The sequence below is a fragment of the Vipera berus genome (assembly GCF_964194415.1).
Source record: "Vipera berus genome assembly, chromosome: 2".
Lineage (NCBI taxonomy): Eukaryota > Metazoa > Chordata > Lepidosauria > Squamata > Viperidae > Vipera > Vipera berus.
The window spans coordinates 170,831,199-170,953,094 of record NC_138203.1 but is presented as its reverse complement, the minus strand read 5'-3'; the positions used below and the strand labels follow the sequence as shown (position 1 = coordinate 170,953,094).

At 40.2% G+C, this 121,896-nt stretch overlaps 2 protein-coding genes across 11 annotated transcripts in view; both read left to right on the top strand.

Annotated features, from left to right (window-relative positions):
- The first annotated feature begins 253 nt into the window (after window positions 1–253).
- On the top strand, window positions 254–108,459 carry RNF157 (ring finger protein 157). 10 transcript variants are annotated; one of them, XR_014025329.1, is made up of 21 exons: window positions 254–781; window positions 34,336–34,454; window positions 65,783–65,871; window positions 76,764–76,905; window positions 78,107–78,235; window positions 80,603–80,669; window positions 82,564–82,607; window positions 83,026–83,073; window positions 83,448–83,519; window positions 84,026–84,185; window positions 84,487–84,599; window positions 87,554–87,792; window positions 88,292–88,397; window positions 89,674–89,785; window positions 90,411–90,595; window positions 91,072–91,137; window positions 92,575–92,623; window positions 94,692–94,802; window positions 101,142–101,182; window positions 101,593–101,783; window positions 104,171–108,459. XR_014025329.1 is itself a non-coding variant. In XM_081319510.1 (20 exons), the coding sequence occupies exons 1-19, from the start codon at window positions 694–696 to the stop codon at window positions 101,180–101,182; spliced, it is 1,881 nt and encodes a 626-aa protein (XP_081175636.1). In that variant the 5' UTR covers window positions 254–693; the 3' UTR covers window positions 104,171–108,459. The 10 variants fall into 10 exon arrangements, 8 of the variants coding, with proteins under 8 accessions (XP_081175636.1, XP_081175635.1, XP_081175631.1 ...); XR_014025330.1 differs by having other exon boundaries at window positions 101,593–101,945; XM_081319510.1 differs by lacking the exon at window positions 101,593–101,783 and having other exon boundaries at window positions 90,510–90,595.
- A 12,428-nt stretch (window positions 108,460–120,887) lies between these two features.
- The window catches only part of FOXJ1 (forkhead box J1), a gene marked incomplete at both ends in the record, with an annotated part of 10,611 nt that continues 9,602 nt past the window's right edge, over window positions 120,888–121,896 (top strand). Inside the window, one exon of the mRNA XM_081321628.1 lies at window positions 120,888–121,409. Coding sequence (XP_081177754.1) covers window positions 120,888–121,409 — 522 coding nt within the window. The remainder of the gene's footprint in view (window positions 121,410–121,896) is intronic.

Below are 121,896 nucleotides of genomic sequence, written 5' to 3'. Positions count from 1 at the left end.
GCTGAAAGAAACTGAGGGGGGCAAGGAACCGGGGGTGGGGTGGGGAGCGCGAAACCAGAGCCGCCGGGCTGGCAGCTGAGCAGGCAGCCTCCTTTCGTGGCTGCCCCCATTGGCTGGAGGACGGAGCCGCCACCGCCAACGTCAAGGCGGCGCCCAGCTCCTTGCAAAAGCTACTGCAGTGAGCGGAGATGCCGCCGCCGCTGCCGCTGCTCCTGGGGTTGCCTCTTGCACTTGTAGCAGCGACGCCCGCCCCTCGAGCAGAGCTAGTTGCTGCTGCGCGGGGAAGCCAGCGCGCGCCTTTTCTCCCCCCGGCTTGGCGGCTGCGGTGTTCCGCAAAGGACCGCCACTAGCGTGGCTCTCCTCAACCCGGTGGCGGCTCCTTGGCGAAAGTGGTGGACCGGGAGAGGGGCGAAATGGCCGCCTCCCTCCCCGGCTGGGGAGCAGTAGGCACCGCCACCCCCCTGGGGACAGCAGCAGGAGGCAAGTCAATGCGGCAGCCGCCTCAGTGAGGGAGCAGCGCCGTGGCGGGAGGAGCGAAAGGCTGACCCGCCTATCCCACCGCCGACTCCAGCTCAGCGGGCGAAGGTGCCAGCTGGGAAGCCGCCGGGGGCCGCCCCCCCGCCTCCTCCTTCCCCCCCACCCCCTCCCCCCAGCCCCGCAACCCCGGATGCCCGTTGCCACTCCGCCTGAAGCATGGGAGCGCTCACCAGCCGGCAGAATGCCGGAGTGGAAGAGGTGGATGTCCCGTCCAATTCCCTCTACAGATATCCCCCGAAATCCGGTAAGGCGGAGCGAGCGCGGGGGGTTTGCGGGGGGGGGTGGTTGGGTTTGAGGGGAGTCCGCACGGCAGGGTTGCGCGCGCTCCAACTCCGGGCGAGCGAAGCGCGAGCGGCGGCTGCAACCCGAAGCTGGGCTAGCTGGGCTAAGCGAGCGGCGGGACCCTTGCTGTGATTCCCCCCCCCCTCTTGCGCCCTTTTCGCCGTCCTTCTGCGCCAGTGGGGCTGCACCCGTGACGATGTTTTCCGTGGCTGCCGAGGAGTTTCCCCGAGAGTTTGGAGGGTCAGGAGAATGACCCTCCTGCGCGTCGTCTATTGCGAAGCTCTGGCTGCTGGGAGAGTGGTTTTTTTTTTTTACGCCTCCTCTTTTTCCCGTGCGAGGATTGCGGCGGCGGCGGCGGCAGCGGCTGGATTGAAATAGTGACATTCGTGGCGTCGCGCTTGTTGCTTGAAGCTGCTTTTCGTTCGGGCAACCGCTCTTGGGGAATTCTTGCTTGAAAAGAACAGGACTCTCGCGCGGTCCTAAATTGAGATCCTCCTCTCTCTCCCTCTCTACCCCCCCCCCCCTTAAGAAGCCTCCTGGTAAATTCTTGTCTGTCCTGTGCCACTTGGCATGCCTGCCCATATAGTTGCATACTCTTGTTAGTGCGCTAATTGCATTCTAAAACACCCCATCAGTCTTCTGATGTAACATTTAACCATCCCCGCTGCTAATGAGATGAGCTCTGGTATTGATGGGAGGGGGAATTTAATTTCTAAAACCACAAATGCTGTATTGGATGCAGGCAAGACTTATGACCATCCTTCTCTCTTTAATCCATCATCGACTGCTGATAGATGGTTTCATTGGCATATATTCTTCCAAAGGTGGAGCTCGTCTTCTTTTACTATTAATTGTAGTAATAGTACTAATAGTAGTTTAAGAAAGAAAACAATAAAGGTAATTAAAATGGAATAAAGATCTTTCATACCTGTTGTTAATATGTCTAACATACTTTTGTGCCTGCAACAATTAGCTGGGTTAAGGCAGAAGGATCTTTTTATATATATAAAGTTTTTATTGTTATTTTTTATTCTCTACATACACATGTTAGTTTTTCAAACAGCATGTGAGCTGGGTTCATACATATACAAATTCTACTCTTTGGCTCTCTCTTCTAACCATTTATAAAATAGATTCCAGCTTTTATAGTATTCTGTTTCTTCTTTGTCTTTTAATCTCATAGTTAATCTCTCCATCTCTGCGCATTCCAATATCTTCTTTATTACCCCTTCTTCTGACGGTATTTGTTCATTTTTCCAGCATTGTGGATAACTTATTCTTGCTGCAGTTACAATATGTAAAACCAAATATAAATTTTGTTTGCTAGTCTTTTCTGGTACAATACCTAATAAAAAAATTCAGGATTAAATGCTACATGTTCTCCTAAAATTTTTTCTAACCAAGCATGTATTTTTTTTCCAATAAGCCTTTACTTTGTCACATGTCCACCAAATATGATAATATGCACCTAAATTATGTTTACATTTCCAACATTTACCTGATACATTTTTAAACATTTTTGCTAATCTAGCTGGATCTTTTCTGACCATTTACTGGTTAACCTTGGAAAAAGCACTTTTTGTTATCAGCGTATTGAAAAAATATTGGGGAGCAGATGCAAAGAGATGTTGAGCAGCTGATATTATGTGTGTATCCTGCAATGATGTATGACATCCCTGTTTTCTTTAGCCTCTGGTCATCCTGGAAATGCATAGCAGAAGGACCTATGGAAGCAAACGGGGGTGGGGGTGGGGGAAGTGTCCACAGTATGCTAGCCTTGTAACATTGACATGGCTGACAGGAGTAGTTCTGTATGCCACAATACAGGATATGAATTCTGTACTGTGTATTCCAAATTCATGATTTTGGTTAATAGGACCAATCTTCTGTTCACTAGTTACAAACAATTTCCATTGAGTTCATTCAGGTTTACTTTTAATAGAATATTGTATATTTCTGTTTTGCTTGCTTACTTGGGAACAGTTTCAGTTTCAATAAAATATGAAATAAAGTTTTCAGTTTACTTGCTGTGAAACTACAGCTACTTTAGTGACAATAAACAATTTATAAAGAGATTTTCAGGAGCCATATATTTTTCTATCTTTAGAACAGTATCTAAAATGCTATTTCTGTTCATTATATTTAATTACATGTTTTGAAGACTATTTCCCATCAGGATAGCATAATTCAAAACAAAAGGGAACTGGCAGAACATTCAAACCTTTTGTGACTAATCCCAAGATGTCATCTTTTAAAATCAGGGTAATTTCTTTTCTTAAAGATGCTTGTTTAATTGCTTTTTTATTTTATCTATAGATAGATATGGTAAGTCAATGAATGTTATTTATTAAATTTATATGCTGCTCATCTTACTATCCATCTTACTGGATGGCATACAATACAATACAATACAATACAATACAATACAATACAATACAATACAATACAATACAATACAACACAATAAAAACAGCAATATAAAATTACAAAAATTAACAGGAACTTAGATAAATGTAGGAACCAAGTATATGAGTGGTAAGAGGTAGAATTTTCTTACAGTGCTATATTGTATATGATATACTGTGTTTGTATGTATGTATACGCACACATACAAGATTGTGAGTCAATTTGAATTCAGTATGAAATCGTATGCACCTAATTTCTTTATATTAACATGAAGTAGGGTTGTTGGGAGTCAGAAAAGTCAAGATGCTGGCTCCACCTATAATTGAAAACAACTATCCTTTTTTGATCTTCTATTGCAGAAGTCCCCTCTTGTATGTTAACAGGAGTAATGTTTGCTGGGATGTATGGTGGACCAGTTGTACCTTTTGAATGGTCCTCAAGAGCAGCCCTATTATTGTAGTATTGTAGCTGATATAAGATATGACCGATTGTGAATAGGGCCTCTCAATGTAGGAGGGTGAATCTGTGCAAAGACATTTTGACCGCAGTAATCCTCTTTCCTCAAGCAGAAGTTGTGAGTGCAAAAAATCCCCCCACCCCACAATTGCACACTGGAACTGTCTGCAACCTCATTCAAAGCTTGTCGGTAGGTCTCCAGAACAGGTTGGTCCATGTATCTCTAGCCACTTAGTCTTCCCATGATATATATGCTGGTCATTGAAGATAGGGTGAAGCTCTTGTTAAGCAGATTGGAAACTAAAGGAAAAAGGAAAAAAAGCCTGTAATGATGTCTCTGTTCCCCAAATTACTTACTAATTGCTCCCAAAGAACATTGCAAAGTCAATGCTAACATGAATTCAATTTTTGTACTGAAAATACGTGCTTGCCTTTTCAGCAGGCAGAACAGCTGGAATCAGTTTGCAGTATCTGCCTGGCTGTTAGCATTTAGCAACTTCTCTTCCACCAACTGGGATAGAAGGTGCTTTCTGAGGGACTATAATCTTAAACAGATGATGCCTGCATTTCTTAAAAAGAAAAAAAAAAATCTTCAGTATCACGCTCAAAAGAAGGCTTTCCATGTTGAAGTAACATAGCAAACAAGTGCCATTGATGGGCTTAATAGTACCTGTAGGAGTGGCCTTTTGAATCTCTTTACCCTTGCATTTTTCTGTGATTTTAAAGTTTTTATTTATTTATTTTTGTTTATATATATATATATATATATATATATATATATATATATATATATATATATATATATATATATATATATATATATATATATATATATATATATATATTAATTTTTTAAAATGATTTTTAATTTTGTGTATTTTATATTTTTAGCTTTTAAACTGTTTTTCATCCTTCTTATGCTGATCTATGACCCATAATAAATAATAAATAAATTTATTAATAAAATTAATAATAATACTGTAAAATAAATAAATTTATAAATTAATAAATAAACCCTTGTGCACCTTTATAGTCACACAGGAGTGACTTTATCACAAAAGAATGGGTTTGTGTGAGAGATATGGAGCCTTGGTGGAGCAGTGGGCTAATGCCTCCTTAAGTAACACCAGCTGCCTGCAGTTAGTGCAGGTTCGCATCCCACCAGGCTCAAGGTTGACTCAGCCTTCCATCCTTCCGAGGTAGGTAAAATGAGGACCCAGATTGTTGGGGGCAATAAGCTGACTTTGTAATAATGCCGCTTGGGGGAGGGGGCGAAAGCCCTAATAACCAGGCATATACATAGAATGAAGGCTACTGCTAAGCTTGTAAGCTGCCCTGAGTCTTCGGAGAAGGGCGGGATATAAATGGAATTAAAATAAAATAAAAAAAATAAAATAGTGGTAAGGAAATACTTGGAGAGTATTGGGTGTGATGTTCAAAATATAAATTTGATAATATTCCTGCCAGAGATTTCTGTTGGAACTAACTGTATATTGGGCAAAAACAGGTAATTCAGTTCCAATGTTACCTCTTTAAATTAAAAACAATACGATACTTCAAAGAGGAGGGAAGTGGTAACAAAGAAAGAGCACTAAATGCAAAATTTATGTTACTTTCAGCCAGTTGTTTTCTGTTGGTCCAAGGGAGGAGGCAATGGCAAACCATTTCTGCCAAGAATATGTCAATCCAATCACCGGAGGTCAAGAATGGCGTGAAGGCAAAACAAGCAAACAAAGAAACCCTCATGTGCATCACAAAAATTAGGTTAATTGAGCTATGGGTGTGTTGCGTGAACATAGTTTGTGTCTTTCTCTTCCTGCTATTTCTGTGTTCAGTTCTCTTCCTCCTTATTTTAAAAGTGCACCCTTGATCTAAGAAATGGGCAAGAAGAAAGACAGATGGCTTGGGAGTTGATTGTGCAGAAATGAGCATCGTGGCTAATCAGAGAACAAGGGATCTTCTACTGATCCCTAAATTTCCTTTTATCCAGATATCCCTCCTCACAAATGCTAAGCAGAAGCATAGTATAGAGCAGTGGTGGGATTCAGCGGGTTTGCACCACTTCTTTTGTTGCCCAGGCCCAGAACAGACTTCCGGAAGCGGCATCCACACAGAGAACCGATTGTTCACATTTGAATCCCACCACTGGTATGGAGTATTTCTTATCTCAAAAGGCAAAAAGGTTGGAAGCTAAGTACAAGATGCAGCCAGGCAGGCCTTTTTTTTTACCTTTTAACCTTTGTTTTCATTCTGACTTGGCTTTGAACTATGTGTCTTAGTGTGGTTGTATGGCTTCTTTTTGTAAACCGTCCAGAATCACTCAGGCAAGATGGGCAGTGTATACATTTGATGAATAAATTAATTTTTTTTTAAAAAAACCCTCTTTTACACCTTTATAAGTCATAAGGAAATACTTGCAGGGTGCTGTGTGTGACATTCAAAACATAAACTTAATAATGTTCCTGCCCAGAGACCATTTTCCTGGATAAAAGTTGTATGCCTTTATTTAATTACCCTTTCAGATATTGTAACAGTTGCTAGTTATGCAAAACATATAGCACAGTGACCAAAAAGGTAAACCTCAAATCATATCTTGAAAAAAAAATCTAAAACCAAGACATGGTCGGTACACATACAAGCAGAATATCTTTGAAGTATGTGGGCCTGGAAAAATAAATCTTGCAGAATCAGGCAATGTCTGCTGTATCCTATCACTTGAGCCTATATTACATATTATGCCTAAGCTTCTATGGCAGGGGTAGGCAACCTCGGCTCTTTTATGACTCATGGACTTCAACTCCCAGAATTCCTGAGTCAGCTGTTCTATGGGAAAGGTGATTGGGAGAAGGGATGCTTGACCCTTTTCTTCCTAGCAGTGTCCTTGTTCCAAATCAGCTGGTGATCTTTGTCAAAAAATCTTGTCTCAGTCCTGCCTTCTCTTCCTATGGTGGTTTAATCACTTAAAGGGACAATGTTCTACAATCATATAGATTCTGAATGTGTTGATTCTGTTATGAACAGACATTATGAATGATCGTGCATGCCCATATGAGATATTCTAAGCAACTATTGACAATTGTGCTGAAGTCACTGTATTGTAACAGGAGGGGGAAAAGTCAAATAAGAACTGGAGGCACAGTTAATTGGAAACACTTGGAAGTTAGGGAAATCCAGAAAGCATTGGAATTTATTGTGATATCTGCAACGTCTTTCTGTCAGAGCTGTGAACATTTTGGGCCAATGAGTGGTCTGCTGTTGTATGTGGTCTTCACAGATATCGTCATGCTTTTCAATGTGGAGCAGAATATTTCTTTATGGATTGTTAGCAATGCTATTTCAGCTGCTCTGTTGATCTTGGAGTCCTTTGAGATGAAGGCTGTAGTCCAGACTTGTCAAACACAAGGCCCGGGGTCCAGATCCGGCCCGCAAAGTGATTTCATGTGGCCCGTGAAGCCATCCTGGAAACAGTGAGGGAACAGCTCCCGCTTCCTTGGCCCCAGGCCAGCCGGGAGTCAATGTACAATTTTGTGGTGGCCATCTATGCTGAAATGCATTCAGTCTTAGCTCCACAAGGCCATCTGGAAACAGCTAGGGACCAGCCCCTGCCGTGTCGGCCCTGCCCCCTGGGTGTGTGCTAAGGAGGTATCACCCTTTGTGAGGAATGAAGAAATACACCATCGCCTGGAAGTGGCCAGCACCTAGTCCTCCCTACTTCGGGAAGGCTAGGGGCTGGGCAGCGTTGCGCTTCTCTTCAGATTCATGCCCCCCGGCTCAGCCTCTCGGCTATGTGAGGAGAGCCCCTGCTGCCTGCCAAAACCGGGCAGGCTGGGGGCTGGGCAGCACTGCACAGGTAACATCAACTCATGCTGCTCATGGCATCCCCTCCCCCAGAGCCCACCAAGTCGGATATGTGAAGTTGGCGAGGGCCATGTGCTGGCCACTTCCAGGCGATGGTGCATTTCTTCATTCCTCATGAAGGATGACACTTCCTCAGCTGCATTTCTTGCCTGTTTTTCTCCCTCCCTCATCTCAAATATTTTCCCACCACTCGAAGGAAGGAAGGAAGGAAGGAAGGAAGGAAGGAAGGAAGGAAGGGGAGAGTCTGAGGGAAGTCCTGCCTTAATCCTTCCCTGCTGCCCTTTCACCATCCCCTTGCCCCCTCCTCCTGGCCTATCCTGGGGGGTTTCCCATTCTATTCCTAAGGAAGCTTTGGATACAAAGCCAGGTCTCCTCACAGAGGGAATGGGCCTCCCTCTTGACTGCCCTTGTACCCATCATGAGCAACCTGGCTAAGGAGAGCAAGCACAGCAGCAGCAGCCTTGAGGAGGAGGTAAGTGCAGCTGGGCGCCCCCTTGGGGAAGTGCTGCGGGTGCTTGAGGGCTGGGCTGGGCATTTGACCTCCGCGCCACCGTCCGGCCCCCCCTGCATGGCCTGAGAGGGAACAGTGAGGCGTCTCCAGTGGACCATGCCTTGGCACTTGCTCCGGTCCCATCTCTTCTTGCCAGAGACCCTCAGATCTGTCCCACTCCTGCCCAGGCCCCCATAGGCACCCTTGACGTGAACGGTGTAGAGCTGGCCATGCCCACCCAGTAGGCCACACGCACTCCAGCCATGTCCACCCCATAGGGCGTGCCCACCCTGGCCACACACACCCGCCCCCCCCCCGAGGGTAACCGCAATGCTGATGCGGCTCTCAATGAAATTGAGTTTGACACTTGCTGTAATCCTAAAACAGGCACTTGTTCATTGCAAAGGCGCAGAATTGTGGTCTTCAGGCAAACCAGTTCATCAGGCAGGATGCTGCCACAGAACCCACCAATATAGTGTCAATAGTCAAATGTAAAATAGAGCTCCCAATGGAGTTCCTAAAATATAGATAAATTGTTTATATAGGAAGATTATGTAAAGCACAATCTGGCTCTGAGCTGCTTATATCTTCATAGATGGCAATCCACATTTAGCTTTTACCCTACCATATGTGATGAGCCAACATTTTATTCTGATGGTTGTATAGTTGATTGTTATGATCCAAAATGCTACCACCTCATAGGGCTTGGGGCTTTAAACTTTGCTGCTTTTGGAGCATCTAAAATGTCTGTAAGTGGATTGGACATGGACATCAGTATTAGCTTAATCCTGAAGTGTTAGAGACTTAACTGACAGGATGTGACAGATTTGCCATGTTAGAGGGCATAAGGGAGTCGGAGGAGGTAAGAGAGCTAAAATAGGATGGATGGCCACCCTAATAAGACAGTCGTGTTATTCTTGGCATTGCCATGGGGGCATTATGACTCATTCCTTTTTACTGCATTGATTTATAGGGCTCTGAGTTAAACTGGAGAAATCTAAATGACTTAGATAAATCTTACTGTTTTTGCTGACCCTTGCATTTGCTAACAGCTCTGAGCATCCCGAATGGAGCTAACTATAAATCCAAATAAATATGATGAAGGAATTATTAGGGTATAAAAGGCATTACTTTGTTCGCTTGTTTGATCTTTAGTCCACATTTTTTTAGTTCCTTGTTTCAAATTTCTGTTGTTGATGAAAGAATAAAGAAAACTGCCTGTAACAACTGTTTTCATGCATGGCACAAAGATGTAATGTATTTTATATTTGGTTTAGTGTTAGGTGCAAACATTCATTGCATGTAAACTATAGCTAGATATTATGAAAGAAGCTAGCTATTGTAATTTTTTCAACAATTTATGGTTTAGTTTAATTCATGAATCTTACCTATGTGAGTGGAGTTCTCTGTGCAGTGTCAACTTTTCTACTCCTAGTGCCTCCTCAAAGACCCTCCAGAACAGAATTGAGAAAAACGTACAGAGGAAGGAAAATTTGTGCTATGAACAACCATTGCTTCCTTCAGTTCAAGAAACGCTTTGGATCCATCCCTCTACTTGAAATATGGTTGTCTTACAGTTCACACAATCAATGAATTAAAAAATAAAGCTTATTAATGTTGTACTGTCTCCTATTTCTAAAAGCTCAACAATCTGTCCCCAGGCAGGGATTCAGTTCTTCTTTGTGCAAGTAGTCCTCAACTTACGATCATTGCTTAACAACCATTTCACATTACAACAGACCTCCCCTGAGCTAACTATGACTTGTTTTGGAAGTTACAACAACCAACTGCCCTCGCATTCACATGATTCCATTTTGGGAACTTGGAGCCAGTTCACCTTTACAGTAATTTGCAGCATCCAGTGGCCAATTTGTGACATTTTTGCTGGTTTCCAGTATTTGCTTCTGACTTCTAGAGCAAAAGATTTCTGGTCTAATAGGAAAAATGGATTTGCTTAACATCCACTATGTTTGCTTAATAACTGCTGCAAACTACTGTATGTAAAAAAAAAGTCAGGTCCAATCATGTGCTGCCTGAGCTTACAACCATAATGACTTACAGCCATTATTTTGGTCTCAGTTATAATTTCAAGTTGAGAACTATCTGCAGTTGTATTTTAACATAGGTTATGCTAATGGATAACATTGTTATTAAATAATTTTTGTCTTCTGAAATATGAGCTAGGGACTAAGCTAGGGACTAAATTCATAGTCCCTAAGCTAGGGACTAAGTTCATATTGTATACTAAAGCCAAAACCAAATAATGTTTAATGCACACTAAACCATTGTGTGCTAAAGGTGGTTTATTTAGCAGTGTAAATAAATTATGGTCTTATAAATAATGGTCTTATAAATATGGACTTGTAAATACGGTAATAATTATATGATGTGTGAACCAAACGATTGCTTGCATCAGTTAGAAATCAGGAAAAAGAATCCTTATGGATTTATGATATAAAAAGGATAACTTTAGTGAAATTGATATGGGGATACGTGTCCATTTTTTAAAGTTCATTCAGCATGTTAAACCATAATAGGATTTGTGACGTATTGTATATTCGTTCATTCATTCATTCATTCATTCATCCATCCATCCATTCATTCAAATTTATGGTATATGACTGCCCATCTTGCAGAAAATGACTGTAGGCAGTGTAAACAATCTAGTAAAATTGTAAATAGTACACCAGATATTTATTGTTATCTAACCAGACATTGGTTAGAGTGAGAAGTTTGTGACACTACTTCTTAAAATCAGGTGAAGAGGAATGGGAAAGTTTCCTTCTAGTGATATAAAAGCATCCCCTTTGCCATACTCCGGGTCTCTTAAAATAACATATTGTGTGTTGTAGGAATATAGTTCAAAATCACTATGCTATATTGAAATATAAGTTCCTTAATTATAACATTTCTTCCCCAAAATGTGTTGAGATATGTAGTAATTTCAAACCATACAAGGTTACAGCTGGACAACATCAGATCTTATAAGTTAAAGAATCTTCTCATTTTTTGCCACACCAACACAAGAAATCTAATATTAATATTTTAAAAAATATTAACAGGCCAAAATCCACATATGGATTTTCTAAAATTGGATATTCTAATTTTTAGTTCCACAATTCAGGCATATAACTATATATATTAAAAACTATTATTAATTTTCTTTTTAAAATTCCTTACAGAGTTGAATTGTTGGTTTCTTTTAATGCTGCATCTCTTAAGGAGCCTAAAATTGCAAGTGTCTTGGTGGCTGTTCGAGGTATATACACCGTACCGTGTTTACCCCAAAATAAGACCCAACCAGAAAGTAAGCCCTAGCATGATTTTTCAGGATGTTCGTAATATAAGCCCTACCCCCAAAAGAAGCTCCAGTTAAGCCCCAGTCCATTAGCTAGATGGACGCCTTTAGTGCCATATTTTCACAAAAATTAAGACCTAACTGGAAAATAAGCCATAATGTGTCTTTTGGAGCAAAAATTAATAGATCTGGTCTATATTGTTAACATTGTGACTAATGTTCAACACATACTGTGTCAAAATCTTTAAAACAACCATTGGGAAACAACTGATTTAAAGTCTTGATCCCTCTATAGCCTAAGCATTCCAGTAAAAATTCTTTCCTGCTGTTTTTAAACTTAATTTATTCCACAAAATCAATTTCTTATGTGATTCAATATCGAAATGTATCTCCTTACTTAGTAATAACCCAATGTGTCTGGTAGTTTTAAAGTGGGAAATGAAGATTTTTGTTTAATATAAGGTAAAGGTAAAGGTTCCCCCGCACATGCGTGCTAGTCGTTTCCAACTTTGGGGGCCGGTGCTCATCTCCGTTGCAAAGCTGAAGAGCCAGCGTTTGTCCGAGGATGTCTCCGTGATCATGTGGCCGGCATGACTAGATGCCAAAGGTGCATGGAACAGTATTACCTTCCCACCATTGTGGTCCCTATTTTCCTACTTGCATTTTTACGTGCTTTCGAACTGCTAGGTTGACAAAAGCTGGGATGAGTAACAGGCGCTCACTCTGTTATGCGGCACTCGGGATTTGACCCGCCAAACTGCCGACCTTCTGATCGACAAGCTCAGCGTCCTAACCCACTCAGCCACCGAGTCCCTATTTTGTTTAATATATGTGACCCCTAAAACCTGACAAAATTACAGAGATGTTACACATATACTTTCCAAATAGGCAATATTCACAACAGGTCTCATTCCAAAAGAATATGCTGTATATATTAAGATGATATAACACCCAATGTTATAATTGAAGACCTGGTAGGTTGAAACTACATCATTGTAAAATATTTTGGCCAAGGATACTCAAGGGATTTTAGACTGTTGTAATTTTTTTTCTCATCTGTGTGGTGAAGTATCTAACATTGGAATTCCTCTTTAAAATATTTATTTATTTAAGAAATTTATATAGCTGTCCAACTCACACAAATGAAACTTTTGGCAGGATACATCAGTATAAAATAAACATTCAAGTACAATGAAATTATGGCAGCGAAAATTAATAGACATTTGGGAACCTTTAACATTTACTACATCTCAGGATCTTCGGTCACATGGGCTCCAATGCCTGCGGAAGAACCAAGTTCTTAATGTTTTTCTAAGGTCCCCATTGTTGGGGCCAAGTGTATGTCAGGACAAGATCATTCCAGAAGACCTAAAGGGAGTTAACTGCATTGGACAGCTCGATTTTTCTCATGAAGGGGAATGGATAAAGTCTTGTTAGTGAAGCATATGGAATCCTCAGTAGCATAGTATTTTTATGAGAAGATGCTAAAACTGTCCCTGGTAATGGGGCTGTTAAAAATCTACTGAAGTAGAATATGAAAGTCAGGGTTAACAAGTCAGTCAAACACAACTCTGCAGATGTAGCGTATTTTGCTGATTTAGATTTGCAGATTGTATCATTTTAAATAATATAGTTAAACAAGATAAGATTGCATTTTATTAGAGGAGGAGAAGTTGGCTAAAATACATTCTGGAAAGAATGTGGTTTAGAATCTATGCAAAAAGAAGTAGGCTTGGAGCTATAATTAAATACCAGTCTAAGGCAGATGATAAATTCTCAGTCTGCTCAATGACCACACTGAACTATTTGGCATCCTAAAATGGAGAGGAAGTTCTTAAAAAATAGATCTTCTTTAGTCCATTTTAAAACACTGTCTGTGAGAAGAGGTAGTGACTTCTTTTAAGCCTGTATGCTTACTGTATCAAAGCAGATGTAGAAAGAATGAATTATAGTAAAGAGTGGCCATTATGAAGCTACATAGTACTAAGAGATAATATTCATAATCTGCTGCCTTTAATTTCAATTTTAATGGGAATATAGTTACTTAACCAGCAATTTAATATTCCTACAATATGTTGCTTATTCCATGACAAATTACAAAGGTATTACCTTTTCCAGATGCAAGAGGATTAATAAAAGTGGAAGACAAGACTTGTCATGGTGTGACTCAGGAGGAGCAGACACCAGATGACCTCATGTAAAAAAATATGGTTTTGAAGAAATACTTTGGAATTTGTGGTAGCATATCACCTTTGTATTATTATTGCTGGCAGATGATCAGCTACAGGTAACAAAGTTGATGCCAAAGAAAATCCTGCCTACTTCCTGAGAACTAACAGGTTTAAATCCTTCCAAAACAGATCTCTGTCACTTCATCATGATGTGCCTAACTGGCTTTCAGCTGCAAATGATTCACAGCAGTTTTCTCCTCCAGATGACTAGAGCGTTTCTCCTATTAGCTCTACAAATATTCTTCTGAGTCATCCCTCTGTAATAGGTTCTGGGCCATTTAAAAAGGGTTGCAAGGTAGGATTCAGTAAGAAGAGCAGATTAAATATTGATGTTGTCCTATTCTAATTACCACAATGTAGGCTTGAACATGAGTTCTTATTCAGTTTCAGTTTTATTTGATTTGTATACCGCCCTTCTCCCTAGGGACTCAGGGCGGTTCACAGGGCATATATAAATAACAATACAATACAATACAAAAGTTAAAAAAGATTAAATCAATGCCCAGTTAAAAACAGTAATACAATTCTAAAACAACAATTTAAAACCCAAATCCCCCGTCAGGCCAGACCAGCTAATTCAAATAAATGGGTCTTCAGGCCACGACGGAAAGTTCGGAGGTCTGATGCCATCCGGAGCTCCACCGGCAGTTGGTTCCACAAAGCCGGGGCACCCACAGAGAAGGCTCTCCCCCTGGGGGCCGCCAGTCGGCATTCCCTGACTGGAGGCACCCTGAGGAGGCCCTCTCTGTGGGAACGCACAGGGCGGAGGGGAGTTGACGCCGGCAGCAGGTGGTCCCCGAGGTAACCCGGACCCATGCCATGTAAGGACTTAAAGATCATAACCAAGACCTTGAACCTCACCCGGAAGACAACTGGTAACCAATGCAGCTCGCGGAGCAAAGGTGTAACATGGGAGTACCGGGAAACTCCCAAGACAACTCTCGCGGCCGCATTCTGTACCAGTTGGAGCCTCCGAGTGGTCTTCAAGGGAAGCCCCATATAGAGAGCATTACAGTAGTCAAGGCGAGAGGTCACGAGCGCATGAGTGACCGTGCACAGGGCATCCCGGTCCAGATAGGGCCGCAACTGGCGCACCAGGCGAACCTGGGCGAAAGCCCCCCTAGTCACGGCCACTATATGATCTTCCAGGGTAAGCCGTGAATCTAGGAGGACTCCCAAGTTGCGAGCCCTATCCACGGGGGGTAAGAGCTCACCCCCCATAGAAAGAGATGGAACATTTTGAATGTCCCGGGATGCCGGAATGCACAGCCACTCAGTCTTGTCAGGGTTGAGTTGAAGTCTGTTCCTCCCCATCCAGACCCGAACCGCCTCCAGGCAACGGGACATCACAGCGAGGGCATCACTGGGGTGGTTTGGGGTCGAAAAGAAAAGTTGGGTATCATCGGCATATTGCCTAGAGGATTGCTGGAAAGAATAGAATAGAACAGAACAGAATAGAAAAAACAGAAAACAGAGTTGGAAGGGACCTTGTAGGTCATCTAGTCCAACCCCACCCCCCACCCCCACCCAAGCAGGAGACCCTACACCATTTCTGACAGATGGCAGTCCAGTCTCTTCTTGAAAGCTTCCAATAATGAAGTGTTGAGACACTAGAAAAAGTGCAGAGAAGAGCAACAAAGTTGATTGATTAGGGGACTGGGAGATAAAACATATGAAAAACGGTTACAGGAATTGGGCATGGCTAGTCTAGTGAAGAGAAGGACCAGGGGAGACATGATAGCAGTGTTCCAATATTTGAGGTTCTGTCACAGAGAGGAGGGGATTAACCTATTTTCCAAACTACCTGAAGGCCAGACAAGGAATAACGGATTGAAATTGATGAAGGAGAGATTCAACCTAGAAATAAGGAGAAATTTTCTGACAGTGAGAACAATCAACCAATGAAACAGATTGCCTTCAGAAGTTGTGGGAGCTTCATTATTGGAAGCTTTCAAGAAGAGACTGGACTGCCATCTGTCAGAAATGGTGTAGGGTCTCCTGCTTGGGTGGGGGTGGGGGGTGGGGTTGGACTAGATGACCTACAAGGTCCCTTCCAACTCTGTTTTCTGTTTTTTCTATTCTGTTCTGTTCTATTCGATTCTTTCCAGCAATCCTCTAGGCATCTCCTCTTTCATTTAATCTCCCAGAGCTTCTAGGTAAAATAAGGAGCTCCCTGGATTGGTGGGTAGAACCACCCAACAGAGCCTGAGGAAATTCATCAAGTGCCTATTGAAATTAAGTGTTGCATTAGATTCTTTGTGGGACTGATCAAATAGGTCCATTCTCCCTACTGAGAATGGTGGTGGTGGTGGCACCAGACAACTCCATAGCAATTGGAGAGTGTGACAAGGACCAGATTGTAATATTCCCCATCCTCAGATCACATCGCCTCTGCCTGAAAGAAAATTGTATCTAAATAGCTGTGAAAGACTGTAAACCAGGCCTTGGGTAGGGAAAAGGAGTGATTGAATAATTACGTGAAAGGTTTCCAAAAAGGTTAGTCAGTCTTGAGCAAAAAGACAGCTTGAACTCAGAATGACCCCAGTTTGATTTTGTTTGCTACACATTGGAGCCAGTTTCTTGTACTAGTTAAGGCATGAGGCTACAAACTGGGAGATGTTGAGTTGTGGTCTCATCTTAGGCACAAAGCCAGCTAATGACTTTGGGCTAGCCCTCTTTCTCAGCTGTTAGGAAGGAGGCAATGGCAACCCAAAATCTTGATATGAAAACTTCAGGGATTAGTCCAGGCAGTCACCAGGAGCCAACAAACCTAATTTGAAGGAATAATAACAACAAAAGGTTGGAGTAGGAAGAAATTCTGACAGACTTTCTAGATCTTGTTATTTTGTCTTTGTGATGGACTACAGTGAAGTTGTAGTTTCCCAGGGAAGAGGGAGCACATTTCAAGGGGTGGGGAGGGGAGAAGAAACAATAAGGGCTGGATAGGAGTCAGAAGAGCTTGGATAGCCACTCCCTAGATTCCTCCAAAGTATATTTACTGGTACGAGAATACTAAAATTTAATCTAGCAATATTCTGTCTATTGGTTGTAATGAAATCATGAATTGAACTTTGGCTGGGTTGTTCCATATTGTTCTTGGGCTGGGCCTGGCAATCCTACAGCAATAAAGAGCATTCCTAGAATCCCTGCTGTGCTTGTTACTTGACTTGCCCTACCTCAAAATGCAGACAGTGGTCTTCATTGATGTCTTGACTGTCTCCAAGCATTCCCCTCAGAAACTAAATTGAAATCTTCCAGCACCATAAGATTGAAGAACTCTTTAATACAAAATAGAATACTATACTGTATTGTGTGTTGAGCTATGGCTCCTATTATTTTGAGAAATCATGATTGGCAGCATGGCCTGGAAATTATGTGGGTTACAACATAATTAAAGGGTGCTATATGATGTTGAATATACACCCCCAAATACTGTATAAAAGGTCTACAATTCAGTACAGTAAAATACAGCCACTACTATTTTAGATTGGCCTTTAAAAGAGATTCAAATTCATGATAAATATTTAATAATCTCCAAAAGTAGTGTATCTGAATACCAGATGATAGATGATGGGCCTTGAGACCCAGCCAGTATTAAAAATAAAGAACTAAACCCAACTAACATGATTTGATTCAGCAGGATTGCTCTTAGATTGAGCACACCACTACATACAGATCTCAAAAACAATGAAAATACAAGGTATGCAGTTAGATTTTGCCTCATCCTGGATTTCCTGGATTTGCTAAAGGAAGGCAGATCTGTACTATGATAGATGTCTTGGAAAAGATGATTTCCCACTTCAGTGGATTAGTTGAACTACTGTCAGCACCTGGAGCATCTTTTCCTTGTTGATGAATAAGTAGCATTTGGATAATGCTGCCTTCTGCTTGTCAGTTGCCCGCCCTCCACTTTGCAGGATCCAATATGAGTTGGTCACCGGAACCAGAGGTTTAATCTTCCGAGCTTTCAGACTTCTGCTGGAGCCCATCCTCAGGAAACCTCTCTCTAACAGAATCTGGTAAGAGAGAAGTTCCTTGAGGATGGGCCCAGCACGAGTCTGAAAGCTCGGAAGATTAAACCTCTGCAGATTGGATCCTGCAACATTATCTCGAGACATATATTTGCCTTCACCCTCCACTTTCTTTGTATTTTTGTCCTAATCCTATTTTTAAAGCCAGGTAAACAGTGGCAGGCCACTAGGCTGCTTCTCTCTATGGGGCTCAACCCAGATTCTCCTACAGACTTTGCACCTTGTGGGAATTGGGCAGTATGCTAACACTCACAAAAATATCCCTGGGATCATATCCAGAAGGACTGTGCTATCTTCGCTATCTCTTACTGAATCTGGCTTCTCACGCTTTTATTGTCATTGTAGGCATACAAAATTTGTCCTTTTCATTCTATTTTTTTATTGTTTCTAGTTACATTTTCCTGCTACCGATCTCTAACCTCAGAACTTGTAAATTTCTTCAGGGATTACGTCTGGCGCAATAATTTCAATGTCTTTAATTAGGCTTTGCTCCTCTTGAGGCAGCTCTTTGTCAGACCGCATCAACTGGATTTTCCCTCTCCCCCAGCTTCTGTGGGAGGTACCTCTTCTACCAGCCTCTCTTTCTAATAATATATGGACAATAATATTATCCAAGACAGAGACTTTTAGAAGTTAAAAAAAAAGCTGCTGCTTCTGTCTTGTCAATGCCATTGGTGCGCTAATAATACCACTAATTAGCAAGTAGAGTCTGTTTCTTTGGGAATCTGAAGCATTTTGCATCCCTTACCTTAGTGATAGTTGCAGCTATCTATTACATTATCCAGGGTTGACCCATTTGCAGAAAAACACAGAGAGGAAGAGGCAATGGTGCTCCAAACCAATTAACTTCAGCTTCCAGAATCCTCAGCAATTTTTTTTATTTTTTATTTTAATTTTAATTCTATTTATATCCTGCTCTTCTCTGAAGACTCAGGGCGGCTTACAAGCTTAGCAATGGCCATGCTGGTTCCATGCATCTGTCTAGAGCATGCTCAGGCTTGGAAGGACTGGCTTGAAGCTATTTACTGTATGCTGTTCACTTTTTCTGAGACTTAAATCCATTTTTAACTGTGATTCTGATTTTTTCAAACCATGTTTATCTTCCTGTTTTCTCCCAGGGCCTCAGAGAGGTTACATCCAATATTTCTAGGTTGTTTTGTTTTGTTTTCGTGGCATTAAAGCAAATAGATACTGTATGTTTAGTACCTAAATAACACTCGTATTTTACTTTTTTACAACCTAGAAGCTATAGGTTTGTCTACCTTTGTTCTTAAGGAACAAATGAGGATTTCCTTATATCAGACATGTCAAACACAAGGCCCGGGGGCCAGATCTGGCCCGCGAAGTGGTTTCATGCGGCCCGCAAAGCCATCATGGAAACAGTGATGGAACGGCCCCCGCTGCCTTGGCCCTGGCCCAGAGACCCTCCTTCTGCCAGAGACCCTCAGATCTGTCCCACTCCTGCCCAGCCCCCCCCATAGGCACCCTTGATGCGAACGATGTAGAGCTGGCCACGCCCACCCAGTAGGCCATAAGCACTTTAGCCACGCCCACCCCATAGGCCACGCCCACCCAGGTCACACCCACCCGGCCCCCTGAGGGCAACCGCAATGCTGCTGCGGCCCTCAATGAAATTGAGTTTGACACCCCTGCCTTATATTTTATTAAATCCAGCCACTATGCAGCTGTTAAAGGCAACTTGTCCTCTAACTTTACCTTTGTTTTTAAACAAATTTTAAAAAAGGAAGGGATACATTTGTTCTGACATCAAGAGATCTAGTCTGGTTCAGATGTTGTGACAATCCAGAATTTGGATCAAGCAAACATTTGATTGTTCCCATGTGGTCTTCCTGGTGAAGGGAATAGCTGAACAAACTGGAAAAAAATATGTTTATGTTATTATCTTTATGTTACATACAAACTGGATTTCTGATTTTTCCCTTTCCTAATAAATTACAATTTCAAGATAAAGATTTTTGTCTGTTTCTAATTTCTGATCTTAGTTCCTGGGGTGACAAACTAGGAATCCTTGGTCTGCTCTGGACTGACATTCTAACCAGGACTTACTGACTTGGGTTCTGTATAACAGTAGACCCACCTACTGATCTCATACATCTGACTGGATGGTGAGATGATAATTGGGTGGGAAGTGTATTTAACTACTAAAAATCATGACAAAGGAGCAGCTGGAAAGGGAAGTGAAAAGAACCACCGGCAATAGGTACAGTGTTAAGAGCAATATTTTTAAAAAGAATCTCTGAACCACTAGAAATATTCTTATAAAGAAATTATTTCTGGGTGGGAAGTTCTGTAGTTCTTGTTTAGAAACTGCCTTGTTTAGCAACCATTTGTATTTATGAGAGTGATGAAAAAATAATGTTATGACCAATCCTTGCATTTATGACTTCCAAAGGTCTGTAAAGCAAAGAAAAGCCGAGTTGTGATTTCATATAGTGACCACTTTGCTTAATGACTGAGTTGTTGATTTTTCTTAAAGCAGTGGGGAATATTAGCTTGTCATTTGCCACAGACAGCTTCAGGCCGGCCCTGTTGTCAGTGCCATCCGAAAATATGGATTGATTTTATTGTTATTTGCTTGTCTTTAATAGAACAACTTTGGGCTATGGCTGCTATCAAATAAATTAAATAACGCAAAGCAAATACTGCAATTATGCTAATAATGAGGATGCTTTGGAAATATTCAAGGAGTACAGGATCAGTAGTAATGCATAAGAGTAATACTTTGAGAAACGTATGCATGGCTTTAATCTAGAGTTTGACAGTTTTATAATGTTTAGACTCTTGGAGAGAGAGGCTCCCAACTCTGCCATCATGGCCTTTAAGCTAAGTCAATGGCATCTTGGGAGGTGGGAAAACAATTCCCCTAGTCCTAATCCTCTTCATTTTGTCTTTTTTGTCTGATACCTGCAGGCATAAGCTACATTTTAATTGTGCCCAATTCAGTTTGTATTATGTCTAGATTCCAAGTGAATACTACTCTGTATTACTACTCTGTATTATGTCTAGATTCCAAGTGAATACTACTCTGCTTCAGTGCTTTTAGTCTCTCACAAAGTATATTTTGGTAGCACCCAGACTGTTCTCTTTCCTGTACCTATTTTTGTCTAAGGTTGTGATGGTCAATAAAATCTGGCATAACAAAGCAGCCTTTCTTAGGAAAAGCATTCGATGCTTGTGCTCTTGCACCAGGTAGTTTGAAACTGGCAGATTAAAAAAAGTTCCAAATTGAGAGTTTTAAACACAATTATGATGTTTATTCCATTTTTATCACATACATTTACCCAGGTGTGATTAAATATGGATAATAATAATAATAATAATAATAATAATAATAATAATAATAATAATAATAATAATAATAATAATAATAATAATAATAATAGAATGAACCAATCTTATTGAAAACACCTGGCTAAAGAGGAAGGTCTTGACTCACTTTCTATAAGCAGAAAGAATGGAGGCTGTACACAGCTCCCAAGGAAGCATTCTATAGCTTGGGAGCAACAAGGAAAAAGTCTCTCTAAACCTGGCAAATGGGACATTTGAAAGGGAGGGCAGCCTTAATGTCTAAACATTCAGGTCAAGATGGTGGTCTTAATGGTAATCAGATTTCAAGCTGCTGAGGACTGTAAAGGTAGAAGCCTATATCTTAATTTGTGCTTGGGAAACAATTGGCAACCAGCACTGGTTTTTCCACAAAAAATTATCTTGATATTTTGCATTAGTTGGCAACTTGGCTGCCACGTTTTGATTGGATGAAGCTTCTGAACGTTCCTCAAGATGGCCTCTTCAAACAAATTCTGCTGTGATCATGAGAATTCTCTTGAAAAGGCCTTTCTTCCCAACCAGATGACCTCCCAAACTTTTACACAGACCTATGCTAGGAAAGAATAACGAAGAATTTATGTACCGGTATTTTTTTTACAGCATGTGCTTGTTTTAATGTCTTCCCCACAGCATTGTCTTGGAACAAATGTTCAGGAAACACCTGAAAGCCTGATTTAATTTTTTTGGAGTAAGCAATATTTGATCTATTATGCCTTCTAATAGAAGGACTTGGTCGGGAACTAGTACACTGAAGCAAAGTATGCTTGGGTGCACTGTGCCTTGGTAAGAGAACACACAACATCCCAATGAGCTTTGATTTCCATGGTTTAAGAAAGAAAGACACAGTATAGATAAGTCATCAAAGGTCTATGTATGATTACAATGGGGCATGAGAGACAGACAGACAGAGACAGAAAGGCAGAGGCAGAGAGAAAGTGTGTATATCTTGCGTTCCAATAGAATGAATGTTACATTCTAATGGTATGAAAACACATACCTATTTGTGGTACATAGTTTTTTTATTTTAACCTTAAGAAGATTTTGTAACCTTCTCTAAAATGTGATTATTATTTTTTTTGCAAACAAGTGGTACCCAGGTGTCACATCATGCTGAATCCTTCATGTTGCACCTTTTTCTTTTTTTCTATGGACCTCTCTTATAATATTGTTTTGGATGCCAACTGGTATTTCCCTGGCCCTGGATGATTTAATCTGCTAACAATTACATTTTAGATTTTCTTCCCCTGTCCATAAATTATAGCCCATCTGTTCCGAGGCTGGTATTTCAGAAGGAAGTCCAGCTTATAAATGGAAACGCTATGCTGTTGCAAGTGCTAAATATCTCTCACCAGGCAGATCAAAATCTTAAATTGAAAGCCCTGTTTTTAATCAACAATTAATGTATTAACACTTCCAGCGGCCATTTTCCCCCCACAGGTGGACACTGGTGGGTGGGCAGTTTGAATATAACTTGCCTTTTTAGTTTTTATGTATCTCTGAAGGGAATTGTCTCTTACAAATCCAAGGAGGTAGCAATTTATCTCTCAAGTCACTGATACTTGAATGTTTCATGCCTTACTGGAAGACAAAAGACATCCAGGCTGCTTTCTCTTTCAGTAAATATCAATGTTATTGACTGGCTCCAGGGAAGAAACAGTGGGGCTTGTTTTTAACATTGAATCCAGTTCAGATTGCACAGCAGTTTTTGAGACAGAACTCTGCTTATTCAAAGCCATATCATGGCTCTAGTGTGGTGGATCAACCCAGCCTATGGGTGAGAAGCGAAACGTCTTAGAAAAACAAGAAAGCCCAGTTGCCTCGTGAAAAAAAGCACCTTTGGGATCAGCCCAGTCATTGCTTCATTCACCCATTCCTACTCTCTCTTCTTTTGCTCTTGGCATTCCTTTCTAACCTATTTTGTCATTGATACAGCACAGCAAATATTTTACACTATAACACAGCCTTTTAGCTTCTTCTTCTCTCTTTCTGTTTTATTGAAAAGTTTTAACATACAGTTTATCTTTAACAGTCCCCCCTCCCCCTCCCCTCTCCCCCCCTCCCCCCCCCGACTTCCCAGAGCTAAATACAAGGTATAGAACAGAAAAACAATCATAGACAAACATATGTTAACAACCAAAAACTCTAAAATCCATCACTCTCTAGCTTATACAGGATAATACAAATCTTAATGATATTAAATATATATAGAAAAGAAAAAAGAAAAGAAAAAAAGGAAATAAAGAAAGAATAAACGAAGGAAGACTTATTCAAATGCTACATGAAACTTCTTAACCCTGTATTTGTTCTGGATGTACTCAACCCATTTTCTCCATTCCATAATATAGCGTTCTTGCGAGTGATCTTTCAAGTAAGCCGAGATCTTTGCCATCTCTGCCAGGTCGGAAACCTTCAAAGTCCATTCTTCTATAGTCGGCAGTTCCTCTTTCTTCCAATACTGACCTATTAAAAGTCTTGTTGCCATGATTAAATTTAACATCAACTTAGTGTCCACAACCGTAGCATCTGTAATTATTCCCAACAAGAAGAGTTGCAGACAAAACTTTATCCTTTGCTTGAAAATCTCTCTTTCTGTTTTATGGTATACTATTCCCTTGAAAGCAATACAGATTCTTTTTCTAGTTTAAAGCAAATTCTAATTATATGAATGAATTATATAAATATAAAAAGATACAATTATTGTTATAAAAAGTAGATATAAGACCAGTTTGGTCTAGTGGTTAAGGCAACGGGCTAGAAACCAGGAGACTCTGAATTCCAGTCCTGCCTTAGCCATGAAAACCATCTGGGTAATTTTGAACTAATTTCTCTCTCTCAGCCCAGCTTGCCTGACAGGATGGGTTTCGGAGAAAATAGGAAGAGGAAGGAGTATTGGGTGTGTTCACTACGTTGAGTTATTTATAAAAATAATAAAGGCGGGGTATGAATAAATAAATAAATAAATTGTGTCATGTGTGAACTCATTCGATATTGCTTGAGGAATAGTACAAAATATTTCATAGCTGAATCATTTTCAGATACTGCATGCTTCAGTCGTAGATTGTGTGTTCTGATTTAGTTTTATTCTGAATAAGAGTAAGAAGACAGAACTGATGTTGTGTTTATGTGCTGTAGAAGGAAAAGTCTTCATCAGGGTTCAGTCCAAGTTGGGAATAAACAACATAGCAACTGCTTTAGAAAGAAGGTTGTAGTTTATTGAAGAGGAGAACCAGACAGAAAGAGGGTTCTGGAAGAAAAGAGAGAGCACATGTAGGCAGTGGGTTTTATACCCTCTTGGGCTTTTGTTTGGAGTTGTTTCCTGTTCCTGTTTGAGGCTTTGTATTTCCTGTGTCATGTACTTTGACCTGAGTCTGAGTGTGCCCCTTTGGCATCTGTGGGTTAATCTTATTATGTCCTGTCTTAGAGTTTGGGTGGGGTATGTATATTTTGAGGTTCTTTGTCTTCCTAAGATTCCAGCTAGAGACTTCCAACCTTCCTGAATGGATTATTAATCTGCATTTCTACAGAGCTGGTTTCTGCTTGGGGGAGGGAGACTTGGGGCTATTAAGAAAAACTGGGCATGCTTTTCTGCCCCTTTAAGATCCTTTGAGGAAATATAATATTCTGCCCTTTTAATATTTCCTTCTCTGGGGGGGGGGCAACTTCCCACAGTGCATATTACTAAGTAAGTCTTTAATGGAATTTCAATTATTCAATTCCAGGCTAGTTTAGGTTGTATTTATAGCATTATTCACCCAACTTTTCTTCTACAAGGACTGAACTGTGGGAGATCCAATCCAGTGGCATTGAGTACCAAATCACTATTCACCACATGAGGGCAGTAGGATGTAGAGAGATTGCATCCTCTCTTTGTCTGTCACTGACCTGTTCTTTGTTTTAAAAGATTGTCAATTGGAGGTCACTTCCTTCTGCCTTTTTTTCCCAGCTGCAAACAGAGCAGGTGTATCTGGAAAGATGTAGCTAACTAGGTGCTAGGTTTTGCCTATATTTATAATGTATTTTCTAAATAAGTCTCATTTCTATTATGTTATAAAATCTGCTTCACTCATTGATCTCAGGAATGCTCACATACAAAATGTCCCGACCTCCAGTAGGAACCATTGCATGTTGAATTTCATCAATTGATTGCATATTAAATGAATCTACCAATATTTGTCGGTAATAAAAAATTACTTTGTTGCTTATTGGTAGATATTATGGAGTTTTCAAAGGGCTGAAGCTTAAGTTTTCCAAACTTGTTGTGTTTTGCGGAAAGAGATCCTTGTGGGTTGAAATTAGTTTATTGACATAATTGTTTTATTGGCATTCTTTTAGCAATTCATTCCACATGCTGGCATTCTAGATGGTGGTGTGCATTATTATTTCAGGGATGTTATAACTTTTTTAGTCCAAGATACTCCTAAGGCAGCTTAGTAGTGAGAGTGTCTCTCAACTCAGACTTACAGACTAAAACATGACACATGCAAGAAAGGATTGTTGAGAAGTGGAAGAAAAAAAAAAGCAAGCTTTAGTGGTGATTCTTGGAGTGCTTATCACAATTTGGATGAAAAGTGTCAGACTGCAGAATGACTGTTATCTAGATGGCACTTGAACAACAATCAGCTCCAGGATAAAAGCAATCCCTAAAGGCCTTGGTCTCAACCCAATCAGGTCTTTTATTGCAGAACGTTAATTTGGAGGGTGGCCAAAGGAGAAACAAGCTGGGTGAGATCCAAAATATAAAAGCCAGTTCTGCATTGTGAAACAGGTGGCTATTTCCCCTAGTCTGGCATCATCACATTTAACTGCCCAATAATGCTCCAAGCATTCAGGCAAATGCCTTTTCCCAAACCATGATTCTCTAAGTGGAGTTTTGTTAGAGGCTAAAACAGAGAGTTTTCACTTCCAGCACAGTTTCTGAGAGGATGGCTGCCTCTAAGATTGCCAAGTTGAAATAAATATTGTGAGCAAAATCAGGTCATAGATCTTCCTTAATGTTATGTAATGTCGCTTTATAATAATAGAAGCCTCATTTTTCTCTGCTTCCAATTGTACCTTCCACCCATCAATCCTGCTGCTGCTCGGAAGATGTAAATTCTGAGGATTACATCTTGCTAATAATCACCTGCTGTACAGTGGTCCAAAGGAGATCCAGAATCTTGAGAGACAACAATTAAAGCATTAATTTCTTTTGTAAAGACATAAATATAAAGCTCAGGCTCACTGCACATTATGTATAAAATATAAGCTTTGGATGCTGACTTATTAGTTGCTTTTTTCAAAAGAGTATTTTTACTTTCCCGAGTGTATTTGATCTTGGACATTTACGAATATAATTAGTAGTTTGTTAAACTGCCAGTTCACCAGTGAACATATTAATTTCTTCTAGGCATTGTTAATATTATTCCACTTAGCAGTTTTGTTTCGTTGCCACAAATCCTCTTTCAAGGTAAAACCAAATGGGAGTTGGGTAGTAACCACTCTGTTGTTTTTCAACTGAGTTTCTCTAATCAAAATTTATTTCACTATAACGCACTTCACAGCAGAAACAGTTGCTTAACTTAGTGGAACAGCCCCTTTGTACTTTGACCAGTAGGTATTGCATAGCAGTATCAAAAGATAAATACAACAGAGGTTAGATAAATACAGCAGCTGTATTTATATTGTTCTAAAGTAAAGGAAATATAGTGGATCACTTACTAGATTGCATTGATTCAAAATTGTAATCATGGTACTTTTGCCTAGGATTTAAGGACTTTAGAGTTTTAGGTTATCTAGAAAAACAAAATTGCCAGATTTGAGGGATCATGTAAATGATGAGAAGATCACATATCATAGCCAGAGAACCTAATGGATGGCCTACAGTGTACACTATAGCATAGTACATAAACACTACAGCATGAACTAACTGAAAAACAATTACAGTTCTGGAATTAAAAGTATAGATTAGGCACCAGTGTAGAAAGGTACCCTATGCACACTGTTAATCTTGAAAATTTCCATGCAAAATTCCATGGTTAAAATATGTACTCATAACACAACAACAACAACAAAAAACCCCAAAGGGATAAATGTCTCTAAGTGAGCAGAATGATTTGTAATTATTTTGAGAGAATATAGTAAAAGAGACTTCCAGGAAGTTTGTGGCTATTGGACTAAATCAAAGTTACTGATATCTTTATGATACTATGCTCCCTAAATGTTAATGGATGAAATAATGTTGCAATTTAAATACAGTTCTGTTCCTTTCCCCCTCCACCTTCAGTCTTTTAGTGGAAGACAGTGTATTGAATAATTCTATTTCTTTTCTATATACTGGCCCAAAATGTTGTACCTATATTGTTTTTGGTGCGATCTGAAGGAATGCATGATGTATTTCTAGGCAGCAATTTCTCTCTCCATCTTTCCTGTGCATCTCTGTTTCTCTATAAATTATGCACATGGAAAATAGGGGCAAAAAGCAGCAGTCATCAATAATTGATTGCAGAATAGTTGAAAACACTAGCAACATCTCTGTGTTTAAGATACCTGGTGTTTTTTCTTATTTGGGAAATGTTAAAATAACTTCTTTTAAATGTTTATTTTGTTAATGTATCATATTTGTATAGTCGCCCATTTCAGATGAAAGAAAATGTTTTTTTTTCTATTCTAGCTTGTCTAAAGTTTGGGAATAGAGGAGATGCTGTATTAATATCAATGCTAATTACTTGTAGATAGTAAATCATACCTGTGACTTATTTTAAAAATGTATAATCCCTTTCTGCAATGGACAGTATGTGAAACACAGGGGTTGTGGTTTTTTTTTATGACGAGAGAATGTTAAAAAGGATTTGTAAATGTTTCAGTAGACTGTTACAAAGAATCCAATTGGGAATATTCACAAGATGGGTTTAGTACATATTTCAAATCTACATAAAAGAGTTACTTGGGATAGTACAAGAAAGCATGCTTCTAAATTAAGGGCAATGTACTAATGATACACAATAATAAAGATATTAGATGCTGCTGTTTTGTCTATTTGTTTATTCATTATTACTATTGATAACTGTTTTTTCGGGCAATAGTACAATCCTTACAAGGTGTAAACAATTTTAAATAAAGTTACAATAAACCACTATGAGTTGGTTTAACTAGAAGTGGAAAAGATAGAAGTGGAAAAGATGATAAATAAATAGTAAATAAACATTGATGATTCTTCCTGCAGGGAAATGGCCGATGGTTGGAGTAAAGGAAGAATCTGCTTAGAATGGATTTCTGGGGTGATTCTGGCTTGTCTTCCTCCCTCCCCCTCTTTTTCCAAGCACAGTTTTTCTGGAAATAAAAATTATGGGGAAAAATGGAGCATTATTTATGTAGTCAATTTGTCCCTGCCACATTCACCAGAGTCTTTATACTGACAATACAGGAATCCAATCCCTTTATAGAATCTTATGAAATAACAGGAAGATAACACAATAAAAGCCTCATCTGGAAGCATCCTCAAACCTTGTTTTAGAGGAAGCGTTTCCATGCTGTGTGGTGCTAGCAAATTGAAATCACTGTTTCTCAGAAACTGGCTCGCCATCTCTACATCTTGTACAACCGTAATCTGCTGAAGCGCAGGGATGCAGGCAAACGTAACAGGCTTGCCTTTGGAAGTTTTACAATGAAAAGCAGATGACAGATTTATTAAACGAAATAAAATGGGGTGTCTTTGTTTCTTGTTTTTATTTTTATAGATTATACTGTACTGTGGAAAGGGAATACTAGAATAATCCTTGTGCTCTCCTATTACCTGTGAATCCTTGTTGGATGAAGGACAAAAACAGAGCCAAGAGAGCATGCTGAATTACTGGAGCCATTTTTAATAATGTCCTTCAATCTGCTCAATTCACTCAGCCAGAAAATTGCTTGGGAAATAAAATGTGTGTGTGTTTGTGTGTATGGTATCCATATATTTCTTCTCTAACAAAGTATATAACTTCTGAATTGCTTGGTTAGTGAAAATGCTACTGTGGCAGAGATTTAAGGTTGTGCCCTCTATTTTCCTTGGCTGAAATAAATGATAAAAAACCTGGTCACTTCCTATCTACCATAAGTACCGGTAGTAATAAAATCCAACTTTGCTACTGTATGCTTCCGAATGGACATGCAGGTAGTCAGGGTCTACCTCCTAATGAATTGACATATTACATTAAAACAGGCCTGTCTTTCATTAAAATTAGATTATTAAAGGTGTGATGTTCTTACTATTAAACCCTTTAATTAGAATATAATTGTGGTTGAACATGTAAGACATATGTGGAACATACACTGGCAAATGTATATATACAAACATTTGTTTATTTTTTTAAAGAATCTCATTCTTTCATACAAAAATAAATTGTATGCATTGTCTTTGTAATTAGAAGGAATTAATATTGTAACTTTTATTTGGGTTGGCTGCCTGCAAAGACAGATACATATTAATATACAATTAATATTATTTTAAAACAATATGTTATCTTAAGTTAATATGGCAAGATATTTTTTGCCATATTTAAGATATTGTTTCATTTTAAAATAATATTATCTTGGCTTCTGGTATGAGTTATGGCTGACTGAATACATCTCTGCAAATGAGTAGAGACAACGATCGCTGTGAAGAATGACAAAGTGGTCTTTTGAATTTCTCTAGAGAAGGAGAAATTGAGAGAACACCTACAAGTGCTCTGAATGGCAGTTCTTAGTGAGGAGACCATAAAACAGCCATCTCCCTTGGGTTTGGGAGTCAGCAGTCAAGGGAGATGACATCTTTGCTGTCAGCAGCAGCAAAGCTTTAATAATGACTCTAGTCACATTCAGAAAAACTCATTTTAGCCACTTTATGGATATACAGTGAAAAGACAGTTTGGTCTAGTGGTTAAGGTTAGAAACCAGGAGTTAGTGAATTTTAATCCTGCCTTAGCCATGAAAGCTGGCTGGGTGATTTGGGGCTAGTTACTCCCTCAGCTAAACCCACCTCACAGATTTGTTGTTGTGGGGAAAATTAAATAATCTTGGGAAATGTCTAAAATGGAACTAAACCCATATTAGGAATTGATGTTTACTGAAGGTTCAGATGGCTACTAGAGGGAACCAACAGACCAGGCAGAAAAGAGTTAAAATAGCTAAGCGAGCTATAACTTTTTCTTACCTTAAAGAGGTTTTCGAAAACTGGACTGAGATATTAATAATATCTCTGAAGGATTCAGAGTTCAGTAGATAAACTTTTAGAAAATTTTTTAAAGAAAACTTTAAAAAATGTTTATCTAGTTTGGAGACATGGAAGACAATGAAGTTGAGATTACCAAAATGAGATTTCAAAAAACAAATCAAGAAAAGGGTCTAGACATGGAATACCTGAGACGAATTCTGGACAATGCCCTTTTAAAGGATTTGCAGACTAGGTTAGTAAAAGCTTTGAAAACTCCTCTTGAATGCCAAAGACTACCATTGGAATGATTTAAAAATCAAGATTGTGAAGAACCAAAGCGAGAAATATAAAGTTGGTGTATTTGATCAGGATAAACTATTTGTTTGATATTTCTGATAACTCCCAATGGACTTTTGTTGAGCTGGGATTGAAAAGATGGTGATTTCTGGATTGCAAATAGATAAAGACTTTAGATTACAGGAAGAGGAGTTCTTTTATTTGTACCTTTTAAAGAGTGTATTAGATTATGATCTGCATTATTCATCACGAAATATTTTACTTTGGTAAAATTTTCCAAGGAAAGCTTGAAACTTGAAACATTTTCTTAAACCAGGTGTTTCAACTCGCCCACATTTAATTATTGGTACTTAAGATTTTAAAACTACATCACAAAAGGAATACACCATATCTCCTTTTATTGAGTTTATTAATTCAGATGAAATCGTCACCAGTTTAGAAAAAGCATATTAAGTGGCTAAGAATGTACTTTATATGAAACATTAAAGAGCTCATAACAAATTCTGTTTCTAGTAAATACTAGAACATGAGGAGTGAGTTGTAATGGCTTAGAATAGCGGTCCCCAACTTTTCCAGCTCTGGACCAGCAGCGGTGGTGGGGAAAGGGATGGCTTCACATGCCTGCACCATGCTTGCAGAAATGGAGCTTTGTGTGCTCATGTGCTTGCCCACTGCTTACGCTGCCTGGTTCCCAATGGGCTGCAGCCCAGTAGTAGGCTGTGGACCAGGGTTTGTGGGGACCTCTGGCTTAGAACATATGCCCAGTGGTTCCTTAGGTACCCCTAGATAATCCATTGCTAAAGATAAGTTTTAGAAGAGTTGCTTCAGTGTAATCTATAAAAGACATAGATAACAATATAGTAGTTCAGATAAAAGAAATATGGTAATGTCTGTTCTGTGCAAAATATATTTCTTGTATGTGATCGATATTTCTCTGTTTTTAAATATGCAGATTACAAGATATTTTACCATGATATGGTAGCTTTTAAAAATTTATTCTACCTTGGTATTTCTAGGAAGTTGAAACTAAATTCCAAATAAATATCCAATTGCAAAAGCTAAACATGTGTCGTGTCCCTAGATGAACTTAAGTCCCCTTGTTTAAACCCCTTGCAGACTGCTGGGTTCATTGGGGCTTTAAAAGGGAAGCAGCTTGTGAATTCCAGTAAGACTCTTTTTATCATTCTCCTTGGGACAATGCATGATGCAGAAATTTCAGTGGCATTTAGGGAGAAAGCAAGTCTAAGAGTTAAGCATTTTAGATGGTAAATATTTGCATGAAATTTACATATTTGCCCAATGGCTACCTTCTGTTGTGTACACACACACACACACACACACACACACACACACAGAGAGAGAGAGAGAGAGAGAGAGAGAGAGAGATGGTTGGTATCTTCTGCAATTTTTCAAGGATATCAAGACATTTGTGAAAAGAGAAACCATTTTGTGTGAGAAGACATGTAATTGCAGCTTTTTCTTTTCAAGGCTAACAATGGTTGTCTTCAGATAAATTTAGCATAGTTTTGAGGTGAATCCCAACCTGGGAATAGGCTATACAGCCATTTGCTGAGATGTGCTTTCTGACTATAAACTGTTAACCTGAACAACAAAGCTAAACCCTGGAGCTGAAAGAACAAACTCCTTTGAATGTTGTCTCATAGTCTCTAAGCTCTCTGTCAAAAATTTTTAAGCAAACCTGGCTGCAATAGGAGAGAGATACATACCTGAGGAAGGCTCTGCTGGATTCACATTGTTATGGAAAATTCAGAAGTATAGAGCACAACACTGGGGAGAAAGAACCATGTTTATTGTTGTGCGCCTGTTTTACAAGAAATGTATGATAGAAAAGCAAAGGATTTTATAGAAATTTGAGGACTGCAGATGGGAAATCCTAAGGATTTGTTGGCAGCTTCTGAGGAAGTGAGATTATTGCTGTTAGCCAAAGTAGCTCTTTTGGGAGAGCAGCAGAGCTGGAGACATGGAATCTTAAGATAGTCAGAGGAGTATCCTTGATTGAGGATGGACTGTTGGTTCCACTATGTTGCAATTCCTTTTTTAAGGCTTGTCTTCGGCCATACTGTGAGGTAATGAGGAGGCTTCTATTTTGTTTAGATGGATTTACAGTCAGCTTTGGGGGTCAGTTTGGGTCTGATAGGATTAGATAAAGAGAGGAGCTGGATTTAACCTGGTCATGTCCAAAAGACAGGGAGGAAAACGGGTGCAGTTGCCATTTTATATGCTGCATTTATTTTCACCACCACACACATTTCTCTGTGATCTGCTGAAAGATCCAAGCACTACAGAAAGAATGTGGCCCAGAAAATAATAATTGTGTGCCAATAATTCATGACTTGAATATAGGGTTTAAAATGTAAAGTGAAGCATAGTGGCATTGGAATGAATCTGGAAACTGAGTTTTGATTCTCATCTTCATCATGTTGGTGGTCTTCTATCCATCTATCTCAGGTCCTCTTGCAGAATTTGGAGATGAGAATATTAACCTACCTAGACTGTGGCTGTAAGATTTATGAAAATACATATTATGTGAAGGTCATAATATAAAGCTCATGTAGCATTCTAGCTTTTAAAAAAATCCTATTTAGAAGATGTTAAGCCTCTGCTAAAAAAAATAGCCCAGCTGATAGGTAGTGGGACAGAGAAGGGGTGCGGAGTGAAGTACTTGGTTGTCTTCCAGCCTGACATCCTGTGTACTAATTTTGGACAGAGGTTTATAGTAATCTTACAGAAGAGTGGTATGGTAGACAGTTTTGCTATCCTTCCTGTCATTTGGATTAAAAGGGGAAAATAACAGAACGCTTGTTAATTTCATCAGAACAACCAAATAATCCAAATCCGTAAGTGATATCAGAAAATGCTGGTCCATATTGAATTTTTTTATATTTTAACTCTAAAATATTTCCTATTTTATAGTTAAAATAAAATATAAAATATTTCATTATTACAAAATATGGGAAATGGGATTAAAATATAAAAAAATAGCCCTGCCTCATTGCATTCATGTAAAACATTTCTTTGCAAGATGATAGGCAGGGAGAATCAGGTGTAAGCAGATTGCATTCTCACACTTGCTGAAATTCTTTAATTGTTCTTCATATAATGGTGTTCTAAACATCAATGTTTTCAGGTATATAAGGACTCCATGAAACATGCCGAGCAAAGTGCAGGGCAGTCAGGCCTTAAGTGAGAAAGTTCCCTTTGAAGAACAGCAGGCTGCCCAGCGGTCTAAGACAAATGACCCTAACTGCAGGGGAGAGAGTGACCTGTCTCCTCTCCCAGTTGGGAGAGGAGGCAGTGCTTACACTTGAAGTGAAGTACTACCAACCGCCTACCCAACACTGTTTCTGCTGGCTAAGGACGGAAAAGCACAACTTTTGACATGGAAGCAAGAGGAAGATGGATGAGAACTGCAGTGGGCTGGAAGTGGGTGGAGGACAATGTTCTGCATCTGTGTCCCTGGCAAATGGCTATGGGATGTCTTCAAGCCAGGTCACCTGGGACATGCAGATGATCTCATAGATTAAATGGGAGAAAGCAGAACCATACGACTTCACATATAGATACAACATGGTAGTTCTTTACACAGAAGAAAATACCAAAGCTTCCTGTGGCCGCGGCTAGTACAGGGCGCTGTTGGAAAGAATTGCAGAAAGCATGATCTGTAGGCTTTCTGTACCTTATTTTCCTGGTTACCTTTTTTGGCTCCCAAATCTTTGAGCAGGACATTTCTGAAATATTTCTCCACAATTCTAAGGGCCAGCTGTGTGTGAAATTAAACACTTTATTTTTATGAACTACTCTACACTCTACCGACTTGCTTTTGGCCATGCTTGATTCCCTGTTTCTCTGAAGTGCATTTTTTTGGTCCTATAAATCACTACCTTGGCTTCTCAGCTTGATTCTGACAGACTTTGTGCTCTCTCTTTCAGGTAGCTACTTTGCCAGTCACTTCATCATGGGAGGTGAGAAGTTTGACTCTACACATCCTGAAGGCTACCTCTTTGGGGAGAACAGTGACCTCAACTTTCTTGGGAACAGACCTGTACCAGTAAGGAAAGCTCTGGCTTGTGCTTATATTTGTGTGTATGTTTGGGTTTGTGGGCATGTGTTCCCATGCACACACATACGCGCTTGGTTTGGAGCTGTGAAACAGCCACTTAAAGCTTGAAACTGGATCTTCCAATCTTACTAGAAATGCTTTGATGTTTTTCTGAACACATCAAAAGGGTTCTGAATTCAAACTGATCCCCTTTCAGGCTTAAAACAAGGCTGTTTCTGTCTCAGAACATATCTGGAATGGCTTTAACATCCTGTTTCAAGCTCTATTTGTTTCAGATTTGAACTTTTTGTACAATCCTGGAATACACTATTCCTTTTTGTTAATGGAAGAAATGGAAGGATTTAAAGATGTGCAACTGCTGATAGTAGTCCTCAACTTACAACAGTTCATTTAGTGACCGTTCAAAGCTACAACATTGAAAAAAAATGACTTATGACCGTTTTTCACACTTAACGACCATTGCAGGATCCCTGTGGTCACATGATCAAAATTTGGATGCTTGGCAACAAGTCTATATTTATGACTGTTGCAGGGATTAGAGGCCATGTGATCCCATCTTGCAACTTTCTGACAAGCAGAGTCAATGGGGAAGCTAGATTCATTTAACAACCGGGTTAGTAATTTAATAGCTGCAGTGATTCACTTAACAACTGTGGCAAGAAGAGTCATAAAATGGGGCATTAACAAATGTCTCACTTAGCAACATAAATTTTGGACTCAATTGTGATTGTACGTCTTGGACTGTTGTGAGCAATGAGTGTTTTGTCAAAAGAAGTGAAAATGGCTGTGTATAAGGGTGTGCTTCTGCTTATTCATTACATGTACTTGATAGTTAAAGTATGTCTGACAGAACCTAAAAGAATATCGCTTGCAGTCAGAATGGGCTACTTTGGATATGTACATGATAAACCAAGAAAAGGTTTATTAAGGGCCGCATCAGCCCTCGGTGTGTGTGTGTGTGTGGGGGGGGGGGGCAGGATGGTCACAGCTGACTGGGTGGGCATGGCCGGAATGAGTGTGGCCGGGTGGTTGCAGCCGACTGCGACCTTGTCTTTGACATGTCTGGATTATAAACTGAATACACAAGACAAGAACCAGTATGAAACACATACAATGAAATGGTTTGGTCATATAGAATGTGACTAGAAAGAGAATTTGCCTACAAAATATATATAAAGAAGAATGAAAGGGGGTTGAAAGGTGAGGGGGGATTGAGAAAATTGTGGTTGGATGAATCAGAGGAGGTAATTCAGAATTACACCTAAAACCTTAGAGCCTCCATGATTTTACAGAATCTGAGTGCCTTTACTTATTCAGTTAAAGCCAGCTTAGTATAGTGGTTAAGGCATCAGTCTAGAGACTGTGAATTCTAGTCCCATATTAAACATGAAGCTAGGTGGGTGACCTTGGACCAGTTCCTCTTTCTCAACTTTAGGAAGCAGGCAATGGCAAACCACTTCTGAAAAGCCTTGCTGATAAAAATTCAAGGACCTGTCCAGGCAGTCACCAGGAGTCAAAAACGCATCCCTGCTCCCATCTTCACAAAAGAAGTGCCAAGCAATTTGGTGCCGCTTGTATCACAAAATTATAACCCCCTTGGTTTAAATACAGAGAATTCTCATTTAACAACCACAATTGGGACAAGCAGCTTGGTTGTTAAGGGAAGCAATCATTAAGTGAAACCTTCATGGTGCTTATGATCTTACCTTGTCTTCGTTTTATAGACTTGCAAAGGTTGTAAATGCAACGATTGAACACAAAGTTATTTTTTATCACTATCCTAACTGTGAACAATTACTAAACGGAGCAGTCACTAAATGAGGACCACCTTGCCTTTTAAGGGAAGCCAGATATTTTAATATAGAGCATTCCAGAGAAACAGTTTTCTCCCCTATCCTCATCTTCCATCATTCTTTTTGTAGATTCTTTGTGTCTGGATTTGTTGGTTTAAAGAGCATCAAGGAAAGACCCTGACTCCATCCTCAAGTGAAAGTTCGCTTGATTGCCTATTAGCTGCAGCAGAGCATTAAATGCCAGGCCCTGCTAAAGACCTCTGGGATGTGTAAGATGTTAATTATGGACAGAAAGCCTTTTTTCTCCTCCTCCTCCTCCTCCTTCTCTGCTGCATTCAGAACAGTGTCCTTGGGGTGGAATAAAGAACACAAGATGAGTTTCTGCAGACTCCTGAAGCGTTCTGTGCGTGATGGATGTGAAGGAGCCTTTTCATTCAGTAATAAGAAAAAGGAAAAAAATAATAATTCAATACCGGAGGAAGCTGTGGGTATAGAAGGAAGAAAATATAATGGCGTCATGCAGTCAAACATAAAGTATGCTGGGCCCGCTTTGATGTCTCTGATCATGGTCAACATCGATATCAGAGAAAGAGCAATGACATAGTTTCATGGTTGTCCATTACCTTCATCATTCATCTTAGATGATAAAGCATTTTATGAGGAGTTTATCCAAAGCTCCCTGACATGCTCAAGGCTTTTATAACTCCCTGTTTTTAAGAACTGTTTTGCTTCCAGTGTGAGGGATTGGGGCACTCACTTTAAAAGCCTATTGTAGCAGTAATTCATAATACTTTTCTCTAGCATTTTCATGCTCAAAGTATTTTATCATCAAAGTCCCTCAAAATAACCGATTGATATGCCCTGCATTGCAGAAGGAAGAAACTCAAGCTGAGAGGGAGTGATTTGTGAGCGTTACCTTGTGAGATCGTAAAAGACGCAGACACTATCGGTAGGGTGGCCAGCTCTCACTCCCCTGCACGATTGGACTTGACATTCGCAGGCACTTTGCTTGATTTTTCTACTTTCAGACTCTAATGAACCTTGATGAAGGTTCAGTAGAATTGGCAGCGGATCAGGGACGGGACTAGGAAGAAATGAATACGAACTTAGTTGTCATTCGATAGACAGCCCTCATTATATTCTACTGTAGTCTGAAAGATCCAAGAACCAGAGTTGATAAGAAATCGAGATTGATTGCAGCATGATGTGAATTAGGTTCTTGGAAAGATCGACATGACCTCATGTATATCTGAGCCTTATGATATTCAGGGATTGGTTGATTGAGTAGAGGGAATATTTGAAACCTCTTTGAGAGGACTGGATGATGTCTACAGCTCTGAAGTTACCTTGAAGTTTATGGGTAGCTGTGATCCTGTCATAATTATACTGTTTGAAGAGATGCTTCAAGATAGTACCCCAAATAACCCAATGTTTCTCAATTAATGCCATGCAGAAGGAGTCTAGCAAGGTGCAGGCATACTTGCCAACTAGAGCAGAATGAGAGAGGAGGTTTCAGTCTGGTTGGAAGAGACTGCAATATTTCAGATTCTGAGAAAGAGAGAAGCTGATTCTGAAAATGCTTGTCCTTGTGAGGGGAAAGATAAAAATTATTGATTAGTCAGCAGAGAAGAGCAGCAGAGAAGACCCAACATACATGAAGCTCCTTGTATTAAGCATTGACCATATAAGCATTAGCTAGACAGATTGGATAGCTCAGGTTTTTTGATAGCTTAGTCTGCCTGGATGCTTTTCCTGCCCTTCTTTAGTGAAAACTTCACTTCTACAGCATTTTAAAAGTTTCTTTTCATTTCTGCCCTAGGAGCTCTGTTGAATTTTTTTGAACAAAAGACAGCTATGACTTTGACAGAGGACAAGTCCTACAAGAAATCTATCTGGGATCATCAGAGTGCCCATGAAAATAGTCTGTGACTTTTCTTTTTTGGTTTTTGGTTTGGCATACACATATTTCTCAAACGTTTCCACAGTTGTTGACCACCAAATAAAATGCAATGACTACTCAGTCAAGCAAAACATCCTCTCTCCACTTTTTATGAGCATAGGAGTCATAGTTCAAGGTATATGCCTTATCATCCTCTTCATTTTTCTTTTTCAACTATTTTTTGTTGCAAATTTTTAACTATTTCTTTACCACTTTATCAACCCAGGCCTTTACAATAACTCTTAGCACACACCTGCTGCTCAAGAGCATAATAGAATAAGACTACTATTAAAGAGTTCTCCTAAAGAGCTGCAGACAAGACAGTCTCCAACCCATGAAGCTCCATACGTTGTGATATTTCCGCTTTCCTTTGAAGGTGGTTTGTGCAAAAACACAGTTTCACTTAGCATAGACATGTGGATTTACAGTTGATGATTGTGACATATTTGCTCACAATGGCCAGGTTTTTGAATTCTAATACTCCTGTTATTCCTGGTATTACTACTTTAGTGAAACAAGGATTCGTTGTCCTGAAGCAGCTAACTGGTGTTGACCATGGGGAGGCAGGGGCTGAGATGGTGAATATGACTCTGGTTTGGCCAGATAACTGGCAGTAAACATGGAGACGTTGCAGCGGATCAGCACAGACCAATAATAGACTACTGTACAGGTGAGCCCTGGTGGTTAAAATGCAATACTGCAGGCCTGGACTTGGGGCTCCAGATGACTCAGCCTTCCATCTTTCCAAGGTCAATAAAATGAGGATCCAGGTATAGAAGTCTAAATGCTATTGCTATCATTGACTTGTAGCTTGTTGGAAAATATGTCTAATGACAAATCAACAAGCTGAAGAGAGTTAATACAGGTAGTCCTCAACATATGACCACAATTGAGCCTAAAATTTCTGCTGCTAAGTGAGACACTAGTTAAGTGAGTTTTGCCCCATTTTATGACCTTTCCTGCCAGAGTTGTTAAGTGAATCACTGCAGTTGTTAATTTAGTAACATGGTTTTCTCATTGACTTTGCTTGTCAGAAGATCACAAAAGGAGATCACAATGACCCTAAGGCACTGCAACTGTCATAAATATGAACCAGTTTCCATGTGTCCATGTGAATTTTGATCACGTGACCACAGCGATGCTGCAATGGTCGTAAATGTGAAGAAGTCATAAGTCACTTTTTTCAGTGCAGTTGTAACTTCAAACGGTCACTAAACAAACTGTTGTAAGTAGAGGACTACCTGTAAATGCACCTGTATTCAATGAAAGAAGATATTTGTTGGACATATCTCCAGAGTAAAAGCAAGAAAAGAATATATTTCCCGTACCCATCCTGAAAGTGATTTTCATGTAAATTAATAAAAATAATCAAGCAAGGTTACACCATAAATGTGTACATTTGTTTTTCAAGAAGATTTCTTACATCTTCATATTGCATAAACATTTTTATGTTGAGAGCAGATAATGCCTGGTTTTGATCAGACAAAGACTAAGATAATCGTGCCGGCTTACTTGGTGCAGCTAGACTTACTTCAAGATACTTCTTGATGGCTATCACGTTCTGCTGCTGTCTGCATAATTTGCTTCTACATCTTTTCCTTTTTCTTAATCAAGCTGTCTCCACCAGTCTTATTATATTAGTGTGGAAAATGTGGTGGTGGGGGAAAATCAGAGCTTGAGAGCTATAAAACATTCTCTTCTACCTGTCTGAGGCTGTGGAGTTGCCCAAATAAAATAGACGAATTAATAATGCCTGGAGCAGATGAACTTCTAGGCTGGAAAGCTAGTAGTCTTGGAGGACTTCTCCTAGAAGACGTTCTTGGGATCTCTTCAACCCATGTTCAGAAAAGAACTGCTTTTTTTTTAAACTAAGACACTCTTCATCCTTCAGGGAAAATGGAAATTATCATTTATGCTGCTGTCTCTGTATTGGGATAAATGTTAATAAGCAAGTATTAAGAAATAAAGCTGGCAAACATCACAGCATTCTTTGTTCTTTTGCCATGCTGTGTGCCTTTTATTCATATTTCTTTTTCCCATTTTTTTAAGATTCTGGCACATTGAATTTGCAGTATCCAGCAGAATACAGAAGATTCATTTTTATATATCAGGACAAGGGCAGCAGAAGCACCACACATGTTGGTTCTTAGTCAAGAGAGCAATCACTTCTTCTTTAAACATCAAAGAGACAGAGGGAAATTGGATTCTGGTTTCCTGCCTAAACACCATTGCTTGTTTATATTCTGAGGGTCCCCTATTTATTCTGTAATTGGGCATTTCCTTCAAGAAAGGTGTTTGAAGTTCATTCGCTTGTGAAGAAACAGCCCCCTCTATGTGGCCTCAGTTCTTGAGCATGGAGTGATTCATTTAATTATAACTTAGGGAAATATTTGAAAAGTTTCTCTCCAGGCCTGAATGCCCAACACTAGCTGTGTTGTAAATGTGCTCTTGTTTCTTTTTTAAAAACTTGTGCAAAGGTTTTATAGTGCAAAAAGATGCTTGATTTTTGTCAACTGGATAGATTGTTAGGAAACGGTGGAGCTGTAAGAGTAGAATCCATGTTGGATCATCCCCTGAGCAGATCTATCTAATCTGGAAACCATTTTCAAACAGTGAAAAGCCCAGCCTAAAGCAGAGTAGGTAGACAACAACTTTCTGTCATCTTTGCTCTGCCTCTCTGGCATTTGAAGGAATGCTGCCTCTATATCTATAGATCAGGGGTGTCAAACTCAATTTCATTGAGGGCCGCATCAGCATTGCAGTTGCCCTCAGGGGGCTGGGTGGGTATGGCCAGGGTGGGCGTGGCCTACTGGGTGGGCGTGGCTAGAGTGTGTATAGCCTACTGGGTGGGCATGGCCAACTCTACATCATTTGCATCAAGGGTGCCTATGGGAGCCTGGGCAGTAGTGGGACAGATCTGAGGGTCTCTGGCAGAAGGAGGGTCTCTGGGCCAGGGCCAAGGCAGTGGGGGCCGTTCCCTCACTGTTTCCAGGATGGCTTCGCGGGCCACATGAAACCACTTCACGGGCCGGATCCGGCCCCCGGGCCTTGTGTTTGACATGTCTGCTATAGATGTTCAGTTGTAGCTAGTATTTTTGCTAGACTGCTTTCCTGTGTTAAGAGATCCACTTTGGTGTAGGAGTTAAGGTACCAGGCTTAAGACTGAGAGACTGTGAGTTCTAGCCCTGCTTTAAGTATGAAGTCAGCTGGGTGATCTTAGGCCAGCCTCTGTCAGCCTTAGGAAGGAGACAACGGTAAACCATTTGGCAAATCTTGCCAAGAAAAATGCAGGCAGCCACCAGGAATCAATACGGACTCGAAGGAACACACAGGCACACAGGCACATGAGCACCTGCCATTCAACATACTTCCTAACCCAAACTTTATTGCTGATTATTTAGTCATTTATTCAGCAAGCTAAACAAATCCACACAAAGTGAAATAAGGGTGTGAATGAGGTGTAATTTATTTTCTTTTGCATGGAGTGAGGGAATTGGGATATAGAGAAATGAGTTTTGCTTCCTGTTAGCAAGTCAAGGTCATCAAATGTTGATGCTCTGGGGAGCAGGAATGGTAGATCCATAATAGCAACTCTACACAAAGAAATGCAAACTAATGACAGTTTAAAAGAGCCTTCCCATCTATTTCTCTCCTTTATAAAGTTGTGGATCTACTTTCCTCATGGGTTCCATGGCATTTTAGCCTGGTGATAGCCATTCTCATTGGCAGCCCCTGTTCATAGAAAAGTTTACTCCAGAGATATTGAAGGCCCTACCTTACAGGCATTTCAAAACAGGTCAAAATAGCATTTTCCCAGGAGTTTAGTGAATTGTGCCTTGGATGTACCAGATAGGTTTATTTTTGATATTATTTCCTGCCTAGAGTCCGTTAGGACTGTGGCAGGCTATAAATATAAAACAGTGAAATGAATATTATTTCTGAATGTAGCCTGGTTTATTTCTTTGTTATTTCATTTAGCTTAATTTACAGGAAACCAGAATAGATGTACTCCATTCAAAGACATGTGGAAACGCATTTAGGCAAGAGGAAGAAAGGAACCATGTAGCGTCTCTGAAATACAGCTTAATTTTATCTTTCTGCGACACTTGGCCGGTCCTACAATATGTGGCCTGTATGTATTTCTTCTCCATTGAGAGAGATCGTATCTTTATCTGAGTTCAGTTCCCACAGGGAGGTGGGCTAATTCCTTTTATTTGCTGATCTAGACAAGATACCTGCTAATTTGTCTTTTTTTATGAGTACTAGAAAAAGTGCAGCAATTTCTAAAGGGCATAATGGAGCCTTTGGGACCAATAAGGAATAACCAAGTACTGTCTTCCTTTTTCAAGCTGTAGCTGTAGCTGTAGCTATTCCATTCTTATTCAGAGCCCCTCTCTTCTGTTTGTATTGGTACTTTTTAAATAAATAAATAAATCCCAGAACCAGGAAAACAGCATAGCATTGAAACATATCAGCAGCTCTGTTCTATTTTTCAAAAGGATTCTGCAGCTTTTATGATCCAAAGCAACATTTGAATTAAGATTTGAATTTAAGCTGGGGGGAAAAATGGTTCAGAAGTAAATGTTTAATCAGTAGCAGAGTATTTAATAGCAACTAATGGTTGCTCTATTATGCTAAGCCATGGTTGGCTTAACCATAATTTTTGAAATAAACTAGAATCAGTTAATTGGAACAAACTCAGGGAGACAGTGGAGGACAGGGGAATTCAGTGTGCTATGGTCCATGGGGTCGTGAAGAGTTGGACAGGACTTAGCGACTGCAATGGATGGAAACTAATCAGCAACGGATGGAAACTAATCAGCAACGGATGGAAACTAATCAAGGAGAGAAGCAACCTAGAACTAAGGAGAAACTTCCTGACAGTTAGAACAATTAACCAGTGGAACAACCTGCTTCCAGAAGCTGTGAATGCTCCAACACTGGAAGTTTTTAAGAAGAGACTGGACAGCCATTTGTCTGAAATGGTATAGGGTTTCCTGCCTGAGCAGGGTGTTGGACTAGATGACCTCCAAGGTCCCTTCCAACTTTACTATTATGATTATGATTATGACTGAACAACAAAAACAATTGGTTAGATTCATACCTGGCCTATAAGAGCTGAATTCAAATGTCACTCTGAGTCAAAATCAAGCATGTTACAGTTTAGCACAGAGCTGAAGAGCTTTTAAAAATATTTTATTAAATTATTTCAAGATAACAGTTAAACATGGCTCAGTGGGTTAGGACGCTGAGCTTATCGATCAGAAGGTCGGCAGTTTGGCGGGTCGAATCCCGAGTGCCGCATAACAAACTGAGCGCCTGTTACTTGTCCCAGCTTCTGCCAACCTAGCAGTTCGAAAGCACGTAAAAATGCAAGTAGAAAAATAGGGACCACTACGGTGGGAAGGTAACAGTGTTCCGTGCGCCTTTGGCGTCTAGTCATGCCGGCCACATGACCACGGAGATGTCCTGGGACAAGCGCTGGCTCTTTGGTTTTGAAACGGAGATGAGCACCGGCCCCTAGAGTCGGAAATGACTAGCACACATGTGCGGGGGAACCTTTACCTTTTAATATAAGATTAAAGAAAAAAAGTGATGAAAAGTGAAAAAAGGAAGAAAAGTATGAAAGGGGATATAAAGGGAAGAAAGAAAAGAAACCTATCTATACTTTGGGATTATTATAGATCAGTTCTCCCACACTCATTCCTTCAGATATTTGGTTTTACAAGCTAAATAGTTTCTGACCATTGGTCATGAGCTGATGGGATTGGCAGTCAAAACTTCTAGAAGGATCCAGTTTGGGAAAGGGCTGCTGAAGTGTTTGGATTTTTGTTAAGGATTGTTGTGCAGAGGTCTCCTTGTGCTACCAAAGAGTTGCACAGACAAGGAAGGGTACTGAGAGCAGTAAGAGTCACACAGTAACCACAAGAGTACACTGAGTTGTGAAAACAAAAAGTATTTTACTTTTGAGGTGGTGTAAGAACAAAAATGCACGGTCAAAAATAAACAGTCCAGGTCATACACAATAGCAACAGTCCAAGGAGTAATCCAAAATGCAAAGTCTTCTTACCGGTCCAGAGGTCAAATACACAGTTCAGGTTTATCACAGTAGTAAACCAACAGTACAGCAAAACAGAGCAAAAACAGTAATAGTAGAGAGCAGTGAATTCAGAGAGAGAGAAGCTACATTCCTAGCTCCCTCTTATGGCCATGAGAACACTTACACACCCATTGGCCAATTAACATCTTAAAGTCACAACATCATGGTTTATATATTTTCAACCCAACTATGTAGGCTATCACCATATGCCTAACAATCTCCCCTTTGGGTAGAATAATATATAACCTCTTACAATCTTATGCCAATTGTTTCACAGCTACCATTGTGTTTCACAGAACTTTGGACTTTAGTGAAATGATCTGTCACGTTCACATCAGATGAACAATATTCCAGTTGTATTAATTTGTCTTTGACACGCTGTCTTACATTCAAGTAACGAAGATCTGTATGTTTGGATCTTGTTCTGACTGCAGCATTGTTTGCCATCTTTATCGCAGCTTGATTGTCCTCATATACAGTAAATGGATCATTTACATATCCAACAGTAATTGTTTGTACACTAGCAGTTCTGTACATAACACTGATAGACATGAGAATTCAGCCTCCATTGTAGACAGGCTTATGTGTTTTTGTCTAATGATTTTCCATCCAATCAAAGAATCACCCAACATTATAGCCAACCCTGAAGTTGATTTACGAGTGCTTGTCTCAGAGGCAAAACTCGCATCTGCATATGGTGTAAGAATTAACTCACGATTTGGCTCTAAATATAAAGAGTAGACTGCTTCAAATACCTCAATACTCGTTTAGCTGCTTGCCAGTGTCTAACAGTTGGTTCATTATTGTATCTGGCTAATTGGTTGACACTATAAGAGATGTCAGGTCTAGTCCAATTGCTTAGATACATTAGACTACCAATTAAAGACTGGTACATAGTCCTATCAAATACAGGACTCTCAACATTAGTGTCCTTAAATCCATAGCCATCGGAGTTTTTGCTGGTTTACATAGTTCCGTATTGTATCTCTTTAATAACTGAGATATTTTACTGGCTTGCGAAATCTTAAAATCCCTATTCGTTTTCACAATATCTAACCCCAAATAGTGGCTTATTTCTCCAAGGTTTCTAATAGTGAATTTGTTTTGCAATCTTGAAATGATGTCCTTAGCTTCTAGCTCAGTTTTTGTTATGATTGCAATATCATCAGTAAACAATAGAAGAAAAGATAATACTCCATTGTGCTTTCTCCTAAACATGGATGGATCAGCATTACTGGCTACAAAACCTATCGCATGCAACTCGTTAACTATACATTTATTCCACTCATAACCAGATTGTTTTAATCCATAAAGGTTTTTCTTTAATTTCCAACAATCATGGTCTCTATCATTGGTCAATCCTGGTGGTGTTTTTAAATAAATGGTGTGTTGTAATGGAGCATGTAGGTATGCAGTTTCCACATCTACATGGTTTACTGTATATTGGTTTTTAGCCGGCCACACTAAAGCTGCTCTTAAAGTAGTTGCCCTCAGACTGGGTGCAAACACCTCATCATAATCCTCAGTAGTTTGGGCAAAACCTTGTGCAACCAAACGTGCCTTATGGGTTACAGTTCCATCTACTCCTTTCTTTATTTTATAAACCCATTTACATCCTATAGCTTGCTCACCAGGTGGCAGCTTTGCTTTCTCATAGACCTTAAGATCCTGCAAAGATCATTGTTCATTGCAGCTTTCCATGATGCCTGTTCCTTTTCAGGATACATCCTGATCTCATCATAGTTAGAAGGCTCTAAATCAACTTGGCATATTACACTGGCTTCATAACGATCTGGTGGCCGTCTTTCGCGCGTTGAACACCTAGGACAGGGGTCAGCAACCCAAAACAGCAAAAGAGCCACTCAGAACCGGTTCCGTCATACACACAAAAAAGTGGGAGCCGCAAAATGTACGCGCGCATGTAGGCATGCACGTGGGCACGCACGCGCATGCGCAGAACAAGCAAAAACATACACCACCCCTACACCCGCACCGCATCCTGAGCCGCATGCACCTGTCACTGCCCAGTGCCGCCAGCTTACACGGGGGGTGGGGGGAGGGACGGACTCGCAGGCGACGGGCACTAGGTTGCTGCGGCGCCTTCAGCCCGGGCGCCGCCGGAGCCACCCGAATGCCCTGCCCCTCTCCCGGGACCTCCAAACCTCTGCGTTTGATGAATGCAGCAGCTCTCCAAACTGCCGCCGCCCCATTTGCAGAGCTGCTGCATTCCTCCGTGTTTGAAAGAAACTGAAAGAAACACGGACGAACTCAGCAGCTGTGCAAAGAGGACGGTAGCAGTTTGGAGAGGTGCGCGTGCACTCTCCAAACCGCTGCTGTCCCGTTCGGAGGTCTGCCACGCTCATCAAACATGAACGAACGCGGCAGCTGTGCAAACGGGACAGCGGCGGTTTGGAGAGTGCGCACGCACTCTCTCTCTCTCTCTTCCCGTCAGCCAGCTTTGGTGGGGCTGCCTGCCATCCTCTCTTTGCTCAGCTCCGCTCTGCCCTGCTCGCCTCCGCCTCCCTCGCCCGCCATTACCTCAGGCAACATCCTCGCTAGTCCGGAGGCGGCCACTGGAAGCGGGGATTTTAACGCCTCACCCCCTCCCTTATCCTTCTCTCTCTCTTCCCCGCCGCCGCCAAAGAGAGAAAGAGAGAGAGAGAACTTCAATCTGCGCGTGCCACTTCTTCCCTGTCCCGCCAAAAGCGCCCGAGCAGAGCGACGGCGCTCCGTCCCAACCACCCCAGGACTAGCGCTCGCGGAGATTCCCGCAGCGCCTCACTTGCTCCTCCGCAGACTGAGGAGGGCCTGACTAGGTGCTTCCTGCCCAGAGCGGAGCGGAGGCGGCCATGGCAGGGATTTTAGCGCTGGGGTCCAAGCAGTCCCACGCTGGTCCAAACAGCGAAGGGAGAGGCGAGACGTGGCAGCAGCAGCCCCCGTGAGCTCCTGCCGCCTCCCCTCATAGGAAGGGGAGGGTAAATCGCTGCTAGCCGCGGCAAGGAGAAGGGGGGGAAATCGCCCTTTCCTTCTCCCTGCCGAGGCTGCTAGCCGCGGCAAGGAGAAGGGGGGGGGAAATCGCCCTTTCCTTCTCCCTGCTGAGGCTGCTAGCCGCGGCAAGGAGAAGGGGGGGGAAATCGCCCTTTCCTTCTCCCTGCCGAGGCTGCTAGCCGCGGCAAGGAGAAGGGGGGGGAAATCGCCCTTTCCTTCTCCCTGCCGAGGCTGCTAGCCGCGGCAAGGAGAAGGGGGGGGAAATCGCCCTTTCCTTCTCCCTGCCGAGGCTGCTAGCCGCGGCAAGGAGAAGGGGGGTAAATCGCCCTTTCCTTCTCCCTGCCGAGGCTGCTAGCCGCGGCAAGGAGAAGGGGGGGGAAATCGCCCTTTCCTTCTTCCTGCCGAGGCTGCTAGCCGCGGCAAGGAGAAGGGGGGGGAAATCGCCCTTTCCTTCTCCCTGCCGAGGCTGCTAGCCGCGGCAAGGAGAAGGGGGGGGGAAATCGCCCTTTCCTTCTCCCTGCCGAGGCTGCTAGCCGCGGCAAGGAGAAGGGGGGGGGAAATCGCCCTTTCCTTCTCCCTGCCGAGGCTGCTAGCCGCGGCAAGGAGAAGGGGGGGAAATCGCCCTTTCCTTCTCCCTGCCGAGGCTGCTAGCCGCAGCAAGGAGAAAGGGAGGGGAAACACGCCTTCTCCCACAGCGAGGAGAAGGAAGGGGGGGAAGGCACCTTCTCCCCGCCGGGGCTGCTAGCCTCGGCGAGGAGAAGGGGGCAACCTTAACCCTAACCTCCCCCACCACAAACGAAGGGGTGGCGAAGGCAGCAGATCTGCAAGCCTCCGCCACCCCACCCTGCTCACCTTTTTACTTCTTCCTCTCTTCCTCCACTCTGCCAAGTACAGTTAAAAAAAGAGGTTTGTGGGTAGTCCCACAAACGGTTTGTGGGCGGTCCCACAAACCAACCAATCAATTTAAACTTTTCAAGTTTTTTTGTGAGAAGTTTAAATTGATTTTTTTTTTTTGAAAAGTAAACATGGCAGAGGGAGGAGGCCTGGGAGCCGCATGGGACAGCTCAAAGAGCCGCATGCGGCTCCGGAGCCGCAGGTTGCCGACCTGTGACCTAGGAAGTACAGGGCTTTGTACTGGTGTTTCCTCTGTTTCCTCCTTTATCTCCCCTATTGCATCTTCCTCTTTTAAAGGTACAGAAGATGTCTTATTATTTCTAGCTATGTCATCAGAGAAGTCCTCAAACACTAGAGGATCTGTGTTAACAGTTTCTTGTTCTAACCTATCCCAACCAACGTGCTCAAGGAATTTGGCACTTACAATATTATATACATTAGTTGTGCCTTGTTCCCAGAAACAATAGGATCTATGATTAGCTTCATAACCTACAAAGTATAATTGTCTAGCCCTATGTTGGCCTTTACTTCTGAGTTGTGCAGGAATGTGGACCCATGCTGGGGTGCCAAACGTGTGCAGATAATCAAGGTTTGGTTTTCTACCATGCCATATTGTGTATGGTATTTTACCGGTAGAAGAATTAACCACTATATTCAGAATATGGTTTGCACATTTTGCTGCCTCCCCCCACAGTCTATCTGTTAAGCCAGAATCTTTTAACATGGTTCTCATCATGGCTTGTAATGTTTGCCCATGTCTCTCAACAAATGCATTATGTTGAGGCCTATAAGGGGCTGAACGTTTATGCTCAATGCCAGCTGATTCTAGCATATCAACAAAGCGTTTGTTTGTAAATTCAGTGCCATTATCAGTTATTATGCACTGAACTTTTCTCTTTGTTTTCCTCTCGACAAACTTAAGCCAGTTTGAGAATTGTTGGAAAGTGTCTGCCTTTGACTTAAGCAGATAACAAAATCCATAACGAGAGTTATGGTCAAGTATACTTAAAATATAACATGATCCTCCTAAACTTGGTTTCATGGGTCCAATTAAATCAGCAAACACAACTTCCAAAGGTACAATTGTTTTGAAACCGTTTAACCAGTTTGCAGGAGTTGCCTTACTCTTTTCCTGATTGCAGGCATTGCAATTCAAATACTTACTACATGGCTTCAGTTTTATGCCTTGTACTAACTCAACTGTTTTATGTAGTGAGTTAAAGTTTATATGCCCTAACCGCCTATGCAGTAAATGTATACATTCGTCATGTGGCTTCTTGTTCTCACATATCGAGTTAGCTTTAACTGTACTAACCGGGTTACCAGTGAGAACAAATAAACCATTTTTTTAGATTAGCAATTACACAGGTTCCATTCCTTTCAATAGTGCATTGCTCCCCTCTGAATGTTACCACAAACCCAACTTTAACCAATTCCCTTACAGATAACAGGTTGAATCTTAGTTTAGGTATATATAACATAGGTAACTGTTCATCAATGCATGCACAATAGAAATTACCTTCACCAGAGGCCTTTATCTTCCAACCATTGGCTAGTGAAACATGTTGATTGCTGTTTTTCATATTAATAAACCTCTCTTTCACTTTGGTGATACATTGTGAAGCCCCACTATCAACAACCCACAATTCATTATTTCTGGATATTGGTTCACCAGAAACAGCCAAACCAACACCCTTCTTTGCCTTCCCACCGCTATTTACATTCTGTTTTCTTCCCTTTCTACAGAATTTGGCTATATGCCCTCTAGCCCCACAAGAATAACATTTCTTGATGTTGTAAGCAGTGGTGAATCGCTGCTCCTCTTGTGGCTGTGTCTCTCTCAGCTGGTCTCTGTCACGCCTTCTTCTGGACTCTTCCAGCAGTCTTCAGTAATGTTAGTCAAAGTCAGTTCTTCTCTGGTCAGGACTTCCAAAAAAGAAACATACTCGTCATAGCTTTCATTCAAAGAGGACAAAATAATGTAGACCTGATGCAACTTTGAAAAAATCAGCTCCTTTTCATGAAGCTCTTGAATAGTTGTCTTCATGTAGTTCAAATGGGTCAGCATATCTCCATTCTTTTGCAGACGAATTCTAAACAGCTTACGTGTAAGGTGTATATGTGCACCCACACTGTCTCGAACATAAAGCCTTCGCAAAATGTCCCAACACCTAGCAGCAGACTCCTCACCACAAATATGGACAAGCTGCTGGTCACTCAGTGTTAGTCCAATAATGCAAAGTGCCTTTTCATTGTTACGTTTAAACTCGTCTATCTTTTTTGCATCGTCTTCGTCATCTGGATCCCAAGCAGTAGTATCAGGTGGGTTATTAACTACAGTCCATAGTCCTTCCTTGCGCAAAAGCAAGCTACATTTTGTGCACCAGGAAACATAGTTTGTCCCATCCAACCGGGTTATCCAGGAGATGCCAGTTGACTGTTCTTGTGCCATTTTACACCAGATAGCTAACACAAACTCAGCTATGATACTGTGTGTACTAACTCTCAGTACAGGTCTGGGCCCATAACCAGTGTTAAGGATTGTTGTGCAGAGGTCTCCTTGTGCTACCAAAGAGTTGCACAGACAAGGAAGGGTACTGAGAGCAGTAAGAGTCACACAGTAACCACAAGAGTACACTGAGTTGTGAAAACAAAAAGTATTTTACTTTTGAGGTGGTGTAAGAACAAAAATGCACGGTCAAAAATAAACAGTCCAGGTCATACACAATAGCAACAGTCCAAGGAGTAATCCAAAATGCAAAGTCTTCTTACCGGTCCAGAGGTCAAATACACAGTTCAGGTTTATCACAGTAGTAAACCAACAGTACAGCAAAACAGAGCAAAAACAGTAATAGTAGAGAGCAGTGAATTCAGAGAGAGAGACGCTACGTTCCTAGCTCCCTCTTATGGCCATGAGAACACTTACACACCCACTGGCCAATTAACATCTTAAAGTCACAACATCATGGTTTATATATTTTCAACCCAACTATGTAGGCTATCACCATATGCCTAACAATTTTATGTATAATTTATCTTATGTGAATCAGAATTTAACTTACTAGCTTTGTTTCTTGAATTATTTCTGATTTCTTAATGACTTAAACTGGATCTCAATAAGAATGACTTTGGGTGCAGCTTAATGTAAAAGATGCCTTTTCGAATCTTCTCCATCCAACCTGGTATTACAGACTACAGCATCAAAATCTGTGCTCTAGTATTGAAATATTTTGGTCATAGTTATGTGCCTTTTTGTAGAATTGTAATAAACCCACTTTTGCCCTTGCTGTCAAAATGCTTTTGAGTTCTATTTGAAGTAGTATTTGAAGATCAGTATCATTCTGTAAGTGTTCCTGTGACACAAGAAAATGTAAATGATATCTCGTGGTCTTCTTACAATCTGCCAAAGTAGGGACAGGTTACTAACAGTATAGTTCCTAGGAAATTGGAATAGAGTTTTGGGCTGCTTTGATTTGGAACATGATATACAATTTTGTAGATACCAATTTCATTTGGTATTACTTGTACTACTGAGTCCAAGTTCCTGCTGTGTGAAAAATAAAATTAAAGCACCTTCAGGTGATGACTATGTCTATTGGAGTACCTGCAAGGATGAGGAACGTACTTTTTCAGGAAGAGTATAGTTTAAGAACTCTTTTTAAAAAACATGTTTTATTGGTTTTTCAGTTAAAATCTACATATTTAGAAAACATCATGATGACTGGGTAATCAGAGATTCAGTAACAGAGTTTTCAGTACATAATTCAGGTTACATTATCAAAACATCCTTCTCAATTTCCCTTAACATTTCATACAACCAGTTTAAACTAATAAATTTCTAGAGATAGCATGGTCAGTTGAAAAATTTGTCAATTCAATTTCATTGAGATATATCTATGTCCTGTTATTAAAGTCTACCTAATTTTAATTTTAATTATATTATTCAAATTTAGCCTTTAACATCCCAAATAATATTCACAACCCAAATTTCCCTTATTTCATTACAGCAAATACTATAGCATCTAACATGTACACAGTGGCTGAGTAGCTATGTTCTACCTAATAAACATCGCCTGTTTCACATCCTAATACATCACACATTACTGACAGGACCACAGCCTATGTTTATCAATCTAGAACTATTTGTACACAACCAGATTCTGTTTTAAATTTTAGCTAATTCTTAATTATTGAATAGAATAATCAAACATCTTTTAACATCAAACGTGGGATCTATAAACCAAATTTCCATTATGTCAGTGCACAAATTATAATATCTAAAATAAGCCTAATAAATACATAAACACATTCTAGTTCTATCTTATAAACATTTTCTATTTTAGATCCTGATAGATTACTAATTACTAAAAGGATAACCTTTAATGGTTCTCTAAGAACTCACTTTTTAAATCTAACTCGGGCTTTCTTTTTTTGCCAATCAGGTTTCCAGACCAAGGCCTTTGAATTGCCAGATAGGTCTCCCTTCGCTCCAATACATATTATTTGAATCGAAGGAGGCCATCTAGCCATCAGTGGTCCACAAAAACCAAACCATTTGTAATCATTATGTTGTTTCCCTGTTAGTTCTAGTCTCTGTATTTGCTCTAAAAACTTTATCTTCAGTTCGGTCCGGATTCCTCTTCCGTCTGGGTTCATCTGCTTTAAATAGAGAGTCTTATCCAATTTTGTAATTAATGCTTGGCTATCCAGGCTTTCAGGAAACTGTCTTTGTTGATCTTTCACGTCCTCTATGTTAACATCACTATCTTGCACATTAAGTTTTCCCATAGTATGTTGTTGGTCCTTAAGGTTATTTGCCATAGTGATAGTTCCTTGTACTTTTAAAGTTGTCGGTTCTTTGGATAGTTGTTGCCTATATTCCTCTGTCTCAATAGTAATATCTTCCAATTTTATTATATTCTGAAGTGTAAATTCTTTAGTTGCAGACTGGGTTTCAATTTGTGACTTAAGGTTGGCATGTAAATTATTAAATCTGGAGATAGACATCTCAGTGACTCTGTAGATTGTTTCAAGTATGAGGTTATAATCAAGCAAGATTTGTGGCTGATCCTTCTCCATTTTGTAATAATTATAAATAGTCCTTGGTGGAGGCTGTTTTTCAAAAAAAAAAATCAGTAAGAGTTCACCTCCACAAGTCTAAGCCAAATTCATCTCCAGCTGTTTCAGGTTTTTATCTTAATGCCAAGGTCAGTCCAAAATGTAAGCAAGCTTGTTTGCCAATAGTATTCACTAAATATCCTCAGAGTACTTCAAAAGACAGTATCTTTTTATTTATTTCTTTTTTTGTCCCCTTTTTTAGACTAATAGGTAGAATAGTCCATTTCTGTAAATATAGGAACTTTGGGCCAAAAGTAGAAAGGCAGTAAGTCCAATAAATCAGTATAATTTGGTAGAAGGCTTTTTCTTTTCTCTCCCAATGTAGACAAAGGCTGCTTTTAAGGAGGGTGGGGAAAAAATGCCTTCCCTCTCTCCTCGCAGGGGGAAGCAAATTCAAGAAGCTTTTGACAGGGAAAGTAGACAATTAGGAAAACAAGAAGGCAATTCTCACCCAGTTTTCAAGTGCTTTCAAGTGCTTTGTTGTGCTTTTGGCTTCGGCAGGAAACGGCTAAATGATGGGCCATGGGAGTGGCCTATCCTTTCTTCTTTGGTTCGGAGAGTAGCTCCAAGCCGACGGGAGGGCCGCCGCCCTTCTACCACCGATTGGAGAGACCTCTCCCCCACTCATCGCCTCTCCAGGGCGACTTTGGACCCCTTTACAGGGGGCCCCCAATGAAGAAATCCAGGCAACACGAGGAGCAAATCCCTTGCACGTCTGGGAGCACCGAAATTCTGGAACCGGAAGCCTATAGTTTAAGAACTCTTAATTCTTGTTCCAGGGCAGTGTCACTTCAATCACATATGACTCACCCTTATCAAGTACAAATCAAATCAGTAACAGTTGTAAATCTCTTAATGGGTTTTCTATTTTTGCTAACTGCTAGTCATTTTGTTGAGTCATGCTCAAGAGTATTTTTTATTTTTAAAAAATCACTTGGTACTATTAGCCTGGTTTGCAATAATTAAAACAGACAGTTTGTGCATAATGCCATTGCTGCATGAATGAGAATGGTTGGAAACAGAAGCTCTAAGGGAAAAGCTTCTAATTAAATTTACAAGGAATTTTTAACCAGGGGCTTATTTCTGAAAAAAACATTAAAGAAGATAGTTTGGGGACAGTATCACCTGATAATGTACTTCTATATTAAGTGCTGTATGTACGCAGAAAAGAGGTACTTCAACTTTACTACAGATCCTTACGTGGAAGCAACTTTAACATTTTTCTGAGCAGGAAAGTTTAAAGTGGGGAACAGTACTGTTTTCCAGTGGTAGGCACCCTAAAATAGTTTATAAATCATTTAAGTGGCCAGCCTCCTCAACATTTTATCTTCATGCTTGAACACTGAAATCATTTGAGATTCCAACCTTGCTCAGTTTTAAGATTTAAGGTTTTTGGTTTTTTTAATGGTATATACTATAGAATCTCCAGCTTGAGCAGTGGGCTTGGACTAGAAGACTTCCAAGGTCCTTTCCAGCAGTGTTATTCTGTTATTCTTATTTGGGGATGTTGCAGAAGCCACTTACGTGGGTTGCAGGGATTGTGTTGTTACTTGCCATAAAGTGAGGAGGCAGACAAGTAAGAGCCGTTTCTTTAAAACACAAGTAACTAACAAAAGGTACCAACCAAGAATGAATGTTCAGAGAAAAGCCCCACGGTGACTCTGTCCCAATGGGCATTTTGTTCTCTATCCCAAAATTCTTGTGGGCTTCCAGGATTACTTTTGCATCATCCCAGTATATCATCCCATTGTGCTGCCCATTTCTCATCCTCATTGGGTTACAATATAATTGTGAAGTGTTACAGAGCATATGCCTTGTGAAATTCCAAACGGCTGGACTTCCAACCACTCTCTAGACCCCGTCTCCGACGCTTCATCTCCTGGAGCTCCGCAGAAAACCATGGAGCCCAATGGGATCTGCGCCGGGTCAGAGGTCGCAAGGGTACAACACAGTTGAGTGCCTCAGTGGCCGCCCTTTCCCAGGCATCCACCAAGGCATCAGCTGGGCTGTGAGTGAGGGCGATAGGTATAGACCCAAGTGCCATCTGGAACCATTCAGGGTCCATTAGGCGCCTGGGGCGGAATCATCTAGTTGGTTCCGCCGCCCAGCAGCAGGGGGTGGCATAACGGTGGCATATTTATTTATTTTTATTTTATTTTAGTTACATTTATATACCGCCCTATTCCCTGAGGACTCAGGGCGGTTTACAGGAAATTAAAAAACCACCATACAAAAGTTAAAAAACCAAATTAAAAAATATTAAATTGACCCTGTATACTTAAAACCCCAATTAAAATTTCTCCTCAGCCTGGGCCCGAGAGCTCAAAGAGCCAGGTCTTCAGGCCCCGGCGGAATGATCGGAGGTCGGGAGCAGTCCTGAGCTCCACCGGCAGCTGGTTCCAGAGGGCAGGCGCTCCCACTGAGAAGGCCCTATCCCTGGGTGTCACCCGCCGGCAATCTCTCACCGGCGGCACCCTGAGCAGACCCTCCCTGTGGGAGCGCACTGGGCGAAGGGCGTTTGATGCCGGCAGCAGGTGTTCCCTCAAATAGCCCGGACCCAGGCCATGTCTTTTCGAGAATGTATTCACGGGATCCATGAATCATTTCTCTTTCATTTAGTTGCAGTCTGATTGACAAGTTTCTAATTTCCACTTCTCCAAATGTCAGTTGAGTATTTACATCTTCAGGCCAATGTTTTTGATCAAGTACGCGAGACCAATACGCCAACTCATCGTCTTTGCTATCAAGCAATCTTTTTTCAGTTGACTCTTTCAATTTTGTATAAAATATACTTGGGTCAATGGGGGGATCCTTTCTTGAATCTCTTTCATGAAGTAAAACTCTATGAAAGCGAAGATCACTTACAACAGCAACAGCACATTTATAATAGGGCCCAAAGTTCTGTCTTCTTTCTTCAAAAACTTGAACCAGTATTTTTATTTTCTTATTTGCCTTATATAGGTCCATGTTGCGGTCCTGTAGATCCAAACTTAAATTTGACAATTCTTGGAGAGTGTCACACATCAATCCTAGGTCCAATAAAAATTCTGTAGATGTTATTTTTCTTTTCAAGCCATCATAAGTGCATTTATCATTTGTATCTCTTGTAGGATCATGCATTGAATGTTCAAAATGATGCACAATGGATTCAAAATTATTCCATACAGCCAAAACTGTAGGCAAGTTAGATGACACCTATCGGGTACTTAACATTCTTCCAATTTTCAGCAGCTCAGCCCCCAGTAATTCTGCACATGAATACAACTCTCTACTATTCTTTGCTGAAGCATGGTATACTGTATGACATACAGTTTATCAATAAATGATTGGAATCTATTCCTGAAGTTTCCTTGACAGCACCACCTACTGATAATTCTAGTCTGTGATTAGCACAATGCCAAACTATAATAGAAAGAAAACGTTCTGACAGCAATTTTTTCACTCCACTTTTACATCCCATCATCACAGCGGTGCCATTGCATGCCAGCAGCTACATGATGGGGGCCACGGCGGTGCCCTGCAACAGCCTGGTCTACAGCATGCCAAGCCCCCTGCCTTTGCCACCATGCCAAGGAAGCTGGACACTAGCCTTCAGCACCCACTGGGGGACTTCCCAGACATTGTGGCTATTTATGGGCTGCAGGGCTGTGAGGTGTCTGACGCAGCCACCCCAGGCTGCCTCCCCGAGCCCCCCTCTAGCAACGATGCCAGCTGCAGCTCCGTGTCTGGATTTCATCAGGCAAGGAAGGCATAGCCGGGAAAGACCAACGTGGATGTAGTTTGCAGACGCACGCTAACCACCCCCCAGGTCCAGCACCGGGTAGGCCACCAGCCTGGCTGACACGGGTGAGCACAAGGAAGGACTGCACATGCATTCCGCAGAACCCACCTCCCACTCCTTGCCCTCTCTTACTTAACTAGTTGAGATGGTGTAGTTGGGCAGCAGGGAGAGGTGCAAAGTTCCTGACAACTAGCCTTCACTGCAGACAACTTGCCTGTGCAATGTTTTTTGGCTGGAACTTTTGGCGGGCTCAGCAGCAATTCCTATTGGCTTTCAAAAGCCAATAGAGGGAGTAGCACAACTTGTGCAAAAGCTTTTTTTTTGGTGCAAAAAAGTGCCAGAACGCTGTTCTGAGCGTTCTATGAGGAAAAAAGTCCTGCATCTATTTGTCCAACTTGCAAAGGGAAATCAGCAACTTGGGGGAAATGAACCTTGCAGTTTTTAGATTTGAATAAACTCTAAACTATGTCCATGGAGCAAAATGTGTATTTTGCAACAACTGCACTTAGTGAATTTAAGAAACTTGAACTGCACCATGTTCAAGTGATAAACACAAATGAATGAGTCACCCAACTTTCTAAAACCTTTCTACATTTGCGGTTGGATCATATCCTGGTTAGATTGTCTTTTAAATACACCTGGAGGAGGGCTTTTATATTTTTCAGATGCAGAGGTTGGTCTGGTGGCATATATTAATGAATCTATTGGAGTATCTGTGATGTAATCCTACAGAAATAATTTGACTGCAAAGGCAGATTGTAATCACTTTAAACTTCCCACATACTTTTGCTGCTGCTGTGTATCAAAAACCCTGATATCAAAAATAATAAGCAGATTCTGCAATGGATTTGTTAATAGACCCAGTATAATAACCATTGCAGTTATACTTCAGAAATGAAAGCAGCTGTGAGATAATCTTGTCCTAGTTTAATAATTATACTGATTACCTTCTGTGTGTTGGGTTAAAGTCTTTCAGTATGTTACCACTTGGAGGCACTAAAACACTTGACATATGGGGTAGCAACTATTTCTTTTTTGAAACAATTGTTCTTGAAAGTTTTAAGAGCAATAAGAACCAATACACACTAAAATAGAATGGAGAAAGTGAAGAGAAGAAAAAAAAGCTAAAAGTGGAATAAGAAAAATAAGTAGAAAAAAGGTAAAAAATTTATAAAGATAAGACTTCTGATATTCTTGACAGCAGTTATAAATACAATTATACTTTAACCTCTCTCTTCAAAGTTGCATATCTTTTTCTATAATATAATCTTTCTGTATAATCTTCCTATCATCAAAGCCATAAATCACAAGTTCATTTTTTTTATTTTTACAGAAAAAATCTATAAGAGGTTTCCAGTCATCTTCCTTTCTCTAATCAAAGAAGTCAGTTTGACTACACCCTAATCTTCGTATGAATTGGTAAATGCCAGATTAGTTTGTTGGCAAGCTGACAGTAATATTCAGCTTCTTGCTCGTATAAGATAAGTGATGGTAACATAACAAAGCTATAGGTGAGAATGCCAGTTAGAGTTTAATAAGACCGTGTGACTCAAGGAGAAATCCAGTTCTGAATTAGTCCCATTTTACAAGTTTGAGCTTTTTCTCTGTCTGTTGAGTAACTGCAATACTTGGAAAATGCAGATCAAGTTTTCACTATGTTAAAAAAAATCTCGCTGTGTTCTGTGGTTGCAGAAAAGAGACTCCTGTGTTTCTGGAGGGACTTTCTTAAGGCTACTATATCTGAATTGGAGAAATGCAGAATGGCCACTAGAGGTATTAGAGTGGGGTACAAAAAAAACACCTAACTTGTTGCTGCCATCGGGTGACTTCTGGATATGTGTGGCCTTTTTCTTCCCAATCTTGTAGAACTGGGCTTGTTAGATCCTCCGTGACTTTTAACTTTCTAAAGGAATAAATTTATTCTGCTAAATACTAAATTAAGGCATTTATAAACCACTTCAACCCCATCGGAGTCTAAGCAATTTATAATGTATATAACAAAATGCAGTAATAATTATACAGTGTGTATTATGTTATTGTTACATATTATACAATTATTATATTATACATATGTGTGTGTTATATAAGTCATATGTAATTTATATAATAAAAAGAATCATCCCAATAATAAAGCAATAGAAAATAAAAACTAAAAATAAACTTACATTCTAGAAGATGGAGTAATAAAAAATATATAAGCTTACCTAAACTCACCTGAAAGATAGAGTGTGATGGTGCTGAGGGGCGGGGGGGGGGGGGGGAGGTGGTCAGGAGGAAAAAGAAATCACTTTGCAACCCACCTTAAGCTTTCATGAGCAAGGGTTCTTTTCTGATGCGCTGCAGATAGGTGAGAACAGAGCAAGCCACAAACATGGTAAGAAAAGGCGATGGATAAAAGGCATATATTCTTAGTTTTGACTTAGTGTGGGTTTTAGTAAAGTCAGTCGAAAAAATCAGAAGGTCTTACAAATGACTAAAGTCTTCACACCCCTCTGACTCCTTAGCCTGGATTCTGTATAGATTGCACCAAGACTTGCTTGCTTGCTTTCTTTCCTTCCAGGCAAAGTGTATACCTGAAAAAAAACAATACTCTGTTTTTTGTTACACTACCGGTATACTACAAGTGACCAGTACTAAGCAGAAATGACTTTCTTTTTTGCCTCTGGAGTACAGCTGGTTAATTAGGGAGTTCTGAGACAGCCAGCAAAGAATCATCACAGGATGCACTGCCAGATACTGATGGAAATTAACATTTGCTGGATCAGCAAGCTAAAAATACTCCCTCTCGCTCTGCTGGGCACTTTAGACTATTATAAGAGCAATTGTCAAGGGGTTGGTGGGGGGAATATAAGAACATAAAAGGATTGCTGGCAACTTGCCCTTTCTCTTCACAATATATTGCATCCAGGTACAGATGGGGTTTGCATTACTCTCAGTTACAGGCTGTAGTGGAAGCATCCTGGATAGGCATACGTGTACCCACAAATGGGGATGGAGATTCCCAAGTCTGCTTTAATGTGCCCCAAAATGCATATCTGCAAAGTCACAGAGAATATGAAGAAAATGATAGTCTCATCTAAAAATAAGTTTTCTACTTGTTTTTACCATTCCATCTTGCAAGACATACTTTAGAGTATTGGGCTTCCAGAGAAATAAATGCTTCCTTACTTTAATAGCTAATCTGCTGCTGATAATTATTTTGATGTTAAAATAGGTTTGAAATTTTGCCCTTAATTTGCCCTTAATCCTGCATTTTATCTTGACTTCTAAATCTCTATAGAGTGACCACTGTCTTGACCTCCTTGACTCTACTGTGTTCTAGCTTTATTAGTGGAAGTAAATCTCTTCTGTCCTTCTTCCTTTGTGGGCTTTCTTCTCTACAAAGGGCCTGATGTATCCAGCAATCACAAGTGGAACTAAAAGTGCAAGTCATTGTACACAATCTCAGTCCTTGCTCCAGGATCCTTAGCAACAACCAGAGAAAATACTGCACTGGGAGGTGCTTCCTAGAATAGGAAGAGCACAATTCTGTAAAGCTTGGGGTCACTCTTGGCCTTTGGATGCTGAGATGAACCATAAAAAGGCGATGGGGCCAGTACAGGAATTCCATTCAATTTATATTTACTTGTGATTAAATTTAATTATATTTCAACCCAGGCTTAACTTTTATAATTGTCCTGTTCAGAAATATTTTAAAAAATAAAATTCAGTAGCAACTTTTGGAAATCTCTGAGAGTTACATCAAAAGCTTTGGATGCTGTGTATGATCCGGGGAGAAGCTAGTGGTAAATCTGTGCTTTAAGATCTTTAGACTGGGAGATGATGAGTGTGTTCATGGAGGTAAATCCATATGGACAGATATGTACACACGCCCCCAAGCAACAAGAAGGTGTGTGTAAAGGTTTGGCCTTACCTTATATAGTGCATTTCTATTACAGATCCTTGGGTATATACAAATTTGAATTTCAAGTCAGAATGTTTCATATAGTTGCAAAAGAAGGGCTGTTACTGACCGGCATCCTTCACAATATTATATTATCTTTGATTTGTTGAGAATAAGTCAAAAGACAGGTGGGAGAAAAGGCATCCCAGAAAGAGTACTTCAAAGAACAGTTCATTTGGAAGATCTCTTCCAACTCTGTTATACTGTTATTCTGAGTACAGAGGACTGGGTACTGGAAATATATTTATGTGGCAACATCACCTTGTAAAGTCCTAGAAAGGTGGAATTGACCCAGAGCAATAGCTTATTGCTGGGGAAGGTGTATGCTGCAATAAAATATTGTGTACAGGTTTGCTATGCTATGTTGTGCCAATCAATCAGAATAGAGCTGGAAGGGACCTTGGAGGTCTTCTAGTCCAACCCCCTGCTCAAGCAGAAGACTCTACTATACAAGGGGTGTCAAATTGCTGGCCTGTGGGCTGTATGCATCATGTAGAGGCCGCATCCACCCCAGCTCTGGCAATGCAGAAGGCGTGATACGTCGCAACATGTCACATGACACGGCGAGTTTGACACCCATGCCGTATATCATTTCAGACAAGTGACCATCCCGTCTCTTCTTTAAAATATCCAGTGATAAAGCACCCACAACTTCTGAAGGCAAGCTGTTCCACTGGTTAATTGTTGTCACGATTAGGAAATTTCTTTTTAATTCCAGGTTGTTCCTCTCCTTGATTAGTATCTATCCATTGTTTCTTGTCCTACCCTCTGATGCTTTGGAAAATAAATTGACCCCTTCCTCTTTGTGGCACCATCTCAAATACTGGAATACTGCTATCATGTCACCCCTATTTCTTCTTTTCTCTAGACTAGCCAAATCCAAATCCTGCAACCGTTCTTCATATATTTCAGTCAGCAGGCCTTTAATCTTTGTTGCTCTTCTCTGTACTTTTCCAAAGTCTCAACACCTTTTTTGTAATGTGATGACCAAAACTGGATGCAGTAGTCAAAGTGTGGTATTATTAAGGCTTTATAAAGCAGTACTAATATAGGTAATCCCCGAGTTATGAATGTTCCCTAAGCGAACATTCGAAGTTATGTGACAAGCATTTCCTAGTATTTACGAACAAGTCTGGAAATTACAAATTTTGCAGCACCACAGCAGTCGTTCACCCTTGCGAAGATCTAGAGAGCCTTTGTTTCTTGGCCTATTTCACTGCTTCAGGCCATCGGTGCATTCATAGAGAATGGAGGCCTAAAGTACCGCAAGATCACAAAAGATCAGTAGTGCAAGATCTCACACTACTGATCTTTTGTGATCTCATAGTACTTTAGGCAGTGCTTTTTCTCTAAAAAAAAGGTGCCGGAACACTCATCTTGTTAATCTTTTATTTATAAGGTAAAAGGTAAAGGTAACCCTGCACATGCGTGCTAGTCGTTTCCGACTCTAGGGGCCAGTGGTCATCTCCGTTTCAAAGCCGAAGAGCCAGCGCTTGTCCGAGGACATCTCTGTGGTCATGTGGCCGGCATGACTAGATGCCAAAGGTGCACGGAATGCTGTTACCTTCCCACTGTAGTGGTCCCTATTTTTCTACTTGCATTTTTACGTGCTTTCAAACTGCTAGGTTGGCAGAAGCTGGGACGAGTAACAGGTGCTCACTCTGTTACTTGGCACTTGGGATTCGACCCGCCAAACTGCCGACCTTCTGATCGACAAGCTCAGCGTCCTATACACACACACACACACACACACACATATACACATATACACATACACATACACACATATATAGATATATATTTACTGATTATCTGAATTTTTGTCACTCAGCCTTAGCTGCACAATCACTGGGAAGCGGGATGTATTAAAATATGACACAAATTCCACCCCTTACATCACAACACCAGTACAAAAGGGGGAAGCTTATATTGTGGTAGTTTTATTGTATTGTATTATTACTGTATTCTGGAACTGAGTACTGTAGATTATTTTTGAAAATAGGCAAATCCTTGTCTGAAATAATGCTGTTTTTTTATGGATTCACACATTATGCTGAGCCCTATTGTTTAACTGTAATAAATCACCATTGGCAGGATTCATACATATGGACCCACAGTCTAGGAGGTATACTATATTTATTCATACTTTATATATACTATAAATTATGCATCTAATCTGGATTCGGCAAACATGCTAAAGTGGATCAATCATTTGCTGCTTAAAGTGATGTTTGAATCCAGTCATTGCAAAGCAACATTTATGACACAGTGTATATCCTAAATAAGTTAGTTTGGGGCATAGTCAAGAAACTATGGCCTAATAATATGATGTGTGAACTTATTTAGAATATCCTCCCCTTCTGCTTGCAAGGAAACGCTTTTTTGTCTTGCTTTCTGATGTCTGACGAATCTGCTGATGCGGCTGGGCCGGGCGTCGCTGGTGGAATCCCCTGGAGTTGGAGTGGCTGGTGCTGTGGGAATTGCGGGGCCTGCTCTACACAGGGCTGCATGTGGTGGGTGGTGTTGCTGGTGGGGCAGCTGTAGGCAGGGGCGCGGGGGATGGTGGCAGTGGGCTGCCCCCTGAGACCAGAGTCAGGTGGCGGGGCGGGCAGCTGAGGTAGCGGCAGGTGTCCAGCACCGGGTAGGCCACCATCTGGCATGGCCTGTGGAAGGTCAGCCACCTGCAGTGCCCCACTTCCGTCACCTCCACGCCCAGCACCCGCAGCCACCCCACCAGCGCTGCCTACCCCACTGTGTAGAGCGGGCCCTGCGGCTGCCACAATACTAGTTGCTCTGGTGCTGACTCTGGCCTTGGGGGGCAGCCCACCACCGCCACCCTCCGCGCCTCCGCCCGCAGCCAGCCTGGCAGCGACGCCCCCGCCCCCCCGCAGCCTTGTGTAGAGCGGGCCCCGCGGCTCCCACAGCACCAGCCGCTTCAACCCCAGGGGGCATCCCGCCAACAACACCCCCCGTGCCCCTGCCCCCAACAGTGCCACCACCCCTGCCTCCTGGTCCCCACTTACTTAGTTGAGATGGTGAAAGTTGGGGAGCAGGGAGGGGTGCAAAGTTCCTGCCACCTTGCTTTCTCTGTAGACAACTTGCCTGTGCAACGTTTGCCGGCTGGGTCTTTTGGCCCACTCAGCAGCAATTCCTATAGAGGTAGTAGCACAGCTTGTGCAAAAGCTTTTTCCCCCCTTTTTTGTGTGCAAAAAAAGGAATTTTTGTGCTGGAATGCCATTCTGAGCGTTCTATGAGAAAAAAAGCCCTGACTTTAAGCCTCTGTTCTCTGAAAATGGAGGCCTGGATAAGAACTGTGACAAAAGGCTTTCCAAATGGAGGGAAGGCCTGAAACATCTAAGCCTTCCCTCCATTTGCAAAGCCTTTTGCCATCTTTGCAAAAAAGGCTTTGCCAATGAAAACGGAGCCCCAGAATGATGTGTGCATTGCTTATGGCCTCTGTTTTTGTTGGCAAAGGCCTTTCTTCAAGCGCATTTTGTGTGGCGACTGGAAGACTGAAGTCAAGTGATATCACGCCCCCCCGCCCCCCCCTCGAGGAACTTCCAGTCTCAGCACCCAAAGTGTTTGCAAGCTGGCCGGATGCTTTGAGTCAAAGCCTCCCATCAGCTTGCAAACACTTCGCGCAGAGAGTTCTGGGCACCGTGATCTTGTGCAGCAGAGTGACTGGAGAGGAGACAGCTTGCTAAATTTTCACAAGGTAAGTGGCCTGGCATGGCAGAATGGGGTTGGGGTTGGGAAAGCAATTGTGAGGAGAATGAGGTATCTCAGTGGGTCAGGGGAGACTTTGGGTGGTCTGAATTAGGTGGCTGGTTCCATCACTAGGCTCCCTTTGGCCTTCCCCACCCTGGAATACCTCATGTGCACTTAACAAACTGCGCATTCGATTAGCAAATGCGTGGGTGAAAGGGGTGATCACATTCAAGGTATGCCATTCACTCGTACAAATTCTCGAATTACGAATGGAATGGGCAGGATCCATTACGTTTGTAACTCGAGAGCTACCTGTACTTCATGTGGTTTTGATTCTCTTTATACAACCAAGGATTGTATTTCTGTCTAGTTCTTGGAAAACAGCCCTTATGGGTAGAAGTTATGTTATGATGGTGCAGTGCTGTTTTTGTCATTTTACCTGATCCTACCTGCATACTGAATTGCAGAATTCAGGGAAAAAAACCAAGGCTAATTGTGCTTTGGGTCATAATGCAGTGCATATTGATAGCTTTTGGGAGGTCTCATCTGTCGTATGTCTAGGCTGTACAGGTAGTCCTTGACTTACAGTCACAATTGAGCCCAAAATTTCTGTTTTTAAATGGTACATTTGGTTTTGCCCCATTTTGTGACCTTTCTTGCCACAGTTGTTAAGTGAGTCATTGCAGTTGTTAAGTTAGTAACATAGTTGTTAAATGAATTGGGCTTCCCCATTGATTTTGCTCATCAAAAGCTTGCAAAAAGTGATGACATAACCCCGGGACACCGTCATAAATATGAGTTATCAAGCTGATCTGAATTTTGATCACATGACCATAGAGATGCTGCAATGGTCGTAAGAGTCAAAAATGATCATAAGTCACTTTTTTCAGTGCCGTTGTAACTTCAAACAATTGCTAAACAAACTGTTGTAAGTTGAGGACTACCTGTATTGCTTATGCGTGAAGGTTAATTTATTCGCTACAGTTCAAATCTCATTGTCTGACTTATATTCCAACATCTAAACCTTGTATTTCCTCTTGTGTTCTGTTTAGTTTCCATATGCAGCGCCTCCACCCCAGGAGCCAGTGAAAACTTTGAGGAGCCTGATCAACATCCGCAAAGACACACTGCGTTTAGTCAAGTAAGTCGGTGATTTCAGAACAGGGATTTGTTCTGCACTTTGAACCTTTAACTCAATCAAAGCAGGAAAGAGTACCCCAACAAAGAAGAATGCCTAGCATTAAAATGACTTAGTGAATGGGACTTCCTGTGGCTTAAGGCTTTTTGAAGGGAACTTGTTTGCTTGAGTGGGTTTGCCTAGGAGCTGTAAAAGAGAATACAAAGTTAGACCAGACAGGGCTGTGATGTGGTAACTACAGATTTGCTACTTTCCAGTCCAGCCTTTCTCAACCTTGTTTTTTCCAGATGTAAATCCCATAATTCCAAGCCACCTTGGTTGTGCTAGCTGGGAATTCAAAGAATTATCATCTCCGTACTTTTCAAAGGCCCAAGCTGGAAAAGCTAATCCAGGTCAAGATTGGCTTTGCAAGGATTTTATCTTCCTAACTCAGCTTTCTATAGCCTCTGTGGGTAGAATCACAAGGAAATGACCTGGGACCTTCTACAGGAAAAGCAGAACATAAATTGGCAAATATTTCTTGGCCTAATTAACTGGAAACTTTGATATATGTATAAATGTAAATACATTGTGGACCAAATTCCCTTGTCTAGTACAATAGCATGGATGGTGCATAGTATATGGCATGCTGTTTTAGCTATTTCTCTGGAACAGTGCTGCTCCTCCCCTATTTAGATGACTTGGGGATATTTTTATTTTCCAAATTTGGGTTAAGACAAAAACCTCGGGTGTTTTGGAGAATAAATCAGTTCCCTCTTCCCTGTTACAAGCCTTCAACTAAATGTCTATCATGTCACCTCAAAGCCTTGTCTTTGTTAAGCTAGGTAAAGGTTCCCCCGCACACGCATGCTAGTCGTTTCCAACTCTAGGGGCCGGTGCTCATCTCCGTTTCAAAGCCAAAGAGCCAGCGCTTGTCCGAGGACAACTCCGTGGTCATGTGGCCGGCATGACTAGACGCCAAAGGTGCACGGAACGCTGTTACCTTCCCACCGTAGTGGTCCCTATTTTTCTACTTGCATTTTTACGTGCTTTCGAACTGCTAGGTTGGCAGAAGCTGGGACGAGTAACAGGCGCTCACTCTGCTACGCGGCACTTGGGATTCGATCCGCCAAACTGCTGACCATATGATCGACAAGCTCAGCATCCTAACCCACTGAGCCACCGCGTATCTAATTCCCTCAGATGTTCATTGTATGATTTAAATTTAATTTAATTTAATTTAATTTATTAATATTTGTATACCGCCCTTCTCCCGAAGGACTCAGGGCGGTGTACAGGGCAAGAATAAAACACGAAGCTACAAAAATTAAAAAGTAATTAAATACATGCCCAACAATAAATACATTAATAAAACCCCAATAAAGTGATAGTAAAAACCCCACCAATCCCCCCTCAGGCCAGGCCGGCTTGTTCGAACAGGTATGTTTTCAGATCGCGTTTAAACCCCACATCCTCTTCTCATCTTTGTTGCTCTTTTCTGTACCCCCCCCCCTTTTTTTTGATTGTGGTGACCAGAACTGGATGAAGTATTCCAAGTGTGCCCTTATTAGTGCAATATAGAGCAGTACTGCCACTTTTTGTCATCTTGATGCTAACCTTCTGTTGATGAAGTCTAGGATTGTGTTGTCTTTTTTGCCAGCTGCATCACACTGTTGGCTCATACTTAAGTGGTGGTCCTCTAGGACACGTAGATCCCTCTCACAGGTACTACTGTTGAGCCAAGTATTGCCTATTTTGTACCTGTGTGTTTGGTTTTTCCAGCCTAAGTACAGGATCTTACTTTTCTCACCACTGAATAGCATTTTGTTGGATAGGACCCAATACTCAAATATGTCAAGATCCTTCTGAATCTTGACTCATCTTCCAAAGTGTTAGTAATTTCCCCCAGCTTGATGCCATCTGCAAATTTGATGAACACCCCTTCAATCCCTTCATTTTGGTCATTTATGAAAATGTTGAAGAGCACTGAGCCGAAGGCAGAACCTTGAGCTACGCCACTGCATGCTTCCTTCCATGAGCTGTAGTTCCATTGAGGACTTTACATTGAGTGCAGTTGGTGAGCCAACTGCAAATTCATCTACTGGTGGTACTGTGTATGCCACTTTGTTCTATCTAAGAAGTACACTATGATCGACTTTATCATATGCCTTACTGAAGTCTAAGTATACTGTATCCACAGCATTTCCTTGGTCCACTAATTTAATCACTTTATCAAAGAAGGCAGTAACGTTTGTTTGGCATGATATGCTTTTAACCAACCCATGCTGGCTTCTAGTAATCACCTTATTTATTTCTAGTTCTTTCTTGCCCTGTTCATCCACTGCTTGATTATCTTTTCCAGGATTTTTCCAGGTGTTGATGTCAAGCTGATTGGTCTATAGTTTCCTGGATCCACTCCCCCCACCCCTTTTTGGAATATTGGGACCACAACTTTTCCAGTCCTTTGGCAGTTTCCCAAGAGTCTGAATTTGTTCAGTTGCCTATGCCAGCATCATGGTGAATTCTAGTATGCTGTGGTCACTCTACCCCAAAGTTCCTACAACTCTACAACTTCATCCCTATTAATAAGAATTAACTCTAATATAGCTGACCCTCTAGTTCCCTCCTCCACCTTTTGGATGACAAAGTTGTCAGCTAACATTTCAGGAACCTCTTTGATCTCCCACTCGCTTCTGCAGAGCTTGTTTGATATCAAGATAGTTAAAGTCCCCCATTACGACAGTGGTGTGTTGCTTGCATATTTAGCCAACTGTAGTATATACTTACAGCAATGTCATTTTTTTCCTCCCAATATTTCCTCAAATATTTTCAAGAAGCCTTTCATCCTTGGTATTGTGTATTACTCTAGAAATATAGTAATTCTTTACATGCAATGCAGCAACAACATGTTTGCAGCTTTTAGATTGCGCAAAACACAAATATATCAGAAGAGGCAAGCTTCCCTCTGCAAATATAATTCCCTCTGACATGTATTTATGTGAAGCAGTTCTTGTCCCCTTCTGATTGTATTTGTGATTTAAATGTTGACGCTTCCTAGCTCTCATCAGACATGAAAATCAATCACCAGAAGTCCCCATCTTTATGGATTCCTTTAATTGGGAGGTCTAACTATTCAATCTCATAGGCCAGCTGCTTATTGACAGTGTCATGTCCTCTAGGACTCTTGAAAGCTGGGTGGTATTTTTTTTTGAACTTGACTTCAGAGGGTAAAGTGAGAATTAGCTCCGAAGAACGATTATGTACAGATGTTGCCTGTTGGAAACAGTCCATCCGCCCTTGTGCAGCAGGGCGTATCCGTGTGCAGCTCCTCAAGATTAACACGGAGATTAAGTGTGAACAATTCTGGGGAAGAATTTCTGCAAGTGTTGTGTAAGATGATTTGATCAGTTTCTGTCTCTTTTTGGTCTTTATCTTCCCCGTCTGGCTTTCAGGATAACTACAGGTGACAATAGGATTTAAATAAAGTTAAATTCATTTTTGTTGCTAGGCTGGGATAAGAGGGGAATCAGTGCTAACAGTTTAGTTCTGTGTGGAGGAGGGGAGAACTTCCTTAGTGGCCCATGCCCCTTTCTTCAGTCCTGAGAACTGAATTGTTGGATTCTGGATGGCATAACAGCAATTATGAACAGGTCTCAGTATAAGATACCATATTTTTTACCAAGTTAATAAGCCTTGAATTTTATTGCTAACTGCTCTCTACAACCTTCCCCCCCCCCCGATCTAGAACTTGCATATGGTTCTACAAGCGCGTTCAGAAATTAAGTGTGGCTTAAAACAGACATCCTTGCAATGGAAGCTATTTATAATGGTTCTCTGTAAATGCGCTGCCATGTATTCCTTTGGGTTTGCTCTGTTTTTGTAAAGGTAACAAGTCTGTGTTTGTCTCCAGAGAATCCAAACAATAGGTAAAGATGTAAAACATGCAAGCAGGGCCTTAGTTGGTACTTGTTGTTTTCATCCTGCAATTCAGCAATGTCAGTTTTCATTAAATCAGGTAGATAATCTTCAATTGCCACTTTCTCGGCAACGACCTGGAAGAATTTTATTATGCTAATGGACTAGCTTTCTGGTGTCATATTCTTATCCTTTATCTCTTCTGTTCTCATACTCGTACTCAGAGTCAGTGATTCTGGGCAAAAGCTCTGCTCTCCCTGTAATAACCGGAGGCTTGAATGCTTTTGCAGAATTGGTTGAGTACTTACAGTCTTATTCCATTCCCTTATAATCATTGGTGGCAATATGAAAAGTCTGGCTGAAGGTAGTTCAGTCTTTACGGAAAATGACTAATGTGTTGATGTTCCTCACTCCCACCTACCCTAATCACAGTAGAGCCCAGCATGGAAGGAGATCATATATTGTTGTCCTAAAGAGAAGAAAGGGAAATTTGGAAAACTACTGGCAGATAAATAGGTAATAATAGGTAACGCTGGTGTTCTCTCATACCGACAAATAGCGGATTAATGTGTATATAAGAAATATATCATACAAATATTTGGATTATTTATTGAGAAGAAATATTGGAAAAAAATGGAAAAGGGATGCATACTTCGCTAGAAGGCAGAGGGCCATAAAAGCTGGCTGGGTGACTTTGGGCCAATCATTCTCTCTCAGCCCAATCCATCTGACAAGATTGTAGTTGTAGGGAAAAGAGAAGGAGAAAAGAGTACTAGGTATATTTGCCACCTTGAATTATTTATAAAAATAATAATAAGCCATAACGACACATTTTCCTACCAAATCTCAATATTTTAACACCGAAGTATGGAATATTAAAGGCCTCCTTATATTTGCAACAATTACAGGCCCACCAAGCTCTTTTCAGTGTTTATTAGGAGGCTTCTTAAGTCTACGGGCAGATATTTTGGTTGCATTTCAAGGGCTTGCTGTTTGCATTGAACGTTTGGATGAGAGAGTGGAAGAACTTAGCCAAAATAATATGAGATTAGATGCCAAAATGATGGATGCTGAAACTGTGATGGATAAGATTGATGATGATTTAATATTGGTGCAGTACCGCGAGATGGAGTTCGCTGTGAGAATCAGAGGTTTGAAAGAAGATCCTAAGGAAAATTTGAAAAAAGTACTCTCAGAAGCTCTTGAACAGATTCTGGGGCGTTCAGCAGAAGATATTATGGTGGATATAGATAAAATATTCCGTGTTAATTCCTGGATTGCAAGACAAAGGAAGCTACCTAGAGATGTGGTGGTTTATTTTACGAAAAGAGCAATTAGAAATGAGGTTATTCAAGCTTTTTATAATACCAAATTTACAGTTGCAGAGCAAGAAGTTTTAATTTTGAAAGAGATCCCTCCAAGAATTTTAAGGAGAAGGAAAGAATTTGCTTTTTTGGCAGAAGAATTAAGGAAACGGGATATCCAGTTCAGATGGGAGATTCCAGTAGGCATGGTGGTGATGCACGCAGGCACGAGATACCGCCTTAACACAGTTTTACAGGCACGAGATTTTTATGCTAATATTTTGAAGGCAGGCCCCCCACCATCCATGGAATTTAAAAGGAGGAATGGTGAAGGAGAGCGTCAGCTACGAAGGGAGAGTATACAAGGTGCTGAAGGAGCTACGCAGCTGAAAGATGGAGAATCCCAGCAAACTACAGGAGTGGATCAGATTTCAGTAACAATGGAGGAGGTCAGAGACCAAAGAATGACACGCGCTGCAGCCAGACGAATGAGACAAGAGCAAGAACAACAGAGAGTCATGACTACATCTCAAAAACTTACTTATAGTGAAGCAGTGGGAGAAGCGAAGCCGAAGAGAGTGCAGGTGATTTTGGAAGAGGTGCTCCAAAAGCTTCAGGTCTCAAAAGATGGCGACAAAGCTTCTAACCTGGAATGTTAATGGCTTAAATTCACCACATAAAAGAAAGAAAGTATTTCAATATCTAAAGCAATTTAAAAATGATGTTATTTGCTTACAGGAAACACATATTCGAGCAGCTGATCAAAAGTACCTGACAAACTTTAGGTTGGGCACGCAGTTTATTGCCTCTGCTCCTGACAAGAAAAACGGAGTTGTTATTTACGTTAAGAATACTTTAACAGCTACTTTACTTGAAGCAGATAAACAAGGAAGATATGTTATAATTGAACTATTAACAGAAGGCAAGAAAATACTGTACTTTTGGTTGGATTATATGCTCCTAACCAACAGCAAGGAGATTTTTACAAATTATTACACAGTAAGATTATCCAGTGGGATTACAAATCTTGTATTTTATGGGAGATTGGAATGGCGTTTTGGATGTACAAATGGATAAAAGAGGCTTTTTTAGAAGTACGCCAAGTCATGCTAGACTGCCTAAATCATTTTTTGAAATGAAGGATGACTTGGAATTGAGAGATGTGTGGAGAGAAAGGAACTTGCAAGAAAAAGACTTTACTTTTTTCTCTGATAGGCATCAATCTTTTTCAAGGATTGATTTTGTATTAATTACTAATGACTTTTTTTCTAGGATTAAGAAGATCAAGATTTGTCCAAGAACTATGTCTGATCATAGTCCAGTATGGTTGGAGATAGAAAAAGATAATGGAGACAGACGGTCTTGGCGATTAAATGAAAACTTGTTTAGATATCAGGAAAATGTGGAAGAGTGTAAAAAACAGATGAAAGAATTTTTTAAAATTAATATGCATAAAGGTACTCCTATGGAGATGGTTTGGGATGCAAGTAAAGCTTATATGAGAGGAGTGTTAATATATTTGAACAATAAACATAGACGTAAATTGGAATTTAGGAGGAAAGAATTAGAGGAGGAAATTAAGAAAAAAGAAAAGGCTTTAATTCTGAATCCATCTGATGGGAAGACTAAAGAGGTAATTACTTTACTAAGAGGTCAGTTTGATATGTTGATGGCAGATCAAGTGGCAACTAACTTACGGTATGCTAGACATAATACTTTTTGTAATGCTAATAAACCGGGTAGGTTGTTAGCTTATTTGTTAAGGAAGAAACAGAGAGCATGCAATATAGATAGAATAGAATACAAGGGTAAAGTAGTGTACCAGCAGAATCTTATTAAAAAGGCTTTTGTTGATTTTTATTCTAAGTTGTATGTTAGAGATAAGATTCGAGATGCAGACATAGATGGATATTTGCAGGAAGCTAATATCCTTGTTCTTACACAAGAACAAAAGGAAGGGTTGAATCAATTGATAAGTGATGAAGAATTTTTTTTAGCAATTAAGCAATTAAAGGTGGGTAAGGCACTGGGAACTGACGGTTTGACTGCCGTCTATTATAAAAATTTACAGTCAGAAATGGTGGAACCTTTAAGAGAATTGTTTAGGACAATTCAATTGGGAGGAGAAGTGCCTCCATCGTGGAAAACAGCTTTTATTTTGTTGATTCCGAAGGAAGATCAAGATGTTACCCAAGCCAAAAACTATAGACCAATATCGCTTTTAAATACTGATTATAAGATATTTGCAAAAATTTTAGCTAATGGCTTAATGAAGGTAATGCAGCAAGTGATTCATAGTGATCAAACTGGATTTATAAGCGGTAGACAAATGAAGAATAATGTGAGACATATTGTAGATTTACTGGAATTCTTGGAAAGGAATAATCAGGTCTCCGCAGCGCTGATTTTTTTGGATGCTGAAAAAGCCTTTGATCAATTGGATTGGAAATTTTTGGTGAAAGTATTGGAGAAAATGGAGTTTGGGGAAAAATTCTTACAACCTATTAGGGCAATATATCAGAAGCAAACAGCTCGTATAATAGTTAATAGTAGTTTGACAGAAACATGTAATATTGAAAAGGGTACAAGACAGGGGTGTCTGTTATCACCCTTACTGTTTGTGTTAACATTGGAAATATTATTGATTAAAATACGAGATTCAAATAAAATTAAGGGAATTAAAATAAGAGATCAAGATTATAGATTGAGAGCGTTTGCCGACGACCTGGTTATTACAGTAAGTCAACCGACTTACTCAGTTGTAGAGTTGATGGAGATAATAATGTTATATGGGAAAGTTTCTGGATTTAAGATAAATACACAAAAAATTTAAATACTGTCTAAGAACATGACTATAGAACAAAAGGTTGTTCTAGAAGAGTTAACGGGATTTGAAATAGTTAAAAAGACTAAATATTTGGGGGTTTATTTGTCAGCTTCAAATGTGAAGTTATATAAGAATAATTATGAACTGTTATGGGCAAAAACACAAAAAGAATTAGATAATTGGAAAAAATTACAATTATCTTTACTGGGAAGAATTGCAGCAGTGAAAATGAATGTTTTGCCAAAGTTTTTATTTTTGTTTCAAATGATACCTATACTTAAAAAGGATTTAAATTTGGAGGAATGGCAAAAAGGCATTAATAAATTTGTTTGGGCAGGGAAAAAGCCACGAGTTAAATTTAAGATAATGCAAGACACGTGCACAAGAGGTGGTCTTAAAATGCCTAATTTTAAATTATATTATGAGGCTGCTGCTTTATCATCGATAAGTGACTGGTTTAATTTAACACAAGGGAGATTATTAAATCTTGAGGGTTATGACTTGTTATTTGGCTGGCATGCATATCTATTGTATGACAAGAAGGTGGATAATGTGTTTAAGATACATATATTAAGGTATGCTCTGTTGCGAGTTTGGAAAAAATATAGACATAAGTTAAATTATAAGATACCAATTTGGACAATACCTAAACATGCAATAGAAAATATAAACGCTAGATTTAAACATGATGAGACTACGTATAAGGAAATTTTAAGGTTAGAAAGGAATGTGTGGCAATTAAAGCCATATAATATTTTAAAAGAAGAAAAGATTGTACAAACTTGGTTCCAGTATGGGCAGTTACAGGCAAGATGGAAAGAGGATCAGAAAGTTGGTTTCTCGATAACCGATAAAAATTTGGTAAAACAAATTTGAGATCAAGGTCAAGCACATATAAGAAGGATATATAACGCATTGATAGAAATTGACTCAGAAACGGAACTTGTTAAAGATTGTATGATAAAGTGGGCCCAGAATTTTCAGGAGGTTATAACAATGGATACTTGGGAAAAGATTTGGGTTAGAAATGTAAAATTTACACAGGCCAAAAATTTAAGAGAGAATTTTTATAAAATGTTTTATAGGTGGCATTTAGATCCTAAAAAACTAGCAAGTATGTACCTGAACTGTCAGCCCAAATGCTGGAGGTGTGGTTGTGAGGACACAACGTATTTTCATATATGGTGGACTTGTAAAAAAGTCAAAGCTTTTTGGATTAAAATCTGGTGGAATATGCAAAAGATATTTAAGAAAAGGATAAAGTTTTCTCCGCAGTTGTTTTTGTTGGGTATTATTACAGATACTACTGTTATAGACACTAAATTGATGTTGAATCTAATCATGGCAGCGAGACTTTTAGTAGCGCAATATTGGAAGAAGGAGGAACTGCCGACTATAGAAGAGTGGACTTTGAAAGTTTCTAACTTGGCGGAAATGGCAAAGATTTCAGCATATTTGAAAGAACAATCGCAACAGAGATATATTGTGGAATGGAGAAGATGGAATGAATATATTCAGAATAAATATGGGACTAAAAAGTTTCATTTAGTATTTGAATAAGTAGTGGTTTTATATGATGTATAATTAGTTATTTGTTATTTGTTAGCAATATGATGACTATGGAGAGTTAAAGTGCGACAGAATTTAATGTTTTATTTTTGGGTTGTTAGCATATTTTAGCTTATGTTTGTAATACTATACCCTGTATTCAGCTCTGGGAAGTCGGGGAGGGGGGAGGGTTGGGTAGGGGTGGGTTGGGGAGAGGGGAGGGAGAAGAGGGGTTTTTTCTTTTTTGTTTCTTTTTTTATCTTAAAAATGTATTGTAAAACTTTTCAATTAAAAAAAAGTCTACTAGGAGATGCTGAACTGTACTTTCTGCATACAAGATAATATGCTCTGCTGCTGATCTGTGAGCTCACGGTCAGAGAACAGCCTCTTAACCTGCCACTAGACATTTCTTCTGTAATAAAAAAAATGGAGAAATTCTGTTATGTTTATTGGGGGAAGTCCCTACAAAAGCTTCGGGTACAGAAACTCTTGGTGTAGTCACCCAAAACCTGTGCGAATCCTGGATTTAAGAACCCGTTATTCTGTCCCAGTGAAGATAGTGAAACAGTACAAGAAAAGGCAATACCTTTTCTTATGTTTATGTTCTAGAGCAGAGGTCCCCAACCTTTTGGGCACCAGGGGCCAGTTCCGTGGAGAGAGGTTTTTCTGTGGACCGGAGAGTGCATGGGTTTGTGTGCTGCCTGTATACCATGGATGGTGCTTTGCTTCTTTGTGTGGACTGGTTGCTGGCATGCCACGGCCCATGGACCGGGGGTTGGGGACCCCTAGTCTAGAGCCAGGGTTAAGACAGTTTCACGACATGGAACTTGTAGCTCTAGTTAGGGAAAATTGGCTAGATTTGAATGAACCTCAGTCTCTCACGGAACCTCATCAAGTTCTCATGGGTTCCAAGGAACATAGTTGTAAAAAATGCTGGTCTAGAATTTTTAAGAAACCAAAGGTAATTGTTGACAGTAGCAATAGCACTTATATAACACTTCAGAGTGCTTTATAGCTGTCTCTAAGTGGTTTACGGAGTCAGCATATTGCCCCCAACAATCTGCGTCCTCATTTTACCGATCTGAGAAGGATGGAAGGCTGAGTCAACCGTGAGCCGGTGAGATTGCCATACAGCTGGCAGTTGGCAGTCAGCAGAATTAGCCTGTAATACTGCATTCTAACATGCAAAATCATACCATAGAAACTTCCAAGCTGGCACCTTCCAGATTTATTGGGATGTCTACTCCCAGAAGTCCCCAATTAAAAAGTTGGATCTCCAGCATTTGTACAAAACTTACTATTACTGTCTTCTGCTCTGTTAGATGCACAGAGGAAGTGAAGACTCCAGGTGAAGAAGTCAGCAAAGCGAAAGTCCAGTACAACGTGGAGTTCACATTTGATACAGATGCACGGGTGGCCATAACCATTTATTATCAAGCCACTGAAGAATTTCAGAATGGAGTAGTGAGGTAAATTAAAGGAGAGCTGGGGAAAGGGATGACCTGATTGCTATTTTGCTCATTGTTAGGAGGAAAAGTGGACAGGGCTGTCTGTTCATGGAACTGCAGATTTGTAACCTTTATATCCAGTAAGTTGAGGGTTAGAGTTTCTATTGTAGGAATCCAGGTAACTCCACAGCTGATTGCCTCCTAGCAGCAAGTTATAGGAAAGGTGGGGATAGAGGGTACCAGATTAAAATTTCATTGGATATAAGGAAGGACTGTACCCTTGTGTTGATTGAGGGCAATTAGCTGCTTCAAGCAGCTTCCTCCTAATATGCAATAGAATTTGATCACACCTGTTGGGTTCACCGTCTAGGTAGCTTTCCACCAAATTCAGCTCAAGGAGATTGAGATATGTGAGGTAAGAAGCCTGGTCCCATTAACTCCCATTTTGATGTGTAATATTTGAAAAGACTATCTTACGTGTAATCACAACATGTTTTTTTCTTTTGACCATATTTATAGGGAAAGTCTAGGTTCAGAAATTGTGTTGAATGAATGGAGTTTGAAAAATGTAAAAATTGGCAACAGAATGGATTGGCACTATCATCCTCTTAAATGTATGCACTGGCTAAATGCATGGAAGTAGCTTGAACACTCCTTGTCTTTAATCCCTTTGAAGAATATTCTCTTATAGAGTTTGGAGAAGTAAGTTCTCTCTAGTCTGCTGATCATTGGGGAAAAAAGCCTTGCTTTAATATAACATAAAATTATAGGTGTCAGTGGAATCTGTCACTCTATGAAGCCTAGCACTTCCAATCACAATGATGGCATCATCTTGTAAAGAAATTACATTTTTCCCAGCACTAAAATACTGCAGATTGAGTAAAAGTGAAAACGATATTATTTTCCAAGAGCATTCCTTTGAGAAACACATTTTAACTCACGACAAGTAACTCAGCATTAGGTAAAATGAATCCATGTGCCAAGAACCAGACTACAGAAGGTTTAAAAATTTCCCAATATGTTTTGAATATATGGTATATACTATAAAGCAGTTCTATAATATCTTAAATCAACAATTATATATAGAAAATTAAAATTAACTTTACCTAATCTGAGTGGCAAGTGTGCGTTTACTTGTGAGTATCTGTGCACATACCTATACGTACATGTAATATGCACACCACGTATATCATAAAGAAAAATGAAAATAATTTCAGAAGGAAAATTACCGTATATTTTTAAGAAAACTCATCCTCCCGAAAGCTACTGAAAATTACAATGTGAAAAATGAAGGCAGTGATAGCATACAAAATCCTGTGTACAGTAACCAAAACATTCTACCACTGGTAAGTTAATTACCACTTGCATAAAGCTGGTAGGTAACTGTCTAACAAGGCTTGGGGCATTAACGCTGTGTTCCAGTATTGAGTGAAGAAATGAAATAAGGGAGAGAAGGAGGCTAGGAAGTCCAGCCTCAAAAAGACTTCATACTGTATTTAGATTTGTCTTTAAAAAAAAATCCTACAAAAAAATTAAGTCAGTTTATCTCTCTCTTTTTTTGTTCTATATTGTGTTTTTCTGTGTTGTTACTTGTTACTTTTACTATAATTAAGGGCTTTAGCAAGGGACTTGGTACCACCCTCCTTGGATCTTGGATAGGTAACTGGACAGAAAATTCACACAATGACTCACTTGGACAGCTGAGTCCATGTAGAAAGGGGAGACAGGCATCAGTCTCAGACATAGAAAAGATTATACAGCTGAAGGGACAACTGCAGATACCCTAGTTATTGCTTATTGTCTATCTCTTTGGAATGTTTGAATGTTGGAGAAGAAATCAGCTAAGCAGAGGTTAATGACCCTATTTGAAAAGGTGATCTCCAAGGTTCTTGCAACAAATACGTGCCTGAATCGTAGCTTCATGCTTTCCTGACTTGTGGCATGGCAGAATTTAGCCTAGAATGGCTTTTGAGGGCCATATGCACCGTGAATTGGTTTGTGATATATCCCTGCAGATTCTAAAAACAGTACTATTGTGGAAGTGTTCATGAAAGCCAGCTTAAACTGAAATACGCTGATGTTACAAAGATGCAAATAAGGGCCTCCTAATCAATCAGCATAGCTGGAAATGAATGAATGCTGCAGGTTGGGTGGCTCTGAAAATAGGACCTCTGATTTCTGTTTTTCATTTGAGAAATTGATATTCCAGTAAACAGGATAGTAGCAGGGGGAGTAACACAAAAATGAAAATGTAATATGATAAGAAAGAAGAGCTCTTTTCTGGGTGATATCTGCATTAGTTATATTGGTTTAGGAGAACCAGTTCGGTGGAGTGCTGGTTAGAAATTATACGTCTGTGAGTTCTAATCTCATTTTAGGCCCAGAAGACAGCTTGGTGTCTTTGGGCCAGTCATTCTCTCTCAGCACTACCAAGAAAGAATTGGCAAGCCATTTTTGAAAATGTTGGTAAGAAAATTCCAGAGACTTGTTTTGGTAACCACCAAGAATCAAGATTAATTCAAAGAATAGTAATTGCTTAGGAGTGAATTTTTTCCACATCTTTCAGGGGCTAAAGGGATTCTTCAGAGCAGCATTGCAATTAAAATGATAAAAATGATAAAACAACTGTATCAATAAAATATATTACAGGCAAGCAGAAATGATATCTAACTTTATTGCTAGAGCAAAAAAAAACTTTGAGGCAGTCAGAAGGTGGCTTTAAAAGCTGCCTGAAGATGATGTTCCATATCTTGGAAGATTCCCTACTAGGTTGGGAAGATAAGACCATAGTGTGGGGTTGTTTATTCTGGGTTATCCATTTTCTTCTTACAGTTATATCCCCAAAGAGAGCAGTTTACACTCTGAGACTATCCATTATAAGCGAGGTGTAAGCCAGCAGTTCTGTTTGCCTTCTCATTGTATTGATCCCTCAGAATGGACTGAAGAAGAGGTAAGGAAGAAGCATGCCTCAAAGAAACTGAAGCATTTTTTGTGCAATTATCATTAATAATAATAATAATAATAATAATAATAATAATAATAATAATAATAATAATAGTAGTAGTAGTAGTAGTAGTAGTAGTAGTAGTAGTAGTAGTTAGTAGTAAGTTGGAAGGGAACTTGGAGGTCATCTAGTCCAACCCCCTGTTCAGGCAGGAAACCCTATACCATTTCAGACAAATGGCTGTCCAGTCTCTTCTTAAAAACTTCCAGTGTTGGAGCATTCACCACTTCTGGAAGCAGGTTGTTCCACTGGTTAATTGTTCTAACTGTCAGGAAGTTTCTCCTTAGTTCTAGGTTGCTTCTCTCCTTGACTAGTTTCCGTCTGTTGCTTCTTGTCCTGCTTTCAGGTGCTTTGGAGAATAGCTTGACTCCCTCTTCTTTGTGGCAGCCCCTGAGATATTGGAACACTGCTGTCATGTCAGCCCTCGCCCTTCTCTTCGTTAAACATTAGATTTATATTTCATCATGGCCTGTGCACCCTGCACATAATAGAGATCTTATCTGGGAACAGAATATACTGTATGTTTGTCTTTTTAAAAAGCAGAGTGTTTCCAGACATTGCTTTCTAAATGAGGATTTCCTAGGTGCCAGCATTTATAGTACTGCATACCTCTGGTAATGCTTGCTTGCCACACGAGTGGATTACTATAATTCTAATGATGTTACCGGTATTTTACTCTCTAAGACCGCTTGCCTTTTATTCTTTGCAGCTGAGCTTTGATCTGGACCGTGAAATTTATCCCATGGTGGTTCTTGCAGTGGTAGATGAGGGAGATGGTAAGGATGTTCTTGTGGTTCATATTCATGCTTTATTTATTTGTTTATTCTATTCAGTATATAGTTTACTTTTCTGTTCAAAGAAATGGTGACAAACAGGTTTTTTTAAAAAAAGTTTTAAATTAAAATTGAAAATGTAATCCTTGAGCTAAAGCCTGATAAAGAAGATACATCTTTACACACTGTCTTAATTTTGAGAGATATTGGAAAGGGATGCATTTCCTATGGATGTATTTCATTGCCTGGGAGCATGGATAAAAAGGCCAAAGAATGCAGTCTTTTATCCCAGAACTTTCTGCCCATTCCTCATGTTCTGGAGGCGCTCCATCTACTAATCTGCCTGTTGCAGCATATGGGATCTCTGCAATCCCTGCAATGGGTCAGAAGATTTGGGGTAGAAGATTTTATACCATTAGAGTACATCCCCCACCCCCATGTGCCAGATAGATGGTCTTCTCTTGAGGGTCTTAATGATGAGAGGATCATTTTGGGCTTTTAAATTTATCACAACTTGTGATAGTTGCATTTGATAAGAAATTGATATTCAGTGGAATTTGTAAAGTATGGGCATGATAGGATTTCTGTATTTTCTGCAGGCTAGCAGTTTAGCTCTTGCACTTGGCATCAATTGCACATTTAGGCATTTTTCAAAGAAAGCCCCCATGCACAGTAGGTTGCAATCATCAGAATAGGAGTCAGTCAAAGCATGTAATAGCATTGCTGAATCTCTGGCTTAAGAAAGATTGTGCTAGCACACTAAACTTGGCTGTGCAAATGTGCTCCCTGCCATAGATATCACCCACAAGTCCAGTGAAGATCAAGAAGTTCTCCCAAACTGTGAACCTACTCTATCAGAGGGCTTGCATTCCTATTAAAAATAGGGTGTATCACAATTCCTTATTCAATTTCAAAATTTACCAATAATACCTCCGTTTTGTCTGGATTTAATTTTAGGAGGTTCTCCTTCACCAGCCTGTTACTGAACTGAACCAGCTACCAATTGCTTACTTGGAGTTTGCTGGAAGGAGCAATAGAACTAAGTGTCAAATTATTAAATTTATAAAACTTATATGCTGTCCCTCTCACTGATAAAATGGCTAAGTGTGCTAATGACACCCATTTGTAGAGCTGCAGATGACTTCCTCCGCTGGTTTCATGTATACTGCTGAAAAAAATAAAGGGAACACTTAAACAACACAATGTACTGTCTTTAATAGAAGGATGTCTTATCTTGTGTTCCCTTTATTTTTTTGAGCAGTATAGTTGTTGAATAGGATGGGCTCAAAATTGGATCCTGTAAGATGCTGCCATCCTATCAATCAAAGTACAAGACAATAGACCCTCAGCATCACTTTCTAGATGTGTGCCCACAAGGACTGGAACCATTATAGAGCCCAATCTTCTCTGAAAGTTCAGAAGAATACCATGGTCAATGTATCAAAAATTGGTTACAGATCCAGGAGAATTAATGGGATTACTCTTCTTAGCCTGTTTCAAGTACAGTATAGGCTTTTCATTATGGCGAGCAAAGCAATCTCATTTCCACACTGAAAGCTAAATTGGAATGGGTGCAAATAATCAGCATCCTTCAGATGGTGATCACATTGTGATAGGAAGCTGAATTGACATTTCTTGCAAGTTGCCACTATACACTCTAAAAATTAAATTAAATTGATTCTGTGTCCTGTTGAATATCATTAGTAACTGAAACTCTTAGGAAGGCATCTGTAACGAATCATACGTGTATATTTAATTACCCTGATTATACAGTAATTGTGGTCAATTAAGACTCCTGCTATTAAGGACAACCGCAGGAGAAAAAATATAGCAGTCTGCCTCAATTTCTGCAAAATTATGTATCATCCTGAACCTCAAATTTGATCTTGTCTTGCAGAGCATATGGGTCACTGCCATGTATTGCTGGCAACTTTTGAGAAGGTAAACATTGCGTTCTTGCTGATCCAATGTGCAATATGCATGAACCCAAACTCCCATGTTGAATGTATGCAGGTTGAACTAATGTAATAAATAAATAAAATATATAGCTACAAGGTTAAAAATATATAACAGAGAACAGAAATATAGCAAAACTACAGCAGTCTTTTTTGAGCAGTGGAGTTACGTAGAGTAATGCTGGGTGAGTAAAAATGGTCTGAGTTAAAAGGAGAGTGATCGTTAAATTTCTGAAGCTTAAAACAGGCATGACGTGAATAGGATACATTTTCTTTGTTCTGTGTGGGGTACAGTTGTGTTTTAGGGAGTGAGTTCTGTTTCATCACACCTATCCTCTAGAATTTCTTTTGATGGACTGTGACGTTGAAGAGTCCACCTGAACATTTGTATTTCTTCCTCTCAGCATGCGGATGGCGGCTTTTGTGTGAAACCCCTCAAACAAAAGCAAGTGGTGAGTGTGTGGCAGGGGGGGATCAGGTTCTCTCCTTTTCCGCACATACTACTTCCTGTTACTTTTTAGGAAAAGCTGATTGCTCAATGCCAAGGAATTTGATGGCCATCCAGCCCTTTTCCAAAAGTACTGGTTGCAAAGAGCTTGTAACCAACCACTGGATAAAAAGAAAGGTGGTCACCCATTCACTGTAAGCATGAAGTCACTGTCCTCGTATTATGGAAAAATGCCTGTTCAGGTTAGATAACGTGGTTTTTTCACTGGAAAAAAAACGTTAAGAAGAAAGTTGTTTTTGCAGTCTTTATTTCTGGAGTTTCATATTCCCTTTTGATCCCTACTTTCCCACGTAATTTCAGTGTTGGTGCTTTTTCTAGGTGGATGGAGTGAGCTATCTCCTTCAGGAAATTTATGGGATAGAAAACAAATATAACACACAGGATTCAAAGGTGAGAACTAGAGCTAATGGTGGAGAATAATGTACACATTGTACACAGTCTCAACCAGATTGTCTGGACATTTCTATGTTAAAAACTTCCTTCCTTCCTTCCTTCCTTCCTTCCTTCCTTCCTTCCTTCCTTCCTTCCTTCCTTCCTTCCTTCCTTCCTTCCTTCCTTCCTTCCTTCCTTCCTTCCTTCCTCCCTCTTCAAATTCATTATGGAAATGCACACTCAACCAACCTTCCTTCCTTCCTTCCTCTTCAAATTCACTATGGAAATACACAGACCTTTCCTTCCTTCCTTCCTTCCTTCCTTCCTTCCTTCCTTCCTTCCTTCCTTCCTTCCTTCCTTCCTTCCTCTTCAAATTCATTATGGAAATGTACAGTCTCAACCTTCCTTCCTTCCTTCCTTCCTTCCTTCCTTCCTTCCTTCCTTCCTTCCTTCCTTCCTTCCTTCCATTCACTATGGACACATGTTTGTAAAGACTTGCAGACTAGCAAGCTTTTCTAATCCAGGTGGCAGAGGATGAGGTGAGCGACAATAGTGCAGAGTGTGTAGTCTGCCTTTCCGATGTCCGAGACACCTTGATCTTACCTTGCCGCCATCTCTGTCTCTGCAACACTTGTGCTGACACCTTGCGCTATCAAGCTAACAATTGTCCCATCTGCAGATTGCGTAAGTCCTGATTTTTTAAAAAAACTTTTGAGATTGGGTCCTCTCTGGAAGATCATATGCTTAACTTGTTTGATCCTCTCACTTTGAGAAATGAATAAATGCCTGCACCTAAGATAGGCTAAGTATTTAATTTTTAACAACCAACTATCAGAGGAGAAAGGATAGTAGAGCCAACTGTGATCATATTTTATTTGTATTTTGGTGGTCACAGTCATCTATTACCCTGGTTGGTTTTTAGAGTAATTTCTAGCAGAATTTGAAATTTGTTTTATTTCTTCCTCCGTCCCTCTCTTCCTCATAGCATTTCGGGCCTTGCTACAGATCAGAGCCATGAGGAAAAAAATGGGACCTCTCTCCCCCACCAACTTCAACCCTATCATTGCATCCCAGACATCAGATTCGGAGGAACACTCAGTGAGTATTGGTGGATTGATTGTTCAGATGCTGATCTTACTCTGTCTAGGCTGAGATGGTCTTCTGAATAGAATAGATAGGATAGGATAGGATAGGATAGGATAGGATAGGATAGGATAGGATAGGATAGGATAGGATAGGATAGGATAAGATAGGATAGGATAGGATAGGATAGGATAGGATAGGATAGGATAGGATAGGAGCTGGAAGGGACCTTGGAGGTCTTCTAGTCCAGCTCCCTGCTCAAACAGGAGAACCTATACTATTTCAGATAAGTGACTGTCCAGTCTCTTAAAAACCTCCAGTGATGGAGCACCCATGATTTCTGGGGGCAAGCTGTTCCACTGGTCAATTGTCCTCACTGTCAGGAAGTTTCTCCTTAATTCCAGGTCGCTTCTCTCTTTAGTCACTTTCCAACCATTGTTTCTTGTCCTGCCCTATGGTGCTTTGGAGAATAATTTGACCCCCCTCTTCTTTATGGCAGCCCCTCAAATACTGGAATACTGCTATCATGTCGCTCCTGTTTCTTCTTTTCTTTAAACTAGCCAAACCCAGGTCCTGCAGCCATTCTTCATGTTTTAGTCTACAGACCTTTGATCATCTTAGTTGCTCTTCTCTTGCTCTTCTGGGCTATTCATTCTTTTTGAGAGAAGAGTTGAGCACCACAAGGCTTTCTTTTCACTCCCAACTTTTCTGTAAGGGAGTTATCCAGAAAGAAATGCCACTGACAATGAAGTGGTAATGAAATTAGAGCTGGGAGTGGCAAGCCCAGATCTTATCTAAATCCACTGAAAAACTCTGGAAGACAAGTAAGAGCCAATTCAAGCAGTATTTATTTGGTCCTGCTTGTGTTTGAGAAGAAGGACCATATTTGAATGGACTTTTCTGTATTTTCAGTCCATGTCCATTGCATATGAAAAGTGTGGAAAAGAACAGACTTGGATATTTTCATTGATGATAGCAGTGTTCCAATATCTCAGGAGTTGGCATAAAGAAAAGGAAGTCAAGGTATTTTCCAAAGCACCCGAAGGCAGGACAAGAAGCAACGGATGGAAACTAACCAAGTGGAGAAGCAACCTAGGAATAAGGAGAAAATTCCTTAATCAGTGGAATGACTTGCCTCCAGAAGCTGTGAATGCTCCAGCACTGGAAATTTTTAAAAAGAGATTAGACAACCATTTGTCTAAATGGCATAGGGTTTCCTGCCTGAGTAGGGAGTTGGACTAGAAGACCTCCAAGGACCCTTCCAATTACTTCTTCTTCTTCTTCTTCTTCTTCTTCTTCTTCTTCTTCTTCTTCTTCTTCTTCTTCTTCTTCTTCTTCTTCTTCTTCTTCTTCTTCTTCTTCTTCTTCTTCTTCTTCTTCTTCTTCTTCTTCTTCTTCTTATTATTATTATTATTATTATTATTATTATTATTATTATTTATTACTATTATTATTATTGCTACTGCTATTACTATTACTATTAGTATGAAAAAGAACCAATTGCACACTATCTTATCAAATTAATTATACCAAAGCGAGAAAGAGACGATACAGTGGTAGTAATTTTCAGAGGTATAGTAATTTTCACAACCGCAGAGGAAAAAATAATATGTACTGTGTTTGAACATTTAAATGTACAAGTGTCAAAGAAGAAAGAAGAAGAAAAGATCCTCTTTGGGATTTTTAAAAACAGTGAAAAGGCAAAATATATTTTCTAAAAATTAATATGAAAAATTACCATCTTTCTGCCAGGTTGCTCAGCGAGTATAGCAGTCATTTCCCAAGCAGAATCAGGCAAATAATCATGATGTCTCAGAAGCTGGAAACCAGGAGCTAGAGAACTTGCTGGCATCTTGGCAGACAAGATGATTAAGGCAGTTGCTAGTGCCATATTTTAATGTGCATCCACAGTTAAACATAGATCTAATATGTTTAGGAGAGAAACAGAATAACTCAGTAACTAAGTTGCTGTATTCAAAGCCTGTAAGGCATTTTGAACTATTGTGCTTCATCCTGCAGATGGAAGACCTTATTGTTCAATGATACTCCTTATTTATTGATTAGTCTTTAAACAAATGTGTTCTTAGAAAACGTAATGGTAAGAAAGACAATTTTAACCTAAACTTTTTCAATCTACTTTTTGGAGAATTTATCAAACATTTTTCCTCTCATTTCTACAGAAGTAGCATGTGTCATCTGTAGAAATATGAGTCCAGAATTTCTCTGCAGAAGGAGTGAGCTAAGTCTATTTTTATGATGAAAGTATAGAAGAGTGTAACCACAAAGGTCTTTTCCAGTTATGTCCAGAAAGACTCGCTCTTGGTGTGCACATGTTTTTCTTCATGCTGCTTATTCTTTTTCAGGTCATAAAACCACCATAATTTTCTCTACCAGCTAAAACATTTCAAGCTAAGAAATCCAAATTACTTGGCTTAGAATAAAGAGTTTAACTTAAGCAACTGTTAATTAATTATTACATGCCATGACTAAGGCATAGCTTAAAACAAAACAGTGAAAAAGGTAATAGTTGCAAATCAATTCAGTAAGGCTAGCTCGGGCCCCAGTAACCAGTAATAACACTACCTTAAAACAAACTCTTGGGATAGAGGTGTGTGTGTGTGTGTGTGTGTGTGTGTGTGTGTGTGTGTGTGTACATATTCCAGATATTAACACAGAACTCTCAGATAAAAAAAGGATGTGGAAAAACTGAAGTATGTAGTAACCTAGTTATGCAAAACAAAGGTTTTTAACCTCCCTTTAAGAGCAATCCAATTTCCACAGAGTTGAAGACAACTCTGTTCTAAAGTTGCAAGGCCACTCTTCCATCAAGGGATCCTGGTCTCTCTTTCTTTTTTGTGTGTTCTTTAACAGTTGTTGGAGGTTTCTGTTCTGTCTTGAGCTTCCTGGTAATAGTTCCTGCTGTTTTTAAGAATAACCTCTCTTTTTCATACCTTTCTCTGTTCCTCCAGTCTTCAGAAAACATCCCCCCTGGCTATGAGGTGGTCTCTTTGCTGGAAGCCCTTAATGGGCCTCTCACTCCATCCCCAGCAGCCCTTCCAGTCCGTGTGCTTGGGGACAGCCATGTGTCAGGCATGCTACCCACATATGGCAGTGACAGCCACTTGCCTCCCATCCAGACACTGCCTTCCCTTGAACGCTTATCAGATTGTGGCAATCAAGGACATAAATTAAAGAAGAGCCTGTCCAAGTAAGTGACCTCCTGTCATCTCCCTCTTGCTTGCACAGCAATAGATGCGCTCCAGGCAGTAAATCCTTACGGATGATATCCTGTTCCTTAAGTCTAGTGCCTCTAATACAATCCTTTGGTCAGCAGTCTTTTCAGATTCAGATGATTTTGCTTGGTGTCGTTCAGACAGTTATTTAATTATTACTGCAATTAAAAAATGGCCAGGTCCTCCTAAGAGAACATAGGTCATAAGAATTTCTAGGCATTTCAATTTTCTTAAAGAAGTAATAATTTTGAAAATGGTGAGGACCCATGAACGTCATTGAGTATTGTCATAGGTGCAATTATTACTCACAGGTAGCTGTGAACGCTGTGTCGACCACCAGCTTTCTTAATGTATCTAGCTAGCCCTCAATGGCCACTGGAGTATTCTGTAGCATTTTTGGAGATCCCCATTCCCTCATTCTAATTTGTGTGTTTTCTACAAAGGTGTCAATTTTAGATTGTGTGTTTTCACCAGGTCAATCTCACACAATTCCTCGGTATTACATGAAGAAGAGGATAAGGCTTGTAGTGAATCTGAAGTCAGGATTTCCCGAAGGAAGTCTCCCTGTCCTCATGGAGAGGTGATTGTTTTCAAATTCCTGTTTTGTTTTTTAATATTACATAAGCCTAACTGCTGCTCACATTTTTTCTTCCTGCAGACATACGGCACAGAAGACACATTAGCAAAACAAAGATTTTGCCATTTGCAGATATAGGAGTTAGACATCAGCATTTGCTGGCATGTTAGTGAATTTAGATTTGGAAAAGAATCAGAGGTGTTTGCAAATATCTACCTTGAAAGAGAACTGAACTTTACAAGCTCTGGAATTCCTCTCACCTCAGCTTAAAATTGCTTTGCCAGTTAGAAAATGCTGAATATAATCTTTGGTAGCTAGAAGTGTTGAGGATTTGCTATCTGAAAGTGATAGGACTTTGGTTACCCAAATTCTCTGTACCCACAGGCAATATCACATAACACGCCTCTTAAAATGATCTACTCTAATGAAATGGAATTGAGTTAGTGTGGCATTTTATAAGACTGATCTCGAAAAGGCTACATTTACCAGTGCTTGAGTTGGTTTGGGGAAAATGAATCAAGATCTTCCCAATTTTTTCCCAAGCACGGTTACTGGTGGGACAATATTGGAAGAAGGATAGTTTACCCACTATAGAAGAATGGGTGTTTAAAGTTTCGAATCTTGCAAAAATGTCTAAGATTTCTGCTTATTTGAAAGATCATTCACAGGAAAGATATATTTCAGTTTGGAGGAGATGGATAAATTATATTCAGAACAAATATGGGACTAAAAAGTTCCATTTAGCTTATGAGTAGATTTTAGTGGGATATTGTTATTGGTACGTTGTTTGTAGTTATGTTAAAGGGGAGTTAAAGCACATTATGAATTTGGTTAATTGTATATTATGCATAATTTTTATTTAGAATATGATTATTGTAACTATAATCCTGTATTTAGCTCTGGGAAGTGTGGGGGGGGGAAGTGGGCGGGTTTGGGGTGGGAGGGATTTGGGGATATATTGTAAAATTTTGTTTTTGTAAAACTCTTTAATAATAATAAAAAAAAGATCTTCCCAATTTTCTTTTTATTCTCACATGTTTCTTAATTTAAAGCTATCTTGGGGAAATCAACCATTTCCCCCTTGTCTTTATGCCCTTCACAATTCTCAGGGATGGCCATGTTGGCTGGCTAGTTCTAGAAGAGAAAACCATATATAATGAAGGTATCTAGTTGCATTAGCTAATCCATTGGTCAGACTGAGTGACTGAGTCAGATCCAGTTTCTAATAGTTGCTTCATAATAGTTTTTCATTACAGATTATGGTTTCCCTATTTTTCAGGATTGTGGTGTGACACCTGAGAGTGAAAATCTCACTTTATCCTCCTCAGGAGCAATAGATCCATCTTCATGCACAGGAACACCTCTTTCTTCTACCATTTCTTCTCCAGAAGGTATAGTAGAAAATGAGTTTCTAATCACTTTTCTGCCCTCCAGCTTAATGTAAGTTGAATTTTTGTGCCTTTGACTCACTAGTCCTTGCAGTTTTTTTTTTTTTAGAAAAAAAACAGCTAAAGGACCTGACTTACATCCACTCTATAACCTAGTTCCAAATAAATGATTTTGCATGTGTGCTGGCTATATGTCCTATACTCCAGGATATTATGTTCATTAACTAATGAAAAGCTAAGCTATTGCCTTTGTGAACAAGTTTGCTGGTTTATAGATTCATCACTTAATCTGTACGTTTTGAGCTGGAGAAACTTTTTTATGAACTGTCCAAAGACAATTTACCAGAAGCTAGATATAATATTTGATCTTATTGACTGTATTCTGAGCCCAGCACCGCAAGAAATGTAATTGTTCAGAGTAAAACCACCACTGAAACCTGGGCACTTATAAATACTTTGGCTTGATTGGCTTGTTGTTAAAGTTCATCCCATCCCATCCAGCAAATGATGCTCAAGATTGCACATAGTGAAGTGCAAATACTATTGTAGCAGTGGTCGGACGCAAGGGTGGCTCCTCTAACATCTCTCTCTAACTATGCCTTGTCTGCCACCTCCCTTCTTCCCTTAGATCCTGTTAGTAGCAGTCTGGCTCAGTCAGTCATGTCTATGGCCTCCTCCCAAAGCCAGCACTCCGAAATCAGCACAGATACCATGTCTTCCATGTCAGGTTCCTACGTAGCCCCCGGCACTGAAGAAGATGGAGACATCGCTGCATCCCCTGCTGTTATCAGTGAGGTACCTTCAGAAGGAGATGTAAGTAGATCAAACTCCAGACCAATCAAGGGGCAGGCATCGGCAGAAGCAGGGAGATGATGAGAAAAGTAGCTCCTGATTTGATGCAAGCAAACTTATTCAGGCAGGGGCAGGGTGGTTTTTGGGCACTTGGTCTCTAAAAGGTTCACCATCACTGGTCTAGTACATGTTTTGAATGGAGCTTAAGTGGACACATCTAACATTCAAGACAGTTGCCAAAAAAAGTGTCTGTAGCCACCATGACATTGTCCTGGGAACATCAGAAACTGATTTCTGGCAAATCATCTCTGTATCTTTTCAAATGCCTCCTTTTCATTCAAGGGAGGAAGTAAAGAAGCAAATCAGCATTTCAGAAAGACAAACAATGTTTGGTTATGTTTGGGTTAATACTACTGATGCGATTTGGCAGATGATATTTTGTCCTTTTAGGATACTTGCCCATCAACTTTTTTTCAGTTTTCTCTTCTCTTTTTTAGTCAACCCCCGTTGAGTCTCCCGATGGGAATTTTGTCAGTATCTCAGCAGAGGAGCGAGATGCAGAGGTAAAGTTCTGAATCTGAAAGCTTGTTTAACATATGGGACCCAAGGAAAGTGAGTTCTGGCTCTGAGCCATAGTTTTTATTCGTAAGCAAAATCTTTTTTTAACAAAGTACTACAAGACAAAACACAAAGCAAGTGGAAAGCACAGGGCAAAGTAAAACAGTAAAGCCCAAAAATGTAGATTAGATATCTAGGAGTCATTCTTAGGACCAGGAACCAGAGGTCTAATGATATTCCAGGTTAAAGCAATGAGGAGTTGATATAAGAAATGGCAGTCGTTCACAGAACAACAAGAAGCAGGAAATACTCTGGATCAACAAAAGAGCAGTTTGGCCTGACTCAGCCATTCTCAATTTTCATTCCACCAAAAAATGTTATGGCTACAGTTCTGGGAATTCCCAAGCAGCAGGTCCATTACTGATAATGATTTTAAATTCTGGAAGTTGTCATCTCAGTTCCTTTAGAAGAAGTACATAGCATCCCTCTAGAGATCCAGATGGCCCCTGCTAGCTTTTTATTAGGCATTAAAGACTTGGCTGTTCCCCCAAGCATTTGGGCTGGGAAGTTGTGAACTCTGCTGGCTGATTAGTTATAATTGTTCTGGGAAATGATTTTTACCATCTTGGACATTTGGATTGTTGAAGTAAATTTTTTGTTTTTAATTTTTGTATGCTGCTCAGAGTTGTAGGATGGGCAGCCGTATAAATTGTGTAGGTAAATTAGGAAGCAGGCAGGCAGGCAAGCAAACAAGCTAGTTTGCAAAAACTCAATATACTTAAACTGGATTACTGTGGCTAGAATGATTAGCTGAGCCTGTTATAGAAACATAGAAAACTGATGGCAGAAAAAGACCTAGTGGCCCATCAAATCTGCCCTTTGAGTGTTTTTGTTTCCTTTTTACTATTTATTATTTTTATATTTTATTCATTCAAAGAAGCAAGAGAATTTCTTGTGTGGGGGTCTTTTATTGTAACTGTTCCTTTTGTCCTGGTCTAAATTACTGCAACACACTTCTAAAAGTTTACATTGTGTGCTTTGTGCAAAAAAAAAATATGACTATCTACAGCAGGGGTGTCAAACTGCTGGCCCGCGGGCTGGATGCGTCATAGCAAAACTGCACCCACCCCATTGCCAGCAATGACAAAAAAGTCGCGATACGTCGTGACACGTCACATGACGTCCCGAGTTTAACACCCCTAATCTACAGGCCAGCATTCAGATCTGTGATTCCAAATTTTATAATTTGGAATTGTAAATACGACTCAGAAAATGTCAGTTCTATATGCTTTTTAAAGCAAGCACTTGCCAAAAGATTAGCCAAGTTATAGCTTCCCCAATCATCTTTGGAGGATGGAATGCTGTGGGAATATTAATATCATCCTTACTACATGATGAGTCATTGATTTGTATATTCACACCTTATCTTTTTTTTTGGGCAGGGGAATGATGTCATGGAAGAAGAGGATGCCTCTCCCACACAGGAAGATGGTAACACAGAATACAGCATTGCTTCATGCCCCATGTTGGTTCTCTTTCTCATCTAGCACAGGCCGAGTTCATCATGAGCAAGGAAAGAGCAGGGCTGAGGCACATTGGTTTGGGGCAAGCTCAGTATTGCTAACTGAATTGCTATAATTTGAAGCGTCAGGACTTTCTTAAATGAGCAGGTAGAAGGCATTTGAAAACACGAAAAGTTTAAAGAGATCTGCCAGTTTTCCTTATTTATTTTCAGGAAAAATGGGCAGAAGTTAAACAACTATTAGGCAGTAGGTGGGCAAATTATTTTTGACTCCAAATTGTCTGAGAGTTACAAGGGTTGGAATAATATCCCCATTCAACATTTCATTGCTGAAAAAGATATTTAGAGAGGAATCAAAACTAGGTTTTTTTTTGGGGGGGGGTTTGGCTGACAGGACTTTTATTAGTTGTAGAACCAAGTTCCAGATTCCTGAGCATAATGCTCAGAGTTCTGCAATTCTGACTATATGTTCACTTGAGTTAAAAAAAATTGTATCTGGCTGGCAAGACATTCTATTAAAATGAAAACCTGTAATCCTGAAACATATTACTGATTTTAATATTTATTCTTTCACAGTAATTTTCATTCCCTACATTTCCCCCCCCCCAAAAATATATATATATATATATATATTAAAAAGACAGTTTGTCCCCTGGGAAACAATGGAGTTTGATATTTTAATATTTATTTTTATTTTTATTTTAATTCCATTTATATCCCGCCCTTCTCCAACGACTCAGGGCGGCTTACAAGCTTAGCAGTAGCCTTCATTCTATGTATATGCCTGCTTATTAGGGCATATATATATATTTATGTTCTCTTGACATTGAATGATTTCATGTATTCCATAGTTAAAATTTAGGGATGTGGTCAGTTTCCCTTTTCCAGGGAGCAAACTGAAGGTGTTACAAAGTCTCAGCTTGCTTTTTTGAAATTAAATGGTTAAATTCTCATATTTTCTTGAGACTGTCTAAAAGTTGGGAAAGTTATTGTTGCTGTTAATATTATTAAAAATAATTTTGTGTTTTCTTTTGAGGCAATCCCCTCTGCATGTTTCAGCTTTGATTCTGCAGTCTAAATTAGATCTGAATATTAACAAGAAATACTTTTAGATTATCTAAATTTTTATTAAAATAAATGCTATGGTTGATTAGTTAATTGTTCATTGTCAGCAAAGTCAGAAATGCTTCACATTGATGAATATTATTGGGCACTATACAAATGGCAATTCCCCCTTTTATTTTTTAAATATAGATTTTGTTTTCTTTTAAAAATTTGTCCAAACTTGCAACAGCAGACTGATGTACACAAAATACACCCTTATCATGATTTTTCTTTTTTTCTCTTGGCATCTTGCCCAGAATAATGAAACCCATAGCTTTGGGGAAGTTGTGTGATTTCTCAGAGCCCATTGAGCAAAGCTTCCTAGACTATCTAGGGAATGGATTGTATCTTATCTGGCTCTACCATCTTGTCACAACCAAATCAAGTTTCTACTGTGTTTGGATTGCTGAGAATATTCCATAGATGCCAGCCAGAGACAACTTAAACCATAAAATAGGTGCTTTCCTTGAACTTTCTCTATGGCGCTATGACTGGTTTATTGGATACCTTTATGTTCAAGATCAAATCTCTTCCTACGTGCCATTTATATTTCTGTATTGGCAAGGATAGCTTTGAAACAGGAAGTGAAAATGGAGGTGGTGGAGGAAACCAGCCACAATAGCTTTTGGCCGCTGCATCCCCATCTCTTATTGTCCACTCTCTACCTTAGTCCCCCTTGACCTGAGGTCTTCCAGATATGTAGAGACTTCAGTCCTCAGAATTCCCAACTAGTGGAGACTGTAATTGGGAATTTGGGGATTTGAAATGTCAACAGACCTGGAGGTAGCAGGTTGGAGAAGGCTGTTCTACCTTTTTGGCCACTGTTGAGGTTTTCTTCATTTCTGAAGTGTGTGATGTTTTCTGCTACCTTAAAGAGGAGCAGAGTTAAACCAAAGCCTCACCCCCTCTCTAACTGCATTAACTCCTTTGCAGGCCAAAGGACAGGCGCATACCTAGGTATGGAGTGTGACAATAACAATGACATTGGCAACGCAAGCGTGAAAGTTCTGGACAATAAGGTGTGCTCTGAGGCCCGCTTACCTGGTGAGTGGCTGTCTGCTGAACATGAACTTTGAAGGGAGGTGGGAGGACAGTTTCTTATATATCCCTCCTCTGCTTTAAATCCCGCCACCACCTGAGAGCTGTCAGCCATTAATCACAGTACATACTTATCAGAGTCATGCAGGTTAGGGAAATGGATAGGAAGGAGAATGCTATTTTGTGTGGCATCTTCCTGATACTTGAAACCGCTCTCTGTTGTCTCCCTCCCCTGCCCACCTTGACCTACGTCACACTAGATCATAGAGATAAAAGTCAGATTTCCTAAATATAAAGCAAATTTCTAAGGTGGTTTTCTTCAACCAGTGCTGGTAACTGCAGTTTCAGTACCTTCTAGGAAACTGCTTAGATTACCTTAACCCTTCAGTCTCTAATCTTTGCAGACTGTGGGAGCCATGTTTAACCTAAAGTGCATCATTTGTGGTATCCTTTCTTTACTTTCTGCTATTTGCCTTCCTACATTTCTTTTCTCCTTGCCCTGCTTCCCCCCCCCCCTCACTCTTTTCACAATCATTCTTTTCTCTTAAACTTCTTTAAATCCAAGAAAATAAAAAGGATAATACTGGTAGCACAACTGGTTTGGGATTGAACTATAAACTACTCAGTCTCAGTTTGCCTGGCACTTTCACACAGTTACAGTTTTCAGAGTACTTTGGAGTGAAGCCACAAACTTGGAAGCAATTTAAGTGTGTCGTTTGAAGATGATTATACTCATTTGCTATAAGAGATAGGTTGGGTAGTTAGATCTGAGCCCAAACCTGATCAAAGTCAAGATTCTTCCCAACAGTGTTAAAGGCTAAAGGTTAAAGTATAAGAAGCAACATCTAGGAATTTCTAGCCTATAGAAATAAAAGGCAAAGTCTTCTACGGGCAAATAGTTTCAGTAGGTAGAAAAGGAACTTCTTGGGTTCTTATTCTAGAACAGGGGTCTTCAAACTTGGCCCTTTTATGACTTGTGGACTTCAACTCCCAGAATTCCTCGGCCAGCATGCCTGGCTGAGGAATTCTGGGAGTTGAGGTCCACAAGTCAAAAAAGGGCCAAGTTTGAAGACCCCTGTTCTAGAAGATCTAGTTCAGCTTTCCCATCCTGGAATCCTTTGGAAGTAATTTCAGCTCCTGTAATTCCCAGGCCATAACCATGCCAGCTAGGGAATTATAGATGAACACATCTGAAGACAAGGGAAATCCATTTGACAATAAATTAATAATAATAATAATAATAATAATAATAATAATAATAATAATAATAATAATAATAATAATAATAATAATAATAAGTTGGAAGGGACCTTGGAGGTCATCTAGTCCAACCCCCTGCTAAGGCAGGAAACCCTATACCATTTCAGACAAATGGCTGTCCAGTCTCTTCTTAAAAACTTCCAGTGTTGGAGCATTCACCACCTCTGGAGGCAGGTTGTTCCACTGATTAATTGTTCTAACTGTCAGGAAGTTTCTCCTTAGTTCTAGGTTTCATATAGTTCATATAGTTTCATATAGTTTCATATAGTTCTATATTTCATTCAGTCAGTGAAATGACCAATTCTTAATTTCCTAGCATAATAAGAACTGATTATTGCCACCTGCCCAGCTTATTTTATGTCTGTCTAGAAGTCCTTAGATTTTTTTTAATCCTTACACATAGGAAACTCAATAATGACAGATAATGACCAAGCATGAGTATATTTTTCACAGAAACATGTTTGGTATCCTTTGATGACGCCCCAATATCACAATACCAACTTTAGTTGGTTATTAATTCTGGGTATGTTTTGTTTCTTCTCTTTGCTCTTTCATTGATTCCCCCGCCCCAGATTTCATCAGTATGAAAGTTCATGTTCGCTCTGTGCCAACACACTACCTGCTTTTGTTTTTCCTTAGCCCTTGCTCTCATCCCTTCATTTTCTCTATGTTGTTGAATGATTATAAACTTTACTGACTGTCCTTTTATGGGTCTGAAGGAAACTGAAATGTGGATTGAATTGATGTGCAAATTAACAACATCACTGTCAAGGACTGGTTAGATTTTTTTTTTAAAAAAGCATTTTTGGTTTTTAACACTGCCCAATTTTGCATTTGTAACTCCCTTAGATTTCTGTTAGATAAATATACCTCACTTTCTTTGGTGTGTACCTCACATTTTTAAAACAGAGGTGCACCAGACCCTTTCAATCAGGTCAGTAAAATTGCCATCATTTCAAAAACCATGGCAACCTATTCCTTGCTTATTTCACCTTCCCCAAAGTTTCAAGGCTGCCTCTTTCATGGTTGGTATAATAATTCAATGCAGTTGAAAGGAGTGCTTTTTTCATCCTTGATTTCCTTACATAGCTACGAGCAAGCTAAATCAGTTCTCCTATTGTCATCTTGTCTCTTTTACTAATTTATTCCATTTGGGAAACTTTGGGTAATCCAAGCTTTGCTGTGCCAACTACATATGTGCCAGCTGATAAGCTGACCTGCAGCAATAGTAACAATATCATTTCTACTAGAGCAGGAATCGTTTAAACACAGGCATGCTAGATCATTTCAGTTTCAAGATGAAAAAAAGATGTTCTTTGGAATATTACCTCTATAGATATATTAATTGCATACCTGCATACTTAGCCACACACATACACACACATACTTTCTCTCACACACACACATTCATTCACACTCACTCACACATACACAAACTTGTAAAAGTTCAGAACTGGGTAAATTCTAACCAAATGTCATGGTAAATACAATTTAAGATGAACTTATGACCCTTTCCAGTTGTAATCTTTGAAACTGGTTGTAATCCTGCTCGAGTTGGACAGATAGCTCAGCAGATTAATATCAGCTATTAATTATCAGTAATAAAGTACTTGGCTTTTCAAAGACTATCTCCAAACCAAATTTACTGGAAAACAGATGAAAAAAAATTGCTTATTACAGTTTTTTAAAGGTCTTGAAGAGGCCAAAAGAAATCTGGATGCTAGAGGGAAAAGTGCGTTGTATTTTGTGTTTCTTTTCTGTTTTATTCAATAATATCATCAGATTAAATCCTCTTGATATTAGTTTCCCGAGATGAAAACTCTATACTAGACACACAAGATAACTCCTCTGAAATAAAATTTGAAATGCTTAACCATGATCTATAAAAGAATGGGTGAAAAACAGTGATCACTAAGCTCATAAGTCTTATTTCACAAAATATGGCAGTGGATCCATGGACAGCTGGCCAACCAGCACACTGAACAAATAAGGATGGAGAACAACAGTTTGTCACTTTGTTTTGAGCAAACTGATTAAAAAAGCAATTGTGCTTTCAACTGGAGGAAAAGAGAATTCTGGAATTATGAACAAACCTTCCAAATAGCATTTGAGACAATCCTATCTTTGTCAAAAATCTAAAGAAAAATTCTCATCTAATTATTTAATTATTTCAATCTACAATTGTGGATACATATTCCTAACACTGAATGTCAGGGCTTTTTTTCCTCCCACAAAAGCCAAACAAGATCCCTGACAATAATCAGAAATGCCAAACGTGGGTCTCTGAGTGCTTTGTGTGTGACCAACTAAATATATTGGGTTCATGTTTCCATCAAATATTACTGATCCTTTCTTTCCTCAGAGGACCCTAGAAATGAGAAAGCGAGTGGAGGGATTTTCTGAAAAACATGAATTTCCTTATTCCTTTGCACAGTTGACCTTAGTCAGAGCTTGAAATAGGACCTTAACTTGGGAACTGTAGCGGATAAGGATCACGTCCATCTCTCATATTATCCAGGTTGTACCAGTAGGTACTTTAAATGTTTCTTCTGCAATATCACCTGAAGTATTTGTGGTGATTCAAAAAGGGAGGCTTGGACCTTGGGACCTTGTGGAATAAATTTAATAACGACTCTGCTGCCACAAGAAGCAGCTTCAGTTTTTCTGGCTTACATACCATTGGGTGGCTTTGCTGCTTGCAAGATTCTTCTGCTGATCCCTTCCCCTCACTGTCTGTGTACAGAGCCAAATGTTCTATCCCCTGCCGCCTGCTGACTGACTGTGAATCTTTGAGCAAAGCTATGCTGCTGCTTCACAGCTGCTCAAGAAACAACATGGACTTGTTTCAGAGTCACAGAAGTTACACTCAAGCGGAACTTAGAATGGCTTTTTGATCTGCTGTGCAGAGATGCATGTGGCTTTAAGCCCTTTAGCACGTGGTTTGAAGATGGTTGTGCTGATCTGTTGGCAAAGGAGAGGTTCTGAAGTTGTCCTTGAGTTTCCCTCACACTCCATTTTCTTCACTCCGAAGTTTGAACTCCTATTCCAGTTAACATCTTCTGGGTAAACTTCACGCCTTGGCTTATGGGTTTTTTAGTCTCTGGATCCTCTTCCTTTTTTTTAAGAGCAGATACAGGTAAGTGCTGCTAACATCCGAGTAGAATGTTGGAGATAGGAAGGTCCACTTAGAAAGAAGATGGATGGGAAGAAAAAAACAAACACTTCTCTCTCAGGTGTACATGCTATAGAACAGAATACATAAGCATATGTGATAGTGGATAGTGGAAGTTGTGTATATGTTGAAGTCTACAAGATCTATTTAATTCTCAGGTTTCCCATCTTTGCCTATCTAAATTAAAAAAAGTAGCAAGAAGAGGATCCTTAATGGCAATTTGCAAAGTGGTTTTTATGGAAAGTGAAATGGTTTAGTGCCACAAGTAGTTATCAATCTGGCAGTTTTAATTAAACAAGGATGAATGAATGCTGTATTCATGTACTAACTAACTACGGGTCATTTCAAGCAATAACTTTGCTTTCCTGAGTTATTATCTCCCAACCAGAAGTATAGGAAACCTTGTGGGATTTTGCACTGCTGTTTGAGATGTAACATGTTCAGATACCTTTTCACATGATACTTTATTAAGGTATACAGTATTTTCTACTTTAGTATTTCTGAAGTGAGTCTGTGTTTTATAATGACAGAGAGAGACTCTAGACCAGGGGTGTCAAACTCATTGTATTGTGGGCTGTATCGTGATGTATTGGGATTTTTTTTGCCCTTGCGGGGCCGGGATAGATGTGGCCTGCATGTGCTGTGGATTTGACATGCCTGCTCTAGACATTACTTCATACCATAAATTTAATATACGTGTAAAATTGTATCCAATTTAAGAAGTAAAAGTACGGTAACCTACGTTTCTAGCCTCTATTTTTGCTGGGTTTTCTGGATAAAGCCAAAAAGTTAGTTTCTTAAACCTTGGTAATGTTTTCAGTTGTGCTTTTATTGTGGGATAGTTTGCACATTTCTGTTGAAATTGGGATAATTTAATTAAAAAGGCTGAGAAGCTTAGGGCGAACTTTAGGCCCCATGGCTTCTGTGTTTCAATATTTCAGTTCAGCCCTTCACTAGAGAGAAAGTAGTCTGGCCCATCCTATAGGACTTCATGACACATCCCATACATTCTAGTGAATTCTTGCCACAGAATGGATCACAATGTTTTATAGTAACATAAAGAAATGGCAAAGACCAGACTACAGTACTAAGCTAGGAATCTTTCATGTGGAGCTGCTGCCTTCAAATTTAGGAAGGTAAAACAATCCAGGCATGAATCCTGCTGAAACAAATTTAAATTTGGTGCTTCCAATATTAGCAGGAATGGACCGTCTAGGGCAGTGGTAGGGAACCTTAGCGCTTTTATGACTTGTGGACTTCAATACCCAGAATTCCTGAACCAGCCATGCCGACTCAGGAATTTTGGGAATTGAAATCCACAAGTCATAAAAGAGCCAATGTTCCCTACCCCTGCGTCTAGGGTCCTTCATCCCTGTTTTGAAAACAGGTTTTTTGAAATGTATGAAGAGGCTCTTACAATAAGGTGGACGCTACTATATTTTGTAGCACTAGTGGGAAACAGCCACTCTAGACACAGAAGAGGCATTTTTGCTGGTAGAAAAAAAATAAAAAAATCTAGAATCCATCTACATTGTATACATTTTCAAAAAATAGGACTGAATCTCTTGCCCTTTTTGGGTAAATGGAATGGCCATTGTTTTTCTCTGTATTTTTTAAAAATAAAATCGGAAGACAAATCTGCCCTGAAAAATGGACAGTAAAGCAGATTGGATTTACACCGATTGGCACATTTCCAAGTTGGAATGTTATTGCCCAGAGGCATCATGCAAATGATCTTTAAAAATTCTTGGGGGGGGGCAATAAATGTGATGCAGGAAGCTTTTGTTGTTTCATTCTCTTTCCCTCTCTTTTCTTGACCCCCTCCTCCCCTGCATTGTATGTCTGTGCATTTGTGTGGTCTGTCTGTTCTCTGGTTTACCATTTGCTTTTGGTCTTTCTTTTTTACTGAACAGCTGCAGCTCCGGAATCCTGTCCCATAAACATTGAGGAATAGGTATGAGATATATAAAGTCCTTTGCTGTTCACACCTGGAAAACATACAGCTCTCATTCTGCAATATAGGGTTCTTTCTCTTTTTAAGGCTTCTCATCACAGGCACAGTTTTTTCGGGAGGCGGGGGGAAACACCAAAGGTCGTTTCTCTCCAGGGTCAAGAAGTTGCTTTTATCACTTGGATAGAAATGTGCCTAGAGAACCCTCATTGTATTCAGTGATGTAAAGAACATAGGAAAAGGAATATAGGAACTGCTGCTGTGGTTCAGAGATATTATTTTCGCTTGCAGCCATGATCCAAAAGCCAGTAGAACAGGGTTAGTTAAGGTCACAGTCGAATTTTAACTTTCAAACCACACTTGCTTTAGACATCAGTCTACATCCTTATGATAGATTACTTTTTCTGTATAAGGGAAATACGCCATTGCAGAACCCAAAGCACTGGGAGAAGACATCTCAGCTGTGCAGGGAAACCATTTTTCAGGACAATCCTGACCTTATTTTACTGAGAAGTTACTGCTGTCTGCCCAAAAGAGCTGGCTCAGGAAATGGCACATTTTGCAAATAAAAAGAAATGCAGACTGAAGATAGAGGCCTATCCATGTAAGTAAGATGGCAGACGAAAATATAAACATGCTATCAAAGAGTTCGCTATCACAGCTTGTCCCAGAGATAAAAGGGACATTTAGAAGATCTGTCTGGTGGATTGTTCAGCCATATGGGATGAGAAGGAGGACAATGGAATGAAAATTGACCAAAGCTAAGGTGATTATGTTTTTATTCATCTAAAACATGGGTAGATTTAAAGGAGCATTAGAATGAATCCATAATGTGCATTAAACGATTTTTTCTGGCCGTGGGAAGTGTTTCCCAAATAGAATGCATTGAAAGGGAGATGGCTAAAAACATTAAAAAAAATAGGAATCTGGGTTCTTTGAGTTTGGGAATAAAAAGCACTGATTGTCAAAAAGCCTTGTCCCTGCCCCCAGTGGATTTTTTTTCCTGCGATAAAATTGTGGGAACTCAGAGGAGTATAAAAAACATGAAGTAATACTGAAAGTACCATCAGACAGTAGTTTTTTTTGCACGGATAATTTACTGGGTGAAACAAAATTATTATCCAAAAAATGCAGCATTACAGAAAATTAAATTTGGGGAAATAAAGATACGGATGAGATCAGATGCTGTTTCCTCTGGATAAAGCAGGTCAGAAATAGCAGCGCACTTCTACAAGAATTATAGAAGACATCAGATTGACTAAAAGTGGTTTGGCCAGGTTCCTTTTTACATTCCTCATGTGTTCTTAGTGGGCTGTCATCAGTGTAATGTGATTTATTTTTTAATTTTCAGAATTTGATAGTTGTACATTACTTGACTGTAATAGCTACTTGGTTAGTATTTCTTGGCAACTTCTTTTAAGCATTTTTTCCCTAGAAGGCTTTATTGGTGTTCATCCCCTTGTCCCCAGTCTTCCTTGTCATTAAGCATTGCATCAATTGCCAGGAATCCATATAACGTAAAACTCTTATAAGTAGTATTACTTGTATATAAGTATGTTTTCCAAGATATATTCTTTAATTGAAAGGATGAATATGTACTATACGTCAGAGATCAAAATTTTAAAAAACCCAAAATTTAATCCATGATGGAATGTAATGGCCATACTTTTATGCTGCAACAAACATATTTCCTGAAAAGTGTGTGAGACTGAGAACATTTTTTGCAGAATTGTCTCATTATTACATGGGAAACATGTAGAAATGCAGGATATTTTTTTCTAGTTTTGGGGGATAAAAATTGAACACCTCAAACATAAACTAATACACATAGAAGACAACCTTAGTTGCTTCTTGTATTCAGTGAAGAACCAAATTTATATCTTGCAGCGTATAACCCTGGGTTTTATTCAAACTAACTTGTGTAAACAATTTTTTATGTACCATGTTAGTAGCAAAATAGCTGTCATAAGCTTAACAGTAATCATTTTTGTGCTTGAAATATCTCAGGTTTATGTTCTTGCAGAAAATGTTGGCTGTTTTATTATCAAATTCTCAAGTCTTGTCTATCTGCTATTGTGTAAATTGGTATCAATCTATATAGCTGCTGCTGTGCTGTTTTTATTTGGGTTATTCAGCTAGCTCATCTTTCCCTGACTGGTGTAATCTCAATATGACACAGATACAGTTCCCCACATTCCAAGCCAGTATCCTGGTAATCTTTGGTAGAATTACTAGAAGTTTTGATTCCAGCTAGAGTCTAAGTTGGAAAGGGCTAAATTAGTGAGTCCTATCAAGGATCTGCAACAGTATTCCTCTTCTCCAAAGCAGAAGCAAAGTTCTGCCTCTTAGGAATGGCTGCAGCAAATGAGATTTAGCCAGAATAGATAAATATCCTTTTCCACCTATTTTGCTTGGAAACACTTTGTACAGGATATTTGGGCATGAATATCTGCAAGCACTTTATTTTCCTCGGAATAATAGCAGCTTCCACTTTCACATCTAATAACTCCTCTGTATTAGTTAAGTAACTTGTATAAACCATAGCAAAGTTCCTAAAACCAGCTACCGTATTTTATGTTGGCATACCTGTCAATATGTCTTGGTAAGCATGACCAAGTGGAAGGCTTGAAAGCATGTTAGGCTGTTTACTCTTTTTTAAAATGGAAGATTAGCAGTTGGTCCTAGGGGTAGTAAAATGTAAGTGTGCCTTTTAAAAAGCATTTGATTTAATAGAATGTTTTGTAATAAGTGCCAACATAAGAAGGGGAATGTAGAATCCTACAAAAACCTAAACAAAGTTATATAAGCAATGTAATATTTTACAGAGTGATACTAATCTTACTGGCAGTACTAAATAATGTAATTGACCTGATATTTGTTGAGATTTAAGGTGTAAATATGGATATTGCCTCTTCTGGAATGCTGATACGCTATTTCTGAACTTGGCTGAGCTCACATCCACAATATTTTCCACTGCTTTTTTTGTCATAGATCTTCCATCATCAGCTGACAACTGTCAGAACCATGGCCAAACGCTGAGACGCCCCTTCTCTGATAATGCTGAAAGGGATTTTGCTGAAGATATGCAGTGTATGTTGGGACCTCTTTGTCCTTGATATCACATTGTTTCAAAGGGAGAATAATGATATTAAACACATCTTCACAATAACATAAAGAAGAGCAGCAAAGCTGTGGGTATAAACTTCATCAAGTACCGCAGATCATACGATACCTATTTTAAATATATACATAATACTAAGCATACACAATCACTAATTCAATGGTTTGTGATGATGGTTTGTGTTAAAATGAACTTGCAGTGAGGATGGATGAATGAACTTGAGATGAATGAGTTTGAGATGGATTTGATGATTGGTGCCTCCATAAATTCTCTCTCCCTCTCCTATTTTTATCTTGCCAACTCAACCCGCTTTGTAATCATTGTTTTCTTTTATGCTTTTAATCTAACACTTGTTTGGTGATTGTCATGACACTGGGTTCCTTCTGCTAGCTATGAATTAATGCCAGATTATCTGTTAAATTCTTAGCATGTACATACTGAATGTGTGATTGTGAAAATGTAATGTATGCAGAAACAAATTCACACCTCCAAACCTATGCATTGGCAGAGCACCGTGTTTTCTCCACCTGGAATGATAAAATGCATTTGATATCACCTAATGCCTACTGACTTGAGAAGAAACATAATGATCTGCCTTTTTATCTATTCCAGTTTCATCCTGTAGCCTTTTAGTTACCTTTCAAACATTCTCAGCTAGCTGCTCTGAGCCACATCTGAGGGGTTAATGCCAAAGATTATAGATTATTCAAGATCTGGGCTGAATTGTGGGCTGTAACACAGAGACACAATGCTGTTTCAGGGGAATTAACATGCTCAGTACAAACAATACTTTGGTAAAGAAATACCGTAAGTGGTGTCTAGCAGCTCTCTCCAAGTGGATAAATAGGTAGTGTAGCTAGCTCTAATTGAAACTTTTCAATAGGGAGATTTCTCTGTATGAAAATTCACACAGATGTCCCTCTCCTTGAGGAAAAGAAAATGAACTATATGTGAAAATGTGGCTAGGGAAAATAAAAAGAACTGGCATAAAATAGCAATTTATTGAGAGATATATTAAATGCATTATTTGTATGGTGATGTCACTTGAATTTCATGCATGTTGTTAAAAGTCTGTTTATAAGGGTAAAAACCCTTTAAAGGTGTCTTTCATTATGCATTTGTTAATTAACATGTTAACATGTTTCCCTTGGTGACGAATATATGAAAATCATACCAAAGCAGCAATGTGATTTCTTTTACTTGTTTATGTAATGATCATGCTGCAATTCCCTTTCCTCCCTCCCCAACATATTACTAGCAACCTGGTGAATCTCCAGTATCTTGGGGCCTACAGTTTTTGAATATATTTATTTTTGAATATATGCATTAAAACTAATGGAAGTTTTACAGTTTTTGAGATAGGATCTCTACTGGACTACTGAAACTATGGACATAAATGGCATTCAAGCAATTTTTGAAGACGTGGCAGGAGCAAGACTACTAACTGTAGATGTTTAGGGTTTTTTTCTTTTTAAAGCTGCTTTACCTATCTTTGGGTGCCTACCTATAGGAGATTAACCATAAAATAACCATAAAGTCCTACAGCTAGACAATCTAGTTCCATTAATAATTCAGTGAGAAGGATTCATTTATAATTTCCATAGGAATAATGGTGGTGGACTGCTTCGTTTTACATTGAATCCTTGCTTCCAGGTCTTTTGTTAATAAGCTATAGTAACTGACAATTCTTCATAGGGACATAGTTATTTTCCAAGAGAGACTTTCTGGATGATGATCTTGCATAGCCTCCAAGGGAAGGAGACAAAGTGTACATCGTCACATTCTGCATCATTCCTCATCCTCTTTTCAAGGTTAAAAATGAAAATCTGCTCAGGTACTATCATACCTTACTTTGCGTAGTCACATAAGAACCAATGTGTGCATTGCTACATGGACAGCATTTCCACTGCATCCTTGGAAGACTTAATGAAAAAATACCTAATTGAGTTTAAATACGTATTAACTAAACAATAAAAAGAAAAAAATGGTAAAAGGAAACAAAAGCAAAACTACTCAGCTCTTATTTTGACTAAATCTTCTCCAACAAGGAGATGTTACAAAAGCAATTGTGAAGAACAGAATAAAGTGACAGGATTGAGGTTTGAGAGCAAAAGAAACATTCTTATTTTTGAATAAGAAAACTAATCCAGTATCAGTTGAATTTTATCCTTGGATACCAAAGGAACTGGTTGATGATACTGCATAATCTTTGAAAAATCTTGGGGATCAGATAATGTGCAACCCAGAGGAAAATAAATGTTTGCCTCTTCAAAAAGAAGAAGAAAGAAGAACCCAGAGAACTAGAGGTCAATCTAGTATCTGAGAAGATTCTACAACAGATTGTAAAATGACTGATCCAGTAATTACCTTGTTTTCAAAATGCTTCCAGAAGCCAGCTTGGATTTGTCAAGAAGTCTAACGTAGCAACCTTGCTACAACATGAAATGCCACAGATGTAGTTTAGTATTCTTTATTTCAGTAAAGAATTTGAAAAAAAGTACCCCATGACATTTTGATTAGCCAACTGGTTAGTTGTGGATTTAATTGTATAATAATTAAACAGTTGATTTTAAAATCATGTTTAAGAGTATCCAGCAATAATTCCACATCAAATCAAATGAATTTTTGTAAATGACTGGAACGAGAAGTGGAAATTTTATTAGAATTCTTTATTAGCCAAGTGTGATTGGACATACAATGCTTCTCAGATTTACTGACATCTTCAAAGATAGAAATAAGACTTAGAACCATCTTGATGGATTACAGAAATGAATAAAAAATAATAGATAATAAGAAAGTAAGAAAAATAATGGATCACAAAATAATAGAATGAAATTTAATATTGTTGTCACAAATTTTATGCAGCAGGTGATGTTGCTGCAAAAAAGGCAACATAAATTTTAGATTTTATGTAAGTATAAGTATCAAATTGTTAAACTGCAGGAAGTAATTGTTCCATTTTATTATAGTCAGATCTTATCTTGACTATCAATTCCAGTTCTTGATACCGAACATTTAAATGATTAAAATAAAATGCAATAAGTTCAGAGAAAGCCATGAGAATGACCAGGAAGCTGGAAATGAAGAGCTGTGAAAAGAGGAATAGAGAATGATTGACCTTGAGAACAGATAACTAGGAGGACAAGAGCATCCTCAAAGGCCTGAAAGGATGTCCCAGAAGAAGATTTCTGTTCTTTATCCTTTTAGAATACAGAACTTGTAATTATGAACATTAGGAAAAGCTTGGAAGAAGTGGTGGGTTCCCCTTTACTGCATGTGCAAAGTGGATGCCAGACAGCCATCTTGTCAAGAACTCCTGCAATGAGCAGGAGGTTGGATTTGATGGACTCAGTGGCCCCTCCTAGTTCTTTGATTTTTATGAACAATATTGATAGTATTTTGAAAGTCCCACAACAGCAGCAACAAACTAACATAAAACCTTGGATAATTATTTTCAGCTTGAATGAGCTTCAGGGGCATTCAGAATAGTGTCCCTTGAAATGACTAAGTGGATCATGGTTTGGTGCAGCTGGTGAACACCCATAAAAGTATTCTGTCCTATGAGCATGACTTTGTCCAACTGTTCGCATTCTTCATTTAGAAAACTAGGCAAAAGTGCATTTTCTCAAGCTTACCTCACCTTTTATGTAGTATGCCAGTAAAATATCCATTTACTGAAACAATGCCTGTGATTAGGACAAATATTGACAAGGATCATGGGGTTGGCTTAGGCGATATGTATATACTTTATTCTGTTCTCACCGATACTCTTGAAATGTGTGGTCAGGCATCTCTCTAAGGACTGTAATAATGGTAATCGAATGGCGGGGAAAGAAGTGGCCCAGCAAGGCCATTTTAAAATGTAGCTTTCTCTTGTAGCCTTTTTCTCTCAGGGACGAAGGCCATGTTTCATGCACCCCTCCTAGCCAGTTTTTGTTTTTGTGAAAACAGAAATTGTCACATGCAGAAATTGAGCCCCTCTGAAATAGGTTGATGAGCAAAGAGTGGAAGCAGATAAGCAAGTGGAACCTCACTCAGGACTGCAGTTATATTTGACTCTGGGCAATGAAGAATGAAGCCCTCTGGATACACTTGTGTGCACCTCAATGACAATGATGCAATATGTATTTAGGATTGCATGACTCTTTTAAAGAGTGAATAAAACTGTTTACAATGGAAAGAAAGCTGTTGAGTGGAATGGTCTGTTTTGAGGAGGGGGCAAGGAAAGTGTTTTACCTTCACGTTTTTTCAGTGTTTTATTTCTCACAGTTGCTCCTATAGCTCAGACTCAGAGGTTTAAAGATTAATGTTAAGCAGATGTATGTTGGTCTCAGGGTACTCTCTATTGCTTCCTGTGTCATGCTTGAAATTTGTTGCCTTTTTTAGCCACACTTTCATGTACTAAGTAAGCATTCTCAAAGAAATGAAAAGTTCTGATAGCTATTGCAAGGCTATTAGCTTGTACTCAGAAAGGAAATCCTGTACATTGATTAATATAGTATTTCAGGAAATGTTAGCTCAAAAAGCTCAAACACTTAAGATTTGGCAGGCTCTCTGAGTTAGAAAGTTCTAAAAAGAAAAAGAATCGAAAAGACATAATGATTCAGACCCAGAACAAACCACCACATCCTGAAAGTTCTGCCAAACTATTTTGGGTTGATCACAGTTCATCAGAAACAAAATCCCAAAGACTTTAGTTCTGTGTTTCAGAAAGAAAGCAAAACTTTTCAAGTAATGTTGCAGGGTAAATAATAACATGAGCCATGTGTGTCAATGCGATCACACCACCTCTCTTAAGCACCTCCCATTATGGCAGTGTCTACTAGCCTACATGGCCCTGATCTTCCCAGCGCTTCCATCTTCCTTTTCTGCCATGCCTTGATCATCCAGAAACTTTCCTCCTCCTCCTCAGCTACAGCCAATATCCCAGCACCACATATACTACTTGCCAGTATGCCCAGTGCTTTTTCTTCTCATTTACCACAGTGTTGCTGCCGTGACTGTTTTCAGCATGTGCCTTTCCTTCTCTTCCCTCCTGTAGCCGTGGTCTCCAATATACTAGATGATCTCAGCAGTAAGGAATACCTGTCCAGTAGACCATGTTTTACTGGCCTACCTGCCCCATATTCTTTCCAACACTTTTCCTGCCTCCCCTCAGCTGCTGCTACACTCCTGGATTTCCCCCCATCTTTACCTTCCCAAATGGTTGGGCATGGAGCAACCAGATTTCAGTCTATATCCTGAGTGAACTAGTTTGGTGGTGTTTGCTGTATAGACCACAGGTCTGCAACCCGCGGCTCCGGAGCCGCATGCGGCTCTTTCAGCCGTCTCCTGCGGCTCCCAGTCCTCTGCCATGCGCAGTCCAAAAAAAAAAGGTGGGACTAAAAAAGTTCAACCAATCAATTTAAATATGCAGGGTAGGTGCATATCTCACCTTGGCTCCACTCTTCAGTCAAACCCTGTTCTGCGCATGTGCCCATGTACGCGCATGTGAACACATTTTTTTGCGGCTCCCAGTTTTTCCTTTCGTGAGGGAACTGGTTCCGAGTGGCTCTTTCACTGTTTCAGGTTGCTGACCCCTGGTATAGACTAAACATTCAAAACACATTTTGGTTCAGGCATACTGTACATCAGTGGCCCCCAACCTTTGGGGCACCAGGGATCGGTTCCGTGGAGAGAGGTTTTTCCACAGACCGGAGAGGGTGTGTTTTTGCATGCTGTCTGCATCCCGTGGATGGGGCTTCGTTTGTTTGCACGGACCAGTTTCTGGCATGAAACGGACCGGGGATTGGGGACCCTTGCTGTAGATTGTTCTTTCATGTCAGGACCAGTTCTTCCCATGTGTGTAATAACTGAGACATTCTAGAATTTCTTGATGAGCTTTGATATAAAGGAGCATATTCCGGAACATTAGAACAGATATGCCCAATCAGAACAAAACCCAGTTTAGTCCAGCATTTTGTTTCTTCACAGTGGCTAACCAGATGCCTCAGGAGTCCTTGCTGGAAAAAGACGCACACACACACACACACATATACACACTGCAGTTGTTCCTTTGCAGGTGATACAGATAGTCCTCGAGTTACAAATGTAATGGAGCCTGCCCATTCCATTTGTAACTCGAGGATTTGTAGGAGTGAATCTCGTATCTTGAATGCAATCACTCCCTGCTTTTGCCCACACATTCACTAATTTAACGCGTGGGCAAATGCGTGACTCGTTAAGTAACCATGAGGTATCTCAGGGTGGGGAAAGCCATGGTAGGGCTAGTAATGGAACATGCCAACTACCCACTGAAATACCTCATTCTCCCTCCCCTGGGATCCCCACAATTGCTCTACCCCCCATCCTGCCATGCTGGGTCACTGACCTTGTGAAGATCTGTCTCCTCTCCAGCCTGTTTCTTTGTCTGCTCCCCGTGAGAGGAGAGGGAGAGCAGGATGAGCCTGCCCTGCTCGGCTTCTCTGACTCACTGGGCTGACTTCTGGAGTGGCGGGCAGCCTTGATGAGTCTCCTCCAAAGGCTTCCAGGCTCAGCACAGAAACCGTTTGCACATTGAAGGGAGGTTTGGGTCAATGAAATCATGTTGCTTCAAACCTGTTGGTGTGCAAACACTTTTCAAATACAGCCTGAAAGGTTCTGGATGCCCTGATCTCGTGGGGAGTCAGGTACCCATTCTCTGCAATAGCAGATAGGTACCTAAGCATGAGATCATGGCCCCCAGAAGCTTTTGTCCACTGGCCCCAAAGTGCTTATTCTTTTAAGAGGCTTCCACTGCCAAGAACAGACCTCTGGAGCCTGCAGCCACCACTCCCAACCTCCATTCTGGGTGGCAGAGGCCTCTCCTAAAGGCCTCTGCTAGCAAAATGGAGGCCAGGGGTGACACATGCGTCAACCCAGAGCTCTATACGCTGCAGCAGAGGCTTTTTGCAAAGATGGCAAAAGGCTTTGCAAACAGAGGGAAGGTTTCAATGTTTCAGCCCTTACCTCAATTTGCAAAGCCTTTTGCCACAGATCTCGTCCAGGCCTCCATTTACAGAAAACAGAGGCCAAAGTACTCTGAGATCACACACGATCAGTAGCGTGAGATCTCGCACCACTGATCTCACGTGATTTTGCAGTACTGTAGGCTTCCATCCTCTGCGAATGCACCGAAGGCCTGGAGCAGCAAAACAGCCAAGAAAGCGAAGACTAGATCAGGGGTAGGCCACCTTGGCTCTTTTATGACTCATGGACTTCAAGTCCCAGAATTCCTGAGCCAGCATGGCTGGCTCAGGAATTCTGGGAGTTCAAGTGTATGAGTCATAAAAGAGCCAAGGTGGCCTACCCCTGCTCTAGATCTTCGCAAGGTGAGTATCCATAGGCCTAGGGAGACCTGGAGCAGGGGAGGGGGGGGGAAGGGAATAGCCATGGTGAATGTTGCAGTGCCTCTGCGGTCGTTCATAAGGGTGAACAACCGCTGTGGTGCAACATTTTTAATTTGGGGACTTTGTCATAAACTAGGGGTGCTTATCACGTAACTTCAAATGTTTGCTAAGGGAACGTTCGTAACTTGGGGATTACCTCTATGTTGAAGAATGTTATCATCAGTCTTGAAGTAACATCAAATTTAAAGACCAAAAACCTTTGATAGATTATCAATCTCTTTTTAAAGCCATCAGTTAGTAGCTATAACAATGTGTTGACTAATAATTTCCACAAATCATATACACCTCCCTCCCAAGTTGACTTTTTCCCCTAGCTAAAGAGTCCCAAACATTCCAGGTTTTTTTTGTAGAAAAAAGGTGTGCAACTAACCTGAGCATTTTGGTTGAATTCTGTTTCTCTTTCAACTCCATTAATTGCTTTTTCAAACATGGTGACCAGAAAGTATTCAGTAGTCCAGATGTAGGCACACTGTACTATGGATTTGTACATAGGCATTATAATGTTGGTATTTTTATTTCCAGCCCCTTTCAAAATAATCAATAGTGAATAATTTGCTTTTTAAACATGTAATATGTCCACCGATTAACTCATATCTAACATTGGTCTGTCTGTTTCAGTATTTTGGGACATAACTACACTCTTCCAAGCCAGATATTGCCCAACACCAATTGACTTTTCTTTCATGGTTTAGTTTAAAGGTTATTTTACCAGCCTTTGGATGTTATGTATCTGTAAGTTTTTGTTCTAGTAAAGCCCCTCTCTCTAGCACAGGTTTGCTTGACCCAAATCTTTTCCTAGTGCCTAACAAATCTGAATCCTTCCAACTGACATCTTTGCACAGATACCAAGTAATCTGCTTCTCTTTAGGCTAAAACATATAAAGAACGGTTGCTTGAATTGGGTATGTCTAGTTTAATGAAGAGAAGGATGGGGGGGGGGACATGATAACAGTGTTCCAATATCTCAGGGGTTGCCACAAAGAAGAGGGAGTCAAGCTATTCTCCAAAGCATCTGAAGGCAGGACAAGAAGCAATGGATGGAAACTAATCAAGGAGAGAAGCAACCTAGAACTACCAGCAACCGGTCTGCACAAACAAGCAAAGCCCCATCTGTGGGATGCAGGGAGCACACAAAATCATGCATCCTCTGGTCGGCGGAAAAACCTCTCCAGGGAACTGGTCCCTGGTGTCCAAAAGGTTGGGGACCTCTGATTTAGGAGATATAATGCTTGAAAACCAGAAGAGGGCAGGCAAGAGCCAAACGTTGCTACTCCAGAGAAAGAGGTTTGACTTACACAAAAGGCTGCAGAGACAAAAATAAGCTTTTTAAAGATAAAAGATTGTGGGAGGGAGGAGATCCCGTGGTTTATTCAACAACTTTCATTCAAAATGGTACACACTTTCTGCATTTTCAAAATGAAAAGTTCCTTGTTGCTGGCACAGTTGCATGGACATTCAAATGCAAGAGAGAATTGCTGTATTCAGCCCTTTTTCCAATGTCCACCGGACTTTTTAACAAAGATTTGGGGAGCTGCTGCAATGCAGCTTCATATAGGGAACTATTTTGGGGGGATTAATTTAAATTATTTACACAATTCATAAAATGCAACACAGAGACTCGCAGGTCTAAGCTATAATAAAAATAGTTGGACTGCTTCCTTCAGAATCAGAATGTTGCCCTAAGAGAAAAAGCAGTAACATTTGCTCTGAAAACATACTACAAAGCTCCTTCAGAAGAAAAATTGCACAGAATTAGGACAGCAGCAAGGGAGATAAGTTTTTAACAAGTCAGCTTGTTCTCCATAGACTATGGAACTTAAGAGACTGTTCTTATTAGCAGAAAACCTGCTAGGGAATCAAATATGAAGGAACACGTTCAAAACTAAGGTCACACAGAGATTTAAAGGTTAAGAAAAATAAACTCTTAGCCAAATACTTGCCATCTTTTCTTGGAACTTTAGCCTATAGAGAGCAATACGGAAGAGAATTATGCATCCTTAGGCTTATGATATTCTTAGAAAGATACAACAGAGAAGTAAAAAATGCTATTTCATGTGGGTGATGATGACATTTAAAAGCTAGTTGGGCCAAATTTAGGCGTTTCCAATCTATAGGATATGTAAGTTTTTAAAAGCCTTAATTTTCCCCCCAACAATGCCTTGTATTTTTAAATGCTCCCTGCCCACCTCCAGCTGAATTAATCAGTTAACATTACAAATATATTAAGAATTGTGTGTTGTGGTAATTGTCAATCCCTAACAGAAGCAATCCATTTTAGTTGTCTCTAGCCAGCATGGACTATTAAGTGGTACTTTGCAAAGAATGCAGCTTTTCTTTCAGTGTTCTCAGGAAACTTTTTTCCTCATTATACAGGCTTATTTACAATATTTGAGAAGTGGGCGCTTTTTAATCCCTCCAAACTTTGCTAAACTCCAATTCCCAGAAGTCTCTGTCAGCACTGCAAAAGATAAAGGAAACTTGAAGTGATTTCTTTAAAACACTTCTATGCCATTTTTCTATTTTCTTAGTTCCTTCATGCAGCCTTATAATCTAAAAAAATATGAAATGGAAGGAAAAAGGAACAGGGAAAAGGTGGAAAGAATTAGCATCACTTCCTAATTGTAATCCTCAATTATAGTGATTTTTGCACAATTTATTTATTTTATTTATTTTTATTACATTTATATCCCGCCCTTCTCCGAAGACTCAGGGCGGCTTACAAGCTTAGCAGTAGCCTTCATTCTATGTATATGCCTGCTTATTAGGGCTTTCACACACACCCCAAGCGGCATTATTACAAAGTCAGCTTAATTGCCCCCAACAATCTGGGTCCTCATGATTAACTGGGTACAGTTCAGTGACAGGAGTTGTTCTTTCAGCCAGGCCAGTGAAATGTCCCTATTCCCTCCTACTGCAGTTGGGGATAACAGAGAAAAACCAAATGGTATGGTCCTTTTTCCCATCTAATTTCCCCTGCAAGTATAATGCTAAGTTTTAAAAGGAGCACCTCTTACGTTAAGACAGGAAGACCAAAGTCTGAAAAGTTGTAGTGTAAAAGAAAATGAAGAAGGTAATGGTGACGATATCAACTTCACGATTCATAGTTTCCTGACCAAAAAGGAAGCCAAAACATGCAGCCTTCCAGATGAGTGGATCTACAGTTCTCAGCTCTCCCAGTCAACATAGCCAAGAGAGAGGGAGGCTGCTGGGAGATACAAAGTCTTGGGGCTTCACTGGTGTGCCTATGTGTTGCATCATAAAGTCTTCCTGAAGATTGCAAGATAAAGAAGGGGTGAAGTTTAAATCTCAAGTGCATATTTCTCTGACCTAAAATAATGTAGACCAGGGGTGTCCAACCTTGCTTGTTGGGGAGTTCTGGGAGTTGAACACAAGTCTTAAAGTTGCCACGGTTGGACACTCCTGATGTAAACTGCAAGGAAGCAAGGAAGCCAGCACTAATTTTGCTCTCATTTTATGAATAACCATAATTCTGAAAATAAACAGTTTCAATTGCATATTAGCAAGCAGTGCAGCTTAATGATTTAATTCTTATATGCAATATAGATAGTAAAATTAACACTACCACAACATCAAAAGTACAGGTAGTTGACTTGCAACAGTTCGTTTAGTGACTGTTCAAAGTTACAGCGGCACTGAAAAAATTGACTTATGACTGTTTTTCACAGTTACGACCTTTGCAGCATCCCTATGATTAAAATTCAGATGCTTGGCAACTGATTCATATTTATGACCATTGCTGTGTTCCAAGGTCATGTGATCACCTTTTGTGACCTTTCAACAAGCAAAGATTCACTTAACAACTGTGGCAAGAAAGGTCGTAAAATGGGGCAAAACTCACTTAACATGTTTCACTTAACAGAAATTTGGGGCTCAGTCATAAGTCAAGGACTATCAGTACATGCTTTCTTTTTTCCTTTTACCATGCAACCCTAGCTCTGTCTGCAAATTGAACTGTGCTTTATTAATTCAAAAGACAACAAAATTATCAGCATCTGTTTTCTTGCCATTTAAAAAAATCTAGCCTACTATTAAAAAGAATGAGATAGCTACTGCAAAAACTAAATTTTGAAGGGGCACAAAGGGGGAAAAAATGACACCTGAATGAACAGACCTTTGCATCCTCTTTCAGCTAATCTCCTGAAGTGGTCTGAAGGGCGTTAAGCCCATCCCAGTACTGAAATAAAATTCAAGTGCCAATCATTGCCTTTATATAAATGAAATGAAAAGAAGATTCATCTGGCTTGAACCTCAAGCCGTGAATGCCTTAGCATAAGACAGGTTCTAACTGGGAGGCAGTTGAGACAGTGGCTCAGCCGTCTTGGATGCTGAATCCTCTCCCAAGTTTTAACTCCCCAAATTTCCATGAAGTCTGGCCCATGAGAGATGAAACCCACCATTTCTTACAACAACAAAGACCTGAGTCCACATAATTTTCACTTTGAGATGGGGAAGGCAGAAGGGTGAGCTTTCCCTCACATTTTACATCGTTTTTTGGGGGATTGACCAAATGGCAGGGCTGCAACCTTTCTTTACCGGCTGAGCTGGGCCAGCTTCCAAAATGAGTAACCGCCAGAGAGAGGCATTGTCTGAAGTTTTTGTAAGCTGGATGGTATGCAAATGCCAGGAATACTGTAGTGCAGAGAAGTTACATCAGTGCAGGAGGGTGTCTTTGTGTTAGCAGAACCCATACCAGAGGGAAGCCTCCCAATGCTTTGTAATTCTGACTTTTGGATTCATTCCTTATATTTCCTCCAAGAACACAAAAGAGTGCAATTTTCATTTGTATTATTTGTGAGGTAGGTTCGGTTGAGAAAGAACATCTAGGACAGGGCTTTTCAACCTTTTCGCCCACTGTACCACTTTTAGGATATGGTAACATCCGAGTACCACCAGTCGCCTAGCAAGGTGTGAAAACCTGATGACCAAAAAAAAAAGAAAAAGAAAAAAGTGATGAAGTACAGGTAGTCTTCGACTTACAACAGTTCGCTTAGTGACGGTTCAAAGTTACAATGGCACTGAAAAAAATTCCCCCCAAGCCACAACCGAGCAAGACAACTGCCCACCTGCCCGGCGGTGCTCTTCCTCCTGTCCGAGGTTTTCATTGTTGTGAGCATTTCTGTTGAGGATTGGCAGCAGGGGTGGGGTGCAGGGGTGTTTGGTTTTTATTCCCCCCCCCTTCCCGCTAGGTGGTTGCAGCAGGTTTTGGTCACTTCACATGACCCTGGGACACTGTGACCATCATAAATATGAATCAGTCACCAAGCATCTGAATGTAAATCACAAGACCCTGGAGATGCTGCAACATTCCAGCTGATTGGCGTTTCTTCTAGGCTCAGAAGCACCAAGATCAAAGCCGAGCTCCAGCTGGAGCCTGGCGCTGATCCTGGTGCTTCCACTGAGCCCTGATAGCCCCGAAAAAGCACTAATCCTGGTGCTTTCACTGAGCCCTGACAGCCCTGCAGCTCCAGCCATCTCTCGCTCAGGCTTGTGCGGTGCTGCCACCGGTTCAGCTCATCCCCCCCCCCCCGCTATCACTTTTCTAGGATGGCCACATACCACCTGCCAGGTGCCAATGTACCACAGGTGGTACCTGTACCACTGGTTGAAAAGCCCTGATCTAGGAATTTGACCCTGGGCTCCCCTGACTTTTGTTTGAATCACAACTACTGTATACTTATAGTGCCCCAATTCATATTTTGGTAATCGGAAGCCAAGAAAGATTTTGCTAAGATGCAAGCTAGAAATTGGAAGACCTCGAGGCCTCACTAAGGCTTGCCTTAGGCATGAAAACCAGCTGGGTGATTCTGGACCAGTCCCTCTCTCTCTCAATCTAACCCTCCTCACAGGACTGTTGTTGTGGGGAAAATAGGAGGAAGAAGGAGTATTATGTATATATGCCACCTTAACGAAAAATAAAGGTGAGATAAAAACCTAATAATAAAAAAGGAGTTCTCGTTTTCATTATTTTGTTACCCAGAAGGACTGCTTCTGTTTCTCCATTTCCCATCCTTATGCCAATACAGAGTTTTCAAAGAATGCAAAAGAGGTGACTGATTAACAGAAGTGCCTGGATCCCACTAGTTGGATTTCATGATGTCACCACTGTCTCTTTCTGCACAAAAAGGCCCTTCATCATCAAAAACTCATCACAGCAACAGGTAACCTGGAAAAGGTAAGTTCATTCTTCCCTTTGTAGAGCAATGTCTCTTGCAGGAATGTGTTTTGACAATGCATTTGCATCAAAGGCAGCCTGTGTGACTAAACAAGAATTGAGGGACAGGAAAAGTAGAAGAGTGTTGTAGAAGCAGTGCTGGAAAGGCTGCTCCAGCAGAGAACTTTCTTCCTTAGCTAGGGAAGTTGGGAGAATAAAATGGCCTGGTGCTAGAAGCTGACCGCAGTTTCTTGAAGAACATGATAAATATCTAATATACTTCTTGATTATGCTTTCTTTCAAAGGAGAGAAAGGTGATGGGGGGGGAAGGAGAGAGAGACAAAGAAGGAGCCCCCAGAGAAGGATTTCTACCCCTGCCTCTTAATTAAAAAGGGGGAAAGATGCTGCAATCTTTCTGATTGAGGGCCTGTCATTTCCCTCCCCCAATTCTACCTGAGCTCTGGTTTCACCTCTCCCCCTCCCCACCGATCAGGTTACACAAAGGTCAGGCAGGCAGTTGCAGGTCCAACTCAGTGGTCTGAAAGGAGACAGGAGGCTGGCTTAGTCCTCCCTCCCCCATGGTTCTGCCCCAGGGCATGAGTGCCCCTTAACTGCACGAGGTCTAGGCAGGGGAAGAATTTGGTCCCTGGAATCATGAAAAGCTAACTGTCAAAGCAGCTGTGGGAAGAGTTCAAGAGCAGGAGAAACCTTTGCCCCTGAATGTCCTCTCCCTTTCCTACAGTGCCTCTTCTGGAAAAGACAACTTCCAAGACTCAGGGGTCATCAAACTTGGCCCTTTTATGACTTGTGGACTTCAACTCCCAGAATTCCTCAGCCAGCATGGCTGGCTGAGGAATTCTGGGAGTTGAAGTCCACAAGTCATAAAAGGGCCAAGTTTGAAGACCCCCGGTCTAGTTAGTAGATCGTGGTGGTGGTGACGGTGACGATGAGGATGATTTAAATAAATAAACAAGCAAACCAAGCGAGAAGCCACAGCAGTCCGTTCCTGAGGAGGCTGAGCAAAGCAACAGCTAGTTAAGAGGCTGGGATTGCCAAGTTTTGAGAGGAAGGAACAGGCGATTTAAATGGTTCCCTTTCTTTTCAAGGCATGGATCTTGCTGGTTGTTGGGCTGTTTGTTCTTGGCAGACGGGCCCCTTCACCACCGCCACCCAAAGAACAATGGGCATCTGGGAGCCGTTTCAAGTGGACTTTAATTTGTCTTCATGAAACTCACAGCAGTAAGCTCCAAGCGCCCCCCCCCCCTTTTCTCGGCGTAGTTACCACAGACTAATCCCTCGCTCTCAGCAAGGGAACGAACGAACGAACGAACGCACGCCTCCGCCTTGTCGAGCGCGTCCAAACGGGGAGCGACATTCACGTGTCAGGGTAACGTGTGACCCCGGGCAAACTCAGGTCTCCGGGTTTTCGTAGTCCGGCCCTCTTCCCCCACCTGCAACTAAAAATTAACCGGCAGCCAAAAAAAATAAAAAGTGAGAAAGGGAAGATTTACGGGGGATCAAAAGTTGGTGCAAAGTCGTAGAACCGAGCAGAAAAACGGGAGGGGGGGGGCTGTCAATGATTGCGCTCTCCATGGAGACCCGAGGACCAATGAGAAGGGCAGAAGCTGTTTATAGAGGCGGAGCGTCTCCATGGCATCCAGAGAAGCCTTTTCGAGCAGCTACTTATTGACAGTCATTCTGTTGCTTACAAATCACAGTACCTTTGGGATAAAAGGGCTCTGGCAGCTTTAATAATTTATCCGACGAGAGAATAGTAGAAATCCCCCTCTCCCCCTCCCTTTTTTCTTCGTTACCCCACCGAAGAGCCCCCCCCCTCGTTTAGCTGTAAACGTTTGGCAGCAGTGGGGTTTCTTCATAGGAGCAGGTAAGATGACGGGATTATTTATTTATTAGGCTGGCTAAGAAGAGGGACGTTTAGGTTTCTATCTCCCATTATATTGGGAAAGCCTTATTCTCCTTCCCACATCCACCGCATCAAACTGTGATCGCGGGTTCCCAGTTATCATATAGAAAAACTTTCATTTCAAGGGAGTGGATGAGACATTAATTTTAAGGTAACGATCTTGGTAGTGTATTTGGGGGTTGGGTTTGTATGTCTTTAACACGGAGGTGTTTGGCATGGTTTTCATTTCTTCGTTCTGGACACTGGACACCTAAATACAAGTATTTATCGCTCTTATATGTTGTTGATCCTCCCAGTTTATTGTATGATTGTAACCTATATCAGTACTCCCTTAAAATTGCCCAGAAAATCTATAAGAATCTGTAAGCCAACTAAGATGATTTAGTTTGTTTAAATTGTCTAGCTTCATATCATCGGTGGAAATAATTTTCAGTCTGTTCAACAGACTGTTCTGCATTGAGGTACTTTCAGCAACAACAAAACTTCCCATATGAATATGTATGCCCAGGATAGGATTGGCAGTTCTAGCCATTGTGAAAAGAATTTATACACCCAGTACATATTAATTTGGATAGTGGAAGATATGTTCATCAATTATTACTGTTATTGTAGTGTAGTCCTGGTCATATCTACTTAGAAATAGATATCTCAGCATTTAATAGGGCTTGTACCCAGGTAAGTGTATCTAGAATTGCTGTCTTAAATATATGTATTCATATCTCAATCCAATTTATATATATATAATAAAGATTTGTCCCATGTTTGGGGCCTAGCAAGGTAATCTAAATAGTTAACAAAACAAGCTGCTATAGTTGAGAAGAATGATTTGATTTGATTTGATTTGAGAGATGTGACTCCATTCTCTAGGGTTACATCCAGGATATATTTGGCTGCTGTGCTTTTTAATGTTTGGTTGGGAAGTAACTTGCTCAAGGGTACATCTGTGTGCTGCGTAGTGGTTAGGGACCTTGAACGTCTTCATGTTATTGTTTCAGGATTGTTCCCTTACCCATCCTCCCCATTCTTTTCCAATCCCCCCCTTCCTGCTCTCCCACAATTCCTGAATGTTGGACCTGCCTATTTTGGCTTCCACTGGCATGACTGACAGCTGGCTAAATATGCAGTCAGAGGAAGAAAAAAGTCAGGACAATAGCATAATGGATTCGGGCAACCTGGACGACAGCTTGACCAGCCTACAGTGGCTTCAGGAATTCTCCATCATCAATGCAAACATGGGCAAGTCATCCTCTTCCCTATGCAGTACAGATCCTCATGGTTATCACAAAATACCTGGCTCGGCTGCACCATGTTCCCCCCTTGCTGGTGATCCAGCATGCATGGGAATGCCCCATACCCCTGGCAAGCCAATTTCCTCCTCCACATCCAGGACTGCACATCTACAAGGCCAGCCACTAGAAAACATAGATTACAAGACCAACCCTCATGTGAAGCCTCCTTACTCTTATGCTACCCTCATCTGTATGGCAATGGAAGCAAGCAAGAAAACAAAGATCACCCTCTCAGACATCTATAAATGGATTACTGATAATTTCTGCTATTTCCGGCATGCTGACCCTACATGGCAGGTAGGTAACTAGGAAAATTCCTGTTTTGGCAACTGTTGAGTAAGGAACCTAATTATGTATGGGAAGTTATAGTGCCTGCATACTTATATCAGTTTTGAATTGATGACTAGCTTTTCACTCAAAATGCATCCAACAGCAGTAATGGCTTATTATAATTCTTTTGACAATTTCTCTGTGACTTTCAGTGTAATTCCTTTGCATGCTAGATAAATCAGGTTAACATTTTATGGGGCTTAAGAATAACTTCTAAAATTACATGTCCAGAGATTTCAGAAACAGCTATGGTAGACCTATAGGCAGTTTATTTTTTGGATCAAGTTTCCTCAAAAAGTAACATCTTTCTTTTTTCCGGTTTTGCCATTTTATATGAGAACCATGTTGCTAAGTTTTCTGGCTGTAGGACACTCTTCTGAGAGAAGAATAGATTTGTTGACAACCCACCATGACATTAGAAAGCAACCAATGGCACTTAGTGTTCGTGCTGAAC

What these genes read in the sequence shown, in the direction of transcription:
- RNF157 (XM_081319505.1), top strand. Translation starts at nt 694, where the DNA reads ATGGGAGCGCTCACCAGCCGGCAGAATGCCGGAGTGGAAGAGGTGGAT. An exon ending in CAGATATCCCCCGAAATCCG is followed by an intron (nt 782 to 34,335) that starts GTAAGGCGGAGC and finishes TCTCTCTTTCAG; the next exon opens with GTAGCTACTTTGCCAGTCAC. An exon ending in CCCTCAAACAAAAGCAAGTG is followed by an intron (nt 83,074 to 83,447) that starts GTGAGTGTGTGG and finishes TGCTTTTTCTAG; the next exon opens with GTGGATGGAGTGAGCTATCT.